This window comes from Protomyctophum bolini, assembly GCF_963924005.1.
Source record: "Protomyctophum bolini genome assembly, chromosome: 8".
Taxonomy (NCBI): Eukaryota; Metazoa; Chordata; class Actinopteri; order Myctophiformes; family Myctophidae; genus Protomyctophum; species Protomyctophum bolini.
The window spans coordinates 11,145,788-11,289,966 of NC_137869.1; the positions used below are offsets into that span (position 1 = coordinate 11,145,788).

Below are 144,179 nucleotides of genomic sequence, written 5' to 3' on the forward strand. Positions count from 1 at the left end.
TTTTTCATTTTTCATTTTTTTCAAATCCTCAAAAATGATGAAAAACGGCGTGCCATAGTATGCCGTACGATATGGGCTATAGCCCACGGTCCAAAATGATGAGAAACGAGGCTAACTTTTTTTTTCAAAATTTCAAAAAACATGGGCTATAACCCACCGTTTTTTTCATTTTTCATTTTTTTCAAATCCTCAAAAATGATGAAAAACGGCGTGCCATAGTATGCCGTACGATATGGGCTATAGCCCACGGTCCAAAATGATGAGAAACGAGGCTAACTTTTTTTTTCAAAATTTCAAAAAACATGGGCTATAACCCACCGTTTTTTTCATTTTTCATTTTTTTCAAATCCTCAAAAATGATGAAAAACGGCGTGCCATAGTATGCCGTACGATATGGGCTATAGCCCACGGTCCAAAATGATGAGAAACGAGGCTAACTTTTTTTTTCAAAATTTCAAAAAACATGGGCTATAACCCACTGTTTTTTTCATTTTTCATTTTTTTCAAATCCTCAAAAATGATGAAAAACGGCGTGCCATAGTATGCCGTACGATATGGGCTATAGCCCACGGTCCAAAATGATGAGAAACGAGGCTAACTTTTTTTTTCAAAATTTCAAAAAACATGGGCTATAACCCACCGTTTTTTTCATTTTTCATTTTTTTCAAATCCTCAAAAATGATGAAAAACGGCGTGCCATAGTATGCCGTACGATATGGGCTATAGCCCACGGTCCAAAATGATGAGAAACGAGGCTAACTTTTTTTTTTTAATTTCAAAAAACATGGGCTATAACCCACCGTTTTTTTCATTTTTCATTTTTTTCAAATCCTCAAAAATGATGAAAAACGGCGTGCCATAGTATGCCGTACGATATGGGCTATAGCCCACGGTCCAAAATGATGAGAAACGAGGCTAACTTTCTTTTTCAAAATTTCAAAAAACATGGGCTATAACCCACCGTTTTTTTCATTTTTCATTTTTTTCAAATCCTCAAAAATGATGAAAAACGGCGTGCCATAGTATGCCGTACGATATGGGCTATAGCCCACGGTCCAAAATGATGAGAAACGAGGCTAACTTTTTTTTTCAAAATTTCAAAAAACATGGGCTATAACCCACCGTTTTTTTCATTTTTCATTTTTCACAAAAATGATGAAAAACGGCGTGCCATAGTATGCCGTACGATATGGGCTATAGCCCACGGTCCAAAATGATGAGAAACGAGGCTAACTTTTTTTTTCAAAATTTCAAAAAACATGGGCTATAACCCACCGTTTTTTTCATTTTTCATTTTTTTCAAATCCTCAAAAATGATGAAAAACGGCGTGCCATAGTATGCCGTACGATATGGGCTATAGCCCACGGTCCAAAATGATGAGAAACGAGGCTAACTTTTTTTTTCAAAATTTCAAAAAACATGGGCTATAACCCACCGTTTTTTTCATTTTTCATTTTTTTCAAATCCTCAAAAATGATGAAAAACGGCGTGCCATAGTATGCCGTACGATATGGGCTATAGCCCACGGTCCAAAATGATGAGAAACGAGGCTAACTTTTTTTTTCAAAATTTCAAAAAACATGGGCTATAACCCACCGTTTTTTTCATTTTTCATTTTTTTCAAATCCTCAAAAATGATGAAAAACGGCGTGCCATAGTATGCCGTACGATATGGGCTATAGCCCACGGTCCAAAATGATGAGAAACGAGGCTAACTTTTTTTTTCAAAATTTCAAAAAACATGGGCTATAACCCACCGTTTTTTTCATTTTTCATTTTTTTCAAATCCTCAAAAATGATGAAAAACGGCGTGCCATAGTATGCCGTACGATATGGGCTATAGCCCACGGTCCAAAATGATGAGAAACGAGGCTAACTTTTTTTTTCAAAATTTCAAAAAACATGGGCTATAACCCACCGTTTTTTTCATTTTTCATTTTTTTTAAATCCTCAAAAATGATGAAAAACGGCGTGCCATAGTATGCCGTACGATATGGGCTATAGCCCACGGTCCAAAATGATGAGAAACGAGGCTAACTTTTTTTTTCAAAATTTCAAAAAACATGGGCTATAACCCACCGTTTTTTTCATTTTTCATTTTTTTCAAATCCTCAAAAATGATGAAAAACGGCGTGCCATAGTATGCCGTACGATATGGGCTATAGCCCACGGTCCAAAATGATGAGAAACGAGGCTAACTTTTTTTTTCAAAATTTCAAAAAACATGGGCTATAACCCACCGTTTTTTTCATTTTTCATTTTTTTCAAATCCTCAAAAATGATGAAAAACGGCGTGCCATAGTATGCCGTACGATATGGGCTATAGCCCACGGTCCAAAATGATGAGAAACGAGGCTAACTTTTTTTTTCAAAATTTCAAAAAACATGGGCTATAACCCACCGTTTTTTTCATTTTTCATTTTTTTCAAATCCTCAAAAATGATGAAAAACGGCGTGCCATAGTATGCCGTACGATATGGGCTGTAGCCCACGGTCCAAAATGATGAGAAACGAGGCTAACTTTTTTTTTCAAAATTTCAAAAAACATGGGCTATAACCCACCGTTTTCTTTCATTTTTCATTTTTTTCAAATCCTCAAAAATGATGAAAAACGGCGTGCCATAGTATGCCGTACGATATGGGCTATAGCCCACGGCTATAGCCCATATCGTACGGCATACTATGGCACGCCGTTTAGTTAGCCTCGTTTCTCATCATTTTGGACCGTGGGCTATAGCCCATATCGTACGGCATACTATGGCACGCCGTTTTTCATCATTTTTGAGGATTTGAAAAAAATGAAAAATGAAAAAAACGGTGGGTTATAGGTATAGCCCATGTTTTTTGAAATTTTGAAAAAAAAAGTTATCCACGTTTCTCATCATTTTGGACCATGGGCTATAGCCCATATCGTACGGCATACTATAGCGCGCCGTTTTTCATCATTTTTGAGGATTTGAAAAAAATGACGAAATGACAAAAACGATGGGTTATAGCCCATGTTTTTTGAAATTTTGAAAAAAAAAGTTATCCTCGTTTCTCATCATTTTGGACCATGGGCTATAGCCCATATCGTACGGGGTGATAGCCCATCGTATAGATGGGCTATAACCCCAAAAATTCAAAAAACGATGGGCTATGGGCTATTTTGAATTTTTGGAGAAAATAAATCCAGGCCCATGAATTAGAGGATAAAGATCACATGTTACCCAAATAGTTGAATACACAAAAGCTAAGGCACTGGTACTGGTACTTCTGGTTTACCGGAACGGGGTTCAACTCCCTGCAGTGCCCTGCTCAATGTGTTGTATTTACCGGAAAAATTGCGGTGTTGAGGAGGATGAGAAACATTAGCAAATTGCGGAGTGTTTAAAAAAAGAAAAAATTGGCGTAGTATTGCGGAGGAATTGCGGAGTATTGCGGATAAATTGCGGAGTGTTGCAGAAGAATTGCGGAAAATTGCGGAAAAAACGATTCGTAAAAGCGAAATTGCAAATTGCGGAAATTGGAAATTGCGGAAATTGCGGAAATTGGAAATTGGGGAAATTGGGGAAATTACGGAAATTGCAAATTGCAAATTGCAGAAATTGCGGAAATTGAAACTTGCGGAAATTGAAAATTGCGGAAATAGAAAATTGGAAATTGCGGAAATTGCAAATTTCACAGACAGACAGTTAATCGACAGTTCATCATAAATCAGTTCACATTGCTGTCGGTCGGAGGAGGAGGTCAAGTCACTATAAGCCCTGCTTCCAACTTTTTGGGTAAAGGAGCGTGGCTTGCTGGGGGGGGGGGTAAGAAAAGAAAAATCATGTGCAGTGCATTTCAGGAACATTTTGTAAGTAAATTGTCACATTGATTCATTGTCATCTGTAGAAGTCCTAAATTGTAGTCAATGATGGAATAATAGCCTTACAATTTAATATTACACAAGATTATGGGAGGGGGATGGAATGTGGCAAAGTGCAAAAACGACTTGGATCATGGCTGCAGCGGCAATTAAGTAAACTAGAATTTCGCCCCCCTTCGGGAGGCTCATCCCAGTGTCGTTGCAGCGCAATATGGGAAGAAGGAAATTGCGGGAGTTGACAGACTCCACTTCATGTTTCAGCTGTGTTTTTAAACTCAGTAGTGTGCCCTGCACACAGCGCACACTCGCAATTGCAGCTGGAGGGCGACGCGACACACACACGCCCACACACACACACACACACACACACACACACACACACACACACACACACACACACACACAGAGCGATGTGTGGATAAATCACTGAGCTTTGGGAAATGTGTTCTGAATGGGCCTGAATATATGTGTGTAGGCTGCAACAATGATTTCATAAAGTGTAGTTTAGTTTTGAACAGGCAACTAATGTAGTGATAGATTAATTGAATGGGCCTGAGTAGATAGATAGATAGATTTCTTTATTTTTGTGTCATGCACCAAAGGCGCCCAGCCCGCATGGGCTTACAGGACACACCATATCATTGCATTCAATATTGCATTGTGTACAATAAACAGATATGTTTTGTTGATATTCCCTTTTTTTTTTTTACACAAACAAAACATTCTGCCTTATTTCCCACGCCCTGCATAAAAAGTCTGCCAAAGCAAAAGTACCTTTCCTAAAACATAATTCCAGTTTTTCATAGTCCTCCAACCAGAAAAAGTCTGCACAGATGGTTGTCATTTTACAAAATAATGTGTTAATGCTTCATATAATGGGCAGTAAAACAAAAGATGATAGATTGAACAGGCAACTAATGTAGTGATTGATTAATTGAATGGGCCTGAATAGATCTGTGTAGGCTGCAACAATTGGCGTGCTTTATGTAAATGGCCGTCGTGAGGTTCACTGTTCCTTTTTAGATGGACATTCCACAGCGCCAGCGCCATGGGGGAGGGTGGAGGGGCACACACACACACACACACACACACACGCACACACACACACACACACACACACACACACTGGGGCCAGCGTGTAGGCATAGTCTACTGTAGTAAATATAGGCGACTAATAATGTGCATGGAATGGATAGTGCATGAGTGTGCAGGTTCAGCGCACACGCGCAATTGCGATGTATGGATAAATGAAATGATTAAGCAGGCAACATTGAGAAGCATGCAACATGCTCGCACACGCGCAATTGCGATGTATGGATAAATGAAATGATTAAGCACGCAACATTGAGAAGCATGCAACATGCTGTGTGATTACCTGTTTCGGTTCGCGACACACACACAGGGCGATGTATGGATAAATCAAACGAACGATTAATTAATAAGAGCACTGAGCAACTTCCACTGACATGAATAGCGGGACAGACAGACAGATATAGGTATAGATAATTTAATTTAAATGGATGGGGTAAGCAACAAGTAAAACATTCGAAGATGTCCATTCATCCTCATTACCAGTATTTGTTGTTCATCATTGGATCTTTTGAATCCTGTTGTGACAGATAACCTGGGTAGGCTGGAGGTTGGTCTGCATAACCTACTGGAGGTTGGTCTGCATAACCTACTGGAGGTTGGGCTGCATAACCTCCTGGTGGTTGGCCTGCATAACCTGGTGCTGAAACAGGAAGAGGCTGACTAGCTGGCATGGCATAGCTCTCTTGCCTAACCATATGATTTGACACGGTTGGAGCATTTTGGATGACTGTAATATTTGAAGATTGCACATGGTTGATGACCGTCGGACTCTTCTTGCGATATTTCAGCTCACGGTTCATCTGACACCAGGAGCACCACATGCAGAAGCAGGAGGTTGCAACGTCATTGCAGAGAGAACCCTATGGAAACCACAAATTAATTTAGTAATTTTAGTATTAATAGCATAGTATAACCTCACACACAAATAAGTACAATCTCTCTGGAACACACACACACACACACACCTTGATGAAAGCAACATCCAATCATACCCAAATTACCATGATATACAGTAGTTCGTATTTTAGTCCTAAATTACTGTTGTCACCGTGTAACTCAGTTTTTAGCTTTTTGCATTGTTTACTATGATATTATTAGATCACAAATGGTTATTTGTACAAATTACATATTGGTATATTTTAGATTGCATTATACTGCACCAGACCTTGATTCTGTATTTGTATCGAACGGCAACTCGAACAGCCAAAGCACCAGGAGGCACAAACAGAGGAATCCCAATGGCTCCTGCTATTATGACAGGGCAGCATATGTCTAGTAAGGGGAAACAATGATTTTCTCCAAGTTTTGCTGTGGTGTCACAGGCAAGGCAAGGACAGCACCAGAACCCATAGCAACCTGGAAAACAACAAAAATATATTCATATAATTATAACACATACAGACGAGGTAGATAGCAATGGACAATGTGTTTCAGAGGCCTGTTCCCAAGATATTTGAAAAATATAATTACTGTAAATAAAAATGAAATGCTGATGAATTGATATTGATACTGACAAGTATTCATATTATCACAGCAGCTCAAGAGATCAGAGTTCCAGGCCGTCTCCACAGGTTCTGCATTGTTGGTAATTGGCTGTTGGGTGATAACTACTGAATTCGCCATAGCAACCGGTCAACCTGCAATCAAAATACAGAATACAACTATAAAACTGTGCTCTGACACCGGGTTGCCGACCCAAGGCCTGCTCATTTTGGTCATAGCCACTTGGAATGGGATTTGATGTATGTTATGTTGTGTCATGATCCAAGGAATCAAGGGGTAAACTAATGTTTATTGTACGACCTATACAGTAAGAGTTATAGGACAAAACATGTTTTTTGATTGATTGATTTATTAACAGTTTGCAGAATTACTGTACATTTCAAGTACAACTCAATACAACAACTGTTAACTGTGAGCGGACGACACCATAAAGCATTACACTTGTTTACAATAGGGCCCATCATTTTCAATTCATCAAAACAATTAGAGACGTACGAATATACACAAGTATATAGTCAAAACAGGAAATCATCATATGTTAAAAAGGGAAAAGAAACATAATACAGTGAGGGGAAAAAGGGGTGGGTGGGGGATTCAGATTTTACAGGGGCCAGTTTCTAATTGCAGCCATCCGTAGGTGCCCTTTGAGGGCGGTTTTGAAGGAGTCATGGGATTCGCATGTCGACGTTTGTGCCGAATCTTGACATCATCATCATACCCGGAAGTTATACAGGAACGCCTACTACTGAGTGGCAAAAAAACTACTTTCTGGCCTTGACAGCCCATACATCCAAACAGAATCTGATTGTATTAAACAACAATAAACAACATTAAAATCACTTTGCCATTCGATTTGCCATTCACTTTATGCATGCGCATACCCTGAGTTTAGATACCGTGAGTTTTTTGTGTGAGAGGGTTGGACAAAATCTGTAGTAGTAACATTAATGTGTTTAGCAAAAATCTGTCCCATGGCTGTGCTATAATTGGCCGATTTGAAAATAAATGTGGTGGAGATTCTAAAATTTCGATTTTTTTTCTAGTGCCACACCACGTCACGACAAAAAAATAAACAAATACAATATTAAAAAATAATATATATATGATAAGATAAATGTCAGAAGGCGGATATACATTACATACGTATGTATGTACGTACTGTATGCATGTCTGACTGTCTGTCTGTGAGCCTCTGCGTCTGCCTATGTAAATTGTGCAGCCTTTTATGGCAATAACCAACTTATGTTGGTTATTGCCATCCAGATAGGGCTAGATAGTCAATTATGGGATGTATGGGACGGGTCATCCAAGCATGCGTTAAAAATTGTAATCTAATTAATTTCACTAATTAATTTAGACATAGATAGATAGATAGATAGATAGATAGATAGATAGATAGATAGATAGATAGATAAGTTTTAATATTAGGGGCCTCTAGTGGTGACGCATTTGACATCACAGCAAGCAGGGCAGTAGGTATTGTGCAAGAATGTATTTTCATAAAAGTAAGAAGTGTACAGTAAATAGGACAGTTGCATGGATGCAGTATTGTGTTGTATTTCCTAGGACCTATGGTATGTATTACTATTTGCGCATGGACACATTTTGTGCAGACAGAGTGGTTTGGTAGAAGAAGACAGACAAGATAAACGGGTCCTGCCTTTTCAAATAGTTCTTTGTTATTGAATATTCGACTTGGAGTTGCTTTGTTTTCTCACTGTTGCAGACAGATCTCCCTTGACATTTGCTTATAAGATAATTAAGCTTCTAAGCTAAATATGTGTATGTATCAATTAATTAAATAGTTCAAGTAATTAATTCAAGAATAAATGTGTTGTTGAACCAAAACTTAAATTGCACCTTGCAGTAAATCTATTAAAGCTGGCATGGCTGGACAAACAACCTAAATTCACTTGGGGTCACAGAATCTTCTGGTCTGAGACAGAGTCAAGACTAGATTATCAAAATGGAATCTTGAGATTTGACTCAAGACCGAGACCAGTCTGAGTTAATGCTACGCATTTATTTAATGGTAATTCATATTATGGTTTACGTCATCATGCCATGCAAATCCTTTAGAGATAGGCTACAGTAAATACATTGTAATTTAAGTACGAAGGCAACTAAATAAGCTTACCTTTTAAACAAAAACAATTAACCATGTTTCTTATATTTTGACCAAATGTCGGATTTGTAAAACCAAATATGTTGTTCTTACCAGATGTCCTTGCGGCAGATTACTGCGTCCCGCTGAAGTAAGACAGTGAATCAAGTTACACTGTACTTCCCTTAAGTACTTCACACAAGAAGCATGCTGCCAAACCTGATCCTGCAAACGGAAGTACTGTTCTTACTCTTAGATAGTCAATTCTGCTACAACCCTAATTGTACCATAAACTCTGTTAGCCCAGTACAGGCCAGCTGGGTCATCCATTATGTTCCCTCTGCCCCTAAGAAAACCCCTATCCAAATTAGGCACTGTTCGCTCAGCCCCATGTTTCTTCATGAACATTGTCTCCATCCCAAATTACAAACGTATGTTTTCTCAGCCCAAAGGTACCTCAGCCCCTCAGTCCCCGTAACCCCCACCACCAGTTGACTACATGACAACAATAGTTGTGGTGGTGGATCCATTTTAGAAAATTGATGACCATGTCATTGATGAGTCATAAATAATGACTTCTCCCTAGGTCGTCCTCAGACGAGCCCTCCATCGTCACTTCCAGTCATCCCGGCGGTTCTCCATACATTTGGCCAGTGTCACACTTGCCTAGTGTGGTACTGGGTAGTGTGAAAACTAGGAAAATGGGAAAATATATAGAAATAACCTCCAGGCAGTCCTTGCTGCAGAGCTGTTCGTCTTTAATCACCAAAACAAAAGTATTTACAGTAATTACTGGACAGGTGGCTGAGGTGGCCCTATAGCTCCTTCCACCTCCACAGTCCTACTATGACTGACAGGCAGAGTAGGACTCAGGCCTCCCTATAAAGGCTAAGCCCCTCCCACTGGAACAAACCACCCTGAATTGATCCTCATACTGTTGTTGGTATGTTCCCCACACCCCACAGCTGATAGTTGATCCCTACTATGGAGGCAACAAGCAATTAGCAATCAAGCATCAAGCCATTTACATATCAAAATAATATAATTCTCTGCAACATATACAATAAATAATAAATCAAACTTTAACCCATTTGTGTCCCGACCTTCCTGTTAGATTAGAAATAAAATAATCTGAATTTAATACAGGTCGGACTCATATCCTCAGTGGCAGGGTGAACTGCCACATCACCCCCCCCCCCCCCTCTTCAGGCGCAGCCACGTGGCCAACACCTCCTTGCTTGGAACATAGCAGTAGCCGGACAGTTTAGGTTTCTTACGAGGGCATTCTAAGGCATTTGTGTCCCGACCTTCCTCCTGTTAGATTAGAAATACAAATACAGAAATACAATATATCCTCAGTGGCAGGGTGAACTGCCACAGCCAGTTTGTGAGTGATTTGCGCTCCTGCGTCTTTCTTGAGTATAGGCTACATCCACATACTGTATGTTAATGTCCTCATGACAGGTGCCCGTACGTTGGCTCCCACAGCACTAACTTGCTGGTTGGCAGCTTTGGCAGTGCGATCTACTGGCAGCGGACACCATGTTCCGTTAAAGAACAGGCAAGAGATGGGCATTCCAAGACCGAGCCACAGGTATGCTACGTCAGCTGGACTACATACTAGTGAGGCAAAAGTGGAGGAACTCCATCCTGAACGCTAAGCCATACAGCACGTTCAGCTCTGTGGGCTCTGATCACTGCGTGGTCTCCATGTACTGGGAGTAACAAGGATGGATAGGATCAGGAACGAGTACATAGGGTCAGCGATCATGTCAGATGTTTTGGAGATAAAGCCAGAGAGGCCAGACTGAGATGGTTTGGACACATACAGAGGAGTGATAGTGATAGTGAGAACTGCCAGGCAGGAGGCCTAGACTCTAGGCACTCTAGACACTTTCTCTAGGCCCTAGACTCGAGGAAGACCAAAGAGAAGATTTATGGATGTAGTAAAAGACGGAGGCAGAGGACAGGGTGAGATATGGTGGCAGATGATTCGCTGTGGTGACCCCTGAAGGGAAAAGCCAAAAGGATTGTATGCAGTATTTATTTATTTATACATGCATATCCTCCAGCCACAAACAAATCAATAGTGCAGATGTAATATTATGTCAGTAACTGTCTTGCACTCTAGACAGGAATGGCTTCAGCCTACTTATTTCAAGTTCAAAGGTAATTATTTAATTCAAATAGTAGGGGGTGGTCTGTTCCAATGTCATAATTTGGAGCTGTCCATACATTTTCCCGAAGGGAAATGCTATTTAAATTAATTCTGTAGAAGCAGGGATAAAACATATCCCCACCAGCAATAACAAATCACACCCGTGTGAACTGAGTGTTGCAAACCCCCCCCCCTATCTCTCTCTCTCTCATTAGCAGGCAACCGTGCAGCACTAGACCTCTCTCTGTTTCTGGCACAACAGCACCACTTTTAACACGGACATTGCTGTTCCACTCAAAAATGAATGACCAGAGTATCTAAAGCAGATAGGCATGGACTTCATTGTTAACTTGTTTCTGCTGAATCAATGTCAACAAATCAACTGCAGATTGCTTTAACGAGAAATGTGACTGAGAGCAAACAGGTTTGGTACAGGAAGGAACAAAATAAAATGTTGAGAGAAGATTTGATTTATAATCCTTTTCCTGTCTCAGGTTGTATTTGAACCCAGATCACGACACAACTCATAGTCCTATATGTTAATTTCTCTGCCATTTCCCATTTTCTTTGTACACTTTTCGCAACTACCGTATTTACCATAGGCAATATTGTTATAAAAAAGTTAAAATGACCATTGAGCACCTGCAACTGCACTGTTTAAAGGACATAACATAAAATTCAACTTTTTCGATTTATTTTGTGTTTTTGGGGCTCCCATGTGTTTTCTATCCCCACAAATAACCAATTTTGAACAATCAGGCTTTCATATCATATACTGTAGGACAGGTGCTTTAATGGAAATTGCTCTCAGGAACAGCTCAACTGATTTTGTCCTCATCATGATGTCATCAATGTCTTTGTATAATTCCTCCTTCAGTCTTCAGTTCCAATTTTTCATTTCCACTTCCTTTACAATGTAAATTGTTACATCATTGTTGATTTTCCAAGCTGGCATGGAATGGAAACAAGCCTGGTTTTATCTAGCATCAGTATTATAATGACTCAAATATTAAATAATCTGCATATCAGCACCACCACCACCTCAGGACATTGTGGTACTGCAGCTAAAACCGCTATCAAAGTCCAGAAAGAAACAAGGACTGGTTATATCAGAGTGGTGATTGAGGCTCAAACCATTATAAATAACTTTGAGGGACATAGACAATATGATATATTAAAAGCCGTTTTAAAATGCACGTTATTTTCGCTTTAATATTTCATGAGGACTTGGTTTCAATACATGAATCAAGTACATTTTACTGGGTTCTAACTGTCACAAAATGTGACTGGCACACTCATGCACCAGAGATGTGCGACACTTCACGAATTTGCGTGTCATCCTTGCGCAGGGCCTCTGCCGTGCGTTACCGTTCTTGCCACAATAAATCTGATTAAACATACAGTATAATGTATTGTCATTCCATAATTACATGAATGAACATACAAATAAAGATAAACAACAAAAACAAATCTTCATTCACAATCTACCCGCTGCACTCAACATGATTCAACCACATTCATACTGTCTGTTCTTTAGCAGTTTTATCTTTAGCACCTTTTCAGACACTTGGACAATGCTGCAGTAGCAGCACTGGCAATTAACCAACCGTGTTTATTGTGTCCAAATTCAAAAATAGAAATTAGCTGAACTGAAGTAGCAGTGAAGTAGCAGTAATGCATGTCTTGTTCATCATAGATGAATTCATCAAATCCATGCTTTGTAGCTTGTGCACATGAATTCATGGCTTGGTGTGTGTCCCCATCTGCTGGTCATCATACAATTGTGTACTTTTATTCAATCACAACTTCTTATTTACCTGACCATCCAAAATCCTAAGTCTGAAAAAGAACAACCTCATGACAAGAAAAAGGACCTAGCCATTGGTCTCTTCTTGGTCAACCGCTGGGGTTGCACCGTCTGCAGTAACCTCCTGACGAGGTTCAGCCTGCCTGTCCTGATCAGGGCCTTAGATAAGTCTGTCACCTCGGCTGTGTGTGTTCGACACAGGCTCCTCAACTCGGCCTGCACCAAGTCCTCAGGGTACCTCTCCTCTGCCCTCTGCACCCACTCCTCCAGCTGGTTGACTGCAGGGCCCGGGTCAGACACTCCTTGGGTGAACAGAGCCAAGAGAGCCTCCAGGAGGCAGCGTAAGGCTGTGGTGTCTGTACTCCCGGGCCTCTCCAGCTCCAGGGCCCGTTTGAAGCAGTCTGCTGCGTTCTGCTCCTCGCCTTTCAGCAGGAGGCAGCGACCCCTCAGTAGGTGCAGGTCTGGCAGGCTGTCGCCCATTTCACACTGCCGGGCTTGTGACAGACTCACCAGAGCATTGTTCAACGCAGCCTCGTCCACCACAAGGCTCTCCTGGAGGGCATCCACACCCATGTAGTAATATACCTAAAATGAAACGCCACATTATACAATTGTTTGCAAGGTACCGGTAGACAAGATGCATCCATATTGGCACAGTTTTATCAAATCAATCACAGCCAGGGAAATGTCTAGGTTCAACTCTAGACCAATAGCAATAAATGTACTCTCCACGAACACCTCACAGTATTTTATACAGGGGTTAATAATGTAAAATGCACACCCATAGGGCCATAGGGAATCACCTTTCAACAAAAGCAACCTAGTCAGGCCATAACAGTTTCTACCCCGACATTTAGTGAACCAACAAGGGAGCTGTGTAAACAGAATCACTTACTAGTGGTGCCTCTTATCGACACGACAGTACTGATTGTAAATTGAATAAAAAATCTTCTCTAGTCTCTACTATCATGTAAACAATATATAATAACAATGAACTCAGTTGGAACCAAAAATAACCATGTTGTTTTACCTGTGCTATTTCCAGGTGAGTACGCAGACAGGGACGTACAGCCAGGACCTTGTCTAGGTCTTTTCTGGCCTCAGTTAGGTTGTGTCTGTCTGGCAGCCCGCCGTCACCCTGCTTTGCTCGTTGCAGGTCCCTCACATAGGCAGTCATCTTGATCTAAATGATGTGAATTTACAAATGAGGCAATTATCCGAAATACGTTATTGACGACCTCATGAAATATATGCATTCATTGATTAAACATGTTTAATAACATTATACTATCCTGAGGTAAATATTCCACTCACGGCTAAAGTAGAAGTAACTTATCATTATTGTTGTCAGGAGATATTAAAATATTCAACAAAAAGTACTACTTCTATTTAGTTTTGAATATACCTGAACAAATGTTTAAAACAGCATTAATAGACTCATAATAATTACCTGCATAACTGCAATTCTTTACTGAAATTTCCAGAAGCCGGTGGCATACCAGTTTCTGTTCTGGTTCATTTATCCATAGTTTGATTGGCTCGGCAACAATATGTTGAAACTCAGTTTCCTACTGTTACGCAGACTAGTTATGCACAGAGCCTATTACGGTACTTTCCTGTAGCACATTGGTTCTCAAAATAGGGGTCCTTGACTTGAAAAAGTATCAGAACCACTGCTGTAGCATACTGTACTTCTCAAACTAAAGGGATTTCAATTAGTGATGGACTCAGATCTTCCTATTGAAAGATGTGGGTTCTTTATTCTTCATTACCTTGGCCCGTGTGCAGTAGGCCTGCCAGTTTAGCTCTGGATCAGGCAGAACATTGAGAGCCATGTTGCAGATCCCTGTGGCCATCTCATGTTTTCCCAGCACAAAGAACACCTTGGTCAGAAGGTTGAGAATGAAAGCATCATCACTGGCCATCTTTATAGCCTGTTGAAACATTGAGGTTTTTGAGGTTAAAAATATACGTCATTTATATACTGTAGATATCGACACCGTTTGGCAGAAACCTTTTATTTACCTATTTTTTGTTTCATCATATGACAGTGTTGACAAAATTAACAGGAATGGCTGATGCATCGTGATCTTGTAGATCTGCTGTTTTGGAAATACCTTGAACATTTTGTTTGTTGAAAAATGTCACCTATAAAAGTTACAATTTGGACATAAATGTTTCCTCCCAACAGCGACGATATAATCTCTGCGGCATAGAATAAGCATGCTGTGATTTTGGCCAATCTTGTACCCGATAAAGCTGATGAAGAATTCTTATTCAACACCATCCCTCTCGGGGGGAGAGAGTACCGATATATCCATGTGAATTCTATGATAACTGGATCAGCATAATATACAAAGAGTCTGATAGTATGCAGTATGGTCTTTTGCAAACATGCCCCAGTGCAGGCAAACATTGTACAATTGAGAAGAGAAAAGAGAAAGTTTTCCAATATGGTTGGAAAATCAATACAGAGCAGATAATGTCAAATGAAATACACCTGGAGGTGAAAAACCTGCATAATTTTCAATGTTGAATCCAATACAGCAAAGTTTGCATACAGCAGCGCAGCAGAATCAGCAGCAGCAAGCAAGCAAGCAGGAGGAGTGCAAACCTTAGTTTAAATAGCTGGTATGAAGATGGAGTGAGTGTGTGATTGGCTGAGTGAATCATGTGGACTGAGGTTTCCTGACTGAACTTGCTCTGTGCATGTCTGTGACAGGCGTGATGCTCATTTCAGTCAGGACAACTCAAGAATGGATGGAATAGATATTTATTGAATATAAAATGAGCAATACGTTTATTATGTATTAGCGATGAATTGGATCTGCTTTTTAGGTACTCAGATCAAGTGCATCAGTCCATAGGGACTCCGAATCCCCCAACACAGCGCAAATCATCCAAATCCCCCCAAAAGCAGATCATTCAGCACCAACTTTAAGCTATACATGTGTACAACAGAGCACCTGATGTTTCCTGAACCAGGAAGACCATACTGTCTCTATTCCTGGGTAATGATGATTATGACATTTTGACCTTAATTGTGATCATGACCTTTAGACCCAGAAGATAATCATCTGTTTGGGGCAGCCTTCTGACAATTCACCCAACTTTTCTCTCGTTGTTTTGTTCACAGACAGACAGGGTTATAACTTATTACAGCAGCATGCCATGCATTTCTGCAGGTAGGTAATGAATCACATAACCTTACAGGGGCCAATCTGAGTTGGGTTGTTTGTGAAATCAGATTACATCAGCCCTAAATCCCAGTTAGAACACATCAGACTGTGTTCATACACATACTTTGCAAAAGAAGGGAATGCATAGTATGATTGAATGATTCATCATCTTGGGGTCTCGGTTTCAGGCATACATTTCCAGTAATTTTCTACAGTTATTTTTGTCAGTTTGTTTTTAAGGCCTCTCTGCTTTGGCACAGGAAAAGCAGGGGGACAATGCAAGGAATTCTACAAGCCAGAGTGAAATCCAGTGTAGAACCACACTTAACAGGCTACCAATGGTTTTGATTAAAAAAAAAACATTGCATGGATGCACCTGGGACGTATCCTCAGTGATGTATCCTGAGGTCAACAGGGTTTCGGGTCTCGCAACATCATACCCCTCACTCAGGCGACCCAGCCAGGAGTGATCAAGTCCCGACTTACGTCCCAGTAGCTACCCTCAATCAGTCCCACTAGGGAAAAACCAGGGGCACACAATCCGTTGGAACTACTCCAGAACTACTCTGTCAGGGCTGGGAGGTACACTTCTGGCAAATGGAGGGACTAGGCTCTGTGGGTTGTCTCCTGTCCGGGCTCCTCCTACGTCTAACCAGGTCCACTCCTGCTCTCACCAGGAGTAGAGCGAGGACCTGTGTGTTGCACCAGAGTCCCAGCACCAGACAGTTCATTCAGGAGTAGTGGGCAATGGTTCCGCAGGGTCATAGTGCTGCGGTTCCGCTTGCTGCTTGCATGGCCCTCCCAAAGGCCTCACCGAGGGTTGTTGGGCTTCCTCCTCACGGAGGACACAGGCTGGGGCGCTAACCCATACTGCTCACCTGGGTGCCACATAGTCTATTCCTATGAGTCACTATAAATAGAAGAACTATAACAAAAAACATTGCATGGATGCACCTGGGACGTATCCTCAGTGATGTATCCTGAGGTCAACAGGGTTTTGGGTCTCGCAACATCATACCCCTCACTCCTGAATTCCCTGGATTTACGTCGGTAATAGTTGGATAAAGGACTAAATGTGACTTAACTTACAGTTCCATAGCAGGACAGGGGGTCAGAGCCTGAGAATCCACAGTCATGCACAGACATGGGCACGGGTGAAAATTCTTCTTTTCTCTCCAACAGGATGCCAATGTAACACCAGGCTAGAGCTGAGTGTGTGCAGATATTTTTACAATTAGAACATAAAAATCTAATATTCTACAACATGAACATGGATTATTGTTTGTCCTCAACAGTCCAGGAGCATACCTTTGTGCATTTTTTTCTCTGACTTCAGTGTTTCAGTGAGAAGCTTCAGACCCTTATTGTAGTGAGAGGGTCTAGAGTAGTCAGAGTCCACCTCAGTCTTTACTATGTCATCCAGTCTACAGGGAGAAAAGCAGCCAGGAATGTTACCCAAAGACCTGAGGCCAATTCTTCAAATGCCTTCTAAATCAGTAGTTGTCATACTTTGAAGATTTTTCAAAAATATCAGATGTACAAGCTCGCAGTGCGGCACAAAGTGACACACTGTGAGCTTGTGCTTCTATTTTTGAATAGTCAATGCTAAAGTCTAAAATGACACAGATGCTTTCACCCATTTTAACGGGTTAAGCCAGGAATTTACAATCAGTAAAATGTCATCATAATAACAGTAACATTTCTAGGTCAAAGTTGTTGGATGTGTCAGCATGTGTACAGTACCTTATATAGATTGTTGCCATTTTAAAATACCAGCTTCTCTTTTCCTCATTTGGGATCTGAAAAACAGACTCTGTATAATGAATCATCTTACATTTACTGGCTATAGAATGATGTTATTGTTCAACCTCTAAGTCTATAGCCTATGTCCACAATTTGGTTGTTTCTATAAGATTTTCAAAATAATCACACCCGTGTGAAGTGAGGGGCGCTCTTATAATCGTACATCATCATACATCATCTCATTCCGGCCAATCAGAATTTGTGTCCTCACCATCGTCTTCAATGTTTGTGTTTATGCAATGTTTGTGAAACACTCAAAACTGGCCATTCATTATCAATGGCATTCAATGTTTGTGTTAGGAGTCGGACAATATTTGTGTTTATACACACCCTCAAAGCTGGACATAGGAGGGTCTAGCGCCCCTCAAAAATAAATATGTAAACTGACATACAGGACGTGCCAAGAACAATATTAGCACAGAGGGGCAGTTCTATTCTTAATCCTGCAAATAGAACTGCTCCTTTGTGCCAATAAAATTTAATTTGCGGCGATCCAACACAGTCGAGATAAATTAGCCTTAGTATAAATTGGGCTTCATAAGCACACTCCCATCTCACCAAATGTCCACCATAGTCCAGGGCTCTGTTGTACAGTGTTAGTGCTGCGGTCAGTCTCTCCCTCATGTCCTCATCTCTGTCGAGCTCCACGTCATAGGGGTGAGCATAGGCCTGTTCAGCCAGGCACCGGGCAGCTAGGAGCCTGGACTCTGCCTTAAAGTCCTGCCCTGCATCTAGACCCATGAGCTCAGACACCTTATCCACACATTCCCCTGCGTCCAGCTCTCTCCCCAGCTTGTCATAGACTTGGCCAAGGTTTGCCCAGGCATTCAGATTCCCTGGGTCCTCTTTACAGATGCTTCTGAAAAGCCAAGATATACAGGACTGTCAACTTTCACAAGGAAGTAAGATTTGTGGGCATTTGGAGGCTGTATAAGTGGTTTGGGGGCTTTCATTTCACTACAGAAATATAAAAAAACTAGAAAATTTACTTTTCAAACCGATAAATAGGAAGTTATAGGCTTGCTATGTTAGTTCATGTGATCCAAGACGCCTCACAATCGATTGATTGATCATTAAAATAAACATGCCCTGAAAATGCATGTGGCCTACCCAGTGGTCAGATGGGTGGGCTGTGAACAACATTTAGGATTTTGAAGTGAGCCCAGAAAAGGTTGAGAACCACTGGTATATCCTGTCATTTATAAGAGTAAGTTTTTAAAATTAGTTTATTTTTAAATGAGTTGTGCATATCAGGCATGAGCTCAAGGGAACTTGTTGGAAGTACAGAAGTTCTGCTCTCAATTTGGTGATGATTATTTATTACCAAAGACTACAGGGAAAATATAACAATGGTGGTGGTGTCTATGATATACAGTATAAGTAATGATAACGTCTTAGTTCTGCAGTTTACTATCTGAGGCTTCAACGTATTTACCATTCGGATAATCATGTTCTTACTGTACAGGAAGTGATCAAATCCCTCTTCTGTTAAAACTACCAGGAATAGCATGTTAGATTAGCATAGCTCATCATTGTCCAGCATTTACTTACTTACTTAGGCCTTTAAATTCCCTGAGGAACATAGGCATTGTCCAGCATTTGGTGAATATAAATAGGCAATGTTTTTGGAACATCAGACAGGCATGTTTTTGTACTATCACAGGTACCCATTGTGCTCACAACGTTTGACGTGTGACATTTGTGTGTCACCTTCCTGTAACTGAGTAACTCTCAACTGAATACTGTCGAGATGCAGTGGTTCTTAGAGTTGTGTCCCCAGCTAAATGGAACCAAGTGGACACGTGTTATGGGGATCAGTGCATCAGTGGATCAATGCATACTAAACTGGGAGTCCTTGATGAATAGCTTTGAGAACCACTGGTCTAGGCTCGTCTAGAAGCATAGAAGGCAATACCTTAAAATGAACAGTCTGCATGCTCTATACTGCACAGCTAAATCCTCTGAGTTAGCCTATAATGTTATCCATTTGTAACTCCAAGAGCCACGTTTGTACACCCTCAGAGTTTAGTGTGATGTATGGTTACCTGAATGTTTCCTCGGCAGTGTCCAGCTGGTCTAGGTGGAAGGCCAGAAGCCCCAGCAGATTGCGGACAGCGTACTGCAGGAAGCCCGTCTCTGCCTCCAGCTCGGCCCGCAGGCTCTCCTGCTTCAGGTGGGTGTCCCTACGCCGCAGCTCACCCGGCCCCACAGGGTCACAGTTGAGGTTGAGGTCCAGGTGGAAGTGACCGGGGATGTACTCCATGTCATCTATGAGAGACTCGATGTCCTCTGTACTGTCTCCCTCCATGGTGTCAGCCTATGCTCCTTTGGAAGAAAATAAAATAAACCAAATCAAAGTTACCGCAAAATGCTAGCTGTCTCATCCGTATAGGTCCACACTTTGTATCAAAGACCTAGAGATTGAGAGATCAAAGCGGGGACAAACCTATACACCTCCACGGCCACGTCTTGTTCGGTCCAGTGTTGGCGGTACTGAGCTGGCAAGGAGTGACTGACTCGGCTTGTTGTCATCCTGGTGCATACAGGTAAAACTGGTTAAGCATGGAGGTGACTGGGAGTGGAATAGTGCGACTGTATTTCCCAATCTGACAATCTGTCCTCAAGTGTTTCACCAAACAACATAACATGTTTATGGGCTGCGAGTGAATATTTTTACGTCGCCTACAATTTAAAAATATATTAAAAAAAATATATATATATATTGTAAAAACAATAAACATTTTTTTAATTAGCCTAATTACTTACTGAAATGCTTTTTTCATAAAATTACAATATAATAATGTCTGGACTTGGACATCATTACTACCCCCACCCAAACCCCACCCAACCACCCACCTTCACCTTTTTGCCCAAAAGACAGTGGAGGAATGTGACTCATCAGGCTCTGTGTGAACAGCTATGCACAGCAATGCGATGTTGTAATGTTTATAGTAGTTAAAAGTATAAGTCAACATCACTTAGCTGGATAGAATGTTTATGTCAAGCTACATTTCTATGTTCAATCACTTTCAAATATAAAAAAGTAACATCAGCATTTATCATGATTGTTGTTTTTTACATTGCCAATCAGTTGTGTCTTGTCAACTGAAGATTTGTAGAGAGAACATCAAAGATCAAAAGAGACATACTCAGAGCAGGTATTCAGATCAGCATGGATCGCTTCCATCAGTATCTACTATCTAGATGTCATGATCTAAATCACTGTTTCACAGTGGGTCGGGGGTCGGGACCCATAATGTGGCTCGCAGACCAATTTTTATGGGTTGCGACTCGCGAGTAGATGGCATACAGTACATGCGTGACATATAGCCAGTGTATGAGTATAAGCATTGATTGATTGAAATACTTAACAGTTTGCAGAATTACAGTACATTTCAAGCACAAACTCAATACAAAGACTGTTAACTGTGAGTGGACGACCCAATTAAGCATTACAGGGTCCACCATGTTCAATTCATCAAAACATTTAGAGATGTACAAAAACACTTCTATATAGTTAAAGAACAGAACAGGAATTCATCATAAAAAGCAAGAAACATACAGGGAAGAAAAACATTATACAGTGAGGGGGATTCAGATTTTACGGGGGCCAGTTTCGAATTGCAGCCGTCCGTAGGTGCCCTTTGAGAGTGGTTTTGAAGGAGTCAAGGGATTCACATGTCTTAATGACTGTTGGTAGGGCGTTCCACATTTTGGTGGCATAGGAGCAAAAATAATTTAGTCCATTGTTTGTGCCGAATCTGGGTTGTACATGGTTTGTTGCACTCCCTCTGGTGTTGTGGGTGTGGACTTCGTTTACATTAAGGAAGTATTTAGACAGGTACATGGGTATCTTGGTGGTGTATCGAATCTTGTGGACCAGACCCATTGCAAGATGCTGTACTCTGTCGTCGACCCTAAGCCATTCCAGCCTGTCAAAGTGGGCAGGGGTGGGGTGGGTTCGGGGGGTGAGGCCAAGTAGGAGCCTGACCAGTTTGTTTTGGGAGGTCTGGAGCCTTGTTTTCAGGGCCTTTGAGGTGCTGTGGTACCAAGAGGTGCATGCATAGTCAAAGAAACCTTGTACGAGGGCTCCTGTTAAGGTCTTCAAGGTGTTTTTGTTGACCAGTGAGGAGATCCTGTAAAGGAATCTTGTTCTTTGATTGACTTTTTTGATTACGTTGGTGGTCATTTTATCACCGGAAAGATTAGCCTCCAGGATGGAACCTAGGTAGGTAATTTCATCTTTTCGTGTGATAATATTGCCACCCACTCTAACCAAGAAGCCATCTGCCTTGCTGAGATTACTATTTGATCCGAAGAGAATGGATTCAGTTTTTCCCAGGTGTAAGGATAGTTTGTTATCAGCGAGCCAGGTGCAGATTCTACCGAGTTCAGAGCTGAGGGTCTTTTCAACCTGCAGTTTGTTCCTGTCCGATACCAGCAGTGCCGAGTCATCTGCGAACAGGAACAAGTTGCAGTCACAAGCTGATGTCATGTCGTTTACATATATTAGGAACAGTAAAGGCCCTAGTAAGCTTCCTTGTGGAACGCCACAGCTCGCTGGGAGGGGGGGGGGGGGGGGGGACGACGACAGTGTTCCGTTCACCTCCACTATCTGTTCTCTCCCCTCCAGGTAGGATGATGTGCTATCAAAACCAATAGCTTTGTTGCTTTGCTGTTTTGTTTTGAAAGCCCTGGTATTCCCATCCATTCCGATTCTTGGTCTGTATTTTCTAAATTTCCCTTCTTGAATATGTGAGTCAATTTCTTTTTCCCATTCTACTGTCAGATACTGAATATCTTTCATTGTAAAGACCACAATACTCCAATTTTCTCCACCAGGCCGAAGGCATGGGGATCTTCTTTTTTGAAAGAAAGAAAGAAAGAAAGAAAGAAAGAAGTGCGTGGAGAGTTCCTGTATCCAAGAAGAGGATAGTATGAAATATATTCTCTTTTGATACACATACTGTAGTCACATGAACAGAAAGGGCTCTTTTAAGGTGACTCACTCTGGCAGTCTGGTGTCTCAAGCCTTTCATCGTTGTCATTCGATATGGTCTTTTTCCTGCACATACTGTAGTATGTCTAGACATCTGACATAATATTGATTTCACTGGGTTTGGTTTCTATTCCATACCTTATACTGATTTATAGTATTAACATGAATCATTTTTAGTCTGACTCTGCAGACATAGCTGAGATGTGAAACTTTAACATTTAACCTCAATATTTCCATGCCTGTGACTTTGCCTGTCCAATTAAGCCCTAAACTGTTTTTACTTGGTAGCCTACTGACCTCAACGCCAGAGACCTTTGGTCAGCCATGTGATTGGATTGTCAAGCACAGACAGAACTCATGAACAAGTGCTTTCCCTCACATCACTTAACTGGAAAATGTGAGCCAATTGGTGTGCTGCGTTTTCCCTTCTGTTTAATGTTTTTCTCCCGTTTCTTTCTATATGATTTTAACCCATTTTGGGCGGGAACCCCTTTTGGTGTTATGTTATGCTTTAGCTATTGAAAAATAGCAGATCTACAAGCTATGAGCTTGTAGGTCTGCTATTTTAAAAATAGCAGATCTACAAGCTATGAGCTTGTAGGTCTGCTATTTTTTTTTAAATTCAAATAAAGCTTTACTGTAAGTGGAGCTAAAGTAGAACTTTCATAACAATTAAGGGTTTCTCTTTGTCTTTCCTTTATCTTATCTATCTGTCAGTCTGTATAATTTTATTAAAACAAAATGTACTTCTATCTATCTTTACAGTATCTGTGTTTTGTGTCTGCTTTAGGAGGCAAAACTGTAGCTCTGATAGCATTGTCTCATATCCTCAACATGATATTTCCACAACTGGCATTACTTTGTGTGGGCAGATATTCGCAGTGTAGCTGAGCTGCACAACAGTTGCCATGGCATTCATGCATATTATCGAGGTAGAATATGATTAGATGAAAACATAAAAATGGCATCCTCATACTGTACATGCAGCTACAGTATAAACATCTGCTGAGAATTAAGTAGCATTTCAGCAGAGGCTATAATATAGGCTACTGATTAATACATTGTACATTCCAGGAGACATGGGCCAAAACAAAGACATTGAGGTGTTAACCTCCAATAATCCCTAAGGGCTTTAGCAACATTCCCCTATGGAGAGGGATTAGTATATGTATCCCACTGTTAAAGGTTCTGAAGCTGTCATGCTAAGCCCTAGTTAACCCAGTTATTAATGGTTGTGATAACGGATGCTGTCTTGATTCCTGACACATAGCATTGTCAGCGTATTATAATTAGAGTTTAACCAGGGCATATGCACAACTATGTACTAGTAAGGTATGAAAATGACACTGCATGACCAAATAACCTATAGCTTTTACAGCAGGTTTCAGTCTAATTTAATCCAGATCTTTGTCAGAATTTAAATGGCAAACAATTAGCCATCAAGTGTAAGGAACTCTTAGCTTTCCTCCCTGCCTGCATCCACAATTCCACAGGTCATGAAAGTGACATTGACAGAAGCTTAGCTAGGATCTTTGGGCCCCTTTATGAGATGTGACAGAGAATACAAAAGAACATATAAAAACTTGAATGCATTCAGCCCATTCCGGTCAGGGGAATTTAATATAATCTGATCGACATTAGGAATTGACTTTAAAGAAACACGTTTTTACAGTTTTTTTGTTACTGAACAAATATCAAATATTGGTTAATTTTCCTAATTTTGTAGCCCACAAGAAAATCTAGATCCCCTGACCCATTTCCATCTCACTAACTAGGGGCCTCCAGTCCACAATCATCACCACATTTCTGCCACTCCGAGTAGCTAAAGCCTGTTTTATGATCCTTTTAGTATTTAATTAATCTGATCCATATGGTATACATTTTTGTCATTTACTATCAACACTGACCTGATACCAACTGTGAATGACGAGTTGTTACTGATCATCAAGTAAGTGCGTAGAGCGCGGAAAACCCAGTATCTCTCTGTGCTGATCACCACTGTTGGCTAATGCTACTGCTGTGCAGTATTTTATTGTCTTTTATTGCAGCATCTCTTAAGCACTCAGCCTCTCTGTGGCACTCTGAGTGAGTGCTCACACTGCTAAACATCCTTCCAACTCCCCACAGGCCCCCACTGACTGCAGATTAAAGCATGGAAAGGCTTGTTGCAGTCTCCCATCATTTACTGAACCTGATGAGCAGCATGATATTTTTTCCATTTGCTTCTTATCTGGTTAAACTTTCCCTGAACTTAATTTGTTCGTTAAGACTTCCATTTCAGTTCTTCCAAAGATACAAAATATATTTTGTTCATTTTTAACATTTTTGTGCAGGGTAGTACAGTTTAGTTTTGATTGTTGATTGTCGTTGGCATAGGTTGTCCTGGGGATGATGGTAAACTAAAGGATGAGAAACTTTCCCTACAGTTATTAACAAACAAATAATGCATCCATTCACTGTCAATGCTCAGACATATCGGCGTGTCTCCATCTGTCTTGAGAAAAAAAAAATCTTTCTTTTCTTTTTCTTTTCTTTTAAAATGGAAATAATCTCTTTTTGACAGTTTTTGTTACATTGAGCAAGACATACTTACTTTACTTATCCTTTTCGTCCCGGTTGGGGCATAAGGCCGCAATCATACACTACCACTGAATCGTGTCTCATGCTATGGCCTGTGCTTCGTCCCAGGTAAGACCCATCTCCTTATCACAGTCCTTCGCCAGGTGTTCTTTGGTCTGCCTCTCTTTCTTTTCCCAATTGGGGTCCATCTCAAGGCAACCTTGGGTAACCTTTCGTTTGGCATCCTCAATACATGACAAGCCATCTTAATCTGCGTCTCTTTATCTCAAGCGACTGTATGAGCAGGACATAATGCAGAGAAACCATCTGTTGTCTCTGCAGTAGGCCCACCATGGGAACCTTCTTCCAGGTGGACATGATCCCACCACTGCCACCAAATGTCACACTTGCCTAGTGTGGGTAGTATGAAAACCAGGAGAATATATAGAAAATAACCTCCAGGCAGTAATGCAGAGATTCTGTTTGTTTTCATTCACACAAGACACCTCCACAGTCCTACTTTGACTGCCAGGCAGTGGGAGGCCTCCCTACATAATAAGGCTAAGCCCCTCCCACTGGAACACACCACCCTGAATTGCTTCCACAATTACACCAGTACTTCATAATGTCCAGGGACAACACATATTATTCATCACATATTATTATACATCACTTATTATTCAATCAATTAACCATATCATCTAAACAATGAGAAAGTAGGGTGCTCTAAACAAACCCTCATATTGTTGGTATGTTCCCCACACCCCACGGCTGATAGTTGCTCCCTACCATGGAGACAACAAGCAATTAACAATCAAGCATCAACCCATATACATACACAGCCCAAAATAATATAATTCTCTGCAACATACACAATAAATAATAATTCAAACCATTCAGTCTCAGTGGCAGGCTGAACTGCCACAGCCTGATCGTGAATGATAACTAATCACACCTTCCTTGTGGATGATATGCACTACATATACTGTATTTATTTACTGATACTGTTTATATATATAATAATTATATATTCTTTCTGTTGTAATTAATGTCCATCCTCAACATGTAAATTTAGGCTAGGTGAGCTGGATAATCAAAACATAAACGTTTGTGTTTAAAAAGGGGGGCAGCCAGCCAGCTAAAGAAAGTGATATAGTGCCAGCTCAGATCATAAACTGTTTAACTAATAACTACTAGTTTGATTGATTGAAATATGTATTAACAGTTTGCAGAATTACAGTACATTTCAAGCACAAACTCAATACAAAGACTGTTAACTGTGAGTGGACGACCTAATTAAGCATTACACTTGTTTACAACAGGGTCCACCTTGTTCAATTCATCAAAACAATTAGAGATGTAGCCTACAAATAGACACTTCTATATAGTTAAAGAACAGAACAGGAATTCATCATAAAGGAAGCAAAAAGAGAAAAGAAACATATACAGTGAGGGGAAAGTCTGTGCCTGACTTGGTCTCTGACAGTAGGCGGTATGTAACATGCTGGATGCAGCTACCAGTGGGCCGGAATATTATAGCCATTACGGTGGACAAGTTGTGCGCTCCGCTCAGCTCTCACTGACTGCGGTTGTTGTTTGCTGTCATCATGCAGGTGGAATCTGCGTCTGCATGGGAGCTCTTGCCTCTCTTGGTCTCCGCAATCATGTAGCATTATGGAAGGATAACCGTGCGTTGACCAAGACATGTCCATCTTATTCTGGACCAGAGGGATCTGAATCAAACGGATGGAATCATAAACTATGTTTTTTCTTTGGAGGGATTTCAATCAAAAAGTCACGGAATAGTGGATTCTCGTGATTCCATGTCTCCATGCAGTTGATGCGCGCATCAGATCAGCTGATAGGCTACTTTAATAGTGGGACCTCAATCAACTTAACGGTATTTCGTAAATTCCACTCAAGTATTTTGTTATGGTATCTGGACATTTTTTGTTGAATGTATGCCCTGGTGCGAGGAGCCCGTTGCTATATGTTCTCCCTCCCTCCCTGGTCGCCTGGTGCATTCCAACTCCATACCAGAGGATGCTGTCAGGGGTGACACTTGCAGCTTAAAATACGAGGACTTTCATTAAAATAAGTCTACTGCATATCTAGATTCGATTAACGGCGCAATACAATAATGGATGAAGGCAGCGCCAACAACGAAACCATCCCAGATTTGAAAGATATAGAAGTGAAAATCGGACGGAAGACCCCCGAAGGTTTGCTCAAGTGCATGCGGGAAGAGGTGTCCTCGCAGCGCGGAGACGCCAAGCTGCAGCTCCCCGTGCACGACGCCAAAGAACGCGAAACGGGAAAGAAGAGCCTGGATGAAAAGATCAGGAAATTAAAACTCGAGATGGTGAGAGTCTGAGTGATTTACGTAACGCTAGCTCGCGTGCGCGTGTGTGTGAGAGAGTTACAGAGAGAGAGAGGGGGGGGAGCGTGGCATAGAGTTATTATACTCTAAGGAGCGTGGGTGCATGTGAGTGAAACGTGAGACGATACGATATTGATAGCACGCACGGTTGAGGAAAAAAACGGTTGGTCGTTGAGAGAGGCAATGCATGCATGCATCGACCTTTTTACAAAACAACCTGTCAATAATTCAGCTCTGCGCCTCGTGCGTACAGAGGCAGGTGGCTGGCTTTGTTGCGTTGGATTTCTCGAAAAGAGCTGGTCATCACAGCAGGGCCTGCTGTAGCCTAAAGGTTAATTAATTCACTCACCAATCATAATAATAATTTAATTATATTTTCTCTATTGCTCAACACTGACTGCTATTAATTACCAATATAATTAAGCTAGTGGTTAAACCATAATATGTGTACTGTACATTGTCAAGATTTGGAATAGCAATGATTCTTGAGAATATTTTATTTTGTGAAATCAAATCAACACTGAAAGCCTAATCAGTGGACATGATGTGTGCCATAGATTTGTCTCACTGGCCTGTCTGTCTTGTTTACATTGACCCACCACAGAGGAGGTCTGGAGAAAAAACACTGCTTTGGGGTTGTTTTTCCCCTTGTGTGTGTTCACAGATGTCATGCATTCCAGTGGTAAATGCAAGCGTGTGCACAGTCTGTGGTTATGTGACAGTTAAGTTAAGACAGGATACTGCTGCAAAACGACCTACCAAAACAAAGCTTTCAATCTTCACCCCTAAAACTAATTTTCACTTATTTTAGACTTGGATTCAAACATCTAGAAATCAACATGAGTTTACATGGAAATAGATACACATTGCATTGCACATCACCACAAGTTGTGGTTGGTTTCAGGGCCTGAGGGAGAGTGATGCTGCATGCAGTAGGCTGTATAAACATGCCATTATCCCAGGAAACAGAGCAGGAACCATTGACCAAGATATGACATGGTCAATGGTTTCACTACAGTTTTCTTATCCAGAGCAACGTACTGTAAAATGTCAACAAATGACAGGGTATAGCCAAAATTGTCATGTAGAGTTCAAAGAAAACAATGAAGTGCTACAAAGTAACTGCACAAACTAGGCCTTGAAACATAGGCCTAGGTGACAAGTAGGGAATAGGGATACAAGGAATGAGAAGTGCTATAGGGGTTACAGTAGAGTCTGAAGTGCTATAGGGGTTACAGTAGAGTCTGAAGTGCTATAGGGGTTACAGACAGTAGAGTCTGAAGAAGTGTTTTCATACTGCGGCGGAAAATGGGGAGTGAGTCAGTCTGCAGTCCTGATGAGGGGGAGGTCATTCCATGGCTTGGGAGCCTAGGATAAAATAGTCTAGGATGCTTGGAGCGTTGGTCTGGGTGTTTTAGGGACAGGAGCTAGTACAGACGTCCTGTGTTAGCTGATCAAAATGTGCAGGAATAGGTGTAGGATTATATCCTGAAGGTATAGGGGGTAGCATGCCCTTGATTGCCTTGTAGGTCACCACCAGTGTTTTGAATTTTAATTAACTGTAGGCAGCAACAGATAGCCAGTGAAGGGAACACATTCACACTGTGGATGCACTGATGTATGTACTATACTGGTATCAGCCAATATCTCCCGCTATCAGTCAATATCGGTATCGGCAAATAAAACTGTCATTAACGATGGCAGTAGCAGATATCTATCTGTTGATAATCATACACTTTGCATTGTTGGTTATCTGCAGCCTATACCAAGTTGTATATTCTGAACATTTATTTATTGTATTGAAGATGTATTTATTTCCTGGCACAAAAGGGGGAAATACAAACAACAAAAAGTAAATAAACATATTGGTATCAGTATCGGCTATCGGCTAAATTGTTATTTTCGGTATTGGTATCAGCCACTAATTTTCATATCGGTGCATCCCTAAATCACACACAGCATCTGTGACGTGTAGGAATGTGCTTCTCTTCTAATTCTATCATCAGAGTGTGGAAGTGAAATCGGTTACTTAAATTTGTAGGCATTATCAGACACCGACAGAGAGAGAGAGAGAGAGAGAGAGAGAGAGAAAAAGAGACTTGATTGAATTAGTGAGTGTGTTTAATTAGTGGGACAACTTGTCCTATCTAGCCTGTCTCGTCTGTCACATAGGTCAGACATACAGCCTATAATCTCTCTATCTATCTCTCTCTCTCTCTCTCTCTCTCTCTGGCATGTAGAGAGTATGACCTAACATGATGTAACAGAAAGAAAGCTGAACGGAGGACAGATGTGCATTGTAAATAGTATTACAGCCTGTGTATATGTGGGAGATAGATTAGAGCTATCTCCTGCAGACATCTATGCTGCACACAGCCGTGCACAAACACACACGCATGCACACGCACAGACACACACACAGTCATATGCCAACTACAGCCTGAGACATATACAAAATAATCTATAGTTTTTCACCACCTGCAGTAGCATCCACAGGCTGAAAGAGGCTGAATGCAGAGGTGTTGCTACTAGTAGGCCTACAGTATGAGTCACTACTCTCTCTCTCTCTCTCTCTCTTTTTGAGGCATTTTGTTCCAAAAATGTGTTTTGCAAAAATCCACCTGTTGGTGGTGCTATAACGTCCGTCTGTGTACAGCTGTGAGTGTGTGTGTACATATATAAGTCCAATGTGAAAAGGGTGGGATATATTCCTCAACCTAGTAGGAAAGTCTGTGAAAGATTTCACGTAAATTGCACACTGCGTTCATGATTTGTGGCTTTTTGTTCAAAACGGGCCAGTCCTACAACCTTTGAAAGCCAATGTTAGCCAATTACAGTAGGATGGAATATGAAATATCGGACAGATCCGTCTTGAACACATGACTATAGAGATACTGTGTAACGATTTGTGTGATTTTTGGACAGAATCTGGAGGAGTAATATAAAAAATCGGCCTCCTGGTGGCGCTATAACAGGCCGTTCTGGAAAATTTGGGGCAAAGGTTCATAGTTGGCATCCAGGGAGTGTGTGTGTGCAAAATTTGGCATCGATCGGGTTAACGGTGCCGGAGATTAGCTGTACACAGACGGACGGACGGACACACAGACTCACGGACTCACACACACACGGACGGAGTGAAAAACATACTCTCTCCCCATGCCTTCGGCCTGGTGGAGACAATTACCGTAACCAACATGGCAGCAAGGGAGCAATATGCACTAAAACAATATACACAATAGACATCACTGTCTGACACTAACAGTGTGAATTGAAGCTGCCCAGCATTCAGAAGTGAAGTCAGACAGATGGAGTAGGACACACAGATGGAACACAGCCGTCTGCTGTCTAATGTGACCGGAGAGAAAGCTTGCCAAGGACACCATACACGGCATACAGTATGTTGACAGAGATGTGATAGACAGGGAAGGTGAAGATACAGAGAACGGCAACACACAGTGAAACCCTAAGTGTTCATTTAACCCTGAGAGTGTTCAAATGGACCTGTAAGGGTACATTGTAACACTCGCACAGCATATGTGTGTGTGTGTGTGTGTGTGTGTGTGTGTTTGCATGCATGCGTCATGGTGGTGTATAATGTGTTCCATTCCCAAAGGCAGTGATGTTGTGTTGTGCTGTCTCGTCACAGAGCCTATTTATTAGCAGCGTGACATTGTGAAGCTGGTATCTCACCATGGGAGAGTCACTGATTGGACTGTGTACACACACACACACACACACGTTCACACGTTATATCTAACAACGTGTGCCAGATTTACCCTGACCTGTAAGCTATTTATTGTTCCGCATATTCCTGGCATGTCATGTATGTACCAGGGCATGGCATATAATGTTGCATCCCTTGTTATCTTCATCAGTTGAAGCCACCAGGAAAATGCAGTTATCCCTGAGAAATACTTGTTTTCCGTATAACGTAAGTGCCACATTGAGCATGAAAATCTGATTTGCACTGTGTGCCAAGAAGATCATCCTTTAATCCTGTTTCCTTCCCTGGTGGCACAGATAAAGGCTTGTATCAGCAGGAAATGAGTCATGTCTGATGATAAATATTCCTAACCATGTATATAACACACCATATCTGTTGATGCTGCAGGCTAAACACTAGAATGCATTTTGCTCGGAAAGCACAACCAGATTATGCCTTTTATTTGCACCATATAAAGACAAAGAGGCATGTTTGCGCGCTTGTGCAAATACAAACACAAACACGCAAGCATGCACACACACACACACACACACACACACACACACACACACACACACACACACACGCACACGCACACACACGCACACGCACACACAGATCAAAAGGAGAAAATTCTCCTGGCACACTCTGAAATTCTTCTGGTTTGTTCTGTATCAGATCAGACCAGATGGAAGAGAACACATACTGTCCACAGTCTGAGAACACGTTTATTCCATACTCCATACTGTCCACAGCACTGATGTTTCCATTGCAGTGGTGTGACACTGTCTGGAGGGTGTATAATACCACCGACTGTACTGTACATTATACAGTAACATTTGTTGAACACAGTGGCTATACAGTACAGTAAACAGTTACTGTATGTGCAACACAGTACACAATACTGTACATCTCCACACCTACTGTAATCTGCAGTGCACACATGCGCACAGTTATAGCTTGGAATATCTTGGCAACCCTGGTGGTCCTTGACCTGACCCCAACTAAATGATTGATAGTTTGGAATCAAATAGACCCCATATGTAACTCTGTCAGTGTACAAATGGAACCAAATGCACCCTTATAGATCAATTTTTTTATTTGTATTATGCTTTTAGAGTGAAATGAACACTGACGATCCCAGTGTACACTTTACAGTGTGTAGACTGTGATCCCAGTCTACACTGTAGACTGTGAGGCCTAAGCATGTCAAACTGGGTCCTTGAAAAAAAAACACACCCGTGTGAACTGAGTGGTGCAACTTCCCTCTCTCCCCCCCCCCTCTTCTCTCTCTCTCTCTCTCTCTCTCTCTCATTAGCAGGCAACAGTACAGCACTATCTCTCTCTCTGTTTGGCACAACAGCGCCCCTACTGGTACTAATAGTCATACTCGTGCTCATACATAGGTGAACACAGAGCCGGACTAACAATGGAACTAGGTGGAGCTTAAGCGCCAGGGCCCGAAGCTTGCAGGGCCCGGTACGAGACTATAGGTACAGCTGTTGCTTCTTTCGAAAAATATAACGCAACATAGGAACCCCCGCTACGCCGCTAGTGTTTTTGGTCTTCGTCTGACAGTTTCTGTAGCAGTTTTCTGGAGGGGGGGGGGGGCAGTCGGTTTGGGGGGGTTCCCGACGGCTGCGCGTCGCTTCCACCTCTGACAGAGGGGAAGCGAGTAAGCGACGCCGTCAGAAGCCCCCTCGCCCAGGAAGGCCCCCTCAGTCAGATCTCAGACGGACCAAATTGCGACAATAACATACAGCCTATGTAAAGAGGAATATAAACAAGACCTTGGCGCAAAACTTCATATTTACCCTGCTCTAATACAACAAAAGTGTGTTCTTACATCCTCCATTTCACGATTTCAGCACTCGTGAGTAAATTAATTTAATTGCCATTATGAACGTTTTCAGTGACGTTGGACCCACAGGTTGCATTGTCGTCAATAATTAATCTGTCTTTAAAACGTTCTAATGTTAATATAGCATATTGGCATTGTCTGTTGGTGCACACATGTTATATGGACCATGTAACAACATGGTCAACAGCACTGTTTGCAAATGTAGCTACATTTGTTGGCCACAAAGACAATTTAGACAAAACATGCTGCTGCCTGCTAATGGAGCTTGTAGATACAGGCTAATTATTTTTCGGGGAAATTGCAGATAGTTTAGCAGACTGAAGTTGGAAAGGCTGTGCCCAGTGCGGCAGTGCCTGATGTGTCTTGTGTGTCTGCGGGCAGCGCAGGCAGTAGTGGATATGCGCTAAACGCATGCATGTTAATTAATTAATTAATTAATTGGCTGAATCAGTAGGGGCCTTTTGATTTGGTGAAGCGCCAGGGCCTTGAGAGGGGTTAATCCGTCACTGGGTGAACACATACATAGGTGAACAACACGGACATTGCTGTTCCTTGGAGTGGTTGCACCACTCAAAATAATCTGTGGTGCTGTATGTGAGAAGCAGGAAAATGAGTTTTCCAGAATCCCACACATTAGCCGGGAGCTGTTTGGCCTGACTCCGGAATAGGAAAGCTGATCAGTTTGGCTTTGTTTTGTTGGCAGAAAAAATGGTTAAAGATGCATGAGTCTCAGTGCTCAAGGCCCTATGGTCCATACGTCAACCCCCATATCACTGCTGTTGCATGGAAACTGCATAACCCACATTATGGACATGGTCCTTTCGTTTTTACAATGTCTTAACCATGAGTTTTATGTATTCCAAGACTGCGTGGTTGTCAATCTGAAAATAAGGGTGTTTTTTAATTCAGAAAACCAGCTTTTACAGCGACAAATCTCTTTGAACAGCCGCAGTATAATACATGCTGGATACCTGCATAATAATAATTTTGTATAGTATATATGCTTGAAGCTGGCTCTTCAAGCTCTTCATAACTGACTTTTCTGACAGCAGATATGAAATACATTCACAACAACATCACTAGTTGGGACACAATTGAAAAACTGTAGATAATAATAACCAGTAAGACGCACGTGCACGCATCCGCCTGGGTGACGGCAGACTGCTGGGGAAGGCATGGGGGTCAGATCAACATATGGAATTAATTCTGTACTGGCCCTATATGGAGTGTGTCTTGAGTGTACAGGGTTTGATGAGGTCAGATCAACATATGGATTGTCAGAACAGGTCAGCTCCATATATGGAGATCTAAGGGTGGCAGCGGGGGCAGTGTCTTGAGTGTACAGGGTTTGATGAGGTCTGGTCATATTATATATGGAGCGTGTCGAGTGTACAGGGTTTGATGAGGTCAGATCAACATATGTAATGTCAGAACAGGTCAGCTCTATATATGGAGATTTAAGGATGGCAGTGGGATCACTGTCTTGAGTGCACAGGGTTTGATCAGGGCCCAGGTAGGGCCAGGTCTTAATTTTCGGGCCTGTTGGGAACTCTAGTTCTCTAGTTCGCCGGCTTCTGTGTGCTAATAACTGTCTAGACTAGAGTTTGAATGGACAGGTATCAGTTATAAGGGAGACCTTGAAGAGGAAGGACTAGTGGGGATGGATCAACATATCGAATGTCAGAACAGGTCAACTCCATATATATGGAGATCTAAGGGTTTGAGGTCAGAGGTAGGGTTGCTGGCCGGCTACATATATGCAGATTTAGGTGGTGACCCAGTATGACTATCCAGGGTTTGATGAGGTCAGTGTCGTGATCTTCATATATGGAGACGGCTATATATGGAGCGTGTCACGAGGCATGACGGACTGACAGCCATATATGGTGGCGTGACGTGTCACAAGGCGTAACAGACTGACGGCCATATATGGTGGCACGACGGACTGACTGACTGATTTACGGACTAGACTGACTGACAGGTTTTGCAGGTTTTCATAGTAATCTGCGACCTATGCCTGGTCGCAATAATATCTGGAACGTATTACTCAAAGTCGCTTGACATGCGTGTGGCAGGCCAAGGGAGAGAGGAAAAAAAACATTGGCATGTCATTGACCATGTAAATAGCAGTCATAAACCTGTGAAAATGAGGCAAAACAATAATATTGTTTTGTAAATATTTGTTTTGTTCTGTGTGGTGTAAATATCTTTTACCATGGTGGCCTTACAGTATGTATTTAAATACAAGGGATGTATGAATACAAGGGACATGCTGATGTGGGCACACTTGGAATTCTCATACACAACACCTTTATTATTATGAAACCACATTATGACAATGTTCTAATGCAGTTATGGATCATTGTCATGTCAAAGTGTATACCACCGTATACAGTACATGATTCATTTCAGCGCTGCTTTCTACTTGGATGGGTGTTATTACCTGCAAAAACATGCTGATGTACACCATGTCAATTCAAGTAGTACAAGCTAAGCTAAATACTGCTTGTAAACAGGGCACATACTGTAGCGATTAGTGAGGCCTTGGATCAGCAGAAGACAGGTTAATGTGTTAAATAGATTGTATCAGCAAACAAACTCCGCAGTTCAATAGTTGTTTTTTTGATGCAACCATGGAAAACTGTCTATTTCTCTCCTCCTAGGCAATGTTCTATAACAATATTCCATCTTACTGTATTTTACAAGGTAAAAACACTACCCATTACAGCTGAGATAAAAATGTCTAGCATTAAAAGTAAAAGTCATTACGTAAATGCAACTAGCTCAGCAGCAGCAGATTCCACAGACTAGCCACGGCTTTGTCAGCGTGTGCCACCTCAGCGCTAGCTGACTGAGACACAGTAGTATATTTACTACCGTCCTCATTAGACACTCAGCCGTTGCCAGCCCAAACCTCAAACCTCAGTCCTGAGCCCAACCCCTGACTCTACCACACCCCAGGAGGCCTCGCTATTTACAGCAACACGCAGGCAAACAAAGTTGTGCTTGTTGTCTGTTGCTGGATGGACGGATGGATGGATGGATGATTTGATGAATTGTTGGAACTTAAGGATGGATGGATGGGACAAACCTGATATCTTGATGCCGGTTGACGTCAGCACAAATTATTTCTGTTGTGTGTGACATCAGACCATCATAGAGAGAGATAAAATAGAGTCAATTTCACCCATGCAATAGTCCAGTCTGGGTGCAAAACCATTAGTTTTGCTTTTAATCTGATTGATTTCTATCCCCTATTTTATCCTCTCCCTCAAAAGGCCTTGCCTTTTTAAAAAGCCTGGAGGCCTGGAAACAAGCCATCCAAGCTCCTGGTGAATCATGGCCATAAAACATTTGGTTCTGTGTCAAACAATAATTTATTTGAAAAAAAAAAAGTTTTTATTAGTATATCCTAGCTGTCGGGCAGAAACCAGCTAACTCCATTTTTCAGCTTTTTTAGGGGCACTAGCCCCTCCAATACCTGCTTGGCTTTGTGTGTGTGTGTGTGTGTGTCCTGTGATGTCATGTGGCAGCCAAGTCTATGGACCTTTTATGCAGAAATCATGGATATGCTGCCTGATGGGTAGACTAAGGAGTGGTTGAAGTCACATCCACATGGGTGATGTCATGCCTCAACACTGCCTAGCTCAAGCCTCTCATCCTAGTATGGTCACTGACTCTCACTTGTGGCTGCAAGGATACATGATGGCATTGTCCTATATCCAATATGGCGACGGTCAATTAGCTCAAGGCTTCAAAATCAGAGTACACAAACCAATATAGGTGACATCACGACAGTCACATTGACTCTGTCTATTTTCCCCCATTCTATGTGCTCACCACCACCTTTTAAATCAGTTCAGTATTGTGGTTTGAGAGCTGAGCCTGCCAGTGTAATTGATTGTACTGAAGCATACAGTGTGACTTTGGCATCAGCAGATCTCTCACCTCATTTAGCAGGCGCCTCATGCCATTCCCTCCGTCTAAACTAGCTCTGCTGAGAACACCCTGACTTTCTGCCTCATCTCCTCTTCTGGATGGTCACCAAGGCTTATCCCGCCGTTGGACAGGATTGTGGTGCCATGGTGTGTGTGTGTGCATGTGCGTGCGTGCGTGCATGTATTAACATTACAGAAAGCACAAAAATAATGGGTATAAGAGAAATCAAGGGGTCACTTTCTCAGCTTAGAAACAAGTAAAACAAGTAGAAAACTGTTATCCAAGCTTTGGTTTCAATCCCTCCAGCTATACTGGACGGACAATTAGTGTTGAACACTGTTCATTAGCATTAGCATTAGCATTAGCATTAGCATTAGCATGCTTTCCTTACTCCATAATGGAATATGGGTTCTCTGATCGTATTGTTTGGAACAATAATGATACACATTGAGTTGACAGAGACGTAACTGCTACATCTATATTGGTGTGTTGTTCCACTGGACAATGCTAATGGCACTAACTATTTGCAGATAGTCGGAGATAAACAGTACGATGGCATCGAATAAGGTTCCTCTTGAGTCTCCACTAGTTCATTGATTTGACCTCGAGGGTCAGAAGAAGCCATACAGGAAATAAGAAAGGTACGTTTAAGACAGCTAAAGGTCGGAGGGCAAAGGTCTTTGGCTGAGTGACAGTTCTATTCACTCTCTACAATTAGCTCATTACTCCCATTGACAATAGCTCAAACTATAGTGGTGAAATAGTTAATCGAACTAATCAATTTAATTGATTCTAAAGAATAATCAATAATTTAGTAAAACAATTGACTAATAGTCTATCTATATACCGTATGTTATTTTGAACATTGTCAAAACATTTTAAACTGAAAATAGAAGCTCTAGAAGCTCACAATGCGTGTGACAAAGTATAAGATTAAGATTGGTTTTAATCGATTTGTTGATATTATCGTGTGTGTGTGTGTGTGTGTGTGTGTGTGTGTGTGTGTGTGTGTGTGTGTGTGTGTGTGAATGGTTGAATGTAATGCACTATGTAAAGCACCTTGGATAAAGGCGATTGTGTCAGGTTCAATTCACTTCCCAACAGGACTGGTGAATGAAGCATAAAACTGAAGCACAATGACATGTGCAAATGCATAGTATCGTATCATCTTCTCCAGCAGTCATTATCACAAATCATCTGGCAATGAAACATTCAGAGAAAATCCTGTGGTGCACTGGTTTCTTTAGTGTGCTCAGGGCTGCGGAAGCCCCCAGATTGGCACTTAATGCAAAATAATCTGAGTTGAATTTTAAGATTGTGCAGTGTGTCCATGTCCAGTTGGCAGCTATTGTGCTGTCCCCTGGGGCCAGGCCAGCAATCATAGCCAATCCACTTTGTTGGAGCTTGCGAGAAAGAGAGACAGAGAAAATGAGATGGGGGCAGGAGACAGACAAATAGATAAGTAGGCTAGGTTGTGTGTGTGTGTGTGTGTGTGTGTGTGTGTGTGTGTGTGTGTGTTTTGAGGGGACTGAAAGACAGACAGACAGGAGAGAGGGGATGGATATCATCATGCTAAACCTTGAATGTCAGTTCCATATATCACCTCCTGGCCCCTGCTCTTTCCTGCAGGCTGCTCTGCTAATGTATTCTGTGCAGTGGCTGTTATTTTGGATTCCTAGTACTTACATTTATTTCCACCACGCAACTCATAAACGCACACACATCTTTGACTATAGCATTGATAGCTGACCTACAAACGGAGAGCAACTAAGCAAAAGATCTGGCATAGTGCTTAGTATACTGTAAGCCATGGTGCGTTTTCTCCATTTCCCCCCTTATCTTTACTTCCACCTACATAAGTCTTGTACCTGTCACTATTGTATGTGTTGTTATTGCAGTGGTTCTCAATCGTATCACGCCGTGACCCCCAAAGTAATCTCCAGTGTTTTCCCATGTAAAACTTATGTCACTACCTGACTTGCTTGCGTAATTTAAATCCGAGTCAAATAGGACCCTGCAGCTGGCGAGACTGAATAGTGAAGTGAGCAAAAAAAAAACGTAGCAAATCAGCCTGGACTCCAGGCTAAATGTGAATTCCAATGGATCTGTATTGTATTCATAGAAACATGACATTTCCATTCATAGCAATGCTCTGGAGACAGTAATTCATCCATACATTTGTTTAATATGAAGAGATGCGATTATACATCCATAGCATTTAATGTCACCAGCCCCCCCTGCTCCCCCAGCAAAGTAGGTGGCTCTGAACATCGGATACAATGTGTGGGCACCAAAGTACTCTAAACTGTAACCCATCAAATCAGAATAAGTCATTTTACCACTTAAACCCTCTAGCAAAACAGACCTGAGTTGCAACTGTAATTGGTACTCTCTATTTTCACTCTACACCTTAAATAAAAAGTTATTTTTCCGCTCTCTAATCTCACCATTTTGCTCCTTTCCATTTCTCCACAGGCACACCTGCGCTCCGTGGATGTGAAGATCCTGCAGCAGCTGCTGACCGTCCACGAGGGCATCGAGGCGGTCAAGTGGCTGATGGAGGAACGCAGCACCCTGACCAGCCGGTGCAGCAGCTTGACCAGCAGTCAGTACAGCCTGGGAGAGGGGCCAGACACCTCCTGGAGAGGCTCCTGGAGCAGCCTGCACGACAATGACAAGCTGGACAATGTCTCCATTGGCAGCTACCTGGATACCCTGGCGGATGACATGGATGAGTACTGCCCCTCCAGCTCCGAGTCTGTCATCTGCTCCTCCGCTCCGCCAGCCTCCGAGGCAGCCGGTGCAGGCCGGACAGGGGGAGGCACCGGGGATGCGGTTGCAGGAGCTGGGGTCGGAGCCGGATCTGGGTCAGGGTCTAAGTCTGGAACTGAGGGCCTGCCTGGGGTGAGTGAGGTCGGAGAAGGGGCGATCCTCGGTCCTGGTGTCGCGGTCGGAAGTGGGATGGAGGTGAAAGCTGGTCCAGGGACCGCCGGCAATATCTCTGCAGTCGCTACACGTGCTGCAGCACCTGGGAAATCAGCTGTACCTGGCGGCTCTCTGCAGAAGTCTGAGGGTTCTAAGCTAGAAGCTACCATTTGGACTAAGGCAACAGAGAGGGAGAAGGGATTCCCAGCCAACAAGGACAATGGCCTTTCACAGGCAGTTAAGACTAATGGTGTCCTGGAGAAAGCAACCAAGCAGATAGGTGGTGGTTCTGACACAACCCGGCCCCGTCTCAATGACAAGTCGGGGAAAAAACAGAGTCCAAAACCTAAGTCCTACAAGAATGGGAAGATCGACCTGGAGAGCTGCAAAAGAAATGGGAAAATGCACCTGGAGTATGATGCACACTGGCGGTGGGTGCAGTCACAAGAGGATGTGACTTTTTTGTAAGAAGGGTAAAGCCGCTATTGACCACACTCTATAATGTAAAAAAAACTCAAGTGAAAGTTTGTGATGGAATTGAACAGCTGTTTTCAAATGCACAGCTGAGTCAGAGAGCATAGTATTTTTATTTTGTAGTTTCAATCCTGGGACTGGACTAATGTTATATAAAACATTGATGATGTCAGTATTAGTGTAAATGCACATTACAGAACGTTGACCATATAGCCAAAATAGATGGCCTCACAGAAAAGTACAGTAGATTATAAATTTAAAAAAAGATCCCATTATCATAGTTTCTCAGGGTCTATCTCAACACTCCCTGATTATATATTATATTTTCTAGATTAACTCAAGAACTCTCATAGTGTGAGTTCACCCTTACAAATAAAGCACAGTGTTAAGATCTGTTATAATAATCACGTCTACCACTTGCTGGATAGCCAAAACATCTCTTCTGATTTGTATTGTGTTGGTGGACATTTGTTTAAAACTATTACTAAACTTTACAAGACATTTATTCAGGAAGAAAGCTACAGTAAATATACAATATGTATAACTAGAGCTCTTCAATATGAATAGAACCTAATCTCCAAAGTTCACGGCCAGTGCTTTCCACAATCAATCCCACTGATGTCATAAGTGAAAATGTATCTTTAAATTTAAAAGATTACAATTGAACCATTAATGTGAATATTCATAGGTAGTATTACTCAATAAAGTAATAGCAGACGTTGTGCAACCCTGAAATTAAATGCCAGGGTATCGTCGTGAAATCTGTGAGCCACAGTGTCCTTAGTGTTTCTCTGCCATTTCTATTAATTTGACCAGGAGCAGATGACATATTAGAAGTGAAGATAGTAACAATACATTTCTCTCATTCAGAATGTACCCACTGTATGCACCTGTGTCTTTGTGGAGCTAATACCTACAGTACTTAACCGACCAATTGCAATATTGTATATTCAGTGACCCTGCAGTACAGCTACTGTGCATCAGGTACTAGTTGTGAATGGTTGTAGCTGGCAAGACCTAAGTGTTATTGTTCTTTTCTGATGATTACAGTAACCTGTGTTAGATTTATATTTGAGAGCAAATGTTGTGCCTGATTGGTGTAAACCTAACCTGCATAAGCCTGTATTTTCTCTCCCAAGATGACTGCACTGTTGTTACGATAATCTTGTTTTTTTATATGACAGTTGTTGATTTATTTGCCTCTGCTTGCGTGTCTAAATCAATAGACCCACACTCTGTGTACTCGTACCATGTGAGTGTTGAGTGGTAAAAAATGTGTTAGTGTGACTGGGTGGACATTGCATGCCCTATAGCTGTGCTGAGAGCTTTATTGGTTGACTCGTGAGACAAAAGTGTGATAGATTTAATACTATCAGAGAAGAAAAGCAATATTCCTGGAATACTTTATACTTGGCTTAAATCAAAAGGCTCTCTACACATAGAAAAGCCACTGAAAGCTAATAATGTCTGCTCTTCAAGACAGCGGGTTGCTAAGACTAGACTACTGACAGAGAGAGGGTAATGGATGCTGGCGCGTGGGTGCGTGTGCGTGCGTGTGTGTGTGGAGAGAGAGAGTGAGAGAGACAGAGAGACTGCCTGCCTGTGCACAGCTGGTCTGTCAGTTGTGGATACGAGCAGAAAAATCCCAAAGGTTTTCATGAGTTTTCAACTCATTCACCGTGGGCTTGCTCATATTTAACTGTCATATTTAGAATGGGAGATGCTGTATTTGGTATAATAGGGGAGACCACAGTTCATAATAAGTTTCTATAATTTTATTTATTTATTGTACGATTGCCAGAAGAAAACATGCAACCTCTTAAAATGTAGCGGTTTATGTTCCTTCCTACATGTGATGACCTTTTAAAAAGCTGACATTTCAGGCTATGAACTTTGTTAGGCCACTTAGCACTCCCGCTATTACAGTTCTCCCTCATCAACAGCCCTGATTCCGTTTTTTCAAAAGTCCCTTTTAGCATAAAGGTCAACATGGTCCATTGTACTCTGGAAAGGAACGTTAACTGATTACAATACTTTTGGCATACTTTACAACTCAGTAAAGCAACAAAGACAATGATGATGATGCTGTTGTTTGAAGTTGAGGTGGTCCTATGTGTAAAGTCTCAACTGACTGCCACTCCTTGTGATTATTATTATTCAGACTGTATTGGGTATTACAGGCCAAAATAAGAGTGGAGCATCATCTTCCTTTATTCCTTTTTGTTTCTTCTCTATACTGCTCCCCTCACTTTATTTGGTTCTTCTTCTCCATCACAACACTGGCTTCATGGAAACACGCACCCAGTGCCAGCATGCACACACTACTATGCATTCACAATGCCTGCACATTTGAGGCTGCACTAAAAAGATGGCACCACAGTAACTAGTGACTCCAGGCTGACTCTGGAGGCAGGAGAAGGAAACTATGCGAAAACCAGACATTTTAAATGTTACATTCCCTCATGGACCAGTAATACATAATTAACTAATATCTCTTTTTTGTTTTGACCCCCCCCCCCCCCCCCCTCTCTCTCACACACACCCAATACTCTCAGTAAAACTAAAGAGAGCATCCATCCATTTTTGGAGTTTGCCAACCATGAGTGTAGACATGGAGTCTGGTTCCTTATTTAACATATGTGTTGGCTGTAAAACGTGATTGCGTGCCAGAGCGTCTGCTCCCACAGTTTGTGGCTTTCTTTCCAGATTAGTTTAGCCATATGGAAAAAGCTACTTTACCACTTTCAGTGTGGGGAGCAAAGCTGAGAAACACATTAGATCAAGCTATAGTATATGTTCTGCTGTTGTAATGTTTCTTCACTTTGCACATCCATGCACAATTCACGCACAGAAATGGTCTTAAAAGATAATTTACACATTGTTAAAACAGACTCACCAGTGATTCACATCAAAATCACATGAAAATAAAAACACACAGTCTGACACTACACTGAGAAATCCTTTGGGTTCATTTTACACTCAGGATGTAGGTGCCAAGAAGTGCTGTATCTGTAGGAGCAGTCTTTGAAAGCAGACATATCCTAGGCTCAGTGATTGATTCACTGTGTGTGCATGTGTTTTCTATGTCAGTGGTTCTCAAATGTTTTGAGAATTAAGCCCCATAACTCTCAAGAGTTTACAGACTTGTAAGGGTTCATTTGGAACCCCTTTAAGTTTGGGAACCACTGATCTATTTAAAATTGTAGGAAGACATGTGAATATATAATCAACAATGGAAATGCGACTGTGACTAGTGATTTTCAGCTCCAACACATAATTCACATATGTCCAGAATATGATTTGAGACTAATTGAAAGATTATACTAAGAGGTGACAATATGCTAGATCCATTGCATAAAGATTATAGAGGTGACAATATGCTAGATCCATTGCATAAAATCCTGCCAAGCAGCCTGTCATTCTGGGCTTTAGACAGACAGCATGATTATGAACAACTGCAGATAAGATAATGCCATGACAATGAGACCAACGAGGCTTCACCACTGATGGCCAGCAAAAACAATGCGAACAATCACTGGATTATGTAATCACATGACAGAAATAAAGTAACTTAATAATAACCAGCCTTTGAAATCATTTTATGCGCATAAACAGTCAGGGCAATCTTGGTTCCTTAAAATCTTTATTCGTATCATGATAACAATCTCTCCAATAAAACTTTTATATTGTTTTAAGTTGAGTTTTGCTTTACTTTTTAACTAGTGCATAAATGTAAATGGTAATTTTACTATTACCAACAGTATATCACTAAAGCTGCCAGTTTTCCCATCCTGCCAGGCAGTCTGCCATCTCAAGTGTGCCCATCTGCCCATTAGAAAGCTCAGCCACACTCTCTAACAGTCAGCTGAGTTGGTGCAAAGAGGCTCTTTACTCACCAGTGGCTGAAACTGGGGCTTGTTTGAGTGGCTCTAGAAGAAAGGCTAATTGCGTGTCCCTTGATAGAATGAGGAGGGGCTCATAGAAAGCTGAGTGGTGGAACTGAAAGGAAGCTTCCACCACCAGAGTCATGCTGTTTTTCCTTTACTCACAATTGTGCTTGCATGCACACGCACACGCGCACACACACACACACACACACACACACACACACACACACACACACACACACACACACACACACGCACACACACACACACACACACACACACACACACACACACACACACACACACACACACACACACACACACACACACAAACTTTGCCTGCACTGACGTGGGTCTCAAAGCACCTGATGGGTCATTAAAGAAAAGAGCCATTAAGACCAGTTTTTCCTTTCATTGATACTCTTATTTATGCCACTCTCCCTGCATGTGCCCAAGTTCATGTGGCTCAAAGAACTGCAAGTGAATAGAAACTGAACACAGGGTGTACATAGTATGAGGAATGGACAATGCAATGCAATGCACAGATCAGTGGACATAATGTTTGACTGTGTAAGTGGGGAAAAAAGGATTTATTTTAACAACACATGATTTTGTTATGCAATGTTTCCAGAGAGGAATATTTTTCTTTGTAAAATGCAGATGAAATACAGTGATTGAATATGTTCATTCATGTTGAGAATTATATTATGCTGGATGCAAACTATACAAAAGCTTATCCAATAATGATTAAAGGTATTTTAAATGTTATGCCTCTGTCTCTGTTCCCTCCGCGACTTGCTAAAAGATGGAGATCTCAGTTCATGTTATTCATGAAAACATCCCATTAACGGATCCCCTGGGCTTGGTTGGGTTTGGATACTTTGGCAATTCATCAAATATTTCCCAACAGAGCAAGCAAATAAGACATGTGAAACAGATCCAAACAGATATTTATTTATACAGAGCGTGGAGTCGCTCACCACTTTTATGCCGAACATCCGGTGGCTATCTGTGGTATTGCAGTTGGTCCCTGGCCACATTTTTGAGTGGCGCAACCACTCCCTTACGGAGCTACAGTATGTGTGTGGGTGGGTTCCTGGCTGGGTGGGTGGGTGTGTCTGAGCACGAAAACCATAGATATATGTCTATGATGAAAACAGCATGGTTGTTTTTCACCACCTGTGCGCAACCTAACACACAGACAAACACACACGCACATATTAACTGTATATATGGTGATTTCGGGTGTGCCAGTACAGTACAGTACAGTACAGGGTACAGTAGAGGGACCCCCACACGGTAACTCTGTCATTACTCAACCGTTTCGGACGCGGGCGGCTCGCCGGAATCAGGCCGGCACCCTGGGTGCCTTCCTATGTTTTGATGATGGGTTCTCAGCTTGGTACAAACGTAAAACTAAAACTATAAATTATGTTCCTATGGTCTGTGTGGTCCTATGGCTCTGAGGATATTACAATATGTGTTTAGAACACTTTAGAGAGCACTTTAGAGCCAGCCAAGTCTATGGACTTAATGTTTGTTTAGAGCACTAAATGATTATAAGACCTTATGTGGCTGATATAAATACAGTGGGCGCCCATCACTTCACACACATCACGTGTGATTTTGAATTTTACTTTTACTTGTATTTGCTAGATAGAGGACTTGGGGTAGTTGATGCATTCAATTGTGCCTGTATCCAACAAAAATACCTTTGAAAACTATAGATTTCTTTTGTCCAGCTCATGCCTTAATTGCAGGCCATAGCCTGCAATAGTGGCTAAGCTTAACCCATGGAATGGTGCATAAACCCCCACCACTATTGTGTCAGGTGGTTAGTCAGGACGGTGGTCCCTGGGTCAAAATAAATTGAAAACCCCTGACATATAGGATTAGGAAAAATATATGTATTTTCTCATGTTGTAGTGGAGCTAAATGCAGGACCTCTTTCTGGTCTAATAAGCACCTCTGGCCCTTTGTCTGTTGCTGGTACATGACATTTACACTGGATTAGAAGGGGAAAGGGGTGAGGGGATTAAAGATGACGGGAATATGATGGGGTGTGCATGGTGCAGTCTTGTTTGGTGTGGATTTGAGTATAAACTGGTGGCGGTGCAGTGGTGAAAGAAGTGCTCAGATTTACTAAAAATAATGATATAAGCACCGTTTTATACCTCATTATACGTCTGTATGATTGTTCAATGCATCGACACATTGCGTTGTGAGTCTGTGACAGCTAGTGTCACATTGTGAGATTATAGATCTGTAGCCTGGCCCAGCCTGTGTGGTTTCTGGTTTAGAAGGGCCCCCAGTGCCCTCACCCCCCTCCTCTCCTCCCCGGTAGAAAACAGCGGAGAACACTGACATTGCCAAATTTTGGGGGCGACGCACCTCTGCACTGTTATTGGTTAGCGAAATACAAGCTTCCTAGGCCACATTTTCCAATGGGTTTCCCCAGGCTTTTCTTTTTGAGCCGAATGCGAAAGAAAATTAAAGCCTGGGTACCGAGGCTAAATAGATCTGCTGTTGTCATAATAATACTCATGCTCAAAATAGAGTGGTGAAATTAATGGTGTAAAATGAAATTCTGCCCAGCAGTGATTTCCCCCATGGTAGAAACAAAACAAAAGCTTTTCTAAGATGCGTGTGCTTGTTGAGTGCAGTGCTTGATGCAGTCTGGTCTGAGTGTCACATGCATTGGTTGTCGGTGTCTGGGAGACAGTGGTTTTGTGTCGAAGTGCATAGCTTTACTAATTGAGCTGGATAAGTGTTTGCGGATTGTGCTGCTGCCTGTGTCAGCATAGCCTTACTGTAACTGCAGCGCCTGCACGAGAAGTCATTATAGGTTCCACTGCTGGTGCGCACTACGCAGATCTTCAAATGGTATCGCTTGCCAAATAATCTACAAAGACGTACCGTGATGCGTCTGCTTGTAGATCAGTTATTTTTGTTAAACGACACCCTTGTGTGATGGAGTATAATTTTAATTAAGAAAAACACTACATGAGTACATTTTGAGCTAATTATAAGTAATTCCCAACCTGTGGGCCGGGGCCCACTGGTGGGCCATGTGTATATGTGGGACCCCAAATAATTAACCCATCTGACCACTTAAAACGGCTGCCATGTTAAATGGTCAGATGCGTGGGCTGCGAACAATTCGAGATTTTCATGTCTGCCCTGATCCAGAAAAGGTTGAGAACTGCTGGGCTATACATGATTTTACAGAATTCTAAGATAACTTTTGGATTTACAATCCCTATTTTGCCAGAGCTCAGTTCTTCATTCTTTTATATTCCTTTACCTGATTCCCTACACCTGGTAGTAAGAGTGTAAAAGGCGTACGAGGAAGGCAGGGTAGGCAGTAAACAGAGCAGTGAAACAGCAGGAAGGACAACAACATCCACGGGGTGCATGGGGGGGTCTTGCAGAGACAACAAACAGGAGGGTCTGGGAGGATATGAAGTTTCAAAAATCACCCTAAAATGTTGGCTCATTAACATAAATCAGTAGCAGATGACTTTGTGTGGAGAGTTTGACAAACAGCTTCAGAAATCTCCAGAGGGAACTTAAAGTTGCAATCTGGAACTGATTTGAATGAATAAAACGTGTTTTTAATCTTGTTAATACAATACAGTATATCAAATAGCAGTGGTGGTATTTCTAGGTGGTCTCTCTACTATACCTGAAGCTCAAAGCGCAATATCTTCCCAGATATCCTGGAACAGTGATTGAAAGTGATAGAGTGGTTTTGAATCCCAGGCAGGACATGAAAGGGTGCAGCTTTTAAAAGTTCAAATCTGAGAGGAAGCGATCTGACTTACTTCTCCCATTAAGTTATAAAATGCAATCCAATGTATGAATGAATGAACCATTGTAAAGCGCTTTGAGCACTTGGAAAAGCGCTATAAAAATGCAATTCATTATTATTATTATTATAAAGCTATGCATTCATTACAAGCCAGAATCAGAGAGAATGACTGCTTGTGTGCTTCCTGTCAAACATCTATTCAGGTTAAGGATAATGGTTTATATAATGAACCACAGAGACCAACCGCACACTATACCGTTAATCCCCTCAAGTGCGCCTCAATATCAGGACAACAAACTTTTAAAACGGGTCGAGCTCTCCAAGTCTGGGGTGAAAATCACAGCAGGCTCCCCCTCGCTCGGCCTAGAGGAGAGGAAACCACACGCCGGGGCCTGCTTACCATGAAAACATCTCAAGCCAAGAGTTTTTTATGACGTTGACACGTCTCCAAAGCATGTGCATTACTAGAGCTTTTCAAGGACGGCAGTAGCTACACAGTTGATCAGAATCAAAGGCATTGGATATTAAGTTGATGTACAGCCAGTAAACTATATACAAATGACGTAGTAGTGGTGGAAGAAGTACTCGGGTGTTTTACCTACAGTAAGTAAAAGTAGAAATGCCACAATAAATAAATACTTTGCTACATTACAAGTCAAAGCCCTGTATTAAAAAGTACAAAAGTATTAGCATCAAATACTATTGGAATTAAAATATGGCTCATTTCACATATCATATTATTTGATTGTAAAAATGATTCCATTAATGTGTTCATCAACATTACTTTATGTGCTGTTGGTTGGCTTAAAAACATCATCATTTATCAGTTAATTTACACACAGTATATTTAGTCATAACAATCTACGTAAATCATATAATAACCAAATACTTGAAGAAAGTTTTCCTCAACTAGACGAGTAGAAATATGAACTATAAAAAGTATGGAATAATTGTACTCAATTACAGTGCTTGTGTAAATGTACTTTGTTGTTTTCCATCTATTAGGTAGTGAGGACTGGAACATCCTGCTAAACCTTTCACCCTTTCTAGGTTAAGGTTCCTTCTTGTCCCACGCCCCCTGGCAGCAGGCTATAGCTTCTGTTTCATGGCTGTGTTGAATGCTTGTGAAGATAGCACGCACACGCACATGCACGCACACACACACACACACACACACACACACACACACACACACACACACACACACACACACACACACACACACACACACACACACACACACACACACACACACACACACACACACACACACACACACACACACACACACACACACCATAGGAACATAATTTATAGTTTTAGTTTTACGTTTGTACCAAGCTGAGAACCCATCATCAAAACATAAAGGAAAAACAGCGCCCTCTTTTCCTTAAAAAATGTCAACAGTGTCTCGAGAGACTATACGTTTGTACTGACACGTTAATCAGTCTATCTCTATCTGTCTAGTGTCCCATTATTACCAACAACATCTCATACTGTTCTGGTCCTCTGACAATTTGCTTGAAAATTCCCAGACCATTGGAATGTGTGTAGTTGCCACTGTGGAGTGTTTTTATACTGTGGGGGTCCCTAGCTGTTTGGGACTCTGAGGGACAAAGAGGAAGAAGAACTAGGCTGCAGAGTTCCCACCGAGTCAGTATACATCCTAACGTAGGTCAAGGTTAGTCGAGGTCACGCCTTGGATTGGAGTTGTTGTTGAATCTTCAATGGCTACACAGTCATTTTGTGGTAAAGCAATCCCATGGCACGGTTCAGCATGAGACCATATGTTTTGTGTTAGCGTAACTGGGTGCGTGTGTGTGTGCACGAGCACGCATGCAGAGAGAGGGAGAGAGAGAGAGAGAGAGAGAGAGAAAGAAACATAACAATGACATACAGTATTTAGTGCAATAGTTGTTATAATATATAAAAAAAAATATTAAATATTGTGTTAAATAATTTAATATTGGGCCTAATATTGGGACGATGTGTATCAATATTTTTATAGATTAAAAAAAAACACCACATTCATACACTGCCCGGAAATATTTGCTGTGTACACACACCCCCCCACACACACACACACACACACACACACACACACACACACACACACACACAGCGCATCGCGGTTTAACCAATGAGAAAGTCAACTGGACTAGCACAGCAACGTCAACCAATGAGAAAACCAGCTGGACTAGACCACTAGTCTAGAGGACTAGCTTGCACATCGATGATAGTCTCAGCTAGCTATTGCATAGCAGCTGGTAAAAAGCTATTATGAGCAGATGTGGTGGTAATCGGCATGCAACAGAGTTATGGGGTGAAATGCTAAAAGAAAGTCCTACCGTAGGACTGCTATGACTTCACTGTACAGATCTCCAGTGTGATGCTGGAGTGTGCCAGTAATGTATTTACAGAGTGAGAAGTGAGACACACCATAAAGAGATGCCCCCTGACCTGCTGCACGGCGTGTAGGTACAGTCAGGTACAGTACACTCATGAACACATGTTTGGAACTCATGAACAGAGGCATGCATTGCATTATATCTGTTGCTCTCTCTCTCTCTCTCTCTCTCTCTGTGTCTCTGTCTCTCTCTCTCACTCAGATACATTACCACATTCCACAAATGCAGACCTATGGCTACACTAAGCTATGCTTTCCCCTTCTTAAATTGAGCGAAAATCCCCTTTAAACACACCTGTACCTGTGTTATTACTTGAAAATACACAAGAACTGAAGTATACACAAATAAAACAAGTATACACAGATTCTTGTTGTTGTTGTTGTTGTTGTTGTTATTATTAATTATTTAGTGGTTCTATGGTTTAGAACAAGCTCTGATGTATTTTGTTTTGCAGGGAATTATATGATCAGAAAGTTGGTCTTGAATCAGTTATGCCCGTGTTTATCAAACATTTTCATATCAAGGACGCCCAAATTGATATGTATTTAGTTGTGGACCCCCATGTAATACTATTGTGTGCCAGGGCCCCCCATAAGAGAAGATTTGTGTTAAAAATCTTCAAAACTATTCACAGTTTTTCTACAATTGTTCTAGCTTATAATAGCCAAAAGCTAAAATAGAGATAAAGTGGTCAGACCGTTACTCGTTTTGCTGGGGGCCTCCGGGAACTCCCCCAAGGATCCCTGGGGGTCCCAGGACCCTACTTTGAGAACCACTGAATTAGACCACAATTGATTGTCAGAGTGAATAGAGGCATTCAGCAGCACCTCTTTCACCCTATTAGCCAGAGACAAACACACTTTGTGACACACATTCTGACAGATCCAAAGGAATTCTGCTCATCCGACCCATTTACAACATGCAACCTCAACAAACAGGCTTCCCTCTGGTCATTATTCAAAGACTCTGAGTGCATGGCATGTGTATCTCACGTTTTCACCCAACGAGCAAGTAGACTAATCGTTTTCACCACAGAAATAATTGGGCTAATGGCCTTTTCCACACAAACAATAGATTGTTTTTGGGTTATAAATAATTATGTTGGATAAGAAACATACTGTATTGATGAATTAGCTTACTGTAAATGTACACAAATCTGAAAGATAGAGGGTGCATTCAAATGATGTAGTTTATTAATTTGAAACCATACAAAAATAGAAGAAAAGAAAGAAAAGATAGCCTATCCAATCATTCTTGAAGAACCATGATCTTTATCCATGTCATCCTTATGCTATGTTGATTAATTGAATACATCTTTATACATTAATTGAGTACATGCTTTTTGGGGTTATCCTTTTAGCTCAAGTGTATGGCTATACCCGTTCTGTATGCATTTCTGTCTGATACAGTACTCAATCAATCAAAACACACCTCAACATCCACACAAAACATATTCTCATATATACTAATGTCATAATGTCTATATACTTTCAACCTGGAATTACTAATTTGGGCATGTCATTATAGAACTACAAAATCAACCTACAAGCTCACAATGTGTCACATTGCGATACATTTGTGCTCTATTTTTGCAATTGGTCTCCCAGCTCAGGGCATATATGGCCACTGTGGTAGGATATGACCAACCACTGGTATGGTAGGGTTTGACCAGAGACCACTATTGGTTGACAAGTTCTATTGCCTAGGTTAAAATGCAGCTTCTCCCGTGAGCAGCCAGTGAAGCTCTATCAAAGGTAAAAATGTGAGTACTTGCAAAGGGGACCTGGGTTGGAATGAGTGCAGCTTTAAGTGATTCAAACTCACTCAGTGCCACAGGACGCCTAATGACGCCTCCCCCTTATAACACGTATCACATATAGTAGTTGTTCATATACTTGTGATGGGGTGACAGTGTAAAGTGTGTGTCCCTCCAATCTGCTGATGTGAAAGACACCTGACCTTGGTGAAATATGACGCTTTGGGGGTGAGGACAGAACCTCTGTCAGTGCCTGCAGCAGGGGAGCATAATATTGTCTCCTTTAGCTCCATGTCCTACTGAACTCTGTGCTCCCCAGTTGACTCTTCTCTGTCTCTCCACGACTTGCTACAGTACCATCAATATCCCCACATCCAGTGCTGATGTGTAGCTACAATTACAGATTAGAGGGAGGGAGAAAAGCTTTTCGTTCCCCACTGAACCTAAATCTATCCCACTATCTGAACTGCGGTGCCTGGCAACCATAATGGACGGGTTTTTTTAACCCCTGTTTACAGGGACTGAAGAGAGAGCACATCCAAAACTGCTTGTTAGTAGATCCAAACCGACAAAGGGCAGATTTTCTCATTTCCTTTGTGGACATGGGGTTTTGGAGTGAACTTACCACATTCAGACCTTTGCCCCAGATGAAGGGAACCTCAAAGAATAAATGCCAGTAGCTAAAGCTCCTCACAATTGCTGTTTAAGTTAATGCCTCGCGATCAATGTGGGATTTAGAATGTCATGCTGCTAAAGCGTTTTCCTGATTCCCAGTGATGACAGCCCATGCATGTACACACATGTGACATGCACCCTGAGTGACATGCATTACTTAAAGTAGGATATGTCGTTCCTGTCAATTTAACAGATGACTTGCTTTTCCTGATGAATTCCTCACTATGTCCATGATAAGACTTCAAATGCATATAGACACTGAATTTTTGCCACTAGCAAGAATACATGTATACATCACTATTTCCTTCTAATTTTGGTTCTGATCCGACATCCATTTATTTTAAGCTCCACTAGTGTTAGCACTCAAACAGTTCTGATTTAGATACTTTATCGTGATATAATGCAAGAGACTGTGCTTGTTTGTGTTTGGGAATACTTTGGATAGGATTGCCATCTTGGCTGGGGTACTGCAAGGGGACACCCTTCCCCTTCCTCTTCGTCATAGTCATGGACTACGCATTAAGGAAGGCTATCAATGGACAAGAGCAGGATCTTGGCCTTACTCTAACACCGTTAGACCTAAGGAGGTTGAGACGACACCCCACAGTAGTCCTGACAGACCTGGACAGACCTTAAATAGCAGCCAGGAGAATGAGACTAGCAGGACACTGCAAAAGAAACCAAGAGTTGCCAGACAGCAAACTAGTGCTGTGGGAACCAACACACAGGCACCAATCACGAGGATGTCCCACATTAACATATGTGGATGTACTCACGAACGACGCAGGAGCGCAAAGCACCAATGAGCTGGCCAGGTGTATGGAGAACCGGGATGACTCGAAGCGACGATGGAGGGCTCGTCTGAGGACGACCTAGAGAGAGAGAGATTGCCGGAAATAAATTAAACTGGTGATCTCACAATTCCCTTACGGAGCTATGTGTGTGGCTGGGTAGCTGGCTGGGTGGCTGGGTATGAGCATGAAAACACCATGGCTGTTTTTCACCACCTGTGCGCAACCTAACACACACACACATAATTTCGGGTGTGCCAGTACAGTACAGTGACAATACAGTACAGTAGAGGGTACGGTAGAGGGACCCCCACAAGGTAACTCTGTAATTTCACAACAGTTTCGGATGTGGGGCGGCTCGCCGGATTTGGCCCGGCACCCTGGCCGTGGTCCTGTTTGTCTGGAACTTCCGGGGACCCCCACACGGAGTTGCACAACTCACTTCACACACGTGTGATTTTTTTGTAACAGGACTGGGATTTTTACTACTACTAATCAGCTAGGCAGGTTTAAAGTTAGCATTGAACACTTAAAGCGGGGATGACACGCCCCTCGGGAAGCTATTAAAGGGAGAGTGTCACAGCCCGAGATTAACATTGCTGATAAGGTACATCACGTGGTCTGAATGAAAACAGTTTCAAACGACACGTGACTATATCTCAGGCTCTGACGTGACCTAGCATCTAGCCGAGCTGAGTGGCTAGCGCACAAAGGCTAGTGGTTTTGAGGTAACCTTTTGCGTCATACTAAGTGAAAGTGTAATCAAAAAAATTATTTTATTGCTCGGAAATCTTCCTTACAATGACATTGAGTTGTTGCACTGAACTGAACTGAGCTGTTGCATAATCGCAATTTCGCGTGACTAGTCCGTCTGAAGCCCACCACACACCGGCTGCGAAGTCCCCCGTGTGTGCGAGAGAGAGAGAGACCGCCCCTATATCGGTGTGTGTGTGTGTGTGTGTGTGTGTGTGTGTGAGAGAGAGAGAGAGAGAGAGAGAGAGAGAGAGCGAGCGTGTGTGTGTGTGTGTGTGTGTGTGTGTGTGTGTGTGTGTGTGTGAGAGAGAGAGAGAGAGAGAGAGAGAGAGGTGGAGTAGTCACAGGCAGTGGTTACGTGAAGCTCCAGGGCTCCGTGAGCCCTGTTCAGCACTTAGCCGGCTGAGGGCGTGTCAGCGGGGGGGAGACAGATAGACAAGATGGGTACGATGGAACCCGTCGCGCGGAATTGCGATTATGCAACAGTTTTCCCTAAAACTTGGACGTCAACTCGGTGTCATTCTGGCGAGTTTTTTGTAGCAAAAAAGTAATTTTTCCACCAAACTTTTACCCAGCTATGAGGCTGAAGGTGGCCTCAAAACCACTAGCATGAGTTGATAGCCACCAGGAACGCTAACTCGCAGAGCCCAGAGCCGCTCTGACATTTAGACCAGATACAAGATCAATTTCATTGGTCAAATTGAGCTGGCCCGACTTTACGTCACAATCTAGATGCTAGCGCTAATAGCCTTAATAGCTTCCCGAGGGGCGTGACATCCCCGCTTTAAGGCTATTAACGCTAGCATCTAGATTGTGACGTACTTACGGGCCAGCTCAATTTGACCAATAAAATTGATCTTGTATCTGGTCTAAATGTCAGAGCGGCTCTGGGCTCTGCGAGTTAGCGTTCCTGGTGGCTATCAACTCATGCTAGTGGTTTTGAGGCCACCTTCAGCCTCATAGCTGGGTAAAAGTTTGGTGGAAAAATTACTTTTTTGCTACAAAAAACTCGCCAGAATGACACCGAGTTGACGTCCAAGTTTTAGGGAAAACTGTTGCATAATCGCAATTCCGCGCGACGGGCTCCATCGTACCTATCTTGTCTATCTGTCTCCCCCCGCTGACACGCCCTCAGCCGGCTAAATGCTGAACAGGGCTCACGGAGCCCTGGAGCTTCACGTAACGTTACCAGTACACTGCCTGTGACTACTCTAGCGGCCGGCCTAACCTGTGTCCGCCCCTCTCTCTCACACACACACACACACACACACACACACACACACACACACACACACACACTCTCTCTCTCTCTCTCTCTCTCTCTCTCTCTCTCTCACACACACACACCGATATGGGGGGGCGGTCTCTCTCTCTCTCTCTCTCTCTCTCTCTCTCTCTCTCTCCGTGCACAACTTGGAGCTCTCCAAATAGCCACCAGAAGTATGATGAAACTTGACATAGCGTTATTTAGGCTATAATGATCAACTTGTATGGGTGATCATTTTATGTATATCAAATATTATACCCCTCCACACACACACACACACACACACACACACACACACACTCTCTATCTCTCTCTCACACACACCGATATGGGGGGGGCGAGACCCCCCCCCCCTCTCTCTCTCTCTCTCTCTCTCTCTCTCTCACACACACACACACACACACACACCGACAGTCAGAGAACTGACTCACTAAACAACACTAAACAACGTTGGATTCGTACAGTGCAGAATGCAGATAAGTGTAGGCCTATAATGTTCTTATTATAATTGTGAGTTTGTTTTTTAACATGCACCGCGAGTCCACGGGAGCCGATCTACAAGCTCACAACGCGTTGCACTGCGAGTAGCCTAGAGAAGGCTGTCAAGTGAGCAGCGCAATCGCGCATGCTATAGAAATATCCTAATAAATAAATAAAAAGGTGTCGCTTGCAGGGGCAGTTTCCTTATGGGACTTGCCTCTAGAATGCATGCATAGGCATGCAAGTGCACTCGGCATTTATATATCATATATATAGACTAGTACGAAGTACAATTAAATGATCACAGGCATTCTAGGTCTAGGTCGGGACACATGAAATCCACGTAAATGCCTTTCCGCTAGCTTCACGTAAACGCGAGAAAACATCAACTTCTTTTTTTTCACCGCTGGGGGGGGGGGAGGCGGGGCTGCGGATAGCCCCCATGAGGATCATCAGAACTATTCGGGTCTGACCCATACAATGTTTTTCACTCATGAATTCATTATGCATAAACAAACATTTCACATGAAGAAACAATGTTGTGTGTGTGTGTGTGTATGTACACACATGCCCAGTTCAATGCGGGGCAGAGAGGCACTGCGCAGCCTGCATGAACAGAATAGGCTCTGTGCCCCGGCGGTGAGAGGGGCTGCATCCCAGCTCTCTGTGCCCCGGCGGTGAGAGGGGACAAACGGTCGTGAGCGGGGCTGCATCCCAGCTCTCTGGAAGTCCGAGTGCGAAATTGCGATTATGCAACAGTTTACGCTAAAACTTCCACGTCAACTCAATGTCATTGTAAGGAATAAATAAAAGCAATAAAATAATTTTTTAATGATATTTTCACCTAGTATGACGCAAAAGGTTACCTCAAAACCACTAGCCTTTACTGCGCTAGCCACTCAGCTCGGCTAGATGCTAGGTCACGTCAGAGCCTGAGATATAGTCACGTGTCGTTTGAAACTGTTTTCATTCAGACCACGTGATGTACCTTATCAGCAATGTTAATCTCGGGCTTTGACACTCCCCCTTTAACAATTAGCAGCTGGAAATCAGTACAGAGGCATGGTATGGAGTATGGACATATGGTGCAACCAAAAGTTATGTTCATTTACCAATCCTCCTTAATTGGAAGTCCGATAAGGCGCCTTCCTTTCAACAATGGCTGAAAGAAGTTCTATCATTCCTGCCTCTGGAAAAACTCAGGTATAGAGTGGACAGAGCCCAAAAAAACTTTGTCCTAGCTTGGAGTGCCTTTGTGGAGTTTGTTGAGGACTTTTCATTTCAGTGAACTGTAATCCGTACTGTGTCCGACTGTGCCCGACTATGTTCCTGTCTTGACTCTTATTTATTTATTTTTTGATCTATGATTGTCCACTGCTTTGTCCCACCACTTTTTTTTGTTTTTGTTTTGTTCTTTTTGTTTTAGCCTAGGGGGGAGGGGTCGTATATGTTTGTGTGTTTTGTGTGTTTACTTACATACATGTAATGCAATGTACTTCGAAATGTAATAACGGAAGAAAATGTTAAAAAAAAAGTTTACAAAAAAAAAAAAAGTTCATTCACTACAGAAACTTTTAAACAAAAGACACGTTCCAAAACAGGTGACATGGTGAATGTCCCTCTTTCCTACCAACAGCCCAGTATGACGTTTACTGGGAGCATTTTATAGCATTTTATCAGCTGGAGCGGCAATTAGTCTGAACTACACCATAACAAGGGGTATATTAAAGAACATACAAACATTCTGGGGGAACATTTGCCAGAAATAGCCTATTTCTAAGCTCACACGGCAAGATTTGGTGTTAAAGATGGAGTGCCACCATTTTTTTCCACCCTAAAACATGATAATCAGGTATTATTACAATATAAGGGGGAAGAACGTTTTCCAAAAAGTGTACAGTATTTGTTAAAATCATACTTTTATGTGGACACGCCCACCAGTTCATTAAGTATGCCTGGTGGGTGGTGATGGGTGGTGATCAACCTGAACTGAAGCCACACCCACTGCTGTAGTTGTATGATAAAGGGGGAGGGCACAGAAAGACTTCAGTGCACTGTGCCTACACATGTTGCAACCGAAGGTCGCAACATGTGTAGGCACAATGCAAGGAATGAATGCATTCGCCATGTATCCGAAGGAAGTCTGATCCAATCACTTTTAGATTTACTCCAGTTTAATCCTGAGTTTAAGTTTTGTTGTATTCAAGATCTGATTTTAGGCATGTTTAAGCCTCCAGGAGAATCCGTGTTGAGGTTCTTAATCCACTGTTTTTCATTAAAACGTCTTTGTCCTACTGTCCAGTTGGGATTGTGTAAAATATAACAATATATAATAATTATAATAATATAGTATATAATATAACATAAATACAAAGTTAATACACCATTGCACATAAAAACGACTCCAGGGTGTCTAACGAAGTACTGTCACCTCATAGACACATGCAAAACTGGAAAAATACAAAAATTGTGGCACTCCATCTTTAAAGAAAACTATTCAACAAAAGTACAGTTGCAACTCGGGTCCATTTCACTAAGAATAGAGCCGGGTTTAAGTGGTCAGCCTTCATATCGTTTCCACCATGTCTTGTTTCTCCTGATGCCTGCTTTTCCGCTTCTTCCTGCAGGTCAGAGGCATTTAATCACCTCCAGATGAACTGCACTTGACTCAAAGATAAATCAGATAAGATTCCCAAGTTAGTTTTTGTGATTATTGCAGTATCTAAGAGCTATTTCCTGGGAGGCGTGGACGCCTTCTGTGGAAATATTTGTGCAGGCCAAGACTGCAATGCACTGACTCATTGTGTGTGTGTGTGTGTGTGTGTGTGTGTGTGTGTGGGGGGGGGGGGGGGGGGGGGGGGTTCCAGGGCAAATAGGGATGGTGCCAGGTAGAAAGTAACTAAGTACATTTACTCAAGTACTGTACTTTACTTGAGTATGTGCACTTTGCAGTACTCAATACTGCTCCACTACATCTCAGAGTACCTTTTTACTTCACTACAATGAATAACTTTTCAACACTCCAGAGTCCAGATTAAACACGGTCATGCACCTTGAGACTCAACACTTCATCATTAGAGTGAGAAAAAAGCCAGAACACAATAAATGTCCTCTTCACATTTTTTTTGAGTGGTGCAACCACTCCTATAGACAGCCATGTGTGTCCCTGGCTGTGTCTGAGCACGGAAATAGCATATTTTCACCACCAAGTCTCACTGTTGTGCAGCCTAACACACACACACACACACACACACACACACACACACACACACACACACACACACACACACACGCCAGGGAGGAGAGCTTGTACAGTACAGTACAGTACAGTACAGTACAGTACAGTACAGTACAGTACAGTACAGTACAGTACAGTACTCACTTCAGATGGGTCTGATTTTGTACCTCTCCACAGACAGAACAATGGCCGTGTTTCAACCTAACAGGTCTTCCTCAGCGTGAGGAAGACCTCACGCAGAATTGTTTCTTAACTTGATTCATGGTACAAACAATTTATGTTATTCTTTGATCATGCACTTGGAGATTTTACAAAATGACAGTGGAGTCAATGTTCTGAATTGTGCATGATGCTGTCACTCACTACATGGTCCTATTTTGAGCACCTCCTTGAGTGTACTGAAATATAGTTACTGTAAATCAAGATTAAAGGCAGATAGTAGGAAGGAAGTCAAAAATGGATTCTATTAATCTGAACCAGGAACATACAATATTATGTAATCTGCACATCGTGTAATCTGCACGAATCGTCAGGGGCTGTCACAACTCACAACCAATGAACTAGCCCCTCTCGGAACCCTCCGTAAACCTTTTCTGAAATTTGGATGTCGCTTTGCGTAGGGTCCCTGTGCGTATCTATATTTTCGTATGGGAATGTTGGAACGCGGACATAAACATCCTCGGTTTGTGAACTATAAGTACCTATACATACCGCTGCGAATATCTCTTGTGTCGCGGAAGCCGTTAAGTATTTTTTTGTTTGTTGACCGATTTGGTCGCTTTGATTCTTCTTGTTTATTTACCGTTTATTGTACCGCCTCCCGATGTGCGGTTGGCTTGTGCCGGCTACGTTCCTGCCTCTGATCTGCTCTGTCATAGCAATAGCGCCACTAGCTAGCCAGATAGGCTGTACAATGAGGTGTCAATAAACAAGGTAGGAAGAGAAGAATCAAAGCGACCAAATCGGTCAAACAAATATTAAAAATACTTAACGGCTTCCGCGACACAGGAGATATTCGCAGCGGTATGTATAGGTACTTATAGTTCACACATTCAGAAGTCCTCACACGAAAAAAAGTCCTCAAAGAGCGCAGATTGACTTATCCGAAGGTGTTTACGTTTATTTATGTGTGCGTACCCGGTGGCAGGGTGGAGGTGGAATAGGACCCCATGCTCTGGGTCTAAAAAATGTCAGAACCTTCAGTAGCATTGGGTTCTGCTTGTAGGGCTACCAATGAACATGATCCAGTTCTCGAAAAAGATTTCTGCATTTCACAAATACTTTACACATGGTGGTGGTAAGAATACAACAAAATCTATTTTATCATGTTCCAAATTAAGCTAGAGCAGAAAGAAAACCCAAAACATATATTGGTAATTTAATGTGTACAAATGTGAATGACACACTGGCACTATAAATTTAAGTGCAATTTAAGAGTATATTATTTTACACCAAGAGATATTTTGTCACATCTGAAAGCTCTACACTATACCTGCAAACTACCAAATAGCTTACACATGTGCAGTATTTTTTCCTGCCTTATCTCATGACATTCCACTAAGCCCCTGGTTTACAGACCAGTAACAAAAACACAGGTACAGAAGCCCAGGGGCGCTGCTAGGAATTCTATAGGCCCCCTGACAAGACATGACACTGGACACATCAATAATGTCTTCCTGGTCTTGGCTACTTTGCTGATTGAACATAAATTCATGTCCAGGGCCATTTGGGACATACAATTTTATTCCAATCTAAGTTATGTCTACCAAATATCAAACCGTGTCAAACATCCCCAGTGAGTGCTATTGCTTATATTTCAAACCCTGTATTGCTTATACAGTGGGGAACCTAGCCTAAGCCGCAATTTGCAACTCTAGAGTTGCAAATTGCGGCTAGCCTAAATAATAATCCCTTTGTAAAATATAATGCCCTGCACTTTCAAGATCGCTTGTCAAATTAAACTAAACCATTAATCTATATTCGCAAACATAGCCTATAGTTCCTAATATCCAATTAATTATTTAACTCACTTTTTTACTCTCTTGTTCTACATTGTCACCATATTGGAACTGAACCTGACATGCATCATGCATGGCAGCAAGCCTCTCTGCTTTTGGCACACTGATGGAAGATTCACTGTGCAACATCATGCCCTGGTACAAGACAGGCTGTCGAGGCAGGGACAGCAAACAAAGGCTAATCAGAATAGTGAGAATACATTTCCGTTCTTTGATTATTCTGATACATTAACCCACAGTGGCACGCATCTGTCACCTTGTCGCTGTGAAATGCAAATACATCTGAATAACAATACAGAAGGCTATGTGGCACAGCAAAGGGGTGTAAAAGGTGGAGGATGGATTACCTGTAGCCTGGCTCCCTCTACTGTCCACAGGAAGTAGGTAAGCCCTGTAGCTCATGCAGATAGGGGGTCCCGCGGGGGTCCCTGCATGATGATTTGGATTGATTTGTAGATAGTTGTCGTTAATGGGGTTGAACCCCATGCTGGTAACAGGTCATCTCGCCCCTTCGCCTATGTCTGCCTAAAGTATACAGTACTTGAAATTCCATTCTGGAAAGGTGTTCCATTCCTCCATTACTGAAATTAGTTGTTGTTGTACTATTGTTGTACTATTCTGTCTGCCTACAAGTACAGTACTTGTTAGAGTTAACCCCTCCACTCTCACTATAACTAGACACTTTACCTCTCTCTCTCTCTCTCTCTCTCTCTCTCTCTCTCTCTCTCTCTCTGTTTAAACACAACTCTTCTTTACTTTCAAAACTCAGTCATAATAACAACGGCAAACCATCATCACACATCATGTTGTATGTCAAGACTGAAGTATTCAATCCCAGATAATCCCCCAATCATCACAAAGGCAACACAGGAATATGCAACGAGCACAGCACAATCGAACAGCTGTCAGTGAGACAACAGCCATATGTAAAAATGTCTCTCTCATTCACTGACGAGTAGGATAATACTGTGTTCACTTTAAAATGTATATATTTTATTTAATATATTTAATATTTAATTGCAACTGCAAACTGTCCCAGGAGTGTTTAAGAAAAGAGACAACTGTCTCTTTTCTTTCCCCACACCAAACTATCTTGAATTCCTTTTCTTTCTTTTTTTAAGACATTTTTACGTTCATGGCAGCAATATTAGGGCTACTAATGAAAGTCTACTATAAGGCTCCCCTCCATTCAAGGGAAACTGTCACAGCCTACACTCACAGTGTAAGGCTTAATTGGGTCGTCCACTCACAGTTAACAGTCTTTGTATTGAGTTCGTGCTTGAAATGTACTGTAATTCTGAAAACTGTTAATACATATTTCAATCAATCAATCAATCACAGGGCTGATAATGTGCAGGTTGGCTACGGCTCTGCTACACTACATGTACTGACACTTGGCAGTCTCTAGATGGCAGACAAGTCCTGCTCATGTTTAGGGCTTGTTTGTGTACATTTGTTTACATAATATGTTAATTAAACATGTAGGCTATGTAAACAAATACACACAAACAAGTTAATACATCTTTAACCCTTCCATTGTGTTGGTAATTTATTTTATTACCAGTTTTCAAGTTTAAATAGTTTTTACCTTTGCCATGTATGGGTCGATTTTGACCCATACACAGATTTTAGTTATCTATTTTCGGAAGTGTGTTCTAATATTAGTCTATTATAGCCAGATAACATCATTATCCATCGATCACCGATTGTTTTTCTCATGATCGGCCGATACCTGTACCTTGTACATATAGAGGCACATTTGAAATGTGAATGTGAAATAGAAAATTATTATGTCAAAACCCGTCAAAACTGTTCCTGTGTGTGTGGGGAGGAAGGGGAGAATGTTTAGGCCTGTCACAAGATGCAAAATAATATTATACTATATCTGATTGACTTTTTATACCACTTTTATACCACGATTATCAGAGCATCTCTAGAATTTTTACATTATTAAAATGAAAACTTAAGCTATTCAACTAGATTAGGCCCCCCATATATATATATATATATATATATATATATATATATATATAATGTGTTATAGGGCCACGAGAAAACTAAGACGGGCTGAAATTGGCGGCAGCCATCACTGCCCTAACCCATAATAATATTTTAAAACGTGTGGCATGTACTCCATTGTCAATAAACCAGAACTATTCACCATAAATATTTTATTTTGACCATGAAAAATAGACGAGATCTCATACAATAACAACAATACTGTAAATATCAACCCTTCTTCCAGTTTTACAAAACTGTCGTGTTCATCTTTTGTTCCACTGGTTTAAAATGTTCTTCAGTCTTGTGAAATACCATTCTAGAGTTTTCCATTGAAAATAGCAAACACTGAAAAATAGACACATTTCTCACGATATGTAACGTTTCAATTACAGTATAGCACAAAGAGGGGAAAAAAATAGACATCTGTATTTTTTTGAGGGGGGGGGGGGTTGGCTTGTCAATGCTGATCTTTCACCAGTTCTCCTCCACAACAGTAAAGGTAAATTTGTGTTCAAAAAGCATCTCCCACTTCGTGAAATGATCCACAATACCAATCAGTCAGTCACGCCAATGGGACTGAAATGAATCCTTGCAGCTGCACTAACTTCAAAGTCTATGTGTGCTCTGAGAAAGACAATATATCATAGATTTTCTCTCACTCCATTTGTATCTTCTTTTTTTGAGGGCCTCCAAATTCATATGGCAGCCAGGCCTATGGACTTTTAATGCTGTTTAGAGCACTTTAAACAAACAATGGCAGCCAGTCTATAGACGTTTGGAAGGGCGTGCTATCCCTTCAACGTCTGGCTTTTGAAATTACATCATATGGCAGCCATGTCTATCATGGACTTTTTGAATGTTTGTTCAGAGCACTTTAACCCATTTAGGACTGAGGCCGATTTTTGCTATATACTGTAGATAGCAACCCAGGCACCCCTCACTTCACATGAGTGTGAGCGAAACCACTTCATATGGCAGACAAGTCTATGGACTTTTAAAGTTAGTTTATAGCACTTTTAACGTGACGTCATGTGGCAGCCAAGTCTATGTACTTTTAATGTTTGTTTAAACATTACCAGTAGGGAATTTGTGTTAGCCGATACCAATACCGAATACCGACACCAGTGTTGTGATCTTGTGTTGTTTTTATAGCTATCTAGCTATATATCTCGGGTTGTGTTTATAGACTCCTTACTCATATGTGCACTTCGTATTGTGCAACTGGAAAGCAAACTCCACATGCCCCAACATTTTATTTACCTGCCATAGTGTCAACCCCATACCCCTGTGTCGGATCGGTGGTTAGACTGGCATATTCGCCGATACCGATGTGACCCGATATGACAAATAAGGGCCGATACCGATACTGTTCCGATACCGATAGAGTATCGGGACATCTCTAATTACCAGGCGCCTCTCACTGTACACAAGTGTGATTTTTAAACTCTCCTTCACATTCAGTCTAATGAGTGTCTAGCATCAATCCATTTTCAGTATAAGCTGGAGAGGAGCAGTAGTGTAGTGACTGTAGTCAATGGTAAACACAGCTGTACAGAATGTATCCACATTTAGCATTTAGCATTTGAATTAGGCCCAATTTGGCTCGATTTCAGTCTAATGCTACTGGGATATGTAGGAGATTATACAATATACCCAACTTCCTTGGCAATGTACAGTATCCACATCCTCATCTATTTATTATTATATCCACCGCATTGCCGTCCATCCGGGCTATGGGACCACACAACAACTACAGGTCCCATAGAACTACGGCATTGCCATCCATACGAACTATGGGAACGCAGCGGCGACTGGTAAAAATTCTAATGAACAACTTAAATGTGGTAAAAGTTAAAACTCTCTGCATAATGTTAATGGGCAATGGTCATATACCATTTCAGATCGATTGGTAAACCCACAGAGAAGTATGCATGAGGGCAGTTGTATGGATAGATGGACTGACAAGAGCTTTGTTCATTCATTTAAGGATGACCACTGAAAAACAAAGTGTAGGCTAATCCTACTACTATAGCACAGAGTAAAAATTGTGCATTTAAAGCTCAGTAAATAAATCCAATTGAAAATGCAGGCACATCCTCCTCTCTTCCATTCTCTTATCTTACATTCAAGACACCATAGCAGCAATCAGTGAATAGCTGGAATTGTCGGCTGAGGTATTAAACATGCTGCTGCATTATGCTTTATTATGCCTCATGAATCAGCATGAGAACCTGCCCGGCAATACGTTGGGATGGCACAATTTCTGTTTTTCTTATGATGGACCTATAATTTGCCTGTAGCAGCTCTGAACTGGGGCAGGTACAATGGAGTAAAGCCATCCACTGATCCTGACCCCAGCGCGGTGGAGTCTGACTCCACAGGGCAGTCCTTTCTGCTTAAAGCTTCGTTTCTAAGGAGAACAATCTTGGCTTCCTCCTCCGCGTTCTCTCTCTCACTCTCCTCGCCCTCCTCTTCCTCTGTAGGATAGTCCATTCCTAGGTAATACAAGTCCTTCTCCTCTCTCATCCCTTCATCCTCCTCTTGCTCCGATGCTTCGGAAAACTCCTCCACAGAGTTATACGAGCGGGAGAGGCGCGGGTCATCCGTCTCCCCGCCCCGGGAACTCTCCAACTCCCACAGGCCTCCGCGGAAAGATCCAGAAATGTCAGAGTTGTTGGCGGAGAAGTTCCCCTCATCGCTGGAGCTGCTGCCGCTGCCATCCGTGTAGCTGTGGTGAGTGGCCTGCTGGTCTCGCTCCGGGTCGCACAGGAGCACAGTGGCATAGGTGACCGAGGACTGGGCGGAGCTTTCTGCAGTTTGAGTAAGGTGGTCTGGTCGGGTGCTGGTTGGCTGGAATCTGGTCACTGGGTCGACGGTAGGGTCTAAGAGGGAAACTTCAATCTCGATACCAACCCTGTCGTTTTCATTGGGCTGATCAAGCCCTGAAATCAACCTTGGTGCTGGGGAGAGAGCTGCCACTTGAGCCATGGCTGTGGTTGGAGCAAGGAGATCAGTCTTTCCCACAATGACGGCTTCTGAAATATTCTCAGAGGGCGACAGCAGCAGTGGCCAGGCTGACACACCGTCGTGGAGGGGGAACAAGTGGTCAATGGTGTCACCCTGAAGGAAAGGAACTACATTTAAAATAAAATACATGAACATTGCTCAAAGGCTAATATGAATTTGAATATGCATTTTAAATAGCATTTTCTTTCCTCATTTCTGTCCAAGGTATACAATTCCTAATTCATTAAGATATTTGGGGACACCACCAGCTCATCATTCTCTATTATTGCTTTTGTGTCTCACCTTTTTGAAGTCCAGGTCTTTGGCCCACGAGCAGTTGTTCGGGTTTGGTACGTCCTTCCACACAAACCTCTTCACCCTATAGGAACAATACAGCAGATTCCTCAGTATCCCTCTTTTGAAATCCCACAACACTGTCTTCACAGTCTGTTCAAACACCCACATCAAAAAACAACACATAGCACATAATACAAAATACAAAAACGATGGCTGAGGGGACAAAACTCATACTAAAACGGACCTTTTTCCATGGCAAGGTTCTGTATCTTTGTCCAGATGGCATAGACTACTGAAGCATTTTCCTTCACAGAGGAACATAAAAGTTTTTCCAAATAAGTTCTTGCTAAAGTTGTACAACCCACTCAGTTGTCGTGAAGTAATACCTGTGCATTTATTTAACAAAATACAGATGCATCTATTGTTTATATAGACTAAGACTATTCACATAGGGTCATAGGGCCATTGATTTCAATCTGTTGTTGCCACTGCAAGGTCAGGAGTCAGGACTGACTCATGTCTTGGCCATTTTTCATACAAAATAAAATCTTTGTATTTTTCCATTGGAAATAATATTGTCTGTCTTTAATGGATCGGGTGGTGAAAAGAGATGCATTGCGGTCGAAATTATTTTAATTAGCCTAGGTGGGTGCGGGTAACAAACATTACTACAGTGCATCGGTATAAAAACAATAGCATATTCACACAAGCGATGTGGTTGTGCAACTAGAAATGCATTGGAGGAGACATTGAAGAGAAGCAGGGAACCTTTTAGGCAGAAAGGTGCATGGACATTAGACATCACACCCCTGTCCTGCTCTGTAGCTGCTCCTTTTACACAGACATCCATTTGGTTCAATTTACAATTAACAATTTAGGCATTTTGCAGATGCTCTTAATCCATAGCGATTTACATAAAGCAAGAAAAAAACATGGAGTTCTGCTAATACATCAAATGCATAAAAATAGTCATCATAGTTACATAAGTTGAGCCTATGCATACGCCTGTAAAGTCGTCGAGGCTAGGGCAAGTGCTACGACAAGTGCTACGGGCTAAGATGGAGTCTGAAGAGGTGGGTTGTCAGACTACGGCCGAAGATTGGGAGTGAGTCTGCAGTTCTGATTGCAATGGGAAGTGCATTCCATAGTTTTGGAGCCAGAAGGGAGAAGCGTTTGGTACGTGTGGAGCGTTGCCCCTTTGTTTTTAGGGAAGGTACTTCCAGGGGGGGTGGGGGGGGTGGTTGTAGGGTCTGATCAAACTTGCAAGATATGGGGGTGCCATACCGTTGTTTGCTTTGAAGGCTAGCATCAGAGTTTTGTACTCTGTGCGGGCTGGCGGCGACCATACGTTTCATACAGAACAGCGTACGGGCCGGAATAAAGGCATCCCTGCCCTGCTCTCATTTCTCTCTTATCTCACTGTCATCTATCAGCAAAGGTCAACAGTCATTACACCCTTGTTAACTGTTAAATGCCACACTTCAAATGTTGCATAATCAGGTTGTCCAGTCCCCTAAATTAGATTGTAATAAGCCACCCACAGAGATTAACATCATTTATCACCTCTTGATGGCATCAGAGTAAAGAGTAGTCTTAGTAAACATTTCTATCATAGAATTAGCAAGATGAACCAGGCACAGTTTTAGAGGGTAGAGCCCAACACAATCAATCTAGTTTTTACAGTCATGCGTGACTTTAGTGGTGTGCTGTTGTGTGCACTTACAGTACAGTATTTCTTTTTTAGGGCTGTGCAATGTTTGCGTTAGGGTCAATGAATGTCAAAACCCACTGTAAAATATGAATCAGTGTAATTGATGGTGAGGTGAGATGTGCTCTTACCGGTTTGGGGAGAGGATCAGAGTGACAAACAAAACAACAGAGAGGAAGGTGATTATCATCAGCAGCATGTAGGTGGCAGGGTTTCCTCTGCTGGCTACAAGACGAAAAGAGACCGGTTTACTGAAGGAATACTACACTCCAACACATGCACATTCGGTCACACATTTAATCAATATCAATATACTTCATTGACCGGGGTCCCCCAGGATCTGTGGCAAAACTACAACAAATCTCTTTGATGAAATTTGCCAATCTACAAGCTAACAGTGCTTGTGATACGCTGTGAGCTTGTAAATCTGCTATTTTGGCTGAATATTCACCTATTATGACATTCCCAGAATAGGGATGCTAGGGATCAAGTGGTTAACACAACAGAAAGCCCACTCTCTGATGTTAACATAGTCATACCAACCTGAGGAACCAAAAGAAAATGTATTTCTAAATGTACAAGAAACAATATAGCCATTATCTACAGTAGGATCCAGAAATGGAATCAGAAGGAAACTTTAGCCAGTAATTATTTATGCAGTAGTTTGAAATATATGGATGAAAAAGGGCTTTGCTGCAATATTGTTGAGGTTTACCCGTAGTGAACACTGGCTCCCCCTCTCCATCAGCAAACACTGGATGTAAAGTGAAACCGTACTCTTCTGAACCAAAGAAATCACCTGTGTAATGACAATACACATTTGTCTTTAAATCATTTCAAAACATTGTCTGTGAGTGGATACGGTAAAGTACAATTTGACTGGAAACATGAAGGACTCATGGAAGCCATAATAGTATTTGTTGTGTGACAAATACCGAATATACTATAATGTAGCTGAGCTACAATTAAGCTCAAGGACGTGTTATGAGCTTGTAGAATAGGGATGCCAGACTGAAAGTGCTTAAATCCATTGCAACAATAAGAAAATTAGCTACTGTATGTACACGACACAAAATGGAACTCATTCTAAAAATAAATAAATAAAGCCCATTCATACATTTGGTTATTTCCAATTAGTGCTTGGACACATTTTAGTCAAAATGTGTAAAGTAAAAAGTAAAAATGTTGAATCTGGGGATTGAATATTATTGAGAATCTACAGCATGTAGTGTTTATCTTAATGCTGCATTTTTGTATTTGTCGACAGTGTACAAAGTACAACCATCCAAATTTCTTTTTTTAGACAAAAATACAGGAAAAACTCAAAAAGACAAAAGAAACACAAAAGCAAAAACACAAAAAAGAAAAACAATCCTAACCCAGCTGCATTTTTGCCTGTCCATCTGTATGTAACGAGCCACACTTACCCCTTAGATACAGAGTACGGCCTGTGTAGGGCAGTCTGACCCAGCTTGGGCTGTTCTGTCTGTCAGTGTCCGGTAGTCTCAGGGCTGACCACTGGACCACCATGGCTACTGGCACAGAGCTATTGTCCATCAAGCTCCAAGACAGAGATGCACAGGTACTGTTGACAATCATCACACAGAAAAATCGCACACAGTGGCCTGCAGAACACAAGGAGGGAAGATAATCGAACAGATTAGGTTGCATTAGATATTTTATTTTACTTAACAGTGAGCATACTCTGTATACAGCTACCTTATGTATAGAAAATGTGAATAGAATGATCCATGCACTATTACTGTAACATTACTGGTGTCCCTGCAGTAATGGATGGCACTCACATGGTGCATTTGAAATATAACGGTGAAATTCAAAACAGTACCAAAGGGCAATTACAACCGGGGGTAATTTGTAGAGATCGGCACTTATTATCTACAGCTTTGAAAAACAACTTCTGGGTTTTTTGTAGACATTTTGTAAATAGCCAATTCAATTATAATTCTTATTAGCTATTTAATGAAAATATGATTAAATTAATTAGACAAACTCAGTAAACAAACATCCCAGCAGTGTACCCACATGTAGTGCTGTTATTAGGATTATCCCTCTTGCTTTTTCAATTAGAGCGCTACAAACAAACTACTTCACCTAATGGATGGCTCTCCAATGTAGGGTAACACTTAATTTTTATTTGTATTGATGCAGCAAGGAATAAACATACATACATGTACATTTTGCTGTATTATATCCGACATGTAAATACCCCCCCCCCCCCCCCTCCCCCGCATTCAAGGTCAGAACAAGACAAATAAAACAACAAAGAGTATTGAAAGTACTAATGCAATGTAGGGCTTTTAACTCCTACAGTATAGACACACATTAGTGTCATGCCTTAATGTGTAGTTGTCTCCACCAGGCCGAAGGCATGGGGAGAGAGTATTTTTTGTACTCCGTCCGTCCGTGTGTGTGTGTGTGTGTGTGTGTGTGTGTGTGTGTGTGTGTGTGTGTGTGTGTGTGTGTGTGTGTGTGTGTGTGTGTGTGTGCGTCCGTCCGTCCGTCTGTTACCAGCTAATCTCCGGCACCGTTAACCTGGTTGGTTGGTGCCACATTTTACACACACACTCCCTGGATGCCAACGATGAACCTCTGCCCCAATGGCCTGTTATAGCGCCACCAGGAGGCAGACTTTTGAAAAACATATTTCTTTTATATTACTCCTCCAGATTGGCTTTCAAAGTTTGCAGGATTGGCCCGTTTTGAACAAAAAGCCTCAAATCATGAACGCAGACACAGACTTTCCTACTAAGCTGAGGAATATATCCCCCCCTTTTCACATTGGCCTGTTATAGCGCCACCAACAGGTGGACTTTTGCTAAACACATTTTTGGAACAAAATGCCTCAAATCATCCAATTGCCATCCAAGGCGTAAGAAAAAATGCCACCCTTTTTACATTGGCCTATTATAGCACCACCAGGGGGCCACAACCTGACCTGGCCTGGTGGAGACCTGTGCCCCGAGGGGCATTTCATCTAGTTGTATTCTCGTTTCTCAGTGCCAAATGACAGGAAAGCATTAACCTCTCTATTATGTGTATGTTTCACCACAGACTCCATTCAGCACTGTAGCACAAGGTTGCCGATAATAACGAATGACTAATGATGGAAAACAATATATATAGCTGCAACGCTGTGATTCAGAAAGCGCTTTAGTAACATCTCCAAATTGACTTTCTCAGAAATACATTTTTTTTTTTTTTTTAACTTTGTTTTTATTTCAGTTTAGGCAACTTCACAGAATTACAAGTATACATTTTTCTTACAACTGATCTTTTTTTTTTTCTTTTTTTTTTCACAACCTCAGCTGCATACTTTTACAGGATATATAAATGATACACTCATACATACAAACAACTTCACATACATTTACAAGTACTCACAAACAAAAAAAAACAACAAAATACAGGTATACAGCGAGACAGAAACGACAGAGCGACGGCAGCAATGGGAGGTAAACAATACTGGGAACAGACATACTGGAGATGGAGGAAAGTGTATGGGTACACCAGAAGGTCTGAAGAGAAGTGTATGGGGTACTCAGGATTCCGAAAGCCTGCTACCTCGACAGTAGAGGCAGAACAGGACTCCATCTTTTACTAAATATGTTTGGTTGAAGCCTCAGGGCATAAGTAATTTGTTCCATCTGGTAGATGTCCCATATTTTTTCCACCCACATACTGTATGTTGGTGGGGCTGGTTTCAGCCATTTAATTGTAATACATTTGATGGCCGCTGTAAGCAGCACATGCAATAAATATATTTTGGCTCTACTCTCCAGACCTTCCGGTACCACTCCCAACAACATTACTGTGGGATCCTCTGGGATGTTTTGACCAAAAACTTCTTCTAGTGCTTCAGACACCTCTCTCCAGAATGGTCTCAATTTGGGGCATGTCCAAAATATATGAGTGTGATTCCCGATATGTGCTCCACAGTCCCTCCAGCATCTATTTGAATGATCTGGACCCATTTTGGCCACTATATGAGGCGTCCTGAAAAATATAGATATTACTTTCCATTTAAATTCTCTCCAAGTATTTGAGTTGGTTACCAGGTGCGCTTCACTACATACCTCTTCCCACGTATCCGTTGTTACTTCTATGCCTAATTCAGCCTCCCATTTCTCTTTTATATACAGTGTATTATTTGGGCAAAGGTCCAAGAAGACTTGGTAGAATTCCTTGATTACCTTGCCATCGCCAAATTCAAATTTGAGCAACAGCTCCTCAATAGGAGTGGGTTTCATGGCCCTCTCCCAGTCCTTATGTTTTGTTAGAAAGTCTCTCAGTTGCAAATATCTGAAAAAATTTGTCCTTGGGAGCCCGAATTCAGTCCGTATCTGTTCGAATGATTTAAGACCATCCTTATTAGAAATACATTTTTTGAGAGGACACTGACAGTGTCAGCTTGGAACTGCATGTACTGTAACAGGCATTCTGTGGTGAAGCAGTCATCAGTGTTTCCCAAACCTTTTCAGCTCGAGACCCAAAAGTCTTAATTTGGTGTCTCACCAGGAACCAAAAGTAAGAATTTCATTACATGAATTAATATTGTAGCTCACGTCAAATGTTATTTTATTGGGGGGTGCTGGAAAATCTTTATTTTTTTCTATTTTTGAAAATAATAAAAAAGGCAATATAAGAAAAGTATATTTACTCACACAATCCATAAAGTTGTTTGTGAAACACTGGGCTAGATATGCCAGACTTTGTTTTTTAATGTCACTGGTTTGTAATTGTCTTGTTTACTGTCATGTCTTTATTGTGTTATTTTATTATCTGTGTGGACCTGGAGGAAAATTAGCTGATCAGAAAAATGGAGATCCAAATAAACTCTACTCAATCAACTCAATGCATCGTGTATTGAGTGCATCGAGGAGGAGTGCCTATAGTTGCATAAATAAATAAATAAATAACTCACGTTTGGGCTGTCTGTTCAGAGTCATCTTGAAGTTGCTCTCCGAGCTCCCCAGACTGTTGTAGGCCTTCACAGTCACAGTATGGACCTCCTGGCTCCACTCAAAGCTGTAGGAGGCCACCTGCTCTATCTGCTCACTGGTCACATTTCCACCGGAGTCCTGGTGCTCAACTACAAGTCCATTGACACAATAGGAGTGTCCACCTATGGAGGGATGCTGAAGAGGAAGACCTTTGAGTTATACATTTTTTTTAAATTGGGAAAACATATTATTTCTTTACATTTTTAACCCATTTAGGACAGGAACCCCTTTTGGGGTTTTTACCTTTCAAGACGAGAACCCATTTTTGTTTTTCAGAAACTATAAGTCAGGATTTAAAAGGCGTTTTAGAATCGGCCGCAGTCCTAAATGGGTCAAGGACATTACCGCCTTTTTAATTCCCTCGTCTACCTTGAAGAGTAGAGTGACGTTGGTTTGGTTTCTGTATGGATCATCCACAAGAATTCTCCAGAAGTCAGGACCGTGCTCAGGAGCTGAAAACATGCAGTATAATATTATGCCATAATAGCATATAATATAATTTCATATTATCCTCCTACACATACACACTATTTACCTTATGTGACCTGTTATGTTAAGAGACGGTGATGAGATCATGAGATAATGTATTAATCATGATGTGTGGTGTGTGTGTGTGTGTGTGTGTGTGTGTGTGTGTGTGTGTGTGTGTGTGTGTGCGTGTGTGTGTGCGTGCTCGCTTGCAAGTGCGTGCATGCATGCGTGTATACATGTCGCAGTGGTTATGAGTGCATCTGTGCATCGGCATCTGAAAGCTGTGCATGGGTTAGTTAGTGAAACTGCCACAGCAGAGGGCCGTTCGTGTCAGCCTACCTCTGCGATTTTGGGGAATGGAGTAGACGGATTCCGTCCAGCCACTCCAGTGGCCTGTGCTGCTAGCGGACATGCAGCGGACCTGCACCACATATACCCTGCACATGTCTGGATTCTCTGGAACCGCCACGTCTGCCTGCGCAACACGCGTTGGACTTTGGATCTGCAAGCGGCACATGTTGTTTTCTCAGAACTTCATTGATGCATAATGTAGAAATTACCACTTCACTGTATTACCCATTTCCTCAATCAATTCATCTAATTCAGCTTCTAAAATGAAAAATAACTCAAGAGAAAGTTTCAGAGAATGTTTTTCAATTTCCACAAAACCTAAAGTGGCACTTCAACAATGGCACTTCAAACTCATACTGGACCTGCTAAGTCAAATGTAATAGGAACGATGTGGATAGTAATTTCACAGGACCAGCTGGGTACATGTAATGTCTACTTGTTGTCTACTTGTCTACTGTTGCTTCCATTTGGAAGGCTCATTCATTTAAAAAATTGCTTCTTAGTATTTCATTAGCTGTTTGGACAGTTTCAGGGAAGGAGAGCAAACTGTGACAGACGTCATGTCTCACATTGCAGGTTGGTGAATTAACTCTTCAACAGCTCTTAATCTCTACCATGTTGGCAAGTTACAGAATCCATTGTTGCATATTTGTAGATACAGTATTCATAGCACAATCTGGCAGTGGCGGTGCACGTTAACAGTCTAATAAAAAGCAGCTATACCTTCCACTCTGGCTGGGACCTCACAGTGGAGGGGGAGTGATACCGGAACTGGCACTGGACACCTTCCACGGGCAGAAATGGATTGTCCCATGTAACCAAGAGTGCCCCATTAGCTTGCGTCACTGCCTTCGCATTACTTGGAATGTGAGGTTTCACTGCAGGGGAGACAGGATGGGAGTTGAGTGGTGACCAAACTCGCCAAAGCACAAGAACTGGTAGAACTGCTAGTGCCTTAAAACTAACATAGAACTCTGAATAGAATAGTCCCCTTCGGTGCTGTAAGATAAGTAAGAATATTGGCGGTTTATGTGTAAAGGACTTTGTCCTTTCTCAATAGGAATGTGCTTGGATTTCGCCCATCTTTTTGTGAGCCCAATATATTGTGAGCAGACTACTTATTCACCACCTGGATAGGAGTTGTCACCATGTGAACTCTAAACGGGGAGCATTCAGAAAATCTTTGTTATTTGAACAGAATGTGGATATTGGACTTGTCTTGAAACAAAGACATTTTGTTTGCTGGTTTATTTTTTATTCTGCCGAGTGATTTAACAGATCACATCTGATGAAAGCATCCACATCACAGAGTGTGTGTGTGTGTGTGTGTGTGTGTGTGTGTGTGTGTGTGTGTGTGTGTGTGTGTGTGTGTGTGTGTGTGTGTGTGCGCGTGTGCTCCTCACCTTGGTCTGTGGGTAAGACATAGATGGGTCTGGACCTGACGGGGCCCAGTGGAGACCACAGCTCCAGCCACACCTTATAGCAGTTCATCCTCAGAGGCTGAATGGTGCATCTCCGTACCCTCTCGCCCAGCCTGCCATAAGAGCACACAGACTCGCCCTTTTCTCCCACTTCCTCCCCGGCTCTCTCCCTCTCCTCCATTACATCACATGGCAGGTCGGCCCACCTGTAATTGAAGCGGAATGTGGAAGTGAATGAACGTAGAGTAAACTTAGGACTGAGGCAAGCTGGTGACTCAGTACTGTGAGGTACAGGACACACCCTTTCCTTTCAATGCTGTCGAAGGGTTTGGATGCAGTTCAAAACCCCTTGGCACATGCAGTCGTCCTATTAACACACACACACACACACACACACACACACACACACACACACACACACACACACACACACACACACACACACACACACACACACACACACACACACACACACACACACACACACACACACACACACACACACACACACACACACACACACACACACACACACACACACACACACACACACACACACACACACACACACACACACACACACACACACACACACACACACACACACACACACACACACACACACACACACACACACACACACACACACACAATGGGGGAAGAGGAGGATGGATGAGAACAGTCAACAGTACACTACTGTCCCAAATCCCTCTGGGGTAGACATGAGTACACACACAAAAATGTTGTCTGTTCAGTGGTTCTTATGAGAAAGAACAAAGAACCTGATCAGTCCCTGTATGGTTCTTTAGACGTTCTGTACTGGTTCTTCAGCTTAGATTAGGCACCCCTAATGTTTCTATATACTGTACAGTACCATCATTTTACAGGTGTTACACAGAACCTTGAAGATAGGTGCTGTATACTGTATGTATAGCACCAAATAGTGGTGTGTCGGTCATGAACAAATGGCTCAAATGAACCAGTTGTTTTTGGTGAACAAAATGAACTAGGTCTCTTCAGTGAAAGATCCGTCAGTCCGTTCAGTTGCAAATGCGATGCGGTGACTGACTGACTGACTGAGAACAAAAACTTGTTAACTCTGAATGAAGTGCTGTGACCAACATACAGTACACTCCACCCCCACCCACCCCTGCTTCTCGAAAGTGGTGAACAATCGAGAACGCAATGAATGGATCTTTAAACTGAAAGACCCCGAATGATTCGGTTTACTGAAATTAACGATAGTTCCCATCACTAGCACCAAAAGAGGTCCCCCCATGTTTACGAGCACTAACATCATCTCATTAGGCAACCACCTGGGAATCAGAAGGGTCTCGGTCAAAGTGTCCTTGAGAAAAACACTCAAATCCTAATTGCTCCCGACGAGCAGGATGGTGCCTCCGGTAGTCTTTGCCGTCATGAGTCAATGTGTGTGTGAATAGGTAAATGTGAGGCATGTTTAAAGGAGTGCCGTGATTTTTGTATTTTTTCCAGTTTTTGTGTTTATGACAGTACTTCATTAGACCCCTTGGTGTGGTTGTTATGGGCAATGATGTCCCTTTGTATTTAGGGTTTCTTCCTGGAGGCTAAAACCTTGTGATAATGCCAGCCGATGGTCGGAGGCTCCAAGGAGTAGACAGGTCCACAAACACGTTTCAGGCATTTTATTGACCTCCAAAAGTGTCTTTAGACTGCGCAAATACAAAAATAAATAACTACTGGCCAAAATAACGTTCCACAAACAGGAAACAACATTAACACTTAAGAAAATAACAAACAGTAACTGTTACAGGCTTAAATGCCTCCTGCGATGAGGCCCTGGGTCACAGTTCTAACCTGTTGCTCTTTCACTACCAGCCTCAAGTGAGACTGAACTGCCTCCACCTGCAGCAATCCTGCTCTTAAACAGGTGGGGCAAACCATCCTCTAATCAGTAAGTGATAATTAACTCATCACACGGCTAACTAAAGCCTACGAGTAATCTTTCACACTACTATCTTTTAGAGGAATATACAATCAACTACATTTCACACATTTCATTTACTAAGACAACATAATACAATGAAAAATGCAACATAATTTATAAAACACCCCTCCTCCTCCACAGTACTTGGCACCCTCCAATCTAGAGAGGAGTGCCAGCCCTGCAGAGGGGAGACAGGTGACAAATAATGCAACCTCAGTGTCAATACAAATATAAACATATTTAAACCTCTTGCAATCATTGTGTGGAATAATAATGTCATTTGTACAATATATATATAGGGCACGGGCTGCCCCGTGACTAACATCATCTCATTAAGCAACCACCTGGGAATCAGAAGGGTCTCGGTCAAAGTGTCCTTGAGAAAAACACTCAAATCCTAATTGCTCCCGACGAGCAGGATGGTGCCTCCGGTAGTCTTTGCCGTCATGAGTCAATGTGTGTGTGAATAGGTAAATGTGAGGCATGTTTAAAGATGGAGTGCCGTGATTTTTGTATTTTTTCCAGTTATTGTGTTTATGACAGTACTTCATTAGACCCCTTGGTGTGGTTGTTCCTTTGTATTTAGGGTTTCTTCCTGGAGGCTGAAACCTTGACAGTCAAACGTGCCATATGAAAAAAAGTGATATAGTGACATCACAATGTCAATATCATAAAATGTGAAGCGTTTGAGTTGTTGGAAGACTAGATAAGAAACCATTTACCATTCATACCTTTCCTGCCTTCCCTATAGGAGCTCAGGTCAGTACTTGTCTGCTTAAAATATACTGTAGGTTTGCCTGAGGGGAGGTTTGATATCCCTTTTCTGATCTCAAAAGATCAGAGACACTTTGGAATGAGAATTACTGTAGATCGTTGCCTATGTTTTTTGACTCATTGATTGATATCCTTTGACAAAATTCATAAACAATGAACATATAATTTGTATCTGTCAAATGGATAAAACACAGTTTTACAGTACACCGTTACAGTAACTGTAATACAGTTACAGTACACTAGTACTGTAAGTAAAACATATTTTTGCCTTTCAATTTTAAAGTGGAATGAAGCTGATACAGTATGCACATCACTTGTTGGGGTGCTGGGTTAAAATAAATACTGTAGTCTGCTCAGACAGCTGTATGCTCTGAATCATTTTTATTCAGAGCATACAACTGTGTCTGTACGCACTTCGTCCTGGATGTGCATAATAAATAATAAATAGTTTGAATTTTTATTACAACATTTCGAGCATGGGCTCTTCAAATCAATACTTTCCCCTTTTCTCTCCTCTCCACATCGCTGCAGTGATTCAGTAACTGAAAAACACCAGTGAAACTCTTGCTTTAACGCCTATCTCCCAAAGGCGCTGCCAAAATGTATGAGCTTGTGAGTGTGCAGTTGTGCACTGTGCAGTCTCTATTCATTTTCCAAGTGGCAACATCACTTATTACGTATTTGTGTGAAAACAAAACAACAAAACCTGTCACCTACAGGTGACACAGCCCTAAACCTAGCCCTATCGCTACCCCTAATTCTAACCCTAATGTTGCGTTCACACGGGCAGACGCAAAGATGTACAGACAGTACAGTTGTGTGAGTTTGAACTGTCTTTACCTGGATAGGAAAGTGAGCTTAGTCCACTGTGTGTTTTCCCAGCTGCAGATCATAGCATCAATGTCACCAGTGGTCTGACAGCTGATATCAATGGCTGCACCTGAGACAGAGGGAGAGACACCCTGTTGTCAGGAAAGCTAAGCAGCGGCAGCAGCAACATGTGGTGTCCCAGTTGACTTCCTTAGAAAAACAGCACCCCCTGTTGGTACCCTAAACATAGGGACATACATACACACATACCGGTACATACATACATACATATATCTACATGCATACATTTCAGAAGTTTTAGCAGTTTTTAAGGACCCACTTTTAGGCCAGTGCACCAGAGCAAACTCTTGCCTTTTTTTAAACCCTACCCATTTTAACCAAATACATAGGTATGCGGTCTAGCCTAACTTGGACTCAGGGGGGTGGACGCCTCTGCCTTGCATAGTCCCCAGTGAATAGGCATTTTGCCCTTCACTGGTAACCCTATCTTGGAGTATTTTTAAATAAATTAAGGTATGGTGGGCTGGGCTTTTTACAAAAAAGCCCCCCTTTTAAATACTACACACATACATACATACATATCTACATGCATACATTTCAGAAGTTTTAGAAGTTTTTAAGGACCCACTTTTAGGCCAGTGCACCAGAGCAAACTCTTGCCTTTTTTTAAACCCTACCCATTTTAACCAAATACATACATACATACATAGTACACACACTTTCAATCCCATCCCATCACTAACCTCATCATTTCAGGTTTGGAATGTGGAGTCCGATGGACCAGTGGACAGCGGAAACTCATGGAGCACAGATGGATTCAAAAATTGCAAACTGTAACACCCACTGGTTTAAATGAAAGAAGTTGAATTCTATCCCTTTTCTGTTCATTTATCTGCAAACTAAATAAATGGTATCCAGGCCTTGCTGTGAACTTTTACTCTTTTATGGTTTTAGGTTGTTTTTATTAATGTCCATTTTTTATATCCATTTTACCATTGGGTTTTAGAGGACAGTTTCGGACCATGGTTTAGGTATGCGGTCTAGCCTAACTTGGACTCAGGGGGGTGGACGCCTCTGCCTTGCATAGTCCCCAGTGAATAGGCAGTTTGCCCTTCACTGTTAACCCTATTTTTGAATTATTTTTAAATATATGAAGGTATTGTGGGCTGGGCTTTTTACAAAAAAGTTTTTAAGGACCCACTTTTAGGCCAGTGCACCAGAGCAAGCTCTTGCCTTTTTTTAAACCCTACCCATTTTAACCAAATACATACATACATACATACTTCCATTCCACTCACCTTCTACATAGATCAGGCTGTAAGCAGGGCTCGAAATAGCGACCATTTTGGTCGCAAATGCGCCTGAATTTTAATCTGTGCGATCTCAAAATATAACTGGGCGCACCAGTGCTACTGCATATAATTACTGTAGTGCGACCAAAACGATCGCGACCGAAAGTGTCGCGGGCCGGTTCCGTCCCGCGAGATGATTTAAACTTGTAGAGCATAAAGATCTGAGCATGTCAAAAAAAAAAGTAAGTTCCTAGTCCATTCCTGTCCAGAGTTATGATTGTTTAAAGAAATATCTCCTTGGCTTCTTCTACTTCCTCTAACCTCCCGTCAGTCCGTGGACTGATTGGGTGATCAACATCAGCTGGACCTGAGGTCCTCAGCTGTGAGAGACAACAAAAGGGCTCAATTGAATGGAATGTGTGGAGTCACACACACACACATTTATGATGACATTATGAAAATAACTTCTCATAAATATATACAGTATATATACATATATATATATATATATATATTTTTTTTTTTACTTCAATCAAAAAGCAGGCCTACATAAAACAAAGGGTTTTGTAGCCATTTACAAATTCAGAAATTATAGCAGAGACAGTATTTAGAATTTAATTATATTTTCAACTGGTTTATTGCCACAAAAATAGCATCTCATACCAACTGGCTTGTAGGCCAGTGGTTCCCAAAGTGGGGTCCGGGGATCCCTAGGGGTCCTCGGTTAAATGATAGTTAGGAACCAAATGGACCGGGTCTGAAACTCTGAGAGTGTACTACATACTATGGGTAAACCAATTTCACTGTACATTTGTACACTCAGTTAAATTAACTTTGATTTTATGGGTCCCAGAGATAGAAATGGGGAACGGTAGCCTAATTCAGGTCAAACTGGGGGTCCTTGAAATGTAAATAACTGAAAATCACTGCTAGAGCCGTAAAAATCTTCTCATATGGGGGTCCCTGGCATATATTTTCAAATGGGGGTCCGTGGGCTAATGAGTGTCAATTTGAGGGTGCTTGACATGAAAAATGTTGGGAACCACTGTTGTAGGCTACAAGTGTAATAATAATGAATGTAAAAAATCGATTACATATTGGTGCTCGTAAAATTTTGGTGGGTGCTCCTAATTTTTTTCTGGTGCTCCTTCATTCTGAATTTGGGAGCACCAGTGCTACCAAGTAAAAAAGTTAATTTCGAGCCCTGGTAAGGGATGTTCCATTCCACTCACCTTCTACATAGATCAGGCTGTAAGGGATGTTCCATTCCTGGGTGCACTGCAGTAGATCATACATCCTCTTCTCTGATGGACGCACGGTGACCTGGCTCACCTGGGTGATTGGACAGGGATTACTCCAGATGAGTGTTGCATTTGCACTGCATTTGCTTGGGGATCATGGGACAGAATCCATGTCTCTGCTTTTGATCTTCCCCACCGCGCTCATTAATTTATATTGCCGGCGGGTCTTGTTGTTTTGTCCTTGCTGAATTAATAAGCATTTCATTTTGTGAAAGGTACTGTGATACACATTAAACATGACATCCCTGTTTTGGGATAACTTTAAAAAGAAAAAAAGAAGTAGCAGATCACTACAAGGTCACAACAGGTCGCGACTCGCTAATCTTGTAGATCTGCAATTTTTTTCACTATTTGCTAATGTTGCTAAAGAAAATAAGTTGTTACTGTATTTACCCGTCGGTTGAGCAGACTAGACTGGCTGTGGGGAAGCTGATGATTGAAGTTGAGAATCCACACAGCCATGTTGGCGTTGGTGTCAAGGTCGTTGAAGATGCAATACACTGTCACATTCTCCCCTGCCTTCACCACCACCTTCTCTGGGATGTAGCTCACAGCTGAGGAAAAAAATTAAAAATAAACATGATTCTTATCTTTACCATTTAAGTAAACACTGTACATGTACACCAAAAATGGTCCCCGACAGCATAATCAGAGCAAATATCGGGCAGTGTGTACGAGCCATAAGTGAATTCATACAAAAAGGAAGCCTAACAGAGGGATCAGCATAGGGCAACCGCTAGAGGGGACTGCGTGCGAAGTGCCGTACTGGCAAACCGCTTTCGGTAAAAACATCCTTTCAGTTCACGGCTGTTCAATCTGGAATGACCTACCTCTGACAATAAGAGATTGTCCGTCATTTCCATCCTTTAAGTACAATCTAAAAAAAATGGTTACTCGACAACCAAACCTGTGACCATGTATAGTCTAATTATAGTCTAGTGCACCTTGACAGCGTAATGAGCGTATCCTATATTACTTGAAAGCAATACTGCACCTTATGCACAGGTTACTTTAGCTATAAATCCATATTGCCCTTAAAAAACGCTAAATTATATAGATGCACTTTACACCTTTGTACTTTCCTTGTGTATGTATGTTTTAATGCTTTGTTTCCTAATGTAAGGTGCTGTTTGCTTGTTTTTATGTGGGGACTGCGGATGAGAATTAGCATTTTTGCTAAATCCGGTGTATTTACATTGCATTTATGTAATGTCCATTAATATGCACTGTCCCATCTAAATAAACAAATACAGTAAAGTAAAGTAAAACGTAGCCAACGACTTTACATAACTTGACATACACAGGCTCTGTAGGCGTTTTTCTCGGATTGCTTCATACCGAGAACTGAGAAACCGCATGTTGTTGAAGTGAAAGTGAGTGGGTGTTAGGTTAAACAATGTTGATCCAGATGAAAGAATAATACTTCATTATCCTGCAGAGCTTTTACCGCAACCTCAGCTATCAAGGTATGGTAGTACATTCTGGTGTCTTGGTTTGTTTAAGAAGCTACGTGTGTAAGGTGTGGCGGCCCGACGGCCCGTCTATCAACATGTCTGTCTGACATGTCTGACGTGCTTACTTGCGTTCTGTTTTTTAAGGCAGGTACAGTAGATGATGAGTTCATGGTCTTCAACTGGGCTGTGTGCCCTTTTGGTTTAGTTGGTTGTTTCTCACCAATATTTCTATCTCACAATTGATCACTCATCCAATGCCTGACTTACTGACTTTATGCACATCATTCAATTCTAGTTTATATAATCTACACTAAACTATTCGTTACTGTGTGGACTTCTTCCATCTTGTTTCAACCTTTAACAAGCAGTCGTAACAACTGTGAACATACTTAGTGTGTTGTAAATCTTAGATTAGAACCGGTTTTGGTACACTAGACCAAGTTTTGAGGCACAGCCCAGTTGATTGGGGTTGGTTTATGTTTGGTTGGCATTTGTTTGTGTTTACAACAGATTGGAGGAGTGATTGTTGCTGGGTACACTGGGACAGGGAGTTACCAATCATCCGACAATGATGATTTTTTAGTGCTTGTGATGTACAATCGTGGGTATGATTACGGCCAAGTGGTTTAGCCAACTTGGCAGAAACTATGCTTCCTCATCAGGGGGACTCGTTGATTTGTTCTTTTTTGGGTGGTTTCTTTTTGTATGTATTCCGTGTGGTTAGTAGCAGTACCAGCCATAGCATTGGCTTGGGCCTTTAAGGGCACAGTCACACAACGCTTCCTCCACATTGGTGAACTTTGACCGGGCATCAACCAATAGGAAAGAAGTACCGTACCGTGGTTTGACCTCACGTGGCAGGTATTACTTCAGTGAGCCAACCACACCAACATAAGTCAAACAAACTACACACCAGAAAACGGGCAGTGCCAACGAGTCACGACCCACAAGATAACATGGGATATTGACACGTCTGATGCCACCAGTGTGACTGGTTGAGTGGTTCTCAACCACTGCTGGACCCCCTCAAGGGCCTTTGACCTTCCATAGTCCATCCTGATTGGCCAATTCCGAACATTGCTGACGCACATTACCCCATTACCTGACCTGGAGGAGACCTGTGCTAGGAGCACTTATTCCTCATCATACATTTCTATCTCACCATAATTGCTCACTAATCCAACACTCTCCCTCCTTACACTGACTTACTGACGCCACATATCATTCAAGAGCTGGTTATTTATTTAGTTTATTTCTAATAAAGTCTGGACAGAACTATTCTTTACTAGACTCTCCACTTAATTGCAACTCTTAATGAGCACTCATAACACAGGCATGTACTGTCTGTCCGTGCACTGGGAAGCTCACCTCCATCAAATGAGTCAAAATCAACCCCCACCTCAGTGTGTGCGTTGCTGTGTCCTCATTAAATTCTTAACCTCTGAAACAATTACTCATCATGAGAAACATACACAAATGTATCAGCTTGCTGCACCACAATGACTCAAACGGAATACAGTACTTACTCAACACTTTACATGGTATGGTAGATTACAAATAACATTAAAATGTAAAAGTTACCTGTGGCAATATCCTTTATTTAAATTAGGCTAATTATGACTGGCCTCTGATTCAGACCTTATGGATCTTTGCCCTACTGGAATTAGTTCTTTGTGAATGGCTAAAGCAAATGACCGCTGGATGGCTGGGGCCAGTTTTATCGTTTAGCATTGACATACCATTAAATATACCTGAGAGATAATGAAGGTCAATGGGTGAATCCTACACAGTCATAAATAATGGAACGCCTCGTCTCTGGACGTAGTATAGAAAACTAGAAAAGTGTGCTGTGCTCTTATTTCTAATAATAGCTGGCTCTGGGTATAGTTTTTACGGATCTATAATTGGACATAACCTGTAGGTATAGTAGAAAAAAATTGTTTATAAAAAAGAATGGGATCATCATCATGATCAGGATTCCAGGGAAAACATTTTTGGTTGCACGACCTAATACCTATGGTTCAACATTATGGGTGGAGGTTGTTCCATGGCTTACTGGGAGTGTGAGTGGGAGTACTGATCAGTCTCGCAGTGTCTGAGATTAGCTACTCAAAGCTTCACCAACAGATAGGGTCAAAAACGTAATGGGTCTTTAAATCGGCCCCTGGCCGTTCCGTCCTAAAAAGATACAATGTACACTTTGTACAGATAGCATGTTGACAGTTGCAATGTACTAGCCGGAAGGCTAAACAAATTAATGAATGCCTTATAATGCCAAATCCATTAACATATTTTTTATTATGACACTAAATTGAAGGCTATAATTTTAAGGGGATCCATTGAATGACAGAAGGCAGCTGTGATTCATTCCATTGTCAGTCTACTATGTTGGTTGAGCAATCTAAAGGTCATGAAGGCTTGCCGGTGATGAAAGAACTCTAATCAGGTAAATAATTAGGTTGATGTAGCCTACAAGTGTTGTCTGTTTAAGTGCAAAGAGAAGGCCACATTCATTCATCACCTCCCAATGTATGAATGAATGAACCATTGTAAAGCGCTTTGAGCACTTGGAAAAGTGCTATAAAAATGCAATTCATTAACATAGCCCGCATGTTACAAGACCAAGATAATACATCCCCCCCTTTGACTTAATAACTTACTTGTTCACTAAAATTATACGACAGATGAGTTAAATATTCGGTAACACTTTATATTAAGGTCGCCTTTATAATGCATTATAAGCTAATTTATAATGCATTATAATGTGCTTACAAGGCATTATAACACTCGTTATAAATGTTTGTAATCATGTATAACAACTTATAACCACGTTTATAACATATTATAAGTGCTGGTCATAATGCATTATTATGCTCAGTGGAATAGCACATTATAACTATTATAACTTAGGTGGTTATGAAGGCACATAGAGAAGTGCTGTAATGTCTGTGTCACGATGCATTATAAACAATGTGTATTAAATGGAATAATGTCTTATAAACATCAATAATATGATATAGCAGGACTTTGAGACCTTTAAGTAAAGTGGAAACATTCTTTATGATTATTAGCAGTTCTATCATTTTATAATATCGTCCCTATAGCATGACTTTGTGACCTTTAAGTAAAGACATCATTCCCTTTAATAACCACCTAAATTATAATATGCTGCTCCACTGAGCATAATAATGCATTATGACCAGCACTTATAATAAGTTGTTATACATGATTATAAACATTTATAACGAGTGTTAAAATGCCTTATAAGCACATTATAAAGACAACCTTAATATAAAGTGTTACCAAATATTCTTCTGTCATCTGAAATAATTATATTTACCCCAGTGACACTACACAGTAGGTGTACTGTAAATTGATGTGCACTTCTTTCTAACACCTTGATTTTAAAATGTCACTCACAATTAGAGCATCCATTACAGAGAAGCAGAGACAATGCTGATTTCCTGGATGAAAAGCAGAATTGCTGTCTAACTCCTGAGGGATTATAATTCTAGTTATTTTAACTACTGTATTATCCAGCTCATTCTAATACCGTAATTACCCAGTATATGGACATACAGTACAATGGAATTGGTTAATACTGACTCTAGACAAACAATTATAATGTAGCATATATAATGATAGTACCAGTAAGACGCGCAAACGCGGGAAGCGAACGCAGCTGAGACCCTGCAGATCATGTCTGTCTGTCTGTCTGTCTGTCTGTCCCGCTGTTACTGTATATGTGGACCTGGCCCCTTTTGTGCCCATATATGGAGCTGAGTGGACCTGGCCCCCTTTTGTGCCCATATATGGAGCTGAGTGATTGCTGATGCAACACACTCCATATTTGGATAGCGGGACAGACACACGGACACACAGACAGACAGACAGACATGATCTGCTAGGTCTCATAGTAAGTGCTCACTGCGTTCGCAATCACTGCGTTCGCAATCACACACCATGTAAAATGGTGGAGGTCTGGCAAAGAGAAAGCTCTGTGGAAATACGAAGATGACTGTTAAAATGGTCTTCTCAGGAGAAAAAAGTTTACAACCTTTATTTACAACCTTTGTTGTAAATAAATTGTAACATTGTATTTGCACAAAATAAATCCTTGGAATGGAATGGGTAAGCACATGAAGGTTGTTCTTCTTACTGTCAAGGTAGATATGATAGGGCTGGCTCCAGTCACTCCAGACGCCAGGCTGACCAGGACCTGAGCAGCGAGCCTGACCAGGACCTGAGCAGCGAGCCTGAAGGGTGTAGTTCAGCCTGGGCTTCAGGTCCAGAGGCACGCTGGATTCACCCGACACATACACAAACTGTGGAAAGCAGAGAAATTAACACACACACAAGACAGTTTTATTACTTTACTAAGGCAATTAAGCAAGGTTCCACGAGGGCATGTTCACACAACATTTTTCCCTCCAATGCCTATTTTTACCTACAATTCTACATTGGGATCCAGCCACAATAAGACACTAAGGAGGCAGCCGTTCTTTTAAAAGCGATGCACTTGGCTACTTATTTGGCAGAGTGGAGAGCTTTCTGTCAATGAAAATGCTGCTCAGGATGCGGGCAATTTCCCAAAACACCACCAAGTATGGAGACAGACGAAGTGAAGTTACCTGATAAATAAGCATCTCCAAAGCCAAATCTAAGCAGCCTCCTCCTCACCATGGTTAATAAAATAAAATAGAAAGCGTACATACAGTGTGTGTGGTTATGGATTGAGTCGCTAGGGCCACAAGTCAAATCAGTTGCACTTGCTGTCTGCAATGTGCGTGGGACATGTTTTTCATGCTGGCAAGAAATGCTCTCCATGTTTTCCACTTAGAAAACACTACTGGGGAACAATGCCTTAATCAATATCTATCACTGAACATCACCTACATTTAAAGTTGTGATTAGTGTAGTTCTAATGAAAAGTTCTGATAGCAATCTGGCAACTGCTATTACAGTTTTTACTCCTATAGTGACATTACAAAGCAAACTGTAAACAAGCCATGCTGAATGAATAGATCCTGCGAGGAAATTACTTCAGCTGCTAGTGGGAAAGCAAACATTGAACATTTGCCCACACAGACAAAGGGCTGGCATCACAAGAATTGCACTGGCCAACTCAGGGCAATAAATCTTGCCGTGCGTGCCACTGCGTGTCAAAATGAAGGTAACTTGTGTGGAATCCCTCAATACCACAATAATGATATCAAGCAAGATATTAGCACACACAGTGATAGTATACCTCTGTGACATCAGTTCTTTCTTAGAAATTAATCTGGAGTAAAATGATTGTTTTTTCAAAAGCATGCAACCCTTTTCCACTTTAATTTATTCTGCCAGTATTCTTCTCTGTACATCTGCTACAGGTATGTTACTCATAGTCAGAAGCAGGGCTATTGTGATTAGCCTGAGTGCTCCTTGTTCCTTTGCTTAATATAGAAATATTAAAGACGTCATAAAATGGTGTACTTTAGCTGTCTTCTGAGTCAGTCCTGACATTCGCTCATCCCCTGGTTCACGGTTTTGTTTCCCCATTCGGAATTCCCAAGACTTGCGTAATATTGCGGCATACAGTATACAAATTGTGGTACAAAAATAAACAAACTGTACCAGCAATATTGTCAGGGAGGTGGCCATGTATCGTCACTCATATTTGATACAGTTTGTTTCTGGCGAAAATGTTATTCATTCGGCTGTGGTAACATTTGTGTTTTCTTGCCGTTAGTTGATGCTTCATATCCATATGAGTCAAACCGCCAGGCTCATTTGTTTATTTTTATAACACAGTAATTATATTCTGCAATATTAAACACATCTATGGAGGGGGTTGGTTGACCAATCACTGTGTGGGTCAATGGACTCCACACACTGCACTGATCAGAGAGCACAGCGAAGCTGTAGCAGGCAGAGAGACAACGTTAGAGTAGAACAATGCTAGTGGCACATTTATGCGTTGCATTGCTTATTTCTCACCTCCAATGTTTTCAGACATTTATTATAATGTTCTGTTTAGTTTAAGACGAGTAATGCACTGTCTGGCCGTCATCTTGCATTAGATAAAGAATGTAGCAGTCAAGAGTGTCTGCCTAATTAAAACCAGGTGCGAGTGTAGGAACATGAGCTATGGGAATCAAACAGGTGAATGAAATGATTGCTTTATATTCATTCAGTACGTTTGCATTTACAGGAGGTAATTAAAAATCGACTTTTGAATACACAAAAATTGATTTCCATTTGTTTGGCATCTAATGATAGTTATGTCCTCATTATGACCACAGGTATGCACAGTGAAGCCTTGACTACCATTGACACATTGGCATATAGATGGATTTGAACATTTCAAATCCAGCACACAGACCGCCATTGACGTATATATATACTGTACACACGTCATTTGTGTTATTGTGGAAACAGATTTTACAATAATATATAATGCAACCAAGGAGTAAACATAATGTATTTGATTGCTATACCCTCCCCAATGCTTTGACTGTACAGTAGCCACACAAAATGACTTATGAAGTTGAACATTACTAACACTAGTCCTTACCCGTTTGAATATATGAACACCCACAGTGTGGGTAATCCCTAATCCGATTTAATAGACCATATTATCGATGTATGCATTTTGAGGTGTACTCAGACAGACAGACAGACAGACAGACAGACAGACCGACCCTTAATTATACGTAGGTAAATTATAGGTAGATGTATAAATATCAGTACACATATAGAGGTGCAGGGCTACAATACTTGCTCTAACCCATTTTCATGGGCCACTTATGAGAGTGAATACTAATGTAAGTATTAAGTACTGTATGTGGTGTTTGTCACTCAGTGAGTGCAGGTTACCTGCCAGACTGGAGTGCTGTTGGAATTGTATCGGACCTCACAGCTTAGTTGGCCGGTGCCAAACTGTGTGAGGGCAGTCCAGTTCAAAAACAGCTGGCCTTCAATCGTCTGAGCATGTGTCAAATTTATAGGAGGACTTGGTTTCACTGTAAAATGCAAGAACATAAAAAGTATTACCCCTCAGACAGTATAATACTACCCATTTATCTAGGTAATTTCCTATTTGTGATAACAAATGACATTTGATATTTTTAATTTCAACCCGGAGCAGAGTTGATGTAAAATGTACTGTAATGTATAATTCAGTTTCTGTGCTTGCCAATTTATGTAATTTCCTTTGGTCCTTCCAGCTTTAAATCCTGTAGGGCTACTGATAACAAGGCCACAAATCCACAAATCTCCATTTTTGTCGCCGCCGTCACCCGTGACCCGCAAGTCAGCCGCTGCCCAAAAATTACAAGTATAGGATCTTGCTCTGTCCCTAAATGGTATTTTGGTCCAGCGTCACCCGCTATCTATTATGCCCGTATAGACATCTATAATCAGCTGAAGTGAGTGCCTATCACTTCCTTGTGTCCGTTGTGTTTATATATGTCTAGTCAAAGAAGTTATTTGACTGAAGTGGTGCCAGCCATTGTGCGCGATTCCATTTGCTTGTTCAGTTTCATCACCTCATAGCACAGCAAATGGGGTTTAATCCGATTTCCCGAAATTTCATTTTCGCTTTATACCGTTTCGTAGAGAGGGCCTACATGCACGATCTATATACCAAATGAAAGCTTGAATGGCACAGTGATTGGTTTAATTATTGTAACGCCCAAACCACACCTATGCATAATGTAACGGGTAACGGAGGTGTTTTAGGGATTTAGACAGGTAACCAAAATACCAACTTTAGTGGGGGAACACCCCTTCCCCACTGCTAAATCCCCAAATACTGTATTTAGAAAGCTAATACTAAAATTGAGCCATAAGTTCCTATTTATCTGTATCACAATTATAACTTGTTTTAAAATCACTGCTGTTGGATGTGCAAAAAATGCACAAAGGAAGCTACAGTGTGCAGAGCTACCTTTATCATGTCTGCCTTTGGTCCAGCACCTGCCTAAAATGGTCTTTGGACATGTGTGTGAGACCCCTATGTAGCGTTTGATCTCAAAGCATGGCATGACACACACACACACACACACACAGTCTCACACACACACACACACACACACACACACACACACACACACACACACACACACAGTCTCACACACACACACACACACACACACACACACACACACACACACACACACACACACACACACACACACACACACACACACACACACACACACAGTACTCTGATGATGTCTCCACTTGACAACTGAATGAGACATTCGATAATTCATGAGGCTGTAATTAATTGAGGAACTTTATATTATGTTAATTGACGTGGACAAAGATTAATAGGACACTTGGCAGAGGTAAAGTGACCAATTCAATCTAGATGTGTGGAGACCTTTAGAGTCCTCAAATCCATAACAAGCAGGCAAACAAAATAAAGAGAAGATTTCTTTTGTTTTTTAGTCAAAGGTTTCATTTTTGATGTCTTCCTTTTATGTTGTGAACAAAGACCTTGGTGAGGTTTGTTTTGCATATTGCAGGGGCTTTCAAATGAGAGGACCCACATTTCTCAGAAATAAAACCCTCTACTGGTTTATTAAACTAGATACTACAAAGGCAATTTAACCTCCCCCGAAGTAATCTCGGCTGTTTCTACAATGTGTATAAAAGATAAAGAATTAAAGATAAAGCAATAGCTCTCTCTCTCTCTCTCTCTCTCTCTTACCAGGATTGGGAGGAACATGGAGCAGGACTGGAGGAGCCATGACATTAGAGATGTTGACATTTAGCACAGCGATGAAGCCTGTCACACCACTGAGAGTGATGGAGCACACCACGGAATCCTCTCCCACACAGACAACAGGATTGTCAGACCCACCATCTCCAGCCTTCATTTCTGGGTCCTCTTCATGGGATCTGGGGGAACACACACGGCGGGCTTGTCACGATGTGGACATTTTACTTTACGATGAAAGGGCCTTTCAAACGCGAAGCGATATAACGCGCCTATACGCAAGCGTATTTACGTGAGTGCGGTCCCATGAATTTGTTGCTCGCGTGCTCGTTTCGTGCACGCGACTCACCAGTCCTGGATTCAGTTTAGCTTTTTTTTACACTTGCGTTGTCGCGCCCCTCTTCAACTTTGATCCAGGCAACAACGTGTGTGTTCCTCGCTTCCCGTTTGAAAGGCCCTTAATTGTCATACAAATAATTGCTAATTGCTAACGGTTTAAGATTAATTATGGAGATAAGCATGAATTTAGTGTACATTAGATCATATGTTCACAGGCAAAATAATCAAAGTTGTCATAGAATTAAATACAATTCTGGTGCGCTTGGAAGCGTTCCGAGACCCCCGTTTTTTGGAATTCGAATGAACCTTCACATCTGCCCAAACAAAGCGCACTTTCCGACAATAAGTTCCAGGATTCGTTTTAATCACAGTAAAACTTAACATCGTCGTGTGAATGTGCCCTAAGTGACATTTAGCAAATATCTAATGCCGGAGAAGACAAAACCATCACGTGTGACTGAATGTCTGTTATCAAAATGTCTGTTAAATCAGCTGTGGACAGATAGGCTTATCTATTCTTAACCTGTAATATTTACTGTGTAAACAGAGTCTTGAAAAGGTTGCCATTCAGATCACACACACACGTCACATGATCTCATACACACACACACACACACACACACACACACACACACACACACACACACACACACACACACACACACACACACACACACACACACACACACACACACACACACACACACACACACACACACACATCCTCTCAGAACCTAACTACCCACCACTTTACTCTCTGAAGAAAAGCAAGCGAGACATAACAAGCAGGATGAAAGGAGAGACTCTTGAAAAACAGACTAGACTCGTACTCACACCAAGCGATGTAAACTCACTGCCAACCTGTGAGCTTCCGACGTGCCTGTCGTTCGGGTGTGAGACTTGAGATCACATATTAAATTTTCACACTTTTCATCAATTCTGCACAGGCTGTCCAAGCAGGCATCTGCAACAGAATAAAGTTGCATGATTAGTTACCGGTAGTACCAACAGCAGTAGAAACTGTATCATTTATTTATACAGGACATCAATTATTACAGCTAGTAGAGGTCCTATTAGGATGCCCATGCGATGCTACCTTGTTGGAAAGGTGGACTATATCTATAGCTGTGAACACTGTACTGCATCTATAGCTGCATGAGACCACTGTACTGCATTTATAGATCACTGTACTGTATCTGTAGGTGTCCTCCACTCAACCACTGTACTACTGCATACTGTAGACCATAGACAAATGATATGTCCATACAAGCTCCCAAGTGAAACAAAGGGCAAATTAAGCTCCTTCCTCCTCCTGACCTATACTTACACTATAGCCGATCTACAAGCTCACAACGTGTCAATGTAGATTGGCTATTTGAAGTATTTTTAAATGATTTTACTTGTAATGTAATGTAATATTACAATTATACCCTTGGTCACTACTTATATTTCTTTATTATTTTTCTCCTCATTTTTTAATTAAAGGTTTAAATAAACTTAGAAGAATATATTGTATCTACAAAGGAGATCCATGCCTATTGCCTATGCTGAATGAAATTACCCTGTGTCATTCTTAGAAGCTTAGAGCACGTGTGGGCGCTGGTGTGCAGGTGTTACACAACGCTGAAAGCTCACACATCCATCTAAATGCCACAGAGAGACATCAGCGGGGACAGAACAGCCCTTTACCTTTCCCAGTTAATTATCATTGCCTAGACCTGGCCCAGAGGGCTTCAGATAACGACATTGATTAGGATCTCAAAAATCGATCCAACAAACCAATCTTCCACAACACCAAAACCAGTCTCAATTCTGTCACCTGCACCACTGCCCCCATGCTAACTGAGAATGAACAAGCAGTTTAAAACAATGCCTCGCTTTAAACAACCTCAATGTTGTGTTTTAAATTAAATACTTGGGGAACATTCACCAAATATGTTTTAAACGGGAAAAGCGGTCGGAGTACAGCTGCAAGTCTATTTGTCTAAGACTAGAGGGTTTAAGTGGTTAAACAACTCTCTCTTGTTTTCCCCTCCTTCCAGCTTTGCTTTCAGACAGATCAAACAAAGGGATCTTTCCTACCTAGGGAGCAGAAGTAACATTTGTGACTGGTCTTGGATTTTAGTGACAAACAGAATGGGACAGCCTCATTACTAGTTGGTCACAGCTGGCGACTAAAAATGGTGTATGGGTCCAAAGGAACTGGTCCCAATATATTCAGTGGTGTTTCTGATGATGAAAAATGAAGTAGGTTACCTTGAGCATATTCTCATTCGTAATAGTGTTAATGTGTATACATTTGAGGTAAGTCACAACATAGTCACAGCACATTACATCATGCCATCAGACACCATAATTTCAGAGGCAGGACCCTAACTCATATGAGTCACATCTTCCCTTTACAGATACAAAATAAGTCATAGGCCTAATAGCAGTTCTTTAGTCACTGCACAGGAGTAGAATCTTACGCAGAACATGAGGAAGGGAGTAATGATTAAATTGCATTTAATACATTGTCTGCGCTCTAACGTTATACGGTCAGCACCATTATGACAGACAGACCAATTGCTCAGGGTTGCTTTCCTTCCTTCAGACAAATCAAAAACAATCACCTTTTGTTCTACCTAAGGAGCAGGAGTAAGACTGCCACTGGTCTTGGATTTTAGTGATAAGCAGAATGGGACAAATAATTAGTTGGCCACAGCTGGAGACTAAAAATGGCATTATGGGTCCAAAGGAACTGGTCCCAATATATTCAGTGGTGTCTCTGGTGGTCAAAATGTATACGTTACAGAGCATTCTGATTTCTGATAGGCTGTAATTAGTATTTAAATTTTACTTCAAGGGTACATAATGTCAAATATTAATATCTAAAGAGAGCAGTCACGTCAAAGAAAAACAGAAGTCATTGGACATACCTCCGCTGGGCACATTTATATGAAGTTGGGATGAACTTGTTGAGCTGCTAAACTTGCAGTGGAGGGATAGTAGATGGTCTGATTCAGACTCATTTTTCACAGACCCCATTGAGGATCTGCCCTGTTCCTCCTCCTTGATGGGGTGGGCTGTTGATAAGTCACAGCACAGCACATCATGCCATGGGAGGTCCAGAGAGCCCCCCTTCTTTGGCACCAAAGACAACGCACCTAAGACAAAAAGAATGTCTCACAGGAATCACAGAGTAACAAAACAAAAACAAAAAACTTTCTTAGATGGTGTGTCCAATCAAGGACTACCTGACTATTTGAATTTATTTGGCACCTTTTGATATGGCAATAATAATCTTTTCAGGATTTAACATGAATTCTTTTTTTTATTTTTACATCTTAACACTTATTGTACTCTCACGCCCACATGGACTTACAGGACACACCATATCATTGCTTCAATATTGCATTGTGTACAAGAAACAGATTTGTTTTGTTGTTATTCCATTTTTCTTTTTTCTTTTACACAAACAAAACATTCTGCCTTATTTCCCACGCCCTGCATAAAAAGTCTGCCAAAGCAAAAATACCTTTCCTAAAACAAAATTCCAGTTTTTCATAGTCCTCCAACCACTACAAGCGGGAATGCCTATGTGTGGGTGATATTTATTGACTCAAACACCACTCAAGAATGTTCTTCTAGGTTTGACAGTATAGTATGTACTGCACCTAGCTCTGGTCCAGTGCTTGCCCTGTGGGAGTCCCTTCCGCAGCTCTCTAGCAACTTTCTCACTCCCGTGCAAGGGTTTACAATTCCCAGCAAATAAACAAAACAACGTAACTACTCACCGACACAAAGTCTGCCAGACCTTGGTAAAAGTCTATTCTCGAAGCTGGGAAGCGTCTCAGGTCCCCAGCTTCTCTCTAAAATGCACTATTTTAGTCATTAAATAAAATGAATCCAACCAGATCGGCACAGGCAAAACCCGGCAATGCCGTAGAAGAAATGACTCTGTCTGGTACATTCAGGGTACATTGCATTTGTAAGAGCCATTTGAGCCACCATATTGTTTTCCATGATTCCTGGCAATCAATCTATGTTGCCATGGTTACAGGGAGGGAGGGTATTTAACCCTGGCCCTAATCAGGCACAGGTGTTGCCAGTGGCAGAGGTAAACCAGTTTTTGACTGTGTTCATGAGGGCTGGTGATCTGTATCCTGTGCGTTTGAAGATTTATGTTATGTTTATTTGGTATGATAAAGTATAGGACACTTTTGGACATCAGTTATTTTGATCATATGTCTGAACTTCCTCCTGCGGTTTGCAGAGGGATCTAGTAGCAAAACGAAACAAGCTGTCCAAGGTCAAAGATATTGTTGCACTGTCTGAGCAATATGTAAATGAGGCAAAACAATGCATTTTGCTAATTTATGAGTGTGCACAGAGGCGCAACACTGACCGAACGCTAGGGGGGGATATAGAGCGGCGCCGCCGAAAAATCCGTCCCCCCCGTCCCCCCCACCACCCTAGGGGAGGGGGGGATGGGGGGGTCTAACCACCAAAACGTGGGGTTATGGTTAGGGTCGGACTACAGAGAGGTTGTTCCAGTGACTCAATGCACATACAAAACTGCTTTGGCACAGTTGTTATTATTATTATTATGAATTACCTGGCAGTGGCTGTGATTCCTCCTCCTCCCATGTGTCTCAAAACGTAAAAGTTTAACCACATTATCAGCAGCGCCTATAACAGGTCAAAACTCACTGACCATCTGTAAGTCAGCCTATTCTATATAAAATGTACAACACCTGGGCAGTTTTCAGGAGAGCAGACTGGGTTCGCATGTTTTAAATATGTAGTTGCACCTTACCTGGGTGTTGACAGTTGTGCTTTCATTAGCGGCTAATATAATAATATAAATCTCAAAGTGGGGTCCGGCCGTCCGGGGACCCCCAGAGGTCCTTGAGCCGTGAGTTCCAGGGGGTACAGTACAGTACAGCTACATGATAGTTTGGAAACAAATGGACCCTTGTCGCCTTGTGGCATGTCATGTGGACGCAGCGGGGTCCTTGAAATTAAACAACTAATACGTCACCGTGTCCATTTGGGGGTCCTGGACACGAAAAGGTTTGGGAACCACTGTACTAGAGTAGAGGATAAAGTAGCCTACCGTATATTCATTCATCTCCTATCGATCTAGTCAATACACGTTAGACGTTAGTACGTTACCAAAAGTTGTGCGTGACACCAAAAATTGTGATCTATTGAATCCTGTTCCTGTATAATTAGAATCATTACGCAATCACCACAGAGTGCAAAGCACATTGGGTCACTGATGGCGGTGTAACAACTTCCAAAAAACCGAAGGTGGGCCAAACCATTTTGGGATTTAGACAGGGGTGGATCAAATATACCCTTCAAAATATATCGCGTTTATGAACGCAGGATTTCACAAGTATTACTCCTAAGATAACTTTGGAGCCAGGGGGGATAAAGGGGGGGACCCCCCAGCCAGAGGGGGACCCCCAAACTCATTTGGGGGGGACCAATGTGACGCTGGCAGGGGATTCGTCCCCTCCGTCCCCTAGCTTATTGCGCCCCTGAGTGTGCATAATTTAAACAATGAAAAGATATGGCACAAAATAAAATACCTAAGTTTTGATCATTTTAGTGATGAAATGGACAGGTGGTTAGGTCCAAATTATTGCCCGTATGATGACTATTCGATTGATGTTGAAGCTTGTGTTGCTGCTCAATTCTGTGACAAAGACTATGGGTGTGAGTGCGAGGCTCCAAGGCCACAAGAGATGCAGGCAGAGCAAGATTCCACCATGATTAGCAGCTTTACTGAAGAATCAGCTGTCACAAAGAGACTGAGTAGAGTGGTGACCGAGCCACTTGTTGCAGAAAAGAGTCCATCCTTTTCGTTCTCTCCAGCTCCGGCCATGAAGGCTGCCAAGAGGGAGGCAGCAGCCCCACGACCCAAGAAGAACGGCCCCAGCATCACTGAGCTGGTCGTCGAGGCTGTCTCCGCCTCAGGCTCCAAGGAATGGAGCAACATGTCCCTGGCTGCCGTCAAGAAGGTGGCAGCTAAAAGCTCGAAAAGAAGAAAGAGAGAAAAATGGCAGAGCCAAAGAAAGAGAAAGAAAAGATGGCAAAGCTCAAGAAACGGGAGGAAAAGAAGATGGGAGAGCTCAAGAAAGAAACGTATAAAAACTCAAGTTTAAGCAGGAGACGGGTCTGACTCAGTCATTCATCCCCTCTCTGAAATCTGCTTTTTTGTAAAACAGTTTGAGTTTTGAAATTAATATGAGTTTGTATTTATAGCTCTTTGTATTTTTTGTTTTTTAGAATTGCTCTGTCTTGTATGCCAGTAGCAATTAGGGGTGGGTGTGTAAGAGACATTTGAGCCACCATATTGTTTTCCATGATTCCTGGCAATCAATCTATGTTGCCATGGTTACAGGGAGGGAGGGTATTTAACCCTGGCCCTAATCAGGCACAGGTGTTGCCAGTGGCAGAGGTAAACCAGTTTTCATGAGGCCTGGTGATCTGTATCCTGTGCGTTTGAAGATTTATGTTATGTTTATTTTGTATGATAAAGTATAGGACTTTGAGCACTAATAAATATAGTTTAATTCCTATTCAACAGACACTTTTGGACATCAGTTATTTTGATCACACGTCTGAACTTCCTCAGCAACCAGTATCACCCAAGTATAGAGACTTGGCCGTTACAGCATTATTAAAATGGCGTCGTTTTGTTTATTTGCTGGTAATTGTAAACCCTTGCACGGGAGTGAAAAAGTTGCTAGAGAGCTGCGGAAGGGACTCCCACAGGGCGTGAGAGACTCGCTGTAAGCACTGGACCAGGGCTATACTGCACCTCGCATGAATACAGTCCAGGGGGAAATATGTCCACTATGGTCATGTCACGTGTCAGTTCTATGTCAAACAATCAACTCCAGTCTTCAATGTAACGGAATCAAAAAGATTATGTGGACTTATAGGAGCAATATTTCCAGCTCAGTGGGCTTGTGATTAGAGTGTTCGCCCTGAGACTAGGAGGTCAGGGTTCAATCCCCAGCCAAGACTATTCTTGTACCAAAAAGTGGTACCCAATGGCTCTGCTTGGCAATGGGTTGGATACACTAGACCTGTACGTGCCCGTCGCGGTTAGCCTACTTGGGAACGATGCAACTTGGGAACCTAATGATATAAGTTGTCATAGCACCCGTTTTAACTGTCAGCTGGTGCCCCACATGGAGATCTGTGTCTGTGTGTGAAGACTGCAAACTGCAACTGCCAAGTGTACTTGGCAATCAATTCGGCCCACTGGCAGAGCCTGATTGGTTGAGCCTCAATTGGCTGAGGCAGAGGCTGGAAATTGCACAGGTGAAAGGAGTTGGCCTCATTAGGCCCACTGGCAGAGCCTGTGGTGCAACCACGCCAAGGAACATCAACCTATGTGACTACCGGTATATCCCGATGTTTAGAGTACCAGTAGGGGCAAAAGTGGTGCTGTTGTGCCAGAAACAGAGAGAGAGAGATAGTGTTGCACTGTTGCCTGCTAATTACAGAGAGAGAGAGAGAGAGGCAGGGGGAGAGGGGAGTTTCACCACTCAGTTAACACAGGTATGATTTTAATTAGCGGTTTCTAAGCACTGAGCTCATGTATGAGTATTGCACCATGTGCACACACACACACACACACACACACACACACACACACACACACACACACACACACACACACACACACACACAGTATATGGAGAAGCCATTTGGTGTTGGAATTGAAACTCACCATGGGAAACTACTAAAACAGGTACTAGCAGAGCCAACATTGCAGTCCAAATCCTGTAGGATGAGAGAGTGTCAGAGAGTGTCAGAAAAGGTTGTGAGGCGGGATAGAATATGAGGGGGCAGGGGGAGATGAGAGAGAGTAGTGAAGAGGTTGAAGCACCTGGTGATGTAAGTTGACTGAACACAATTCTACTGTAGAGGGATACATCGATGGTATCACAAGGGAACACAGTCAGTAGGCAACATGTGCCACTTAATTGCCAGCTAATTTAGTCATTGCTCCACAGCACAGTGGAGGAACAGGTAGACCGACTTATCTGCTTATAGGTTGATACATGTTAAACAGAACTTGACATGCAAAGTTACAACACAAAGGGACACAAGGGTTTTGCATTGAAACCTGTCAGCAATTCCTGCAGTGTGGGCATAAAAGTGAGTGGGAACTTTTAGAGAAGATGGTGGCCCACAGACATCTACTTGTATTCAAGAATATAAACACACAAACTACACACAAAAATTACATTTGTAAATTTAAATGAAAGTTTACATCAACCAATCTTAAATGACCTGACCACTCATATTGCCATAAACAAAATGTGCTGGCTATTTATTTATATTCTATCAGTGAATAGTGATGTCCATGCAATGCCTTAATAAGGCTCATGCCTTTAATGAATCCTTCTTCACTCCCCCGAGCCAATATAATACTTACATTGTATTCAAAGCTTAGTGACCATGGCCTGGGCTTCGGCTGCGAATGTCACTGAGAAGGGAGAACACAAAGTCGTTAAGACTTTGCTTAAGGTCACGTATACAAAGCGTGTTAAAGAAATACATAATCATTTACCTTATAAGGAACAGCCATTTAATGGTGAAGGAAAAACTGGTCAGAAGATTTATTTGTCACATGATCATTTCAACTAATTATTAATTAAAACCAGGATAGCGTTTTTCAGAATACAAGCTCATAGTGCGTCACTTTGTGCCGTGCTGTGAGCTATTTTTGAATAGCAGATTTTTGTAATGCATTACATTTTTCAACACAAATCTTCTATTCTAGAGGTCCCTTGCACACAACATTTTCAGATGGGTCCACCATGGCCAAATATATATCAAGTTGGGGGTACTTGACATAAAAACTTTGAGAACCACTGGTTTAGAAGGCATTTGTAGAATCAGCCTCATGTCTCATTAAGACATGAGGCTGATTCTACAAATGTAAGTGGTTAAGAAACCACTCAGAAACCAGGCAGCACAATCTGGGAGAAAGAGGCACATTTCCAGTAATAGCATTATCAGACAGACAACAGACAGTTTGTTTGTTGGATAAATCACATTTCTGACAGATGCAGAACCCTAACCAATTTATGAGGCTTCCACATCTTCACTTAACTGATAAAAAAAGGTTAGTCATTAAAGCAGTTGTTCAAGCTAGAAGGTCCTGGTTTCGATTCCCGCTGGGGACGCTGTGGGCGTGTTCTCTCCTATCAGTGCCCATACCCGAGGTGGGGTTGGCGATGTTCTCCCCGTGTCCCCTAGGGTAGGTATACCCTCACAAGAAACATGCAGTAATCCTGGTCTCTAAACTACCTCCCCCTGGCCAGCCGGGGCGCCTGATAGAGGGGAAAGGAACTGGTCGGAATATGCATAGAAGGAAGCAGTCCGCTGCCCCCCCAGGTTGACAGAGGAAGTGTAGCGCCCAGGATTACATTAGATAATTGACACTGCATGGGTGAAAAAAATGGGTTGCAAAATCGTGGGATAAAAAGTATCTAAAATAATAAGCAGTTGCTGCACAGGAGGCCACATTATAACACATAACACAAGGAACTACTGAAGATGTTAAATTGCCTCTCCTTAGCAGCTCAGCACCATGACAGGCATACACACATTTGCTCAGTGCTAGATAACAAGAAGCTATTATCTTTGTTTGTTCTTCTTTTTTTTCCACTGTGTGAGCAAGGTTACTGTTACTTGTCTTCGGGCAACTCACTTAAATTGACACAATAAATATTAATGCACACATTATTCTGCATTCTGTTTTTCACAAAAACAGACATGATCTAAGAAGTGGATAGACGCAACATAACACAAGCTCAGTGATGACCACTGAATTTATTGATCCTCCACATCATGCTGTAAAAAACGAAAACATAAATAGCACCATGGACAGCTGCCATGATGTAGGCACCTGCACAACATGTGCACCAGCAGGTGTTAATGCATGTGTATGTGATGCAGGGCAATGGATGACTATACACAAAAGAGGTTAACTTTCCAAAATATTCAATGAGGGGAAAGTGAGGGAAACAGTAAGTAGCCTATATGACTGAATGAGTGTGCATAGCCTATACCTGTCACAAAGTACACTTGCACAAAACAAGCCTTATTATAGACTAGAGTCACTAGACCATCCAGACAAGCTCCTTTGAGAGATAACAATAAGCCACCTTGCTGATGAAAAACAGCCAATTGTACTTTAGTGCCAAGTCATTATTGTGCATTAAACAGAAAAAGATTTTTAAATCGATCAGGGCCAGCTAACCTTAAAATAGCCCATCTACACCTGTGAAGGATTACATGAACACATAACTATTGAATGTCAATATATCAAGTTAATATGCTACTGAAATGCTGTGAGGGCCGTGATTGAAATGTCTGGAGCCTACTTAAGTGCACACTGTCAGCACCATTTCCAGTATCTTGCCGGGGGAAAAAAAGACCAAATTAAATATGCCCTTGCATGTTATCTGAACTAAATATATGCCTACATATTGTTTTCGGGTAGGTTCTAAATCCAAGACAGACTCTAGCTGCTGTGTGCCTCAAGGAATCCAAAACGTCCGCCAAAGCAGTATTATTCATTTGGGGCTGACTCACTCTCTGCCAGACGGTCCTACACCCGACGCGCCGGGGCTTGTTTGTGTTTCCAGCAGCAGCAGCAGCAGAGGAAACCCTGACTTTCTGTTATTTTTGCTGTTATTTTCAAGTCGTTTCTTGGGAGACGGCAATTATATGAGTAATGTGACTTATGGCGTACGACATAGTATACGTTCACACATACGGTCTCGTTTAATGTCTGACTCTGACTGACCTAACAAAAAGTGAGTCTATTGAAATGACAGTCACATAGCCATCCCATCCATGATCTGTATAGATTTCAAATTGCAATTTGTAGTCTTTGACAAACGCTTTTGGAGGAATTTGGGAAAAACATGAAGACAAATAATAAAACTGACAAAACATGATGAATCAGTTCTCAACTTCGCACCTGTGCACCAAATATCAGAGGAATGCAGTTCTGCTATAGCAGCAGCGCGCGAACTTGATGGTGACTTTTAAATAGGAGAACTTTAAGTAGCCTTATGAAGCTGCTGCTGAGCTGCTCTACTGTTATTGAATGAAGTCCTTACTTGGCAGTTGGCAGGCTTATAGATGATCTCCTGAGGTGTTGTTGTGGCACAACTCCACTCGTCCCGAGTCCGACTCCCACCACAGTCACGTCAAATCGGGGTTTTCCAGTCTTCAGTCCCGAAGTTGGCTAGTCTGTTTTTGTCGTTCTAATTCTATAATAGGCTAATGTCGGACTTTTCCCACTGTAAGGATTATAAATATATGGGTTTCTCTCCCACTTACTATAGCCTACGTCCCTCCACTCGATGCAGTTCCCCTGACATTAAGTGAGTGTCTGGGCTGTGTGTAGCAGAGTGTGTGAACATATGAGAGGGAGGGAGGGAGAAGGATCGTGACGTCAACAACAAGGCTCTATAACAGTGCACCTGGCCCTTTTTCATATCATCATGGTCATGGGCATGGCCCATTATTTTTCAGCCACGGAGTCACGGACCGCTATTTGATGAGATTTATAGTTTGCTGACCCTGCAAAACTAAATAATTTTGTTATCGTTGGATAGGATTTTGTCCTACCATTCTCTAAATCATGTATAGACTTCTTGTAAATTAGGCTAGGCCTTCTGTAAGACATGCATGCAGATGTTTAACAATGACTTAACTCTTGAGAACGGGTCCATTTGGTTTCATGTTACATTCTCAAAAGTTAAAGAACTATAAGGGTCCTTTTGGTTCAAGCTCCATCATTTACTGTAGCTGCGGACCAATATGGAACCCCCTCAATAAGGAACACTGCTCTATAAAACCAGCCCAAAATAAATGAAATATTATTTCCCCCTTTTCGATTGTACCGTATTTCCTTACTTATTCACATCTAATATATCGTGTAGGACTGTATGTTTCAAAATTCAAATCAGTCTTGAATGAATACATTTTATAGGTGATATTGAAAATCCACTGCGATTATTGATTAATATTCACCTAACCGTTTTTATATAGCATTTATATAGCACATTTAATTATTTACTTAAAAAAAAAAACTCACTCTCACTGGAATTGACTAGTTGTATGGATATTGTAAGTAGGCTAGTATTGATTATAAATGTAATTATTCTAATGTCACCCATGAACACTGTCAACAGGCTGCATGTGACCTCATCCAGGATGATGTCATACTGTATAATACAACATGAGGCTGGCTTTACAGAGACACTCTGGGCATCACATAATATCACACACACACACACACACACACACACACACACACACACACACACACACACACACACCACCAGGTCCTCCACCACCAAGAAACATTAAAAATCACACCCCTGTGAAGTGAGGGGTAGGCCTACTAATATATTAAAGTCTAACTCATGTTGATTAGGTGATGTAATGGTGATGTAAAACAAATGGTGCAAACACAAACATTAAACCTGTGTATATCAAACTCCATTATATACACTTCCACTATAAACTCTTTTTTGCAGCTTTCGCCTTAATTTTTTTATAGAGGGACAGACAGCATAGGCGGACAGGAAATGGGGGAGAGAGATGGGGGAGTGACATGCAATAAAGGCCGTCGGAATCGGGAGTCGAACCCGTGGCACACTGCCAGACTCGGGCTACCGGCCAAGGTGCCTGGATTGCTGAGCCTAGGCCATACACTGCCACTTTAATACAGTTTTTACTGAATGAAATACATTCATCTCATGTACTGGAAAACTGGAGAACTGCTTGAGCAAAAAGCCCAATAGTGGCCCCTAGGGGATGTGCTGTTCCTTACATCTTCAGACTCAGAGCATGATGAATATTGATTGATTGATTGATTGATTGATTGATTGATTGATTGAAAATGGTATTCACAGTTTGTAGAATGGAATACAAAACCAGAAAAAGCACTAAGACTTGTTTACATCAGGGTCCTCCATTTTCAATTAATCTGAACATTGTACAAATATACACTTCTATGAAAAAGATGATCGTCATAAAGTAAAAAATCACACCCGTGTGAAGTGAGGGGCACTCTAATTATCGTACATCATCATCAAGAATCTTATTGGCCAAGGGTTCCCACCGATATACCCAGCCAATTTGTTCAGACACATACGTAACGATGTAAATTCTCCATTCATTGTCAATTGCCATTCAGACAACACAAACATTAAACACTATAGCTGTTTATAGGAGCTAGGGGCTAACGCCCCTCAAAAATTACACTCGAGTGAAGTTAGGGGCACTCACTCTTATCATCATACATCACATTCCGTGGTCACTCAGCCAATCAAATCATCACAAATGTCATTCCGGCCAATCACTTCTGGCGTCTGGCCTCAAAAAGAGAAAAACGTGTAGGCCTACACTAGTAAGAATAAAATCACACCTGTGTGAAGTGAGGGGTTCTAATATATTAAAGTCTAACTCATGTTGATTAGGTGATGTAATGGTGAAGTAAAACAAACGGTGCAAACACAAACATTAAACGCCATTAACAATAAAGACAATATGACATAAATGGCACATTATGACATAAATTTTCCCTTCATTGTCAATGATGTTTAAAAAACAAACATACTAATGCGGCTAGCGCCCTTCAAAGATAAAGGGACGAACGGAGTGACCTGAGGACTTTGAGGGGCGCTATACAGATTATTCTGTATGGATGTACAATGACACAAACAGCATTTTTAAATTAGGCCTGTAATGTAAATTAATCGCAAAAACTAAATGCTTGGTGTGTAAGCACCTATACACCCAAACAGACTAATTAAGAACTAAATGCTTGGTGTGTATGTGTAAGCACTACACCCAAACAGACTAAGAACTAAATGCTTGGTGTGTATGTGTAAGCACTACACCCAAACAGACTAAGAACTAAATGCTTGGTGTGTAAGCACCTATACACCCAAACAGACTAAGGCCTGTGCACCTTCGCATAGCATACAACATTGATGCATGCTAGATGTATGAAAGGGTTTGTTTACATCTTGCCACAATGCATTTCCAATGGAAGTCACATGGTTTGACACAACACTTTTGTTGTACGGCTTTCGGTTGTGACTGCCCCCCTCCCACTCAATCAACACAAATGTTGTGTCAAACCATGTGACTCCCATTGGAAATGTATTGCGAGCTTGCATCAGTCAATAAGTCTCATACAACAAGCATACATCAGTCTGTTGTAAAGGTGTGAGTCAGGCCTAAGGGTGCCACACGTTCGGAAATGCGCACCTGGAGCAAAATCGCATATTAGTTTGTATTGGCAGTGCGCTCAGTGTGCCTATATCCAAACACACCTAGGATATAGGCACACACATAGGGGTGCTGCAGAGAGGTGCTGAGGTGCAGCACCCTGGTTTTTGAATGAATGAATGAATGAATGAATAAATACATTTACGGCCCTGCGTACCAACACCTACGTGTTTCGAAATTGCACATAATGCAGAAGGCTGCACGATGCATTCATGAAAACTAGCCCTTCTAAACTCCAACAATCAAAGAAAGTGTTGTCTATGGTGGATTTTTATGAAACAAACACTTTTCAGATTGAAAGACTCGAAAGAGGATAATTCAAGCTTGCATTACAACTGCAATGTTAGTGAATTTTAACGTTGTTTAATACAAGCAGCACACTTTTAATTTGGATGAATGGGCATTGTACCCTCAACACGTGTTGCAACTAGATTCAACCCATTATAAAAAAATCTAGTGTTGCAAATTGCGGCTATGGAGAAATGAACTGCCTGATTTCCAGTAAGGTTCATCTCGCTGGGAGATTAATGTGCAAAGCAATTTCCATGGGAATCCAGCCAGCACTGCCCAGCAGTTTTTGATGTTGTCTGGAACCAAAATGTTGGACGGACGGATGGACGAATTAATATCACGGCGCTATACGTGGCGTTAATAATCTAAATTCAAATTTGTGGTATGATGTTTCTGCTGGGTACAAGTGACATTTATGTGGATCACTCACATTGCCAACTGGAGTTTTGTAGGGGTATATGGGTCTGGCAGTGGGAGCCTGCAAGACAGATTTCATAATGTTTTTCTCCCAGAATATGTTATTGGCAGAATGGGCAGTCCTCACTCATGTGACTGAGAAATCCTTTTATGTGTTTTGAATTAAACCAACTGCTTTTAGGGCAGATGCCATAGGAGGGACACTGCTGAAGGCAAAATACATAAAGTGTGAATTAGTAGTGTAGCCTACTGTTATACTTTATTATTAAATAAATGGGCCATTTACGCTCATTTCCTTTACATTACCCCTGGGTGTTGGAGCTCACATTAACTGTCTGTAGATGATAAATTGAAGACTGGTAAGAATGCTGAATCAGGAAAAAATAATAAGGAATGCCTTGGCCGTTGCTGTTCTTCCCTTCTATTTGTATGTGTGCATGCTTGTGTGCATGAGTGAGTGTGTGAAGCTACTGTAAGATTGCGCATGTTGTTACAGTCTATTAAGCTCATTGAATGGACAAAATGTAGTACATTGCTCTTTAATTATGGTTATAATTCATTACAAAATGCAGCCTAAAGCACAATTTTTGGGACAATTCTGTGGGAAATCTGTGAATCCTTAGAGATTGTAGTAATGTTCATCCCTTCACACAAGGCCCACATCCCTTGGAGCAAAATGCCTTTCTCCTTTTGTGAAACCAAGACACATAAGCAGCAGACCAGTAGTGGCGTATCTACAATAAGGCCATTTTCTGCCTGGCCAAAATCCATACACTGACTGAGGACAAACGCATGCCTTTCAGCCTTTGTATCCTATTGTCTGGCAGGTATCTCTTTGAAAACCTTTAGTGCTACTGATGCGCGGGGGGACGACAATTAACACATCTTGCCTGCCCAAAATGTAATTCCTGGAAACGCCACTGAAGCAGACAGCAACTGTTCCTCATGTATGTTTGTGTTAGTGTGTATACTGGGGACCACACAACACTACTGCACCCATACCTGTTACTTACACGTGTCTGTTTTTCTAAATAACTATAGGCCTAACTATGATTGCTGTTAACTGCTTACTTACTCTTGTGTATTTGTTTGAACACAGTATCACATGTTTATTATGTAGTACGTGTAGTATGTGTGCGTTTTTATCTGAGAGCGAGCGAGGGATAGGGAATTCCCAATGTCAACATCAACATAAATAGTTAATACTATGGGAATTGATATGACGTATTAAAACGTTGTGGTTGAATGCGAGTGCCCTGGCCACTAACACCTTATGACGTATATAAAGTGTGTATGCAAATATTTTACTGTATGAAGGCGGAGATATATTTCCATAAAGATTTCCCTAATCTGCGTCATCGTGAAGCTACATTACTTTACTCATCACCTAAACTGTTTCAGCTCAATGGCTTCATAGAGATATATTATATGCTCCCCTGCCAGTTGGAATACTTTCCTCTGTGTACTGCTGCAATGGTTATTTGGGCATGAGCATCATTTACACACAAACATGCACACACACACACACACACACACACACATCTAGCATCTCTTAAATTATGAGTCACAAGATAAGGGAGGAAACCAGTGTGTGGAACACAGAGGGGTGTGTCCCCATTATTTGCCTGTAGGCACATTTTGTTTTAAACGGCTCATAAACCAATGCAAGATTGACATTATCAGATAACAGCCACAGTCACTAACTGTAACTGCAAGATGTTTTCTGTCATGCCACCAGACTCTTGCTGCTTTTGATGGGAAACCATCCTGTTTTTATCTGGGCCTATACAGTGCCAATTCCAGTCAACTCTGTTGACGTTACAATCAAATTGACAAATCTTTAATGTATGAGTATATACACAGGGAAAACATCCGTCTTAGAAACTAGGCTAGGCCTATATATAAAACTGTGTGTGTGTGTGTGTGTGTGTGTGTGTGTGTGTGTGTGTGCGCACGCGCACGTGCGTGTACATGTTTATTCATGCTTCAGTGATTAGACAAAGCCACTAGAAAGGGAAACACAAAGCATAGGGGTGATGCTTTTGAAATGAAGAGGTGACATCATTCTAGCATTATCTCACCCTGGATGACATCATCCTCTTGGTATGTAATGCTCCTGTCAGGATGGCCTCATGCACCATGTATAATCTGATACATTATTAATGAGCGGATTCCCCCTGTTTGAAGTGCAGAGGCCAGCTTTCACATTGCAGGGTCTATTGAGCCATGTCAACATGATTATAAAGAACCTAAAGGATCCATTCATCTATTAGCTATGTGATAGCTCAGCTTAGGAAATAAAATCAAGGTGAAGTGAGTCACCTTGGGCAATGGCATAATATAAAATCACATTCATGAATATCACATGCAAATTATAAATGGACTGCCGTTACCATATATTCTTTAGTCTTTACGTCCTTACTTTATTTATTGCTCCAAGTCTTTACGGCAATTCAAATGCACAACAGCAGGACACCACACATTCATGCAGAACCCACCAATGCCTGTCCTCAGCCGTATTCAATAGAACAACATGCAAAAGACTCATTCTTAATGATGCCAAGTCCCCAATGTCAAAATTGTGGTATAGCTCAATGGCTGTAATTATGTTTTTCTTCAAATCACACTTCACACCAAAGTGTTTACATGGAGAACATGTATTACACTGGTTAGGTGTGGTGAAAAAAGACAAGAATTGAGATCAGTTATTTAACTGTGTTGCTGGCAACATACATTGAAGACTTTCCACCTGAATCACTGACAAACTGTCCTCTGGCATCTCTCAGTGGGCCAAGATTTTAAACGCACACCAGAGCGGTTACTCATAATTCTGCTTAAACTGAGATTGGCTATTTCAACGCATGCTCTCTGAAAGAGTTGTGTAATTGAAACCAGTTTTAGTTCCCAATCCATCCATTTCGTATTATGTGCTACACAGAAGCTTCTCGTGAATGCCAACAAAAGCTGGCATATACCTTGTGGGGGGCGCTGTTCTCACACCAGACCAACTCTGGCACAGTTTTTATTCACAGAAATGATGCGGACAACAGTAGCCTAAGTGCATTAGGCTAGGCAAAGTCAGTCTCTTTCTCTTTCAGGGGGGCAGGGTGGGGCCAGCGAGGAGGAGCGACAGCGGACCAGCGGAGGTAAGTGGGTTTAATTGAAGGCCACTCCGACTCCCTCTCCCTCTCTCTCCGAGGTTACAAACCCGACCGAGACGCCACAACCTGTAAATGCTGCATTTTATATAGTGCATTTCATTCACAGACAACAGATGCACCAACCTGTCCTTATCGGGAGCAGTTATGTTAAAGTGTCTTGCTCAAGGACACTTTGCCGGAGGAACTTGGACATGAACCAGGATCATTGTGTGCCCATGAAGCGGCTGCTCTATAATCTAAGCATGCACTTTAAAAAAGCTTTCACTGTAATGTCACCTTTCTATTCTCACTTCTTGAGGAAATAGGCATTAGAATCTGGCAGAGTGAGAAGGAAGTCAATCTAAACCATTTTCATTAAGACTCTTCAGCTCAGATTGACAATTAACCATTTATTGCAAATATATTGCATTTAGTATGGCGATGTGGCTCTGCTCATCCCAGATTATCTCTGCACCGAGACACAGCTCTGATATCATATCACATTTGATATCTCAGATTACACAACTCTGATAACAACAACAAACCAGAGCAGAGCAGAGTATAAGATAAATACATTACATCAACAACATAACTTCCAATGAATTCCACATAGATACATACATGTATCTACCACATAGATACATATATACCACATAGATACAGTATAACACATACCAGTACTAGAAAAGTCGCAATTTAGAAAAATTGTGTGATTGCCGCAATTGCTTACATAGGCCCCTTCCACAAATTTTGCTAGCCAATTACAATGTCAGTCACCCCTGTGATCATGTGTAAGTAATTCGGAGGGGATTTATCCCCCAAAAATCATGTTTTTGCAGAAAATGGTTACATCTTTTGCATTTGCAGCAAAATGAAAATGGAATTGCTTTTAGCTTTTGGTTGATTAAACCATTCGCGAAATATGATTCAAATTCGGGGTGGATTGGACGTTTGGTTCATGATTTGTGGCATGTTTTGTAAAATAGATCCCTCCCACATTTTTGAGAGATTTGGACAAAAGAGGAGCAAAAAGTGTGAAGAGTTCAAGAGTATATGGAAAAACGTAAAGTAGGCTGTTATAGCGCCACCATGAGGCCGACTGATGTAATTCCTTTTCAATTCATTTTCAGAATTATTATGAACCTCCCCCCAAGTCTTATTAAATATGGCGCTTCCCTCTCCGAGGGAAAGAAATACTTAAATTGTAGCCTTAATTAGTCTTCGATCTTCCCATTGTAAGTCTATGGAGAACTAATTAATTAATATCAATGAAACTATACAATGTGCGTGTGTGCGTGTGTGTGTGTGTGTGTGTGTGTGTGTGTGTGTGTGTGTGTGTGTGTGTGTGTGTGTGCGTGTGTGTGTGTGTGTGTGTGTGTGACCCCAAAGTTGACTGCTCAGTGTGAATGGCCAAGCTGTAGGTGTCAATGGGTCAATGTCAGACACACACATGAAGTCAGTTTTAAAAAAAATATTAGTGGGAGGGTCCTATGTAAGCGACCCCGGCAACCACACTTTTCAAAATTGAGACTTTTCTAGTTAGTTACTATTGCGACACCAGGTCACATTTACTATGAAAATGTGCATTTCCTGTCAGTCAGTCCATCCATCCATCCGTCCGTCCATCACCCCACGTCTCCATATGGTCATGCCCTGTGACATCACGTGACATCATCAGGGATGGAGATCCCTGATCAATATTAAGCCCATATATGGGAATGCCCATACATGTATATGGAGATCCCTGATGTCATCAATATTGGCCAGCAACTCTACCTCAAACCCTTAGATCTCCATATATGGAGCTGACCTGTTCTGACATTCCATATGTTTATCCTTCCCCATCCGTCCTTCGTCTTCGATGTCTCCCTTTTGACTGATACCTGTCCATTTAAACTCTAGACGGGCCCGCCCCAAAGTTATTAGTGCAGCCGCACCCGGCAGCCGGCGAAAACTAGTTCTCAACAGTTCCGGAAATTAAGGCCCATCCCTACCTGGGCCCTCATCAAACCCTGTACACTCAAGACACTGCCCCCGCTGCTAGATCTCCATACATGGAGCTGACCTGTTCTGACATTCCATATGTTGACCTCATCAAACCCTGTACAATCAAGACACGCTCCATATATGGCCAGTACAGAATTCATTCCATATGTTGATCTGGCCCCCCAATCTGCGTGCACTGCACACCATGAGGGCGTCTTACTGGTTATTATTACTACTACCAGTTAATAATGATAATTATAATCACTGACAGTGTGGTGTTATGCCAGTATTTACTTGACAAAGGTTTTCTATCACATTCTCACTGTGTCCTTGGGGTACAGTAACAATTTTCCAGAGATTCTCAAGTTGGTGGTTTTTCCACTGAAGATGAAAATGACCTTGCATGTATTTTTCCTGTATAGAAAAACACTAATACAAAGGATAGTATAAATAGACTCTATGGAAGGCCTGTATGTTGGACACATCCACAGACTTATTTTAATTGGCACTGCGACCAGGGTCACAGCTATGAATGTTCCTGTGTCTCATGGCCATAATGATCACTTCAGCTACCTTCCACTACTCACTGAAAGAACTGTTCATAACCATATCAACATATTCTTTGGCTTGGAAAAGCTTTAGTTGTGTTGTGAAAGTATTGCAAACACTGTAAGCATTTGTCCCTATAAGTAAGTAGTACATAGTTGGACCCCCTCGGAAACGAGATGATACATCTCAAGGGGATATCCGTTTCTCAATAAAGTGTTATTTCTGTGTTTCAACCTGTGAGTGCCCATTTGTGTTTATATCGCGCATTAGCATGGTTCAAGTGCTGTGTTTATATCGTACATTAGCATGGTTCAAGTGCTGTGTGTGCTGGCAATGTTTAAGGATGATGTATTTTCCTGACAACCCATGTATCAGATGTCACCTCAGAGACGATGGCGTGCCACAAAAAACTAGCTGACTTTGTAGTAGTCATGAAGCTGGAGGCAGCAATAAGTCTGCACACATGAAACAAAACAGAAACCTGCTTCGGGCTGCTTTTCATGAGGTTTGTGAAAGAGCAATCCGGGAAGCCATCAGTGCCATCATCTCAATGAGAGATTAGTGAAAGAGTAATATAACTTGTATTCAGTTTTTAATAGTTGTTGGTACATTTTTATGTGAAGACAGCAGATTTGAAAAGCACACATACACATATACAGTCACACACTGCTCTCCCACCCATCCCACCGATGTGATGCAAGCACACATGGCAGAGGTGGTGTGTGTGTGTGTGTGTGTGTGTGTGTGTGTGTGTGTGTGTGTGTGTGTGTGTGTGTGTGTGTGTGTGTGTGTGTGTGTGTTTTTTTCAAATCTGCTGTCTTCACATACAAATGTACCAAGTGTTTATTGGTTAATGGGTCTTATTTGTGAGAATACTCGTCAGTTGGTACATGTGAGATACATGATTATATTGGGATTCTGAAGTACATGATTGATTATATATGGGATTTTGGAGTGATTATATTAGTTGTTATTAGTTGTCATTAGAAATGCTTACCTGTTGTACTGCCCTCACTGAGGTGATGTAACGACAATTAGGCAGCCAGCCAAACTCCATACAAAAAAGAGACAGGAGTCAGGAATGAGGCATCTTGCTCCCTTTTTACTGATCTTTGTCAGGAGTGAAACTGTAACACAGTAAAATGTACAAAATACAATACTGTTAAGAGTCACATAAATAAAATAAATTATACAGACCATTACAATAGCCTACCAAACTGCTACAAAACTCTACAGCATGTATACAGTCATCGAAAAGCAGTTAAACAATTGGCATTTAAATAATCAAACCAAACAATCCTGTCTAAATCCAAATACGTGATATATTCTTGCATTAAAAAGAACACAAACATTAAACTTACAAACAATGTTCCTCCTGTAGTGTCAAACAGCACAGCTAATCTCTCTCTTCACAGCAAACATTTTTCTGCCTGCTCTCCCTCACACACATGGCACCCTGGGCAAGACCTACACTGTAAAGACTATAATTCTTTTGGGCGGTAGGATTTTAGCGGAAGTATTGCCAAACGTAATTACGTTGAGGCTTTACAAATCAGTTTACATTCTTTGCGAATGAAACAAGTGTTGTGATTGGTCGGGAAAATATCGTATCCAGGGGAAATACATCTGACGGATGTTCCGGAGGATACATCCACCGATAGCTTCTCTGCATTATGTTGTGACCAGGCTTTTCTTTTCGCATTGTTAACCTCTTTTAACCAGTAACACGCGCAAACGCGGGAAGCGAACGCAGCTCGTACATATTTGGGTTTTGGACGTATAGCTGCTTTGGGGACTCCTTATATGGTTATGGCTGAGTCATGGTGACGTAACAGCGGGACAGCTCCATATATGGGCACAAAAGCGGGACAGACAGACACACAGACATGATCTGCTAGGTCTCATAGTAAGTGCTCATTGCGTTCGCAACAATGGAGAGAGGGGGGCAAACTGCCATAAATAGCTGATGCAAGGGTAGGATACTTCCTGCTTGCCCATGCAGTCGCACCTCATGGCAAGCACAGTATTTAATTCCTGGTCTAACAACCAAAGACCAAATACCAAAGACTCTGTAAAAATGGGACCCAGTGCCTCCCTGCTTGACACTCAGCATCAAGGGTTGGATTGGGGGTAAATCCCTGCGACATACTAGCGTCATGTCCAGGGGGTGTACTTGTACATCAAGCTGCCTCGCGCTACAGAAACAGGAGATAGGCTCCTGCCCTATGGGCCTCATGGCTCGGCCAGGCTACTTACTAAGCGTGATTTCTTTCTACGTCCGAGCATAGACATGGTAACGCCCCGCCTGCCTCTGATTGGCGTACCGACATTGCTCGTCTTGCCTGTCCTCCGAGATGCAAGGGTACTCCTTGGTGGGGAATAATACAAGTAGGCCTACAAGTGAATGGCAACACGCAACAGTAACTTTGCTTAATTCTTGTAGAAGAGCTCCCGACCGGATCATACAGACTTTTTAAACAGAGACCAGGCTCTGAGGTGGTGGAAAGGCTGGTGAGGCGAGGTTACATGCTGGATAGTCTGCCGAGAGGTTTTCTTTTTGCAGATAAGTAAGCATGGGATGGGACCGAGGCTACGAGGTTACTCCGTGGTGGGAAATAAATGAATATCTTTTTAGTATTAGTTTACTATAATTAGATTAATACACGATAATCAACACTAACACTTTAATTTAGAACACACCCAAATCAAATCATAGTTGTTCAATCAATTATTCAATCAAAGCAAACGGCACAAACAATATTAGTTTGCCTCTTCTACAAAAATTAAAGTTACAAGTTACTGTCGCGTGTTGCCATTCTCTTGGACTTGTATTATTTCCCACGACGGAGTAGCCTTGCATCTCGGAGGACAGGCAAGACGTCGGCAGTGTCGGTAGGCCAATCAGAGCCAGGCGGGGCGTTACCATGTCTATGCTCAGACTAGAAAGAAATCACGCACTTACTAACAACCAATGGTTAAGGTCGACAGCACCTATAGCAGCCAATGAGTGACTCCAAGTCCTGCCCCCAGGGAGGACCCTTTCAAAGCAGAGGTTTTATAAGTCCCTGCGCGAGGGCAAGAGCTCAGATTCAATGAAGGAACCAAGAATCCAGCCTTGTGCTCAGAACTGCACAAAGAAAACCTAGTAATCCAGCTTCACATTGACCAATGGTAAATAATGCTTAAATGCTATTAATGAGAAATGTAGGCCTACTGTATACTGCGTTATCCATATGTTGTAAACCAGTCTGTATTATTGACGAATGTGGCCTGGGCCGTGGTTCAGCGGTCCAGGCACCTTGGCCGGTAGCTTGAGTCTGGCAGTGTGCTGCGGGTTCGACTCCCGAGCCTGACGGCCTTCTTCTATAAAAAAAAAAATCACACCCGTGTGAACAGAGTGGTGCAACTCCCCTCTCCCCCACCCCCTCCTCTCTCTCTCTCTCTCTCTCTCATTAGCAGGCAACAGCGCCCCTACTGGTAGGCTACTAATAGTCATACTCGTGCTCATTAACACATACATAGTTGAACACATACATAGTTTAACACGGACATTGCTGGTTGTAGGAGTGGTTGCACCACTCAAAATATAAAATATTTTTTGACGAATGTATATATTGTATATCTGCCTTTCATCTGATTGCAGGTTTTTTACCTATTGCCTCCTACCATTCATACTAACCTGACCTTTAATAGAGTTTAGTTCATGTGTGTTAAATGTATGTTTGTTTAATGACAATAAAATATATAAGACACCAGAGTTATGTTCTTTTAGAGCAAAGCAAAGTAGGGTTAGTTAGGCTGAGTAAAATCCACGTGAACCCTTGTGAAAGCTGATTCCCTTCCAGAGGGGACGATTGGCTCAATGTGTTAATAATTAGCAAAGAAATTGTGACCAGTTATAAATCTGGACAGTGCCTGTGTGTTTACAGATAAATATACCCCTTTAATTCCTGCACACTGGAAAATCGTCATTTCAATTCAATATTGTAACATACACTCCTGGAGCGCATAAAGACAAGAGCTGTTACTGTAGTATTACTGTAGTAGAGAAGATCTTTCTGTTGACAGCTAAGTGACTCAATGCTTTTGGTTGTGTTGTAATGCCAAAGGCCTCGGGGGAGATGGGTAACCTTCACTCATCTGCTCTTTTCATGATTTACTTATTTCTCTACTTATACCGTACAGCTTCAGAATTATATAGCAATAGCATCATCAATGTCTCTATTTATAGTTTATACCCACACACACACACACCACCTCTTCTGTCTCTTCCCTCTGAAAACCTTTTCACTCACATTCTCCGCACATAAGATCACCCACCCTCCCTCTCTCTCTCTCTCTATCTCTCTCTCTCTCTCTCTCTCTCACGCACGCACACTCACATCTTTATTTTCCCCTCACGTGTACTCACACAGAGGCAGGACACACATTTGTCCTAACTCTTACCCCATTCTCTCGTCGGACAGAGGAACGAAGGAAACATGGCACAGACCAGCGAGTGCCCCTTTTTTCCTTCCTTTATCTCCATCCGACGGAGCAAAGAGCATGAAGGAAAAGGAGAAGATAAAGAGAGAGAAAGAGAGAGGGAGCTCGTATAAACGAGCCACTGCGTACTGCGTAGCTGGTGCGTCAGTGGATTTTATAGCCTCAATTTAGTGAGCCATTGCCATCTAGCCAGCACATTAAAGCAAATGGCCAGGGAATAGAGTATTAGAGTAGTAGGGGACTGTCAACTTCACACACTGTCATGACATGTTGAAATATTGTACTGTTCTGTAGACTACAGTACAGTATTTCAACATGTGTGAATGAATACATCTACAGTGTAGATGTATTGGGGGCATCCCTATTCTGGGTTAGGGTTAGGGCAAAAATAGCTGATCAACAACCCACAACGCATCACAACACTGTGTGTGTAGACAGAAGAAAGTGGTGCAAGCAAGTACAGTTGCAACTCAGGTTGACTTGTAAACCAATTTACAAGTCCCCCCCACACACACACTGTACACACACACACACTACATGCCCATGTGTGCCGGAGTTAATGATGTTTTCAGTCAGTACTTGTGTATGGTAAAGCTTAGATTAATCAGACTGCAAGCAATATTATTGGATAGCTCCTTCCCTGAGTCATACACTCTACACGTCTCCTCAGTATAGGGGTGTCATCGATGCACCAACTTGCTTTTACTATTAACCACTTAAGCCCAGTTTTATACATCATCATACATCAACAGTGTCACATTGTGAACGTTTTCATAATGACATTTCCACATTCCCACAATAGGGATTAGTTGAAAGTGGTTAAAGAGCTCAGCTCGTATGGCCTTGGGAGAAAAGTGTAATTTGCCTGAATCTGAATCATGAACTGTTTGCTTCTATATCTGCTTGATCACATTTTTGTCTTTTGTATATTCAAATACATTCGCAGAATCCAACTTGTGTTTTGATGGCTTTATAGTAATAATAAGTGAATGAATATTTTGTCTAAAAACAGGTAACCTTCCACAGGGCTAATCAGGAAGGAACCACCTGTATACTCCAAAAGAGTACAGGTGGGTCACGTTTTTTCAAACCGGCCTCATGCTCGAAAACTCACAGAAATCGGTACACATTATCTCTGGGGTCATGTGATCAAGATGTATACAGTAAGTGAATTCTCAGATACCATTCAAAGTGACTGACTTCCAAAGTTTGCAGACCCCGTCTGAACCCTTTCTCAGCTGAGGCCATTTGTCTTGTAGAATCATCAATTTATGCTGCTTAAGACATATGTAAGGGGGTAATTTACATATTTGAACATATTAATGGAGACAATTCAATAACACATACAGTATATGTATTGATACTATGGATGTAGGTAGACAGATAAATGTCTTTAGGGCACAAAATAGTCAAATTGTTGCTGTGTCATGCTGTCGCGGCTGGTAACAAACACCTACACACTGACAGCAGGACCAATTACAATACCCTGCTATGCACTGGTGGGCAGGGTGAAGGAAAAACAAAAACAGAATTCAGCGTCAAGCTAATGGCACATTAGAGAAATGTACAAGCATTCCTAGAATATCTATTACACCTATAGGACAGGTCTATTGGGAGCAAATATTGGCATGATCAGCAACAGCAGCATTTACTGGTCATTCTGTACTTGATGAGCACGCACGCACGCACGCACGTACACACACACACACACACACACACACACACACACCAATATGCAGTTATGTAAAAGTTCTGCTCTTCTACCACGCCAAAATGGTAATTACTGTATGGCACAGCACATTGCTATGACATAATTAAATAACTGCAGGTGAATAGGTTAAGAGCCACATTTCTGTTTAAATCAATCCTTGGACAATTGATCTATCCCAGACTGGTGTGTTCTTGCCTCGGGCAAATCTTAAATGTCTACCATGGTACCAACAAGTAACAACATCAACTTAGCCTCAGACAACACAGGCTGTTTTCACTGCAGTGTAAAATAAAAAAATTACGTTGATTTCTAAATTATCCTAAACATTTCACTTACAATGAGGCAAAAGAACACATACATTTATCTAATCTTCATAACTATTTTTTAAAGTGAAACACAAACTAACTATTTCAGTTAACAGCCACGGTTTAACAATTTTGGAATGCAGAAAGAGATGTCTGACCTCTGTGTCAGGCTGGCTGTGTGATTACCAACAGGTTGGTTGCCTCATTAAAACTGGAAGCAAAACTTGACGGGCCAGGAATCAATGGCTCAGTACAATCCAATTATAAAAACAAAACACAAGGCAGGATAATATTGTCCTGCTTGAACAAAGTGAGAGGGTAATTAAACTACATACAGTTGAGAATTTTTGAGAAAAATAAGTAATACAAAGATAATACAAAGATTGAGCCAATACCGGTAACCTCAAGTAAACAGTAACATGGTCAACTCCCTTGACTGAAGAGCGCCACCGCAACGGCCAACTTGTGCAGGCTGTAGTAGTACAGTACTTGCATGTTTAAATGCAGCTCATCATTATTTCTCAGGATTTCTCACCCTTTATATTCAAATCAAACATTAAATGGAAATGCCTTGAAGACTATATTAAAAATAAATATTAGTAATTAGCTACTCACCAACAGCTCCACATCACCAAGGCACTGTCTTCCACTCCTCAACTGCTGCTGAAGCAAGAAAAGTGTTTGGTAAAATGAAGAGGGGATGCATAGTCATCTAGATGCTACAGTATGTTTGTATGTATGTTTGTGTGTGTTTCACAGCCTGAGTCCTATCAGTGGTGGACTTCTTGATCAGAAGTTGTAACAGAAAAGTCCCATAGGGCTTAGAGAGCTTAAGGAGCTTTATCTGGAGTCACCAGTGACCAGTGTACTGCATAGGGTTACAGAAACCACCCCACCACTTCCTCGTGGGTCTCTGGGCATGGCTGGCTATTTCTGGGGGAGTGTATCAAAATACTGAACGAACCAATAACAGTATCACTCCCTCAAATGCCAGGGGCATGTACACGCGCCCGTGTGTGTGCGTGCGTGCGTGTGTGTTGCCTTGTGGTGATTTGTTTTGGGGGCAAGAGCCAACTGGCATTCTGACCCTTGTTGCGTCACAGTATTGTTGCCACTTGCCAGCCTGGTAGATTGTCACTATGGCTGTCCAGAGAGAGAGAGAGAGAGAGAGAGAGAGAGAGAGAGGAGCAGGATGCAGGAGCATAGGCAAACCTATACCTCTAATTGGGTCAAAGACTGTTTGTACTGTATGTGCCTCTACATGCACACAGGGGGGCATCACACAGAGCAGCGATTATTTTCCACACCACTTTTAATCTACAGCAGTGGTCTGCTGGAAGTGTGCCCATTGCTCATCTCAACCCTCACAGTAACAAGTAGAACAGAGTTCAAGTAATCCAATGGATTATGTCAGGTGATTACTGATTTACTTAAAATCATAAACAATTGCCTACTGTAGCATAATCCAATTACTCCAACACTGTAGCAGAATGATATATATCAATTGATCTGTGTTTCACTGTTTTTTTGTTTTTTATTGCCTCGTTTCCACAATCACAAGTGAAAATCCAATTAAACAGGATTCAATCCCTGCGACCCAGACTGATATTGTTATATTGTGAGAGTTCACTCAATATAGTTAATTTGTATTAAACCTGCACATCAGAGTGTGGGGTCCAATCTGTGATATGTTGGAACAATAATTGGAGACTATACACAGGCACATAATATGTGTATGAGCCTCTACTACTGTATCCTGTATTTAATGCAGTTAAAACCGAATTCAGAAAGTGTGCCCATGACCCCATACTGACCCAAGATATAAGGATTTATTTGTTTCTTGATTGCTTTGTGAAGATTGTCTTGGATCTTGCATTTTTAGCTTCAGGGGTAATTTTCAGGAGAGACTGCAATGACCAAATTTAGATGAGTCACTCATGACTCATGAAGTCAGTATATGATCACTGCAATCACAATGGTTACAGTTAAGAGAACTATTATAATTTATAAAGTACAAGGCAAAGTGACTAAATGGTAAATAGTGCATTTATATAGTATAGTGCCTTTATCCAAGGTGCTTTACATAGATTGTGCTTCCGGCCACTCTACCCCTGAGCCACCACCGCCCCACTATACAGTATTACTGACTGTACACCCAGTGACCGATACTTCCATACTGCCAGCTTCATACTCCCACTAGTGAGAATAGATATATATTTAATAATGAAAATAATAATAATTATGGAGACAGGGGGGTCACCAAAATCAGTATGGGATTGGGCCATCCTCTTGGGATCCTGAAAGTGCACAGAAAAATCCAGGTGGGCGTTTTCAAGATGTTGTTTGAGGTGTTGCATAGACCTTCCTTATATGCTACGTCCAGACGAGGACGTATTCTGCGTTACCTGGTCAAGTATTTAGCCGATCTGCCATTTAGCCGATCTGCCATTTAGCCGATCTGCCCTTTCTGTCACACACTTTTGGGGACTTAACCGGCTCATTTTGAAACCACCTCCCAGAGTGGGAAAGTTTGGAGACGCGACTTTGTCGTCTCCGTGTGTACAGAGAATGCCGCCTATTTTCTGAAACGGTGACGCCATAGTCCCCTTGCACCCTCCATAATAAACTGTTTACTGTCCATATTCCTCTATAAACGGCCTGTTTTCACCGTTTCTAATTTCATACTTTTGTATAGCCTATGTGCAATGTTTAGCTGTGCAGGCAGCAGTTGGAATCAATCAATCTTACCGAGCAATTATCTGACATTCAGAGGTGTTGTGCAACAGCAAAAATATATTCAATCTCCAAAGTCAAACTCATAAATTCACAATGCATCATGCCGCCCCTCGTTGTGAACTTTAAGATCTGCAATAATGCTTATGTATACATTACTTTGTAGTCTACTTCTGGCAGAAGAGGATACATGAGAATAATTAGTAGGCCCATGTAAAATCATTAAAATTGTAATGATTTGTAATGAAAAGAAAGAAAAACATACTATAAAATGACATTTTTTACATTGCTGTTTTGTGTTACATGCAGTTAACTTAATGTTTTAACTGTAACTCTGTACCCTGCACACAGTGCACAGTGTAACTCTGTACCCTGCACACAGTGCGTGAAGTAAACAATATACAAAAGAAGAATTGCATTTTTATTGATGCACCACGGTGATCAGGCTACACTGAACCTTACCTGAACCTTACCAGTTACAATTTTACATGGCTGTAAAAACCAAGAGCAACATCCCCCAACAACAGGTGTTCCATTTTAGAAGGACTTAAAACAAATGTTCAGAATATCAATGAAAGTTATTATTATTTTCAAGGCTGTTATTTTCCACCACAGCTGCAGCTGTTGAACAGGGGTAACCTAATTATACTCTGCTAGGAAGATCTACAAAACTGTTGGGAAGTTGAACAACATGAACCTATATCATTGTCTTGTTTGTTCCAACATAGTTATTTTATGAGACATGCCTGCAGTATTCAGGCCTGCCTATCTATAATGCTATGTTTCTGATACAGTTCTTGCCTGGTGAGTTTGTGTAGATGAACAAATGTCACCGGCACCGCAGAGCATTGGAGACTATACACTGATCAATTCGGGTCAAATGTTCCTCTAGCCTGGGACTAGTTTACAAGTGGATGCCCCATGGTCGGGTGGCTGTAAAAAGGTTCACGTTTTCACTGTTTTTACTGTCCAGAGAGCTAAAAAGTCTTGAAGCAAGTCATTAGACAATCTTGTTTCGCCAGTGCCTTCTGGTGTATAGTACATTATTCTTTTTCTAAAAGTGATATATTTAATCCCTTCCCTCTTATAGAGAAAATAATGTTAAAGGCCAATGCAAAATAATAATCTCCAGTCCTTTCTGCATTGACATTTTGTAGTGTGTAATGACCGGAGCACCATCCCTCCATTACAGCTTTATGATGATATGTTTATGGTGGTGACTTTGAGTCATTGTTAAGCATAGCAGAGTACTATTCACCAGGAAAACGGCAATATGAATTATGGTTATAGCTGTGCTGAGTATACTGCAGCTGAAGAGAGCTTATTAGAAGAAGAAGAAAAAATTCAGGTCACAAACTCAGGTTGCCTACAGTGCAAAGGCTCATACACAGGGTGAAGCAGTTTAGAGAATGCAAACTCCACAGAGTCCACACTCTGTGGGCTAAGGACTGTGCTTAATTAATATGGTAGGTTAGGGACAAATCACATAGAATATCAGCCTGGATGCCGGCATACATGCATCAGCACAGATTAGTGCGGAAGTGCGTCAGCAGAGTCAGCAGGTTTCTGGGAGGGAGAAACAGAGCCTTATTTTTCAATGAATCACTGCTTTTGGGGGGTATTTTTTTCAAATTACACCAGATTTCCTTTTGGATGATTAATCACATAGGGGTTCATACACTAAGAAGACAACAGCAGCATTGTGTATTTGTGATTCAGAATAGAAGAGGAGGTAGGAGGCTACAGATTCAGAAGGATCTTTAGGATTTGAGAAAACCTTACAGATTGTAATCATTATTCTTTTTCTTTTTTTTTACCGCTGATTAATTTGAAAGATTCATGAAATGATTTCTAATTTCCTAGTGTCAGCTCACTGTCCAACAAAAGGACATTCATTTAACAGAAGTAATTACAATTTTACAGATGAACTCTTGGATTTTGGCGTCAAGGCTCTGTCTCGAATCATTCCCTGTGGCTGTGAGCATGAATATTTATAATAAATAATCTGCCAAATAGATATTACAGGGAATGCAAAAGCATTGAAGGGATCATAGAAACAGAGTCCACCCATCATCAAAGGTAGATGATGGGGACGCAGTGGGAGTGCCAAACATCACAAGGCAAGCACAGCAAGCAGCAGTAGCAGTAGCACAAGAGCAAGATATCAGTGCAGGGAATGAGCAGGTGTAGCAGGAAGGTTTAACCACTAACCCGTATTGGCCGATTGTAAAAAAAATAAAACTGTTTTCTAAAAATCACACCTTTATAGTTACTGTTTTGTACTGTGCTCTGTATACTGTATTTTAGTGTACTGTGCTCTCTACTGTACATTGATGATTTTTGGAAAGAATCTTCGAGAAATTACAGAGTTACAGTGTGGGTTTCCCCGGGGTGTCCGCGGAACATCCAGACCCCCTGGAACGCGGTCAACGCGCCCAGGGGGGGTGCGAGCCTTCCCGCGTCCGAAACGGTCGAGAAATGACAGTTACCGTGTGGGGGTCCCAGAAACATCCAGACCCCCAAGAACAGGTCCAGTGGGCCGGCCCTGTTCTGGCGAGCCTTCCCATGTCCGAAACGGTCGAGAAATGACAGGTGTTGCAGCTTTACATGCTTGGACAGACATATACGTAAGTACGTAGGGACGGAAAACCCACATTTCTATGTCAGTGGTTCTGAAACTTTATCATGTGAAGGACCCCCAAAATAATATGTATTTGGCCACGGACCCGCATCTCAACATATCTTTTGTCCCAGAAGCAAGCTAGGATTTGAGTTAAAGATGAGTTGAGTTAATGAACAACTTAAGAATGTGCCATCCAATTGGGACCCATATTTACCAAACTATTCCAAATGTTTCTGAATATCAGCTTTGTCACAGGCCTGGAAAACGGCAACCATTGTCCCTGTGCCAAAAACTACACGAGCAAAAGTGCTTTCTGGTGTCTTACCTCCTCCAGCCGGGAACCCATATTTGGGTTCTGTACAGTATGTACAGTATTCAAAAATTACAAAAAATTGATGCTGCTATATAAATATTTGAAGTTTTTCAGAAAGCTTAGGTCAGGCTTTAGAAGGCGTTTTTAGAATCGGCCTTAGGCCTAAATGGGTTAAGCAAATGCATGGAGCGTGTAGTGAGTAAGGAGCTCTCACTGCAAACAGCTAAGTGCATGGACCCCATGCAGTTTGCTTATAGAGCCAGTCGAGGTGTAGAGGACGCCACTCTAACTTTATTGGACAAAATACATAGTCATTTAGACAAACCCAAAACATACGTCCGTGTCCTTTTAATGGACTTCTCTTCTGCTATTTAATACGGTCCAACCTCATCTTCTCCTAAAACGCCTGTGTGACCTGAACGTCAGTAGCAATCTCATTTTGTGGATTAGGGAGTTCCTGAGAGAGAGACCCCAGCGAGTCTGTATAACACTCTGTCTGACTGCCTTGTCCTAAACACTGGCGTGCCACAGGGGTGCGTTTTATCCTCTTTGTTATTCTCCCTATACACAAATGAGTTGAAATACAACAACAAAGTCTTCTCTCTCATAAAGTACGCTGATGACATGGCCCTGGTTGCCTGCCTGCAGGACGTTTCCCAGTCCCTCTTACTCCCAGCACATCGACCGTATTGCCACCTGGTTTGACAGCAGCTTCCTTGACCTTAATGTCACTAAGACAAAGGAGCTGTGCTTGGGAAGGGGGTCAAGAGCAGAGGGCTCAGGGTCCATCTTTAGGCCTGTTACTATGAGTGGGGAGGAAGTGTAGCAGGTCAGTGACTTTAAATATCTGGGAACGACCATAGACAATAAACTCACCTTTCAGACCTAATGCAGATCTACAAAAAGGCAAGGCAGCGGCTTTATCTTCTCAGGAAACTGAGAAGTTTTAATTCCAGTGAACACACCCTGACCATGGTCTATAGATCACTCACTTGAGTGTTCTCACTTTTAACATCGTGTCCTGGTTTGGGAATTTTTCAGTTAGAGATAAAAAAAGCTCAACCAGGTAGTCAACCAGGCAAGTAAGTAATGTATAGATGAGTCAGTAATATCACGTTTAACTCCCTTCTATAGAAAATCAAAAGTCCTGTGCTACCATTCCAAAGTACAACATTGAAGATGTCACATCAATAAAACCAAACAACAAATTACATTGACTGGCTACACATGTGTAGATTTGATATTGATCTCACTGTAGTATTTCATATACTACAGTGAGATCAATATCAAATCTACACATGTGTAGCCAGTCAAAGTAATCCCTTACACTATAGTATTTCACTGTAGTATTTCATATATGAAATACTACAGTGAGATCAATATCAAATCTACACATGTGTAGCCAGTCAAAGTAATCCCTTACACTTACAGAACACAACAAGAACGACTACACTGTCCACATCCTTGTTATCAATTGATGTTGAATATTGATTAATCAATTTTATTTTCTTCCCCCACATATACCATACTGTACACTACAGTCTGAAGGACAGTACAGTACAGTTGTACAGTTCTGCTGTATGGATCTGAGAGCTGGAGAGTGGTCAAGACAGACACAAGGAGAATAGAAGTGTTCCATAACAGATACCTCAGACGTATATGTCAGTTCTTTTGGCCGAATAAAATATCAAACAATGAACTGTACAAACAAACAGGGAGCCGGAGCATTACCAAGGACATTACACACAGACGCCTGAGATAGGACATGTACTGAGGATGGAGCAGGACTGCATCACAAAGGTGGCCTTTATACTCTATGTATATTGTGTTAATTGACACAATAACAAGGCAATGCTCCTATACTAATATGAATGCCTTTATTATAAAACAGCAAACATACGTATTTGTATCCCAAACGGTCATGAACTGTGTGAATAGCAAGGCAACTGTCGTGTTGTATACTGACCTACAAGACATGCCAAGAAAGCTGTTGAATACAAATAAGATATGCTAGTTATTGTGAGACAGAGCTCTTTTCTCATGAATAGATTGGTATAGTGTGACTTTTTGCAATCAGTGTTTGGCGCTCTGAAGCAGGAAAACTGTTACTCCTGGAGGGGTCCTCTTGCGAGTGTGTAATCACTTTTCAGTGCCATGTTGTGATTGTTACGTGCTTGTAAATATTGTACTGGAGGCACCTTCTCAAGGGCCACATATGCACACACTTTCACACTAAGACCCCTTTTCCACCGGTTGGTTCCCAATGGGAACCAGTTCAGTTATTTTTGGTTCTTAGTCACCATTTTTTTCCTATTTTCTTTCCTATTTTCTTTTTCTTTTTTTCTTATTATTATTTCTAATTTCTTATATCTTTCTTATCGGATATGGTTTTACAACCAATCGCTTAACTACACAGAGCAGGTTGGTAAAACATTTACTGAGAGAGAGAGCAAAGAGAGATACCATTGCTGTTTAATTTAACTAATTTAAATGTAGATGGCACCCGGGAGCAGTATGGGTTGGCGCCCCAGCCTGTGTCTTCCGTGAGGAAGAAGCCCAACAAACCCACGGTGAGGCCTTTAGGAGGGCCATTCAAGCCACAATCGGAGCCTGCGGCACCACCAAGGGCAAGGTGGAGCCTGCGGAACCATTGTGGCTTGAGAATCCACCATTCCTGAATAAAGTGCCTGGTGCTGGGAGTCTGGTGCAACGCACAGGGGCTGGACCTGGTGAGAGCAGGAGTGGACCTGGTGAAACGTAGGAGCTCGGGTCCCCGGACAGGAGTCAACCCACAGAACCTAGTCCTTCCACGCGCCAGAATGGTACCTCCCAGTCCCGGCAGAGTAGTTCAGGAGGAACGGATTGTGTGGCTCTGGTTTTTCCCTAATGGGAGTGATCGAGGGTAGCTATACTGGGACGTAAGTCGGGACTTGATCACCCCGACTGGGTCACCTGAGTGAGGGGTATGATGTTGGGAGACCCGAAACCCTGATGACCTTGGGATACATCACTGAGGATACGTCTCAGGTGCATCCATGCAATGTATTCTTTTAGCATAAGTCAGAGTTAAAAAATTGGAACGTTAATTATGAATTGAGTGTGCAAAACTATACCTATATTAAATTGTTTATAGGATCAATATAAGTAAATTAATATATGATAACCCTTCCACCGACTTTTCATATTTTTCTATTTAATGCAACATTTGCATATAAAAAAATGTAAAATTTGTAATACAATAAATCCTTGTCTTATAGTGTAAGTAATCAACTCTGGACGTTTCATGGTGTTAACAATCTAATATAGGTATGGTTTTGTCCAATTCATAATTAATGTTCCAATTTTGGAGCTCTGGCTCATGGACTAAGAACCTAAATGAACTGAACCGGTTCCCATTGGGAACCAATACTGGTGGAAAAGGGTCTAAGATGGTTTCTCTATTTCTCTGTTGTCACGTCTACTATACCGTCACTTAAGATTCACACAGTGTAGTTGGAGCTGTTGCATGATACTACTCTCTAGTGGTCAAAATGAGCAACATTATAACATAGTTCAAACATAATTGAACACCACACCAGATTCATTCATCATGCCCCATGTCCCATCTCACCATCGACGGCCAGGTTATCCCCTTCTCCTCCTCAGTCACAAACTTGGGTGTCAAGTTTGATCCTCACCTGACATTCAACGACCACATAAAGTATCTGTGCAGAACCGCATTCTACCATCTCAAAAACATCTCCAAACTCCGCCCCCTTCTAACCCAGTCAGATGCAGAGAAGCTCATCCATGCCTTTATCTCCTCTAGACTGGACTAACGGTACAGTAATTCTGACAGTAGTAGTAGTAGTAGTAGTACTATTAGTATTACCTGCACTGTGGTACCAGTATGGTTTAGAAGTAGTACGCTTCGCTTCTAAACCAGAGAGTTGTTCTAAATTACATTTCCTGGACGCAGGTTGATGACATCACAGGGCAGGTGGGGGGGGGGGGGGGGGCTGTCACTCATGATTCCACGCCCCTCTCGGTTGAGGCCGCACCCCCACGCAAGGTCTGAAACTTTTTGGCACCTGAAAGTGAGAAGCGGGAAAAAACACACCTGAAACCAAAAAAAATATGATTTGAATCTATAAAAATAAGATCTGAATGGAAAAATAAATCTGAAACTGAAAAAAAATATATATACTCAAAAATATAAATGTATATTAAAGTAAAAAATTAAACTGAAAAAAAATTGTGAAAATGTTTAAACTAGAATACATCTTGGTATTTTTCAAGTTCAAGAAAAGAAAAGAGACTTTCAGGTTACATTCTTTTTTACTTTTCAACTTCAATTTAATTTCTTTCGATGGAACTGTTTCTGTAAAATGATTTGGCACGGTTGCCATGGAGATTGAGGTTAGACAACACATTCCATATTTGGGTGTAGCTGCATTGGGAACTCCTTATTATCGTTATGGTGTCAGAGTGAGGCATTATAGGATGAAGCCTAAAAGCCAACAGAAATATACTTTGGCAAATATATTTTTGCCCACGAGTGTCGGCAGCTAATCTCGCATATCCTACTGTCATGATCATGACATTTTACATACGGTATATATACGGTATATATATAATATAAATATGTATATTATATATATATTATATATTATATATTATATATCCATATATATATATATATTATATATATATATATATATATATATATATATATATATAAAATTTGTGTGACAATTAATCGTGTATGCAAGATTAGCTGCCGACACTCGTGGGCAAAAGTTGATCTGGTGTTGATAAAAACATCTTCATAAGAAGCAATGGGTCAGATATTGATGAAATTATAACGCAGTGAATATGTTTGCATATTTCTGCACGTGATGTAGCATACTGGGAATAGAGATAACCAATTAGGAATGAAGGAAGACACACAGACTTTGCTTTGGTTGTTGCTCCCTCCTTGTATTCTGTTCATAATTTATTGTGTGCATTAATTGCACTTGATCATTATGTACATCCGGTAAGGGTAAACAGAATGAACAAGAAATCACACAAACGGAAATTTACATGTTTGAGTAGCTAATACATTTACAGCAGACAAGCAAACACATACAGAAGCTTGTATCCAAAATCTTATCACTTCCTCACATACCACTTTTCAAACAACACACATCCATTGACTAGACTATATAGAGGTTAGCTTTTAAACAGTTGTTTGCAGAATCAGGTAGACAGATATTTCATTAGTGTTATTTATTTCACATAGGTCCTCAGTGTAAATAGAGTACGCACAGTACAGGAGCACTTGCACAATCCCAGTGTCTGGTACGTCACCAAGCCAAGCAAGAGGAGAGCTTTAAGCTGGGACTCCATTTTAGATCAAAGCCCATATGCTTATTCTTGTCCTGTAGTGTAGACCCCTTAAGTATGACCTCTTAAGTACCAGTGCTCTAGAGCAGTCAGAATGTCTTTAGTGTTCAAAGTCCACAGCTCAGTTAAACCCATTGCAGAAGGATGTCTGGGATAGAAAATACCAACGTAGAGAAAACAAAGGATGAATATGATGATGACTGTGATGATGATGATAATAGGACTGAAACTGGATTGGTCTCAATGAAAGAATATCCATCAACCCAAGGCTTAAACAGTTTCCAAAAAGCACTCTGATGAACTGATATGAGATCCCAGGCAGCAGTGTACAAAGGTCATGCAACAGGACTCCAGCATCCTACAAATGAATGACCACATGATCCCCAAAGGTCTAATTGTCAACAATTTAAAGCTTCTAAAACATTTAATGCCTACATTATTTTTCTCCTCCCAGGTACTTTAGCCTGGCCCTGTGGTTGTGAACATGATAATTAATAAAATAATAATACAAATTGGAACAAGGAATTTTGCAGGATAAAGATAATGGTATACAGTAGCGCAATGATCACTATCATAATGAATTAAATGATATGCAGACATGGGACTAAGACATCCAACCAAGCAGCGACGTCCAGCTAGTCTCTTAATATAACTGTTTTTTAAAAGGACTGAAACGTAGCCAAATAGCTCCAACGTGTGTTATAGTTAATTTAATACAATAGAACATCAACAATATTAATGAGAAACAGGGCCAATGATAACTTGCATGAACTGCTCAATTAAACACAAGTAAATGTAAACAAGTAGATGCTGCCAGTCAAGTACTCAAACAACGTCAACCAAACATTGCATGCCACCATATCCTGCTGCTGCTAGGCCTTTGTTGACTGATAATAGCAGCTGTCGCAATGCATCAGGTCTGGGTGTAATTTAGGCATTCAAATAAAATAAGCAGTAATACACATTCATACACTCACAGGCCTGTTTCCAGACAGTTTTAGTAGACCACGTTCTGTTTTCAACAATAAAATCAGTCCGTACATGATAGATAGTGCATACTGGAACAGATGATAGGCAGTACAAACTTACATTACTAAAGGATTTCTGAATCTTTTCAAGGGGTTTCACTTAAAGGGATTTGGGTTGTGTAGTTACCGTGCCATGATGTAACTCCAAATGTGGAAAGGAAATTGCCAAGAAATTGCTCCAGTGATTAGAATTTGATAATTCAAAATATGCTCCTCGTTTACTTACATTGTACGCTGAAACAGCTCTCAAAGTCACTCTTTTAGTACGTAAACAAACTTTTTGAATTGATTCGGACAATAGGCCTATATATCATCACAAAAACTCATGTGGTTTTATTATTTTATAAAAATGTTAACTTCCTGTTGATTTTACTATTTAAAGATCTGGATCCGGATCCACGGATCCAGTTCGGGGTTTCTTCCTAATAAAAATGGATAAATAAACAGGAAGTTAACATTTTTATGAAAAATTTAAACCACATGAGTGGTTTTGTTGATTCTCTATAGTGTCTGAATCAACTTTGTTTGTGTTTATTTACATACTAAAAGAGTGACTTTGAGAGCCGTTTCAGCGTACAATGTAAGTCAATGAGGAGCATATTTTGAAAAAAAAGAATTCTTCATGTCCACATTTACATCATGGCAACGTAACTACAAAACCCAAACCTCTAAAAAAAAATGTGGTCTTACCCTTTAACAAGGGACACTGTGGTAAAACTCTGATCTGTGACAGCTAGTATTGGTGTTCTGTCAAATATAGAAAGTCTCAGAGCGGTCTGTTTGCGTAATATGACATGATCAGTTGATGTAATGAGTTGATGATGAGCAACACGCCATTTACAGATCTGAATTAGTATGTTAATAACAGATGATATTATCTGTGTACTTAACCCCCAAAATAGCATCCTATTAGACAGAGGAGCATTTTTGAAAATGCATTTTATTTATTTATTTTCAAATAGGGCTTAAGTGGTTAAGAGCTTTACTTCAAGCATAGGTCAAAGTAGTCATTTTGTGCTTTTGCTAATATAAATAATTAATTAAATAAATTATCAAAATAATCTTGTCCATGATACAGGTATGGGTGAGGCTTCCAGGTGTTTCATGTATTGCATACTGTACTGTATGTGCCATTAAAATAATAAGGATACAGTACAATCCCCAGTTAAGAATGTAACATGGAAGAACACAAAATTACCTTATGCAGCCTTCATCGTGTCAATGTGTGAATACTGACTACCTTATATCCTTACACATCATACTGTAACTGTCTGAGCCTTCGTCTAATGGAGATCTATGCCAAGTACTCTTGCTTGCCTGCCTATTGCTCAAATATTCTGTAGTGCCACCACACATATTAACATAGTAGCACTTGACACTTTGGTGGCATCATCAAGATTAGACAATACTGTACATCATTATTCACTAATTTCTACTTATTGGTGATCTGTTATGGAAAATAGGGTTTGATTTCTATCAATACCAAATGCAAAATCATCCTGCCTTTAATTACCTAGTCTACAATAGCATCCAGTCTCTCATGTCATTATAGATTAGATACCGTAGTCACCGTTTATGGATAATTACTATACATTGCAGAATGCTAGCGTAACCCCATCCCATAGAGAATCACTGTCACCATTATGCAAAATGTCACCCTGAACTACTGTCACACCATAGTCCACCCTGAGGTATGCCTCAACCTTGAGATTTAATAAATAAATAAAAAAAGATAGGAACTAAATTAGACAATCCAGTGGATGAGTTCTGTACCCAGGACCAGTCTGATGTACACTGCAGCCACCACAGTCTGCCCTGCTCTGGCATGTCCTCAATTTGGAACAGTCTAGTTAATGCATGGGTGTCAACTGTCAAACCCATTTTATAGGTCATATGGGCCGGATTGATCAAAAATAAGATTTTGATTGCTTTTTGAGATAACCTTTTGCGAACACGAAATGCTGTCATAGAATTCGGTCACAGCACACAATACATAATGGGTATAATATTCTTAGCCTGCTGACATTTGCGTGTCGTTCTTTGTAAAATGTGTACAGGAGCTTTCTACCTGCAATGTCTAAGCATCCAACGGCCTCACATCACGCAGTTCTGTCCGCATTGTGCTGTTAATATGCAGACGTCAATGTGGCACGGTACTAGGCCATGCCAACTAAAATATAAATACACTGGCATTGTCAATTTTCAGGCTTTTGCTACATAATGTTGTGGTACCGGCTCCAGAAACTCCTCGGTGACGATCACAAATAAATGTTCCCAATTGAGCAATTGAACATTCCCAATGTTGGCGCTTATTGTGAAAGCAATAGATGACTTCACGTTGTCTTATCAGTTAAATATAAAAATGTCCTGCAAGGTTCCCGAATCACTTCTTTGGTGCAGTGGTGCACAGAGGTGAGGTGGCATAAGGCTCTCGCACTATGTTTACCTGCTTGCTGCCTCCATTGTTTCTGATGTTCACACATCAATTTTGCTGGCATGGCAGTGGCAAGGAAGGTTAGAATGGCTGCCAGTCTGCCACACACAGATGGATACTAAATTATCCCCCAAATTATCCTGCGGTCCAGCAGTTTACAGACCAGCAGCAGACCAGCAGTTTGCAGACCCCTGGTTAAATGTGTTCCCGTAAAAGCCCCATAAACGCAAATGTCTCATTCACGGACTGACTGAGTCACTAAGTGACAGATGAGGTTACACCATAGGCCTCATGGCCTAAAAACGAACTAGCCAATCGCAGAGTAATCGTCCCTTCAAGGCTATGGGATGTACAGTAGTCCCTCCAGACAATGGGATGTAGTCTATAGCCTAATTACATTTGACACTGGGGCTACATGCTGTTGAATACATATCTCTGACCCCATCTTGGATGATTTATTAAACTGGCACGACCAAATCCTAGTTTCCCTACGAGGATAACACGAGCACCTGAACATCACTGACTGATGAAGTTACACTGGCCATGTATCTGTCCGTTTCAAATTAAAAGCCCTGAAGCAGTTCCATCCATACTAGGTTTTGACATAGTCTTGCTTGTATTTTTCTTAATCCTCTTCCATGTGTTAGGCTCTCTAGTGATCTATGACAGAATCAAATGTTTCTCTGTTCTGTGTTTTACATCTAAAGGATATCTCTGCTTGCTTTTACACTAGGCCTATCGGTTTTGTTTTTTTGTGTTGGTTTAGGGCTAAGAACACTCAACGTGGAAGGACAGAGTTGTACCAGGTACATACAGTACTAGAAAGGTAACGTAGAGCTACTGTAATCAGTTATGTCACTGTAGGTCAGGATACTGTAATCCTTGAGTCTTCAGTAAGAGTGGAGAGAAGAGAGACGGATGGTTACAGCTGTGAATGCAGCTGATGGGGTGCAGGTGGGATAGATGGAGATGCGTTCAAACAGAAGTGGCTGGGAGTCTGGGTTAGGAGGAGATGGCGGAATTCTTGGGAATGTTTGCTCCTCTTTCACTTTTTTTGTTTTAGTTTTTTGCCTAGTAGAGTGCCTTTTGTCCTTGGCTGTCAAATTCTGACCAGGCATCATTCAGTTCCATGAAAATCATCTTGGCATATTGTTCATAGGGTTTCCCTGTTGCCTGGAAGGAATACGGAAATATACATCAATTAGTATACTCTAGACCAGGGCCCCCCCATTTAATATTAGCACAAAATAGCCGATTTGCTCAGACAAATATGACGTAAATTCCCATTCATGGTCAATGGCATTTAATGTTTGTGTTAGGACAAAAGTCTACACTATAGCTGAATATAGGAGGGGCTAGCGCCCCTCAAAAACAACCATTCAGACTGCCCGACAAAAGCTGCCGAGTGGCACATTGCAATTCAATGTAGCAATGGCCGTGGCTAGGCTGCATATAAAAGGTCCAGTGTGTAACCTGTTAAGTACTGTAGTATTTGGCTACCTTGAAACCACAACTAGACAAGACAGGTTTTCTCATGTTAAACATCATTTGGAGAAGTTATCCATCGCTATTGTAAAATCTAGGCCAAAACAAAAACAAAAATGTGTAGGCTGCCACCTACATATTATTATTATTTCAGGTTATTTCAAGAGATTATTCAACTTTTTCCAACTGTCTTTCAATCTGTGTGTGTGTGTGTGTGTGTGTGTGTGTGTGTGTGTGTGTGTGTGTGTGTGTGTGTGTGTGTGTGTGTGTGTGTCAGAGTACAGTAGACAAGCATCCATATCTTTTTGTTTACTTGTATGCACGTCAATGTGTGTGCATGCGGTGTACCCCCATACAGTACATAATACATTCTAACTAAAAGTATATGAATGTGTGTCTCAGTGTGCAACTTTTCTCACCTTATCTGGGTGGACCACCAGTACAGCTTTGCGATAGACCTTCTTGACCTGTTCTGGAGTGACCAGGTCGGCCATGCCCACGGGCTTCCAACGTGTCTCTCCCTCCCACAGTACCGTATGCATGGTGGACAGCAGGGCACGGATGTTACGCTCCTTCCCATCGATCCATTCAAGTATCTGGGATACACAAACCGAACGGGTTCAGGATCAGGTTTATTTGTCATATGTATAAATACAATGAAATTATTTTGCTTCAAGCACTCTCAGTCTTGGTCTTGGTTTACACCAGTGTAAACAGGACAAAAACAACAAACAGCTATAGTGCAAAAGAAAGAACACAAAAAACAAAAGAAAGAGTAACAGAGTAAAGTGCAAGTAAAGTACAGTTCAAGGTCAGCTGTTCAGCAGCCTGACTGCCTGGGGGAATAAACTGTTACTGAGACGAGTGGTACGAGATTTGATGCTCTGGTAGCGATTTTTTGGAAGGGAGTAGTTGGAACAGGGTATTTGCGAGATGGCTGGTGTCTTTAATGATGTTATGGAACAGGGGGGTCACAGGGGGTCTGGTATTACATTTAGCAACATGGTTAGCCACTGGTTCTTAATGTGGGGTCCAGGCACTCCCAGGGGTCTTTGAGAGAGTTTCAGGAGTTCCCCAGCTAAATGATTGATAGTTCAGTCAGTGTGGAATGTGGATATAATATTGTATCTTGGCGTTCAGGCTCAGCACCCCAGCTGGGGTGGTGGTGGGAGCAAACAGTGCATAACAACAAACTAGGATACATACGCAGCAGGAATGTAGAATGAACACAGACTTACAGTACGTAGGTGACCATAACCCACCCAATTGGTCGGCTGATTGCCACATCAGTGTATAACGTATGGCTCTTGCATGCCCTTACAGTATACACCCACCCACATAGTAATGCACATGTGTGTATACTGCCTGAACTAGCTAGTAAGCTACACATCATTTATGAACGCAAATGGACAATGAATGACAAGTCTGTAACGCCAAGAGTGTATAAACGGAAGAGTGAAATTATCACTGACTTGGGGTCCTTGAAATGAGAATCATTGACTGATTATTTTGAGTATTAAATGATCCTTCAATTAGTTGTAACCGGTTCCATTTACAGTATCCATGTTGTTTCCATCCATTTTTCTGTATAAAGTAAGTAAAATGAACACTTTTCCAGTGGTCCGGAAACAGATGACAGACAGTGACCAATTTAGCTTCTAAAGCATCTAAATGCTTTGGATGGCTTTCACTGGTACTGAGGCACTTCTTTCAACCACCTACTTTGAGTCTCTCGGGATCCATCTCTTTGGCCATCTCCTCTTTCCTCATCTCTGCAATAGTCCTGGGTCCTTTTTTCTCCTTGGATCCAGCAAAGCCCTGAGCAGATAGTAGGTCATCAAAGTTGGCTTCAGATGCCCTAGGCTTGGGACCTGGGGGAGAGAGAGAGAGAGAGAGAGAGAGAGAGAGAGTAAGAGAGAGATACATACTGTACATACATATTTGTCACACACTATTAATGCTCCCAAAAGTGTATTTGCTGTTTTGTTTTCATGTAGCCTAATGAAGACTTACTGTGGACATGGACACTACAATAATTATTTAATTATGTTTCTTTATTGTTATTTTTTAGTTTCCAGAGAGGCCCCATATCCTCTGTCACCTCCCTCCCTGTCTCTCCCTTTCCCTCTATCCTTCTCTGCTATCTTTCACCCCACTCTCCCTCCAAATTAATGAATGAATGTGTGTGTGTGTCTCTCACTCTCTCTCTCTCTCTCTCTCTCTCTCTCTCTCTCTCTCTCTCTCTCTCTCTCTCTCTCTCTCTCTTACTCACCTGTGCTGGCCTGTGCTTTCACGCCACCGGGGGAACCGCCTCCCATTGCAGAGAAGCTGACATTGTAGTTAGGTCTGTGCTGGGGCGAGGTGTGGGGCATTGAGTGGCTGGGGCTGGGCTTGGGCTGTGGGGTAGGGCTCTGTGACTGGGCCTGCCATCCACCGGCACCACCAGTACCGGCACCAGCAGCAGCGCCCCCAGGTTGCCAAGAGGGGAAGCCAGTTCCTGTGTGGGACTGCCAACCACCTGCGTGCTGCGGAGAGGGAGGAGGCCGCATCGGTGAGCCCATAGGAGGGAAGGCAGGGGTACTACCAGTAGGGGTGGTGGGCTTGCTGGAGAATCCAGAACCTCCTACGGGAGGAAAACATGAAGGAAGAGGGGTTTTGTAAAAGGCAGTGAGAATAAGAAAGAGAAATCAAATGTTTTGACAATCCTAGACTACCATTTTTTACCAATACTTTGTTAAAATCAACAAATATATATAATTTGGGGGAAAACATTTGAAAATGTCCACCCATAAATTACATTGAAACTTTAAATTGGTTAAAATCTGGCACACATTGGCTGCATATTTCCATATGACTGACCGGTAAGGCTGCCCCCCAGGTTGCCTAAGTCCGCGAAAGGATCCAGAGTGTTGGGCTTGGTCTGGTGGGTAGGGGTGCTGTGGACCGAACTGGTGGGACTGGTGGTCGCTGACCGACTAATACCACAACCTCCTCCTGAAACAGGTGCTATAATATACAGAGAAATGTCAAGTGGAGTCGCTCACTGCCCAAATGAAAGCCTCACACTGTGTTATAAAATACGTTTTAATTAGGGTGTTTGAGTCTGACACCTAGTAGAATGAGATAAACATGAGGTCTATACAGACCACTAGAGGGCATTGTTTGACTTATAAACAATGCACGAGTGCATGCTGCCATGTGTGTGTGTGTGTGTGTGTGTGTGTGTGTGTGTGTGTGTGTGTGTGTGTGTGTGTGTGTGTGTGTGTGTGTGTGTGTGTGTGTGTGTGTGTGTGTGCAAGCTTGCTTGCGTGTTATACCAGCGGATGTGGGTACAGGTCTGTTCCAGTCCCAACCCCCCATGGAATTCTGCTGCTGGATGTTGACTGTGGGGGGAACGGGAGAGCTCCGACCTGTCAGAGCACAGAAAGGTTTGACCTCAGCTGGGATGGGAGTCAGGTCATGCAACTGTCGATATAGGGGCCCTATATTTTGACAATAACATGTAGTGTTGTCAGCCTACAACTGACTTAGTAGCTTAGTCCATGGTTTAGTCAAAAATCACACATGTGTGAAGTGAGGGGCGCTCTTATCATTGTAAATCATCATGACGTAAAATAGCCTATATGCCTATATGCTCAGACACTATGACGTCAAATTCTCCATTCATTGTCAATGGGAATTTATTTGTTGTTATTATTTGCTGTATGTAGGAGGGGCTGGTGCCCCTAAAAAAAGCTGAATACAACACAAGTGTCACCCAAATCTGTGTTCAAGAAGATAATATAAATTCTATATAGCTACAATGTAATTGTAAATTTCAATAAATTTTCAATATGCTACTGATAATTAGCCCTTCACTAAGTCCCTCCCCAACCTATCCTTGTCCAATAGGCACATTAGCAGCAAAGAAAGCTTGACCTGCATAGCAACCGTTGTTAAACTATTTGGATTGGCATTGGACAATCGCTTTTTGGGGTGGGATTTAGTGAAGGGCTAATTGAAGTAATACTAGCCAGATGGGCTCCCATGTAGCTCCTGTGTATCATAATGCACCATGCATTGCCCACCATACAGAAACATTGCTAGAACATCAGTCATTCCGAAGCATATTGCAAGTGTCTGAGTGAGCAAAAGATTATTTTAAATGAATGCACCAATAAAAGCGTGCGCACAGCCGCACACCATATCTGAATTGTGTGCATGCATGTGTGTTTGCACGTATAAATGAATGTGTTCGTGTGTGCATTGTATTGCGGGTACACGTGTGCAGAGCAGCTTTGCGGTAGCATGCCTCTAAACACCCAGAGGAGCCAGTCAGTGCAGTGAGAGCGGGTACAGGTGTGCAGACTAGAGCAGCTTTGCGGTAGCATGCCTTACCCATGCCTGTAGGCTGCAGAGTGGGAGATGGAGAGCGAGCATGCAGGAAGGGGTCAGGCTGCCCCACATTACCTGGTCCAAGGAATGAAGACCTCAGATCCTGAGGGTTAGGCATTGGACCTGCCCCGAAGGGATCCAATGCTGAGGGAAACAAATGTTCGTTGTTACTTGATAAATTACCATTTGAAAGTTATTTCAAATGTGTGTGGGTTTTTTGCTATTAAGGTAAGGCCTTTTTTAAGATTGTTTTCCTTTCTTTTTTTTTGATTAGATGGTAGAGTGATGAACTGCAACATATGTCACACAACCAGAGACATCCAAGGACATTGTAGTTATGTATGATCAACACAGTGGAATTTGGCTTATTAGATTACAGTACAGTAAACTACTGTACTTATTTGTTATTTATGGATCATCTTCCAGGAAGCATTAAAGTGCTCGATAGATTAATTGGCATCTGATTATTAGACTTGAGATAAATAAAGAACGAACACCTGCATGAATTAAATAAAGCTGTTGGCCTACCCTGTCTATTTCTCCTCTCACCTCACTTGCCTTTCTTGCCCGCCTCACGCACATATCGCAACTGCTGTAGATTAGGCTACAGTAGGATACCCACGTTGGGAGCTCTTGACTCTCCGCAGCTACAGTTCACTCTGCACAGGCATCTCCTCGCATGTATGCTCATGCAAAACACTGTTTAAATGGCTTAAGCATCTAACTTGCAACATTGTTTTTAATCTGCGATTTTAATTGCTTGCACACTTGGAAATATCCTACCAATTTCATATAGCTATAGCCTATGACATGCCTTTACAAAAATAATTCACATGTATTATTAGTTTTAAACATTTTAGGAGTGAAAACATATGCCTGTGACAGCCTGTTCAGACAATGCTGCTCCGCTTGTGTAGGACAGAAAAACAGGTGCGGACAAAGCCTATGACAGCTCCCGACCTGACATGATTTTTGTCCTGGCGCACGTTCAAGTTCAAGGTTTTGCGGAAATGTTAAATGCCGATAATTCCGGCGTGCACCCATATTTTGGCGTACGCCGCGTTGATAAATGAGGGCCTATATGTTCTTGGACAGGTCGTTTAAAGAATACTGCACTTGGCCAGTGTAGTTTAAAGACTGGAACTTTAACACAGGGAGCTCACCTGGCGGGGCAGGGGAGGGGCAGGGTGAGGCAGTGTTAGGGACAACTTTGTGTGGTGTGGACTGGGTAGAGGAGGCTCCACTGGTTTGCTGAGGGGGAGCCCCAAACAAGTCGCCCAGGAGGTCTGTGGTCATGGGTGCAGTAGAGGGGGGCTGGGGGGCGTTCATCCCATCCCCACCGAGGCCCAGGAGGTCCACTTCCTCTGCAGGCGGGTGTGCAGTGGGCACATGGGCTGGGGGCTCTGGTCTCGGGGGGGCTGTGCTGGTGTGGCTCTGCTGACTGGAGAGAGAGAGCATCTCATCGTCGGAGGGCTCACTCTCCTCACCATGGCCTCTCCCTTCCAGTCCGCCAGCCTTACTGGGCTCTGTAGGGCACAGACACAGAATGAGAACGAGAGGGACGACAGATGGAAGCAGAAAGGCAGAAAAGAACAGGAGGAAGAGAGCGGACAGAGCCTCAAAAGATGAGTGCAGGAGAGAGAGAGAGAGAGAGAGAGAGAGAGAGAGAGAGAGAGAGGAAATTAGTTAGAAGGCATAGAGCAATATAAGATAGATGGATAAGGAGAAATAGGAGGGATGCAGGAAAGCGGCTATATTTAGCTACAAACAACAACATCAACAACATTTGTCTCCTGATGCTCTGTTCCGTACTGTAACTGCATTCTACAGAAGCGCTAACCACTAGACTACAGGTACATGACAGCTGGCGTAGGGTTTAGCATCTGTGCTAATAGCTAAAGGGCAAAAATTAGGAACCTGATTAAACGGATTGCAACAATTCAACCAGTAAAAAAATGTAGACATCCTAGTAAATACTACACAAAAAGGAAGCTACTCAGTAATTCAGGTAATTTCACATTGGTAGAACAATTTAGGCTGAAAAAATAAAATTGTGTGTTTACTTGGCAGTATTATTGGGTTGGTAACACTTTATATTAAGGTCGCCTTTATAATGCATTATAAGCTAATTTATAATGCATTATAATGTGCGTATGGCATTATAACACTAATTATAATGTCTAACGTGGTTATAAGTTGTTATACATGATTATAAACATTTATAACAAGTGTTATAATCCCTTATAAGCACATTATAATGGATTATAAATGTGCTATAATGCATTATAAAGACGACCTTAATATAAAGTGTTACAGAATTGGGTAGTCACATTTTCCTCCCAAATTGAAATATCACTAACAGGGCCAAGGCTGACTCAGTTACAATTCAATTAGTTTAAAATGCTCAGGATAACCATAATCTTGAGTTATTTTAAAGGGTAAAAGCATAAAATTCGCTCTTGAGCAACCATTAATTTAATTTCTTGAAGGCATGGCACTATACACTTGCACAACAAACGACTTTTCAGTATTTCAGTGTTTAATATGACTGATTGAATTGAAAATGATTCAAACCCAGCCCTGGTGCTGCCAGCTACAGTTCTCTAGTCTCCTCTACTGTCTTACCCTCGAGGTCCAACCCCTCCATCTCATCTTGCAGAGAAAGAAATGAAAGTCCATTAGGTGTTGTTTGTGTACATTTCAGTGTGTGAGTTTGACTGTCTTCTTGTGTGTACACAGTAAAATCCTCTGTGTTCATTCAACTACTTAAGCTCTGTACTTCATTGTGTGGCGATTAGCAAAAATAGCCAATCTACAAGCTCACAACGCATCGCACTGCCGTGCGTTGTCTGTCAGCTTGTAGATTGGCTATTTTGAGCTTGTAGGTCAGTGCGTGTACAGTAGGTGCGTGCATGTGTCTTCAGTACCAGCAACGGCCAGTGCGTCCTGGTGCTCCTGGTGGCAGGAGAAGAGGACAGTGGGGTTGAGGTCTTTGCAGGGGAACTGCTCCCACGGCGGGGTCAAGTCTTTCTGCTTGTCCACCGCTTCCACCTCTATGTCCAGCAGTACATGGAACAGCTGGGGATACTTCTCTGGAGAGTCACACGCATCCAGCTCTGGCCTGGAGACAGGGTTGACCCATTGGGTTAGGAACTGAGGCCGATTCGACAAATGCCTTCTAAACTCTCAAGATTTATCAACAATGTTCAAAAATAGCAGATGTACAAGATGAGTGAGTGAGTGAGTGAGTGAGTGAGTGAGTGAGTGAGTGATGTATAATATTGTTACAAAAAGTGTAAATTAAAGTGGTGTGAAAGTGTCTCCTGAAATGTGGAAACGTCTGACGAATGTATCAATATAATAATAACCCACGAGCGAAACGTAAAATAAATAATGAGTTTCAATGGGACAATTTCATCAGCTGCAATGAAACAAGGTGATATGACAGATCACATGACAGATCACATTTTGGGAATCAAGCTTGTATATAAAAATAGAGGTGCTTACTTGTTAAATTTTAAGACGGTGGTCCCTGGAGCAATGAAGCCTGTGTGGAACTGAATCTGGAACATCTGGGTGTTGGACACCTGGCATGACAAGAACAACACCAGGTTAACTAAAAAACAAGACACGGTCACGTTGTGAGTGCAAAGGACTGATGTGTCACCACTGCAATGCTCGCCTGTAACTCGCCTGTGCCATTCACCCTAACTTTTTACACACCATCACTAAACCCTGGTTTTACCTGATACAAATCATGTATCAGGGAAAACCCGGGTTATTCCTTAAGAAAAAGGAGCTGGGAACTTCTTCTTTGGTCCACCCGTTCCTGGGACATGAGAGAATGGTCCAGTGATAAAAGACCATTGTGGGAGTATGGGATTTTTCACTAAACATGGGTGAAATTCACTTGCACACCTGCCTGTAGAAAAGAACAGGGGTGTAGGCAGGGAAACAAACCTACTTTATATGACGTCACTGAGCATAATGGTTTAACTTATGGTTTTTTGATTGCCTCTTCTGCTTCCTTATTATACACACACAGTTCCATTCATTGTAGTGTAACACACAGACCATTTTTTACATGAACCTGACATATTCTGACATCTGCGCATGTCATATACAAACGGTAATATGCAGACAGAAATAGGTGAACAATGGGTGAAAATAGCAAATCTACAACCTCAAATGTGTGACACTGTGAGCCATGTAGATAGGCTAGTTTTGGTATTTCACATAC

The 144,179-nt window shown here is 41.7% G+C and overlaps 5 protein-coding genes across 9 annotated transcripts in view; 1 reads left to right on the top strand and 4 right to left on the bottom strand.

Annotated features, from left to right (window-relative positions):
* Positions 1–5,338: 5,338 nt before the first annotated feature.
* Positions 5,339–8,760, bottom strand: LOC308319879 (uncharacterized protein). The gene is made up of 4 exons (XM_080770104.1): positions 8,665–8,760; positions 6,458–6,580; positions 6,109–6,299; positions 5,339–5,803 (listed from the first exon to the last, which is right to left on the bottom strand). The coding sequence occupies exons 2-4, from the start codon at positions 6,564–6,566 to the stop codon at positions 5,420–5,422; spliced, it is 684 nt and encodes a 227-aa protein (XP_080626230.1). The 5' UTR covers positions 6,567–6,580; positions 8,665–8,760; the 3' UTR covers positions 5,339–5,419.
* A 2,997-nt stretch (positions 8,761–11,757) lies between these two features.
* On the bottom strand, positions 11,758–62,059 carry ttc22 (tetratricopeptide repeat domain 22). Of its 2 annotated transcripts, XM_080769759.1 has the most exons (11): positions 61,769–62,059; positions 53,651–53,746; positions 19,944–20,030; positions 19,543–19,822; positions 18,056–18,356; positions 17,438–17,493; positions 17,003–17,118; positions 16,784–16,902; positions 14,288–14,449; positions 13,546–13,698; positions 11,758–13,100 (listed from the first exon to the last, which is right to left on the bottom strand). In XM_080769759.1, exons 4-11 carry the CDS (start codon positions 19,803–19,805, stop codon positions 12,564–12,566), a joined length of 1,707 nt encoding a protein of 568 aa, XP_080625885.1. In that variant the 5' UTR covers positions 19,806–19,822; positions 19,944–20,030; positions 53,651–53,746; positions 61,769–62,059; the 3' UTR covers positions 11,758–12,563. The 2 variants fall into 2 exon arrangements, with proteins under 2 accessions (XP_080625885.1, XP_080625886.1); XM_080769760.1 differs by lacking the exons at positions 53,651–53,746; positions 61,769–62,059 and having other exon boundaries at positions 19,944–20,231.
* On the top strand, positions 26,647–44,992 carry lurap1 (leucine rich adaptor protein 1). The gene is made up of 2 exons (XM_080770338.1): positions 26,647–27,417; positions 39,414–44,992. Exons 1-2 carry the CDS (start codon positions 27,196–27,198, stop codon positions 40,329–40,331), a joined length of 1,140 nt encoding a protein of 379 aa, XP_080626464.1. The 5' UTR covers positions 26,647–27,195; the 3' UTR covers positions 40,332–44,992.
* Positions 62,060–63,864: 1,805 nt separating the features above from the next.
* Positions 63,865–120,377, bottom strand: lepr (leptin receptor). Of its 4 annotated transcripts, XM_080771137.1 has the most exons (23): positions 120,198–120,377; positions 114,079–114,208; positions 100,808–100,858; positions 100,256–100,287; positions 100,097–100,149; positions 95,280–95,507; positions 93,196–93,325; positions 92,014–92,204; positions 90,174–90,319; positions 87,475–87,640; positions 82,255–82,415; positions 81,793–81,892; positions 79,278–79,377; positions 75,680–75,903; positions 75,000–75,154; positions 74,265–74,427; positions 73,824–73,906; positions 73,376–73,589; positions 69,861–70,058; positions 69,149–69,232; positions 68,565–68,658; positions 66,732–66,807; positions 63,865–66,542 (listed from the first exon to the last, which is right to left on the bottom strand). In XM_080771137.1, the coding sequence occupies exons 5-23, from the start codon at positions 100,134–100,136 to the stop codon at positions 65,706–65,708; spliced, it is 3,390 nt and encodes a 1,129-aa protein (XP_080627263.1). In that variant the 5' UTR covers positions 100,137–100,149; positions 100,256–100,287; positions 100,808–100,858; positions 114,079–114,208; positions 120,198–120,377; the 3' UTR covers positions 63,865–65,705. The 4 variants fall into 4 exon arrangements, with proteins under 4 accessions (XP_080627263.1, XP_080627261.1, XP_080627262.1 ...); XM_080771135.1 differs by lacking the exon at positions 100,256–100,287; XM_080771136.1 differs by lacking the exons at positions 100,256–100,287; positions 114,079–114,208.
* A 14,645-nt stretch (positions 120,378–135,022) lies between these two features.
* The window catches only part of dnajc6 (DnaJ (Hsp40) homolog, subfamily C, member 6), a gene marked incomplete at its 5' end in the record, with an annotated part of 37,678 nt that continues 28,521 nt past the window's right edge, over positions 135,023–144,179 (bottom strand). The window contains 11 exons of the mRNA XM_080770085.1: positions 135,023–135,253; positions 135,985–136,161; positions 137,288–137,436; positions 137,838–138,188; positions 138,425–138,559; positions 138,883–138,975; positions 139,943–140,083; positions 141,103–141,465; positions 142,565–142,591; positions 142,867–143,060; positions 143,447–143,526. Coding sequence (XP_080626211.1) covers positions 135,152–135,253; positions 135,985–136,161; positions 137,288–137,436; positions 137,838–138,188; positions 138,425–138,559; positions 138,883–138,975; positions 139,943–140,083; positions 141,103–141,465; positions 142,565–142,591; positions 142,867–143,060; positions 143,447–143,526 — 1,812 coding nt within the window. The 3' untranslated portion in view covers positions 135,023–135,151. The remainder of the gene's footprint in view (positions 135,254–135,984; positions 136,162–137,287; positions 137,437–137,837; positions 138,189–138,424; positions 138,560–138,882; positions 138,976–139,942; positions 140,084–141,102; positions 141,466–142,564; positions 142,592–142,866; positions 143,061–143,446; positions 143,527–144,179) is intronic.

Coding starts and splice junctions, on each gene's coding strand:
- LOC308319879 (XM_080770104.1), bottom strand. CDS start 6,566: ATGGCGAATTCAGTAGTTATCACCCAACAGCCAATTACCAACAATGCA. Junction 6,300..6,457: donor CTGTGATAATATGAATACTT/GTCAGTATCAAT, acceptor GTTGTTTTCCAG/GTTGCTATGGGTTCTGGTGC. Junction 5,804..6,108: donor GATACAAATACAGAATCAAG/GTCTGGTGCAGT, acceptor TGGTTTCCATAG/GGTTCTCTCTGCAATGACGT.
- lepr (XM_080771136.1), bottom strand. Junction 82,416..87,474: donor CTATCATATCTACCTTGACA/GTAAGAAGAACA, acceptor TTTTTTCCTCAG/CTGTGAGCTACATCCCAGAG. Junction 66,543..66,731: donor AAGACCTGGACTTCAAAAAG/GTGAGACACAAA, acceptor CCTTTCCTTCAG/GGTGACACCATTGACCACTT.
- lurap1 (XM_080770338.1), top strand. CDS start 27,196: ATGGATGAAGGCAGCGCCAACAACGAAACCATCCCAGATTTGAAAGAT. Junction 27,418..39,413: donor GGAAATTAAAACTCGAGATG/GTGAGAGTCTGA, acceptor ATTTCTCCACAG/GCACACCTGCGCTCCGTGGA.
- ttc22 (XM_080769759.1), bottom strand. CDS start 19,805: ATGGAGGGAGACAGTACAGAGGACATCGAGTCTCTCATAGATGACATG. Junction 17,494..18,055: donor TGGACTATGGTGGACATTTG/GTGAGATGGGAG, acceptor TCTGTTTTTCAG/ATCCCAAATGAGGAAAAGAG. Junction 16,903..17,002: donor AGAGAAAAAAATGCACAAAG/GTATGCTCCTGG, acceptor GCACACACTCAG/CTCTAGCCTGGTGTTACATT.